This window comes from Anopheles coustani, chromosome 3, assembly GCF_943734705.1.
Source record: "Anopheles coustani chromosome 3, idAnoCousDA_361_x.2, whole genome shotgun sequence".
NCBI classification, from domain to species: Eukaryota; Metazoa; Arthropoda; class Insecta; order Diptera; family Culicidae; genus Anopheles; species Anopheles coustani.
The window spans coordinates 36,151,928-36,296,106 of record NC_071288.1 but is presented as its reverse complement, the minus strand read 5'-3'; the positions used below and the strand labels follow the sequence as shown (position 1 = coordinate 36,296,106).

The following is a 144,179-nucleotide window of genomic DNA, read 5'->3' as shown; positions in this document are numbered from 1 at the left end:
ATGAAAGGCCAGCTTGGCTACGCGGTGCGGCACATGTCCGTTAATGTCCGCGATCGACTCTTCGCTGTCGTGAGACCACAGCTTCACAGAACCGTCGAAGCTACAAGAAGCCATCGCTACTTCCGCGTTACTATCGGTGGCAACACCCGGCCGGAAGGCTACATCACTTACGTTGCATTTGTGCCCACGAAGTGTCTGCTTGAGGGTGCAATCAGGAACCGACCAAACCTTACATAGGGAACTCCTACGATGAACAGATTTTATCGATTACAATTCGAGAAAAAAACATGGCAATAGGTGAATTATAAAGGAAAGAAACCCACAAACTACACGTCAACAGCAGCGTCGAATCTTCGTTCATGCGACATCCAGTGATTGGACGTGTGTCCCCCACCTGACTACACTGTGGGGCAAGCTGCTGGATGCGCTTTTGAAGTTCAACCATTCGTCCCGCCTTGGTGGCTGAATGCTGTCGAACTTTCTCGCTCGCATCCTCCAACCGTTTCTTAGCCCTCGCAAGGGAATAGTTTGCGATCCAGAAGCGTGCTACACGTAAACTTTCCGGTCCCTCGTGGTACCACGTAGACTCGTTTGTTTCCTTCTGCTGACTTTTGGGTTTTTCTTCCTCTTTGGCCGGTTTCGATGCAGGCAGTCCCTTTTCGCCGAGCCTACAATGAGCAAATGTAAGCAATCGCAAAAGGGGTTTAATATCAAAGGAAACCGGTTACTCCGGTGTTCAAGGGGCCCGTAGATACGTACGCTGAGAGAAGATCCTTTAATCGCATACGTCGGTCGGCGGGACCCTCGCCAAAGTAGCAAATGGGCTCGTTCAGCTTCCGAAGTGCATTCTTTACCTCGCCGTCGTCCGTGCTGACATGAATGAGCCGAGCCTTTTTTCGCCGTTCAAATTCCTCCAGTAGTGCAGCTCTGTCTTTGGCGCTAAAAACCACAGACAAAAGTTTAAATGTAAAATCCTTATCACAAACTACCTTTCAAATGATAGTTACACTTCTGCGTCCAAGTTCATGTACTCCGCTGTCGTTAGCTGACTGTAGTCCGTCTTGGCCGAAACATCGACTTCATTATCCTTCCGTTCGACATGCCAGCGATCGGATTCTTCCAGTGATCCGTAATGAATTGTTTTCGTGCGCTTGGCATACACGCTTTGCTCACTATCCGACATAATGGTGCCGTGGAAAACTCTATGGTGTTCTTTTTGCAACAACAAACGAATTCAGACTAACTAAAATACCCTTTAGCTGTGAACTTTGACTGGACCAGCTAAAGTGCGGCGTTTAAATTACACGAGATTTGTTATTTTCTCACGAGCGATTTGCGATAAAACAACAAATCTTTCCGGCGTCATGGAGGAACTGTCAAAAATCCTGGCAAAATAATGCCAAGGTTGCTTGTACGACGCTACGCGCGGCGCAAGGGCTGAGGACTGCTTTGTTGAAGTAACCTTGAGCAAAAACTAAATAATTATGAAAAGGTTTTCTTAAAGGAAAAATATTAACACGTAAAAGAGATTCCCACTTTATCTATGAATGTGTGCAATAAATTCGCTAAATTACATTGCGAATCATAGCATCGGTTGAAGAAAACAGCATTAATGATCCGTATTGCCCCTAGCTACCCTACTCATTGTATTGCCGGGCAACGGTTGCGATGAAAAATCTAGCACCCTGTTTATTTGTGAAACATGCAAATGATGTGAGATTCCGTTAAAAACAGATTCTGTTGTTCTGTCGTGCACCGCAAGATATATTTTGGAATCAAAAATGGATATCGAGGAAATTGTGAACGAAGATAAAAGTCCCGATCCTGTCCTGAATACAGCAGCAACAAAGAATGCAGCAAATCCGCTGTTTCTCAGTTTAGTTGAATCCGCTTTATTGGAAGGAAGATCTCAAAGCATTGTTGAAAGCTTCGTTCGGGATAGTCGCTTCCGCAAAAAGAAGTAAAGTTTTTTTTTCGTTTACAAGATTACATAAATTTAGGAAGTGACTTTATAATGCATTTTCTTTCAGCATTCCGTTAAATTATGTCGAAGATAAGGAACGAATTCGCATCTGTTTGGACAATGCAGACAAACGCATTGCTGAGCTTATGCGGGATGGCCTGGAACTTATCGAGGATGTGCGGGTTGCATGTGATAGACATGAAGTTGAACGCCGGATGGCCGAAGCGGATATCAAGGAGAGTAAGTGCAGCTCATGCTTTTCTTGAATGTGATATGCTAAGTAATTATTTTTTAATTTTACTTTATCCACACCTAGATCTCCTGAGTAAAATCCACAGCGAGTCCGTTGATTCGATCGCCAAATTTCAAACAACCTACGAAAAGTGGACCGAAATCAAGGAACTGAAGGATCCCATGCTAATGAACGACGAATTGCAGTTGCAGAAAAATCGCGTAGAAGAGCTTCTTAAACAAAAGGATATAATAATAACGGAATGCAGAAAGGAGCTACAGGCAGCCGACGAGCGATACGCAAGGGACATACGCAAGCAGATTGTTGATATTCAAAGCCTAGTCCATCGAGCCGATACGGAAGTGGAAGCGATGAAGAGTATTCTGAAGGAAAACTTAGATCTCATACAAGGATCAGGTAAAACAGTATTAAACATAACTCCAAAAGAAATTGCTTATCTTGTATTCTGATGTTTCAGTTGAAGAGGAAAGAATTATTTTGCAAAATGCGGCTAACTTCAATTGGAACGATGTGTATTCTAAACGGGCCACAAATGAGCGCATCAAAGTAAAACAGAAGAAAGAACGAGTATGTTTACCTAGTATGTTGGTTTGTAAGCTTTTCCCTATTAAAAATTTGTTATTTTTGTTTCAGTTGTTGGCCAACTTGACTGAGATTGAACAGATTGAGCTAGACTACGTGGAAACAACACGTGCGACAAGAATTAAACTGGACAAAGATACGCAAGCATTGGCCATTGAACTGCAGAAGATCAAAACCAATACAACATTAAACTCAGAAAAGCTAGATTATAGTTTCCAAGTTCTGAAGAAACGTGAGGACGAAAATTTGATGGTAAAGAACGCTCAGAAACGTCGATTGGCTAAGTTGCACGAAACCATTTTCACCTTGCGCAACAAGTTAAAGGACACAAAAACTTCATACTACATCGAGACGGAGAAAATGGCAAAGATGATAGAAAAGTTACATCACAGTGTGGAACATATACGAAGCAAGTTAGAGTGCTCCAAAAAGGCGTATGATAAAAGGGTAAATATGGCCCGTGGAGCAAGTGTATATTTTTCTTTTTTTTTTTTTAAATAATGATTCCATCTTCTAACCAAGGTACGGACGATCTGGAATATGAATCGCGACGAGTGTTTCGAAATCATCAAGCATATTTCTTCAATCGACAAAATTCTTGTAGAGCAGCATCTTAATCGAAGATGGACGAATAGTCTTACTACGATCTCGGACGTTCTTCTTCAGTATGATCCTTTGTGCACTCCAAAGTTACCAAGCACCGCTAAAAGTAATATCCGGTTCGCTGATAACTTTATTATCGTATTAAGGTGTCTTTAAAACAATTTTTATAACAATCCTCGCCTTACGGTGTTGCAGCTAAAAAAAGTTTAACCAATATGAAGGATGAACAGAAGAACGATTTTCCAATGTTAGAATCATTGCTTCAGCAGTCCAAGTTTCTGAGCGATAAAAAACTAGACACTACTTTGCAAGGTCAGAGTCTGGATAGTTGCGGAATAACACTTATCTGCTTGGACAACGTGTTGAATGCCCTGGGAATACATGACATGGAAGGGGTTCGCCATCTGCAATCAACCCAAACAGAGATTCAGCGGTTCAATAACGGTGACGAAAGTGGTTCAGAAGTAAGCTGCCCTTTATTGTGAGTTGTCGTTCGTTCTTCCAATCGGAATATATTCTTTTCAGATATCATGTATTGAAAAGGAAACCGATCGTGAAAACAGGGCTCTTTCTACTTCCCGCGATCTGCTGGCGCTAAAAAAGTTTTGCCAAGATGACGAAGAATTGTAAGATACTTTATTTTCTTCTCAAATTGTTTGTAAAGAAAAGCAAAAATTTAATTGAATTATTTTTATTGATCAATCGTTACAGTCTCCAATCAGGGGGAGAAACGAAACCCGACGGAAAGCCGACTCTAACCGATACGCGTAAATTTTGGAACTCGTTTAAAAACATTTTCCTCCCCAACCAGGTTAAAGTGTGGAACACAATGGAGGAAAGTTTGAGCAAATATTTGCAGGTAAACGTGCTCCCGCATCAATGTTTCACAGTTTTTATTCGATTATCATTCATATTTAATTGCAGGTTCTTCGTGAAAGGCAAACACTGGACATAGAATGCAGCTTTCTACGGAAACAAAACCAAGAGTTGCAACATATTATGCAAAAAATGCTCATTAAACCAATGAACGATGATTTGTAGGCTGAAGAATTGAGTATACGTAGCTTTGACCGGTAAATTAAGACAATTTTCTCGTGGTATTCCGTTTCATAAATGTAAATTCTTTGTCATTTCGGTGGGGTTGTTCCCAAATGCACTAAAAATAGCTAAAGTTAAAGTGTCTTTTCAAAGAGCTCTGTCCGAAGATTCACCTTCTTTCCCACCTCAGATTTATTATAGAGTATATGTTCATTTAAATCGTGTTGAGCCTGTACAAATAACAGTGTGACATCTTTTGTAGTTATTTGCATAAGCAATTTTAACAATTTCCAAGCAATAATCCACAAACATCTCGCAGCTTCACTTTTGTGCTGGATAACTTTGAACCATTTGAGTAAAATGAGTTTTTCTTATAACATCTATGTATCGACTCTTGAATATTAACTGTCTAGCAGTGAAAGAACAGAAATATTGTTAATCATCAATCCTTAATATTGTTTCTAATAGTGTTTTTATTTAGTTTCACCAATCATGGCGATTAACAGGATCCATTTCCAGTGATTTCACAAAGAAGAACAGTTTCTATCCGCGAAACCATGGGTACTTTGATCCAAAATTTCCAATTACTTACGTGAACGCTGATTATCCGGGGGTGTCGGGACCGGTAGGTCCCCGAATTATCGAATTCCACGGATAATCGAACATATATTAAAATACGTTTATAATTGCAGTGCAGTTGTCAATTTGTGTAGTTGTCGGTTGCAAGACACCCGGATAATAGAAGTCCGACTGTACTTATTTGGATTAAGAGATTTAGGCGAAGATCTCCCGCATACTGCAAGTATGTTTGTAAGCACTTTTTCAACCAACTGTCACAACAATGGCGGAGTAGAAAATAGCTTTGACCCGACTTCCCTTTTTACTGATTTTGGTTTCTACCCAGGGATCCAGTTTGACAGTTGCCAAAAAGTTGGCAAAACAGAAAAAATATAATCAATCGAAAAAGTGTAATTCTTCGGTCATCTGTGTGTCGAATCTTTCGTCTGGGCATCACAAAGATACGTATAGAAAACAGGAAAAACTGGTGCCGTTAATAAACTTTGCCCACCAGCGAACAGGATCCCAAAATTTCAGCATTCGGAGTAATCCATGGACGCCATAAACAAATTTTACACCTCCGTCTCGCAAACGGTATCCACCTTATCTTCGGTATTTTCCGGAAATCCTCTGACGAAAGAGTATGACATCGCGGAACATATTGGATCTGCTGGTTCAGGTAAATATATAGTGCAGAGCCTAGGCTTCGTCTATTTTATTAATTCGTTGAAAAAGATCATTCGTACGGTTTACTGCATTCAATGGTGAATCACCTTGACCGTTTATGTTTCTTTCTTTTTTTTCTTACGCTGCCCTATAACAAAACAGTTTTCCTAAATCTCATGTCACCATGTACTTGCAGAACTGGTATGGAAAATTTACACGGGCAGCAAACGTTCCACGAAAGAAGCGGCTTCGATTTTCGCGTTCGATAAGAAGCAGCTAGAATTGTTCACCAAAGATGAGCGGGAGGAGATATGCGAAAATATACGCCGAGGTGTGGTCCAGCTGACCAAGATACGCCATCCACAGGTCCTGACGGTGCAGCACGCAATGGAGGAGAGCCGTGACACGATAGCGTTCGCCACCGAACCGGTGGTGGCTAGCGTGGCCAACTTGCTCGGAAACACCGCGAACGTCTCTAACAGTGGCTTGCTGGCGGAATACAAACTGTCCGAGTTCGACATAAAGTATGGTGTATTTGAGCTCATCAAGGGCATTCAGTTCCTACATGACGAGGCTCAGCTCATACACCGGAACATCTGCACGGAAAATATTGTCGTCAACAGGCAGGGAGTGTGGAAGTTGTTTGGGTTTGGGTTTTGCTGGAGCAAACGGACGCCCGGTGCACCTGTGATGAATCATTACTTTAAAAACCGCCTGCTGGGCAATCCGGGTTCCAAGTGGACGGCACCGGAGCTAATTCTGGAAAATAGTTGTAATGAGTCAACCGATATTTATTCACTAGGTAAAGTATATGTTTTACTGGGAGAAAAACAATGCTCTTAACGTTTGATCCCTTTTTTTAGGAATTTTAATTTATACAATTTATTCCCGAGAAAACATTCCATCGCCGGATGCTTCAATGGATCTGTACGGATACAAGCAATCGGTGACGAAACTTAGCAACCAAGGGCCATCGAAGTTGAACGCTGTACCGGAGGTGCTTCGGGGCGAGGTGAAGCGAATGTTAAGCGTTAACCCGCAGTCTCGCCCAACATTACAGTCATTAGTGCAGGTATGGCTAATATAATGTTTTCCCCCGTGGGTCACCTCCATCATACATACTTTTGTTGTGTTTGTTTTTTCAGATTTCATACTTTTGCGACAACTACGTGCAATGTCTAGATAATTTGGAAACACTCTTTCCAAAGGATAACTTAGAAAAGTCGGAGTTCTACAAACGGCTCTCGCAGATAATAGGAGAATTTCCGCACCGTGTCCGTCTGTACCGCATCCTTCCGTCGCTGGTGAAGGAGTTCGTCAACTGCTCGATGATTCCGTTCGTGCTCACGAACATCCTTACCATTACGGCGAGCTGCACGCAGGCCGAGTACATGCAGCACATCAGCTCCCATTTGCGGCCGGTGATGTTGCTGGACGAGCCCGTCCAAATTATGCTGATATTCTTCCAGAACCTCGACGTCCTGCTGAAGGTGTGTCCCTCGGAGGAAGTGAGAGCCAGCGTGCTACCGCTCGTGTACAAAGCGCTCGAATCAAAATCGCAGCAAATTCAAGAGCTGTGTCTCTCGATCATTCCCTCGCTGGTGGTGCATCTCGAAAAGCCAACGATCAAGGCCGGCCTGGTGCCGCGCATCAAGACACTATGTTCGGGCACGAACCTTGTGTCGGTACGGGTAAAGTGTTTGCTCTGCCTCGGTCAGCTGGCGACGAAAATCGACAAATGGGTGATGATAGACGATATTGTAGCCTTCCTGCCATCCGTCAACTGTCGCGAACCGGCTGTAATCATGGCCATCGTTGGTAAGTAAATAAACCATCCAACCTGAGTAGGCTGTACTGCTGGATAAAGCAACGCCGTCTATTATACTATCTCTACTCTACCTCTCCAAGGTGTTTACAAAATATCGTTCGCCACGGAAGGCCTAGGCATACCGAAAGATGTGCTTGCTTGCAAAGTTCTTCCGCACCTCTTCCCGATGACCATCGTGAACGGCCTTTCGTTGCAACAGTTCAATGCCATCATTTCACTCATAAAAGAGTTCACGCGTAAAATAGAGGACGAACAAGGAGACAAGTTGGGAAGCAAAACGCCGATTTCGGCCAGCGCAAGTAATGGCAGTCTGCAGGAAAAACAGAAATCCGCACTACAAAACGATCTTCAGCAATCCTTCGGAAGCCTGGGAATGGACGCCTATGGGGATTTTATGCAATCTACCACAACGCCCCAGCAGACTCAACGGACGCTTACGTCTCCGATGCAGCTCGCCAAGCCCCAGCAGCCAATTCAACATTCCAGGTAGGGTTCAGATAATGACGAGTTGAGAACCAAGCGCACCTCCACACTAACAACGTGTTTTATGCCTGCGTTTTGTAGCACACTTAACTGGACCGTTCCGCCGGTTACAACGACGGCAAAGGAGAACAGCAACAAGTTTAACCTCTTCGCGCAGCAACAACAACAGAATGTTTCTCCATTATCAACCTCCTCTTCCTCCACCTCATCGTCCTCCTCGTCGGCGATGAAGCTACGGAAGACGGATACCCCACTAGCGTTACTTCCGCCGCCCGCACCGGCCATAGCGGTGCCAATGGCCACCGGGCCAACGGTTCCCAGTGCATGGTTGAGCAATCTTAACGGCCCAACAATGTTATCAAACGTGACCGCACCAAAAAAACTCGAGTCCTCCACAATACCCAATCCGTACGGCCAGCTGCAACCGCTCATTCCTACACCAACGCAAAAGACTCGCGACACGGGAAAATCGAGCTCGAGCCCGATGCTATCGAAGGAGGACATTATGGAGTTTTTACAAAAATAAAAAGCACGTTCAAGTTTTACGCTTGTTTTAACACTATTGCACTTTCCCTCCTGTTTGTGGTCGGTCGGATGTCGGACCGACTCACACTCACACGTATGCTGATAATGGCAATAAATGATATCATTATGAAGAAAACCAGAAACGCATGTTATCGCTTTCCATCTCAAGATAATCCAATTGAATATGGTTGGCTTAAAAATTTATTTGATCGTTTAGGAATCCCAGTCTAGAGTAAGAATTTATAAACTTAAAAGCTAAAACAAAAATTAACCCATACAACAGGCCCACCTTCTGGGTTCCTCCTTACAGCATTCCGATTCCTTGGCGCAGGCTAAATCGTTAGCCATAGGGAGGTGGTGGTTGCACGCAAGCGGTAGTTGCATAGTCTGCCTATCATGCCACATTCACTACTTTCTAATATCCGACGGCTCCTCTTTGCGGACAGTGCCAATTGCTGTGCCAGATCGCTAAGAAGTTACAGAGCCACAGTTGCTAGCACTACGGTTATATCATCTGGTTTTCCCCCTATAGAAAAGGAACGAGATTTTACTTCGGTTTGTTCATTAGCACGTAGGGATACGGGATGCAGGATACGTACCCATTGCATTGATATTATTTCTCCTGGCGTTTAGAGAAAACGGTGACAGAAACTTACTATCGAAAGACAGTGACCTTGCCATAAGGGCAATCGAATTTGCACACATCTGCAGCTTAACCTGATCGTTTTCACCTTCAACCTGTGAAGTATTAAAAAGAATAGAAAAAAGTGTTGATTATTTTTTACATAACAGACTGTTACGTTGAACTACCTTTGATAAAGTAACACATATATATTCATAAACATATTTTTCTCACGGTTGATAAGGCGAAGATATAAATTTTTCAATTAAACAGTGTGCGTTTCCACTAAATATTTTTCTTGAGACCAAACAGATAACTTAAAATGTATTAAGAAATTTATTAAGTGTTAAATAATAGTTGGTGCTGTATAAAAATAGCTTCGATTTATTTCGTCGAAAAGAACAGTTTTCGAAATATTAGAATAAATAATGCAAAGCACCTTACCTTAGTAGAAAAAGCAATATTGAACGACGAACAATTGTTTGAACTGCTAAGCAATTAACATATTGTCAATAACTCATGGTACTCACATAATACAGGTTTAATTTAAATAATATTAAGGGCAACCAATATTATTGTTAGTAGACAAGCATTAAAACTGTTAAATTTAATCTCTTTCAGTTGATTGTACATGTGACGTGTATAACAAAAATTCTTTTTGCCAACAGTTATTTATTAAAAACACTGCAATTTCAAATAAACGTTGTCGCTTATCTATTATTGTGAAAGGTTTGTGCCTATTTTGATTGTTAATATTAAAAAATGTTCGAATGTTTTCCCGACACCACCTTTCGATCCGCAGAATAAATGTTGTATGGAAGAAAATAGAAAAAAATTACACAAATTTGAGCAGCAAGGGTTAAGTCCAAACGAAGAAGGAAAGTAAACTTTCTAGGCTAAGGCAAATTCTACAATTTCATGTCTCGGGAAACTGGTGTCCATGATGCACATTTTACTACAAAAACTAATCAGAGGGTTTGAGTGAAAATGTGATAGTTAAGCCATGTATACCATGTAGATACCAAACATTGTTTGGTAAGCAGCAATGTAAAATGTGTATTCAAAAATAGGATATCCAACTTACCCCATGTAGAGTATCGACTAGTAACCTAATCGGAACGTTATCAAACACACCATCCGTAGCGACGAGGATGACATCCCCATTGCACACCGGGAAGGAGGTCGTATTTGCAGACTCAGGACTATCGCTCAGCACATCGGTATGGCCGGGCGGTGGTAACGATAGCTGAAACGGTGTGTTAAAATAGTGCTGCTGGTCCTCGCTGCGATGCACTATTTCCCCTTTTCGCACTATGATGAAACCGCTGTCGCCGATGTTGGCCGTGTAAATGCTACTATCTTCGCGATTAAACACCACTATACACGCTGTACTACTACCTGTTGGGGTAGCAAAACAAAATAACAACACATAAGCCATATGCACTGCTGCAGATCGTCGATTGCAGATGCGTAATCACGGTTTGCGCTGCGGAGTGAACGAGCAAGCGAGACGGCAGCATGCGTGCGTCTCTGTCCGTTCGGATTGACGTACCCAGAATGCTTTTTCTGTTGGCCCGTAATTCCCGATATCCGGATGCTATCAGATTCACCGGTTTGACTGGATCGAAGCGTGCAAATTTTACCAGCCGCTCACAATTCCTCATCAGCACCATCGCAAACTCGCCTGGATCTATTCCATAACTGCGCCATCCGCCGACCCCATCAGCGACACCTGTCAGATGATGCAGCATCGAGCGAAAAAAAAAAAGAAACAACATTGAGGACTTCCATACTAGAGCTAGTCTGGTGCTCCATGCGAGCATTGAGATAAAAACACTTACCCAAGACATCCGCCGTTTTGGTATTCGCAATGAACCACGCGTCGTCGCCCATCTTACCAGGTTTGTACTTCGATTGGGCCAAGTTCTTTGGGAAGCCACTGGCAACGGATATGAAGCGCGAGTATGCGCGAGGTTTGTTCTCTGCACTCGTACTCGCAGCTTGCCAATTTTGATGTAGCGCCCTCGATAGCCATCGTGTCGTCCAGGAGCGCATTATGGTGGGCACGAAATGCACTGAATCATGGGCAGCTCGCTAGTGGAACCCGTGAGGCGGACCTAGTAAAAATTGCACCTTCAATCGTAAACAAAACTTTGTCTCGCACTATTTCCAAGTCTGATCGATTCTTGTTCGACGTTTGAGGTAGTGTTGGCAGATTCGGAAGATTCGAAGATTCGATCCCTTGACGGATTCCAAAGATTTGGATCCCATTTGACGGATTCTACAAATTTGATTAGATTGGGATTCGAATCAGATATGATTTGTTAGTGATTTGAATCTATTACGCTTTTTTCCGGGCTCGATTTGATTCGGTTCTGACTTGTTTGATTCAGCATGGTTTAAAAAGTCGGTAATTATGGATCCGTTCCGGATTTGAATCGAAAGATTCCCACCACTACACCACAGGTCGAAACGTCATTTGTCAAGTTGACAGTTTGTTGTGTTATTTAGATTCATTTCGAAATTCGATCTAAATTTGTTTTGTATTTTATCTACGTACATGAAATTGTGGCACAAATTAACGCACAGATATAAAATATCAGAAGGCATGACTACATTCATTTAGCATTATGGTTATTCAATAATTCCCAGGTAACTGATAGAACTAAAAAATCGATGTAATAAATTTGAACAGCCGGAGGGGTCCGCGACAGCCGAGCGGTAGCGCCGGTTAGAAAATCGGCCCATGAGCGCCGAGGCTCACCACCTCGACGGCGTGGGTTCGAATCCCAACCGAGACCGGACCCTCCCCTGTACGAGAGGACTGACTATCCACGTACACATAGGGTAAAAAGTCTCGTAAGCCCTTAACGGGCAGGCATGACCAACAAGGTCGTTACGCCAAGAAGAAGAAGAAGAAATTTGAACACATTGGAGGCATTGGTGTTTCAATCACGTGGTCAAGATATCTAATTAACACAAAACGCAAACATACTCACAAACCTATAGACAACAACATATATACATATTTGTAGAAAAAAATGGAAATTTCGGTTTTTACTAACAACACAACAACATATATATTTGTAGAAAAAAAGGGAAATTTCGAAGGGTTTTACTAAAAACAAAAACAATTCACAAGTTCGCTTGTAGGTTTTATCCGTTTCGCGGGAAAATGTAGTTAGGACTTGCAAAGTCAAATTATAAAAATTGGAGTAAAATCTGTACGAGCCAAATGCAAAATACATAACCATATTTTATTTATGTTCGTTGCTCTTAAAACCCGATAAGACAAACAAATTTAAGCTGCCGTTACATGCTTTTCTTTCAAAAGTTTTTCTTGCACACTAATTTATTTCGAATTAAATGAAACACAACGAGATACATACATTTCCTTAGTTGAGTTTATTATAGGTATCGTGAAAATGTATGAATATCATTACTGAAGCAAAGAACAACAAAAGATGTCTTTGACCCAAATTCATGTTTCTTCTGCAATTTTCCAACGGTGCTTTAGAGCCCTTTTTCTTAGTGGTGCTTTTATAATGATGCTTGTTTTTGTTTAAATTTTCGAACACCCATCGTCACAGCGATTAACTGCAACCACTGCATGACAAACTGACGGTTTTTACCATGCCGAATCATCGCCATTTGTATTTCGTTAAATTGCATAACTGATCATAATCGATTTTTTACCACCATTTTCTACATCCCTCTTGCTTATCCTGCTATCCGACGAACTTATACCATAATTGATGCCGAAAACACATCTACTGATACAACAACAAAAAGAAAAAATCCATTCCTTTACCATACCGGTAATTCTAGGTGTGCACACACGTGTCTGCTTCAGTATATAGTTTCACTTTCTCGTCCCGATTCGAAAAGAATCCAATATGCTGTGTGTATGGTTGGCTCCCCGCAAGAGCCGGATGGTCCGGAAGGAACCGTCCCATTTACATTTTACAGCTTGAGCGATCTTCGCATTTGTTGTATGATAACCCCACCTTCAATAATGCTCGGCCCACTTTCCCCATTGCCATTTGTCACACTGTGTTCCCCTAGCTAAGAGAATATCCTAAGTTTACCGCCCTATTTACCACCCTTTTTCCACGACCCCCTTCTTCTTCTACTCGTTTTCCCGGCCACGAGCACGTGGAAAATAAATGCCCACTCGTGCCGCCGTACTTCGTCAGTTTAACCGACCCCGGCGACCGAGCATCGAGAGTGTGATGTTTGTGTTATTTGTTATTTGTTTGCTTTTTTGCTTCCTTTGCTGCAATTTCTATTTGCGATTGCATTCATTCCGGGTTGTAATTCATTACCTAGATCACCCCCGATCGGTCAAACATCCACGGCGTTCGTATATTTAAGTTGATTTCGATAATATTGACTGGATTTGTTATCTATTGAAGGGTGTACTTTATGCTTGCGGCTGGCTTTGATTTGATTTTGCCATTCTTTTTTTTTACATTGCAATAAAAGATTTTCGAACATACTTTTGCTATTAGTAGAACTGGAATCAATCAAATCCTTGCCCCCTTGACATCGGGCATTATCGGGGCCTTCCGATAACTACCATTGTCGAATTTTATGTTCGTTTGTCTCGCTGCTGCTGCGCTTTGTTTTGAGGTATTTCGTTTTAGTTTTCATTAAGAATTGTTTTCTTTTTATTTGGTAATTTTTTGTCGGCTGAGTTCTTCTTTCACTGGCACTCATTAGCACATGGATTGTAAATTTTCTTTTCCATTCCCTTTCACAGCTTTGTGTTTTGTGTGCAAAACCTGTCCATATCATATAAGTGTCCCGAATTTGTCCGCACTTTTTTGCTTCGAAAATTTAAGTACGGAAGATGTGACATAACCGTGGCATATAGTATTCCGTTACATTGCTTAGTTTGTGCCACCACGAGAGAAACCCCTTCCTTGTCTGATGGTGATGGTTCGTGTGCTCCGTTTATTCTTTACTGAGAGTGTGTTGTACTTTGTTAGAAGGCAGCTTGGTTGCATTTGAACTGACTGATAGTTTTACATTGATTTAATTTAGTCGATTGTTTACGAGGGCTGTGTGTAGGGGGCTTATTACCGGCAGAAATATTCCCACGCGCATTTTGCGGGCGGAATTTGTCAAAATCAATTTGTTTGCTGTAGAAGTGTCTAATAGTGCTTAAATCAATTCTGCGTACTAAAATAAAATAATTTGAAAAATAAATGAAGTGCTTATTTAAATGCCGTCTAGTCTTGTTTAGCTTTCTTCTTCATGAATTCTATAGTTCTTGCTCTATATGTGCATTCACCCTCGCCCTGTCCGTACATCATCTTGTATTTTTTTCTTCTAATGCATGTTTCGCAAATATTTTTGTTTTGTTTTCTACGTGCAGCCAGAAGATGTGATCCGTATCACATTCGATATCCGTTCGGCGTATACTTGATGCCAGTATAAAAATTGCTTAATGTGGAAACCAGGAAAATATACATGACCAGGAAATATACATACAACAAACTAACGCCTGATGTTTCGCACTTTCGTCCACCAACTACACTACCACCTGTTAATTCGTTAGTATGCAGTGAAGAAAGTCCAGACATCAATCACTAAAATCACATATGATAGAAATTCGCTCGCTACCGTTTTTTCTTCATTTTTTATTTATTTCAATTCCCTGAAGTTGAGTTCCTGATGATTTGTCATAGTCTTTAAACTTATCAATTCCCTCCTAAGTCGTTACTTTTTCGTTTTTGTTGCCTGTTTCTTCTGTTTTTTTTTTTTCATAGTCTAAAACCCGAACGGATGTGACTACGGGAAAGTAACTAACAACAAACGTAAGAAAACTGGACGAGTTTAACCCAGCATTAGATGGCTGACTAGAAATAATGGTACCCGGGGTCAGATCAGAATGTCGAGTGATACACAACCTTTACTACTGCGTTGTAAAAGCGACCCGTTTCCAGCGTTTTTGTTTGTCTATGTGCCACAGATTTTGATCTATTGATTGTTTCGTTTTGCGAAAACCTTTTCCCGAAGGACTGGTTATTCATTTATGTTTGCTTGCTGTCTGTTTCCCTGCTCTTATGTCGGAATGTAACTGTTGTCTAGTTTCGGCTTTGCTATTGTTTGAGAACCTGGGCGGAGGTTGTACAACTCGTCAAACTCTACGCATTGGCCACACTCACGCGAGTTTTCTGCTGCTGAGCATCTCTTCTTGTAAGGAACATGGTATTGTAATACGAAATATAATGGATAAAATTAAAAACTCAACAGTTAAGATCCTACACGTACACAGCACATTCATTTGAGATACGACTGGTCAATTTGTGTTCGTTTTGAGCTAAACCAAATGTTATACATATTTGTTTTAAAATTTCGCCAAAATAATGGAAATAAAGCAGTGATCGAAGCGTTTTGAAAACTTTACTGCGATGTTCTGGCGCTACCATCTTCCATCCAACCTTGCTTCGTGTTTGCCAGCACCGCAGATGAATTGTGGTACGGTTTGAGGATTGCTATTGTTTTCACGCGCGAAACAGCCTTTATCCGAGCACGTGGTCGGTGTAAATATCTTATATAATTGTTTTGCTTTTATGCTTTCTCCTCATCAGTATCATCTGTCTCACTGTCTGTACCTCAACTATATGATCCCACATACCCACGTTTGGCTAGTTTTTGTTTGTTTGTTTTGTTTTTTTTTTTTTTGTTAAACTCCAACAATATTTGCTTAGTTCCGTTTTCTTTTTGTGTATGTTTTGCTTCTGTGTTTGTAGTTGTATGTATTTTTTTTAATAAATTCGAACATTTTACAAGTTTCTCAGGATTTATATCGATACCTACAAATTATGTTGAATAGTTATTCGTACATTTAGAGTTTATAAAACATTGCAAGTCTCTTAATACTGCACTATTCTTACCATTCAATCAAATTGTTCAATTAATTATTCCCCTTTTTGCTGCTCTAGTTATCATTTTCGATCCACCATTGTCATATGTCTTCGTCTTTGTTGAGCATAGATATGTTTTTTTGTTTGTTTGATTTGTGTGAGCGTGTCGTGTATGGGTGTTGGTGTGTCTGTGTGGATGTGCCCAGATATTGGGTTTAAAAATTTGGCAATTACGGCTAAATGTAACAGATCTTGTAGACCATTTCCTTCCGATTGCAATGTTCTCTTCTTACGCGGCCTTGTATACTGAATAAATTTTCTTCGTACAGCTTAAATACACCCCGCCTTAAGTTTGTTTTGTTTCTTTCTTTTTATATCTTTTCACTCTTTGTGTGTGTGTGTGTGTGTGTATTTGCTTTCGCATTCCTTTCCTCTGTATTACTGTAGTTCAAACTCTTAGTAATAGAATAATTTACAATATATGTTTTACTCGCTAATATGTCACTTGGTTTCCCATCGTTCCATTAGCGCGCCTCTATCAACATTTTTCGTTCAATTCATCAATCGTTCCCTTTGTCCCCATGAGTGCTCATTTCTGTTTTCCATCCATCATCGGTATGATTTGAATTGAACGTTCATCATGCGTGCATGTTTCGATTGCTTGCTGATATTAAGTTTAAACTATTGCAGTTTCTGTGATGTTTCAAACTTGTACATTTGTTCCTGATATGTCAGAATAGCTTGACATTACTGGCCAAATTTTGTTTTCTGTCTCTTTTTTCTTGCGTTTTACTGCGGCGTGTTTGAGCGGTTTTTGATGCTTCGTTTCGTACACAGAGTTTTGCTAGTCTATGGCCACACATTACATTAACATTACTGCTTTTCTTTCAAATCCCTCTCAACCGTATGTGTATTTTACATTTTTCTTATTCTTTGCACTACATCTTTTGCTAATTTGTGTAAATTGAAGAAATGTAAATAATTATCATCCAGCCGGGGAAAATATGCTTCGTGCAAGGGAAACTCATAACCTATATTACCTAGAGTTTTCTGCATTCAGTATCGCTGAGTAATGTAAGATTTTCCTCGCACTGCCGACTCGAAAACAGCAGTGCGATTTTGACTAAATTTACCATTCCCTTATATGCGTTACCGGTTTTGCTGTCAGGTCTTGTTTTGTTTTGTTCTACGAAAGTAGTTCAAGAGGGAGGGGGAACGGAATCGGGTATTTTAAAAATATTTTTTTTTAACTTTTTCATTTGCGGGGAGAGCTCGAAGGTGCTAGTCAGTTCTTTTAAAATTTGTATTACCTTTGTTTATTGTATAATTTTCGTCCTTTTGAACATACTACGGATTCGTGCTTGACTTTTCGTTAGTGTAATTTAGCTTCAACTGACTCGCCTGACTTTATAGATTCCATTTTTTGTTTTCAACGCCGTCGAACTAGTTATCCAAAATTAGAAATAGGAAAAATAAACGGTTAAAATGATTATTTTAATTTTTTTTTCATTAAATCACAGTTATTCACTTTGTCTTGACCTCCTTAAGTTTACGCGTCGATTTTTACCACCATCCGGTACGCATCTCCCCACATTTTAAAGTGTACACCAGCAGTTCCCGTGGGACCACCTTCATCATCATCATCATCATCATCATCATCATCATCATCATCAACGTCATCCTTATCTTGGCTACACGTGGTCACCAAATATGAGCGAGTGATAACACCCGATATGCAGTTTTGTTGTTTGATAAGTTTGATTTCCCCCTTTCCAGCTGGGATTTCCAGTCACCCAAGCTGCTTTATTATCGTGTTAAAATATGCACTTTGCGTTACCTCGAACGTAGATAAAAAGGAACCTCGGCTAATACGTAACTTATGAGGCTGATATGTGCATTCAATAAATATGGACCGAACCAAAGTAGGGCTTCTGCAGAACAAAAATATATACACACTTCGAACTTCCTCCACAGCTCCAAGCTGCATCAAACGTTCCTTCCCTTTCGGTATACTGGTGTAGTTAATCCAAAGTTATTGCACTTTCTCTTATTGCCAACAATAAAATACGAAGAAAAAAAGAAACATTCCCGATCGTGACGAGGTTAAACTATAAAACATTGGTTTCTTACCACGCTATCATTAAAAATTATTCACTGTGCACCGTTTACTGCTGAGTGGTACTAATTTAGAGAAGGGTGTGGCCTTTTTCCTCCTCCTCCCGTTGGGTGTTTTCGCTGGGTACATTGAATCATTCATGATGAAAATATTACTGAGACCTCCTGTTGTCTTGCTTGATGCAATCTGGTGCAGATAGTCGGCTCAAATCAATACTGGATGGATATGTAAACCTAATTGGCCGAAACGTTTTCGGGATACGCCGGACAAGGTTGTATGCAGAAATCCAGTGTGTTTCCAATAAAAATAAAACTTGCTAACTAACACTACCCTGTTTCGATTATTTTAAAACTGCCCGGTTAAGCACCGATATGTGTAAAAGGATTTTGATATGTAATTTATAAAGTAAGGAAAAAACAAAGATAATGGAACCACTGTTCCCTTGAAATGTGTATTGCACCGATTGCTTATCCAAATTGCTTCCACTGGCATTTTAAAGACATGTTTGGTTTTTTCGAAAACTCGATAACTATGCGTTCCCTGATATACGGCTTGATATCATTGTTTTGCTTTCACTTATTTGATATGGAAGTGACTTGCGTACGTACTGCACGACCATAAGCCCACGAGTTCATTGTTTCCTGCAGTGCTGCTCAACCGTCGACAGATCAACCTCGCGGGATTGATCGTTGATCGAGTATTGGTCGTTTTGATGTGTGCCTTCCTTCGACGGTTCGAAGTTCTTCCTGTGGCGCACACACCAGATGTGACGTTGATGGTGATGCTGAATGTAGATACGCGGGAATTGCTCGATAGCGTTGCTGGATGCCTTGATAAACCAGGACAGGACTCAGACACGGTGGGCGCTCCTCGGTCGACGAATCGCCTATCAGCCTCTCGCGCCACCATTGGCGCTGGAGGCCTTACTGGATGCCCGGTGGCGGTTGGCCGAGTTCGGCCGCGAAGTCGAACAGATGCGGATGGGCATGGGGATGGGACCCGTGCAGTCCGGCCCCGACGTTACTCCCATTGCCGGACAGCACCGTCTTGATGGCGGACGTCTTGAGCAGCCGCTTCAGCATGCCGCTCGAGCCGCGATGCTGCAGGCTTTTGTGGGTGGTCAGGGAGTTCTTCGTCCGGTACCGACGGTGGCAGAATTCGCACACGTACAGCGTGTCGGACTGCTCGTGCTTGTCCTGGAAGTGGCGCTTGAGCGAGTAGTAGCAGGAGAAGGTCCGCCGGCAGTAGGGGCACTCCTGGGGCTCGTTGATGCCGCCACTGGTTGGCGGGGGCATGCGCAGGGGCATCAGTGGCGACGGTGACACTGCCGACGAGGAGGACGCCGACGGCGAGCCTTGTGGTCCTGTTGAGAGGATGGATGGTGTGGAGAAGCCATGGCGAGGGCGATTTGGAGGGGGAGGTACGTGGAGAAAGGGCGAAGAAACAGATAAAACGGTTTTAATAAAGCTTCATCCAAACACTGGCCGATGGAATGAAGTTGGTCATTAATAAATAAATATATTTATATATAGTTTAGATATATTCTGGATACTAGAAAAAGGGAAAAAGGTGCGCCGACAGGGCCACAGAGCAAGCAGCAGCAAAAGACGCTACCGCTAAAAACCGAAAACGATATATAATATGTATATATATAGGATGAGTTTTGTCTATTCTCTTTCTGTACTTTTACTAGAAAATGTGATAAATACGGTAGAGGTTAAAAGAAGGACCAAGAAAAAAAACTTTGCTGTCACTACCGTACCGTACAAATCTAGAAATGAAATTGAAACGTAAACCAAAAATGTGTTACTTAAACTCAGAAGCAAACAATGAAAAGAGAAGCTTCTCAAAAAACAAAAAACGAAAATCGGCAAGCTTCCTACTAACAAATAGGATTATTTCAAGCGAATGACAAAAATGGGCTCACAGCAAAACCAATCGGGATGCATTAAGAAGAGAACGAAATAAGTAAACGGACCAGCATCACCTTTGAGCTTACAATATTGCACACATTGTTTCTAACATTCATCTAGCTAAAATATTTTTTTTTTTCGGCAAATGTGTAGAACCATTTCTTAGCTTGAAAAGAAAAATATCGCTTTGGAAAAGTAAGAGAAAGGAAATCTATTTAAAACATTTGGTGTCCCTCCTGCGGAGAAAGCAAAAAAATCTAGAAAGTATTGCAATGTTTGAACACAGCACAGTAAATAAGAAAAAAATTCGTTTGTTCATCATTAAAAACAAATCCTAATTAATGGGCCTCATTGATGAAATATTAATATGAAACATGAAACAAGAAAGCCAAAACACTGAAGCCCAAACATGAGAGAAACAACGACTGCATTGGATATATTAGTACACCAGCCAGGATGTATGATCATAAACAACAGACAACAACACATAACGAACCATACAGAAAGAAAATCCCCATTTACAAGGAAGCATAACGATTCAGTGTGTGAAAACATGAACATGTAACGTGGCGTTCCCTTGGCAAGTAGTAGGTACATGTTGTAAGATGTAAAGTCGTACATTGATACTTACTTAGGAATTGTACTTAAACACTAAATTACTTACACACAGAGAGACAAGCAACACAAACACACTGCATGCGAACAGCGGCAACTAAGGGGACACACAACAGCTAGAATGCAAAAAAAAGAAGAAAAAAAAAAGGACACAAACACATACGGCACGGGGTCGTACCGCAACAAGTAAGCACGCATTATCCTGCCATCTGGTACATCCACCCAGTTTTGCACTGGTGGAGGTCAATTATGTAGAAGAGAAGAACCAACCAACGATCGTGGATATCATGGACGCCATCGACATGATGAAACAGAAGAAAATGCATGCAGAAGAAGTTGGATGCAGCCGATGCAACGCACTGTCAACGATTCTGTTGGCGCAGCTGAATATATAAAGGGTACACAACGAACTAGCGTAACAAAAAAGGTGTCATTCATGCACACATAAAACGGTGAGTCGGGATTATTTATCGTTCTTAGGACACGGTCCACTCGGTGGCTTAACCGAATTAAAATTTAGAGTAGTTTGTTTTAGTCCCGGATCACAAAAAATACAAACTGGCAGAAGGTACAACAACGAACATAAACAATTGCTTTTATACACAGCCCACGGGCGTCTGCTTAAAAACCAGAATATTTTCCGGCTCAGTTGGACTGACGCGATCAAGGTTCCTTTGAGAGGATCAATGAGGTAAGCGATTCTTACGAAACAAAAGAACCATCATAGAACAATCGGTGGAAAGTTGGAGGACTCAGTGCGTGGCAACGAACCAGAAAACGACGTTCATAACTTTGAGGAGAGTAAGTTTTTGATATATTTCGTATAGGGTCCTAGGACGCAGGGCTGATATTTGATGCCTTTGTTACTCTGATTTTCTACCGATTAAGTGGTGAGTTTTATATTTAACATGCAGCTCAGCGCGTGGAGAAGTTTGGTAGAAAAATATTACATTTTATTTTATTTAACCAATATCTAAGTATTTATTGTGTATATAGATATATATATGGCATTGCTTGTTTCTTGCTTAGTTTTGTGGTGTATACTTTAGTTATTCTACTTAGTCCGCTTCGAGTTGATTGTTATACCATTCTGTTTGTTTTATCCTTAACTATGGAATATTTACATTCGCTTCACTACACACTAGTTACGAAATTAATATCAGTAGCTATTTTTGATCAATGGAGATACGAAAAGAAAAGAACCCGTGAGTAAAATGGGGTAAAAAGGGCTGGAGATCGATCGGGACAATGATTGCCTGCCGCTTTCAGCTGGCAACAGAAAAGCAGGAAACTGACGGTAGTTTAAATCTATTCTATACAACCTATAGGAAGGCATAAGAGTGTGTCACGATGTAAGTGAACGTATTCCCGAGCGCCATTTGACAGTGGAATGGTAGACGAATCTTGTCGACTTGCCGGCAGTATCCTGCTACGCGGTTTCTTATTGTAGAAAAGGCTGGGCCAAGGTGTCACTACACTTTGAGGAAAAGCCCGGTGCGGTTCACTCAGAAATAGAGGAGGTAGATAGCTTCGCTGTAGTTGGTATTGAAACTTTATCCATCTTACTCGCTATGGAAAACCTATTATGCTCCGTTTAAAAAAATAATCTAAACAACCGCCGATGGATTCGCCGGACGGTCCACGAAGTATTGCATTTAAATAATAACTATATTCGTAACACTAACATAATCATCAACCTATAATAATATAGCGGATGGGCAGTAGAAGTGAGAAAGTTAAAGGAACAACTCGGCGTGATCGAGCGGTCATGGAAATTAAATATCGTTTGTATTCTAAAAGTAGTAGCTCTAACACTATCGAAGCTACTGGTGAGTGTGAGGATTTTTTGTTAACTTTAATAATATGATGTGAGTGACAGGTTGAACGCTACCTAAAGTAATCAAACCTTTATAAAGAAAAGTAAAATTTATAAACAGAATGTACGCTTCATGGAAGCAAGCAATAGGCACAGAGCGGGAGGAAAATAGCGATAAAGAATTAAAAAAAAAAATTATTTTATGCAGGTTATGCACGCTAATTTTAATATCTTTGTTTTACTGAACTGTTGCTCGACTAATCGCATCGACTGAACAGAAACAGGATAAAGTTAATTTCAATCTACCTAAATAGTAAGTAACGTGGGTTAATCATAAAACGTGGCTATTATTACTCAGAGATGACAGAAACAGTATTGCTGCATTTGCAATCGTTGCTTTTTTCTAGCCAAATGCAGAACACGGAAGATGTTTCTTGTTTCTATTCGAAGGTAGATCCAAATAATTACATAGTATTATTGAAGTTGAGAGAAATAGAGAGAGCGAGACAGATGTGTATATAACAGAGCAATGGAGGCAATGATGCGCGAGTAATAATAATGGTAGTAGATAGAAATATAGATACTTTCTATAAATATAGATAGATAAAGAGTTCGAGAGAGAGATAGAGAGAGAGAGAGAGTGATTTAGGCAGATAGCTAGTTAGGAGCGAGATAGAGAGATAAAATTATAACATAAAACGCTAACCTTTTACACACTTAAAGTCTTTCTGTTCATTCTCATGGGTTTCATTAGCGGAACGCGCGATCCTCAAACATGTTCCTCATCATCTCACACTGATTGCGACTCGTGTATTGCTCGTGATCAGAAGCTTAAAAGCGCCCTCGGAGAAGGAGGTAAACTTAGTTTAGTGTCTCGACGGGTGAACCTACGAAGACGTGGCCGCGGACGTGGTTGGTCCATTGGTATGTATTGCCTAGCAATAAAAGGCGCTGTTTGCTACGATCGCTCCCAGGTAGGTCTGTTGGATTACTTTCTGTGTCAGCGATACCACCATCATCACCAGAGTAGGCTGATCTCTGGTAGGCTGCTCGCGTTACCCAAGCGCAGGCAGATAGTAGACAGGCGTTACACGCGTTACGTTCAAGTACGCAGCCGGTCGGGCCCTCGCGCTCCGATCCCTGTCGCATTTTGTGTTTTGGGTTTTTGTGCGGGCAAATTAATTTTTCCTTTAACTCCATTTTCCTTTTGCCGTGTGTATCGTGCCGGTAGGTATGGGTTTCGTCCGATTTTGGGCTGAATTTTGTCTTTTCAAAAGTTTTTTTTTGAATTTTCAGTCCAGCCAGGAAAAAACGACAGCCCCAACAGAATTCCTTCGCCCAGCCCCTCGCACACGCTACATTCATCGCAAGCATCGGGTCCAACATACAATACACACAGGCACACATACACACATTCAAAACACGGTCAGTCCGGGGGTTACGAGGTGATGCTGAAAGCTATGGTGTTGGAGGTAGTGTTGGAGGCAGTAGCATGAAAGGTATCGCGAAGGGACCGAACGGAGGGACGGTGGCAGCGCTGGCGACGGCGGCCGCCCGGCTCTAGAAGAACTTGACATCCTTCATGTCCAGCTCACCGGGCCGTGACTTGTGGTAAGTGTAGATATGTGTCATCAGTGAGTTTCTCGAGCAGTAGACGCGCTCACATATGATGCAGCGGTACTCTTCCTGTCTTTCCGCGTGTTTGTCGGCGATATGCCGCTTCAGTGATGCTTTCGAACACAGTACTTTGCCACACAGCTGACATGAAAACAGTTTCTTAGGGGAGCAGCCTGCAATATATAAGACACACACGAAAAACATTCCAAAAAACTACCCAATTGTTTTGTTTTGTTTTGTTTTGTTTTGAGTTGAGTTGATTTTTCATTACGAATCGGTGAGTTTTTAAAAAGATTTGTTTAATCATTGTTTGAGAAGAGGCTCAGTCGCAGGTAGGGGTAGAGAGAAGAGTGTGTCTGGTGTAGTAGATAGTAAGAATGAGACAGAGTAGAAGAGACGGACAGAAGAGAGAGAGAGAGAGATAAATAGAGAACTATACTACAGATTTGCTGCACGTGTCTGTCTGTTAGAGGAACTGTTTTCTACTCAGTTTATCAATGTCGGATCTTTTCCCAAAGTAACATTTTCCTGCAATGGATTAGGCATTCAAATGCTTCAATTTTTGCCTCTTTTTGGACGCTTAATATGTCACTTTGGTATTGTTTTTTTTCCTTTTTTCATTTTTAATCTTTGACGTAAGTCTTTCTTAACACGCTCTGTTTGCTTCATGATTCTTAACCATTTAACGTGGTAAAATTTATATGAATAAACAGATTAGATTATGCGTATCGAAGAGAAGGTAGAACGACGTGTTTTAGCAAACGTATGTAAGTTGATAAAATTTGTTGTTACTTTAGTCAGATGTTCAAAGCCAATGCGGTAAAACCAAGTCTACAGTGGCCTCACCTCAACAGGTGTCATCCCCACGAACGGGTGGTGTCGGGAGGATAAGAAACTGAGAGGAAAGAAGAGAACAAACAGACGACAGAGAGAGATAGAGTGCGAGACATGTCTAGGGTAGTTGAGGAGAGAAAGGACAGCCCAACAGGACAGAGACAGATTCGTACCTATCAGAGATAGTGGACAGGCAGCACTGAGAGACAGATCAGTTATGTAGGAGACGGTTTGTCTGTGGATGACCAGTAGAAAAGCATAAACAAAAGCAATAATCAAATGTTGTTGATGCAAAGGCCCTTATCACTCGCTCCCCTCAAACGGGGACGGTGGAAAACATTGGAAAATATTATTGATATTATTATTGCACGCTTAGCTAAAGCTATTCGGGGACTAAGGTTTCTTACTAGCAGATGTGTCTGAACCTTAACACTTCACTTTTCGATGGCGCAGCAATTACTCCCAACCTCCCTTTGTGCTCTTGGAGCTTCCCTTTCACATTTCACATCGCTTGAAGGTTATGTCAATGGCGCTTAAATCTAGTTGATATTATTTGATGATTTCATTTGATGCAAGTACACTTAGATCATGAATGAAAAAAAACATGAACACAGTAATAATTATACATTTATAACAGGGGTAAGCGATTTAGACACTAAGTACGGAACATTTTTCCACATTGAGAAAAAGAAGCCACAACATTAACGGTAGTAACACAATAAATAAAACACACCAATTAAATGACATTTCTAAATAAGTTGAAAATCATACAACACTGAAAACCATCGAACATTATCACATTCAGAATTCTGCGTTGAACTGCGTTGTGTTGTCTTATGAAAGTGCCCTCTGTAGTACGACAAATCAAAACAATAGTTTAAAATCAAAAGGCCGTAACGCTTCTACCACTTGTATGATGCCGCAGCCCATTATCACATGCCTCACACTCTTTCTCTCTTACTCTCCGTCTCTCTGCCCCTCTATCACTTTCCCTTACTACCTTGCATCTCTGCTACCGACTTACTTTCTACGGCGTCGTGCGTCGTTGTACAGCAATGAAGAACGCTTTTCGAAATATTAGATACTGTTTTTATTCAATTACTGATAATTGTTTTAACTGTTTTACAAGCTGGTTTTGTTGTGTAGTTCTCTTCCACGAGGAAGTTTTGTGTTGTTTGTTGATTTTTTTTTTGTTTCATTTACTTCAATGTTGTTTACGCGTAAATATCGTAAAATCATATTACATTCTTGTATTTAACATTCTGTTCTGCTGAGTGGCCTCAGTTTACCATGCAACACATACGGCTTATGTCATCTTCAATTCCACGAACTCAATTCACATACATGTATTCCATTGCAGAGTGAAGTACAGCTTAAGTTCTCACGTTGCCCTATTTCCTATGATCTGTGTTTTTATGTTTTTTTGTTATTACTTCCATGTATGTGTCGATTCCCCATCTATTTGTGTATTACATTATGTGAGACTTTGTTATTAGTGCCTTATACTGTTTAACTATTTCTTATGTTCTGATTTTTCCCATTGTTTGGATTTATGTTGTTTTGTATTATTTCATGTTTATCCGGTTTTGCAGTATCTCTATTTTCATTTTTGTTCCATTTATCTGGTTTTTCTACGGAATATTGTGATGGACCTTCGAAATTAGAAATGTATATTTTTTGTTTTTCTTTTCTATCTGAAAAATTGCAATTTTGTTGGCGGTCACTCACCGAAACTTTTAACACAACTTGTCCGGAGAAGATATTGATAGTAGGATAATAAAGTTTATTCGTTGAGTTACATCAGATTAGAAGGGTGTATTTTCAATTGCCACTCAATCGTTTACTTTCGCCCACTCGACTTGTACCTCGTTGTATCTGGGTGTTTACACTTTACTGAGCTGTATTTTCTTGTGTTATGTTAATTTGCTGCTTAGCTCACGTTGCTGATAGAATTTGTTTGATGTTTGATTTTGTTTTACACGCTGGCGGAGGAATTTTGCATACTTTTTGTTGTTTTTCGTTTTAAATGTAGATGACTTCTATATATGAAAACTGTAAATTATGTTTCTTTGCACATCGTCGTTTACTTTTGCATTTTGAATAGTTTCCCACTTTTGGAAAATAAATTAAATAAAATTACAGCAAAAAAAACAATAAATTAAAATAAATCATCAAAACATTGCCAGATTTTTATAAATATATAAAAAAATATTTCGCTAATTTTGGTTTACGTTATTTCAACTTCGCACTTTTTGCTTTTGTTTCAAAAATTAAATATCAGACTTTTGTTTAGCTTTTGCTCTTTTGCTTCGTAATTTTTTTTTCGGTAAACTTTCGCTTTCCACCTCACTGCTCAATTTCTTACCGTAGGGGAGCGTTAATGCCAATTCAACAATATTATTTAATTTCAGTCTTTTAGACAATCACAAACAGGATTTTCCTTTTCTTAATTTTGTGTTAAATTTTTGCCACCATTCCGTTTCTAAATGTAAGTTGTTGCTTCAATGGTCTGAATTTCGAGCCCTGCTGCAGAACGACGTGCGCGGGGGCATGATAAATGCAGCACCTCTGAGCCGCAGGTGAATTTGGAGAACGTTTTCCTTAACGCTACAAAAAGTCTAAAAAATAAATCACACACCAATCTCTTAATGCAAACTTGTTCATTCCTCGCGCTGCATGGCCGGGCCAGAACATCGTATCACACAACTTCCTCAAAGATCTTTAAATTCCCGGGAGAATCATGGAAAACAACGAAGCCAAACCCTTAATTTTATAATTCTTCAGACATTTTAAGCTACAACACTCCCGTGCACCTAACAGTCCCCTACATTTAAAGTGTTTGGTCGCTCTGGTTTTCGTTTTCGTTTGCAAACTTTGCACACAGCGTGTGTGCCTTGATCCAAAATAGCCTTGTGTAATACTAAATCAGTTTTGGTAACTTTTTCGTCGCGTCATAAACTGTGTCTTTTTTGACCCTCTCCATTTATTATGTTTTGTTTTGTTTCCTTGTGCTTATATTGTTTGTTTCTGTTTCCTCGTCTAGACTCTTGTTTCTCTTATTTTTTTTATTTTGATAGAAATTTGATATCATATACACAGTTCGATTTTTTGTTTGCTTTGTGTTAACACCTTTCCCTTATAAACATGACACACTTCCAACGGGTATATAATTTTCGTAGTGTGATTTTTTTTCTTCCAAACTCTTGTTTTCCAAATATAAGATGCGCCGCACTCGCTTTGTTTCTCTTGCGCACGATAATTTATCCTTGATTTAGAATCTAATCAGTCATATTGTAACTTGCAGGCCATAGTCTATGTATCGTTCTTCGTTTATCTAATAAGTTTTCCGTTATTGGGTGGCGCTTGTTAATTTATTCCTCTTATGATTTTTACACTGCTCCGATCATAACTGACTGCTGTTTGTATCGTCCATGGCATACCGTGTTTCTTTTCCTATAGTTCCCAGCCGTGTGCTCTCTCTTTGCGCACATTCTGGTATCGGTTCAGTTTGCTTACATTTTAAGTTTGATTCTGTTACAGTTTTACCATCCACTCCATCCGCCCATGTAAGGGATGCATTTGTTCTTAGTGTGTAAAATAATTTCTGGCTTGCCCCATGACGATTAAATTGCATAAGCCTTTCTTATTCATCATTATTCCATGATGCTCTTCTCTGTATATGTTTGCGCTTGTTTATGGTTGAAATGTACAAACTGCGGTTGCCAATCAATTTTAAAGCATACTGCAGCATGAGCCATTAAAAATTCTACAGCAGTACAGCACTGTTAGTGACCATTTAACTCGCGATATAATTCTGATTTCCCCGTTCATAGCAATGTTGCTGCAATACTAGCTAGATTACTATCGAACAAACAATAATCCTCGAAATGCACATTAACACAATTGTCAAGCAAATCAGTTACTTGCAGTGTAAAGAGAAGAAAAGAAGAACAAAACCAGAATGCCATGATAACGTAAAAAAAACTCGATCTTACTATAGTCAATGCCGGGTGGCATCGTGTCTGTGGGAAAATAACTTTCATATATAAACTTAACATTCATCCTAACAACCGACAACTACTGTAGACTGGAAAGGAACATATTACAAGTGGTCCATTTCCTTAATCTCTCTCTCGCAGTTACTTTTAACCAATCTATCTCTCTTTTTCACCGTCGATTTTTGCTCCTCCATTTTGAAGGCTCTTTAAAATAGTATTCGTCTAGCTTAACAACTAAAACATGGGATTTCGTTAGTTGATCTTTTACAGTAAATGTACGTTATAAAGTAATTATAGAATAATCGTTATCGTAATCATAATGGAAGAGTGGCAGCATGATCCAGTTCTTTAAATGACCAACGCACAGGAATCGAGTCGATCGATCTGTGCTTCGATCAGATTGTTATGCGATGCTTATAAGCAAATCATGCTTCAAATAGTTAATTTGTTTTTGTTTTTGATAATTCATGCGCAACAAAGATTCTTGGTTTCGTACAGTAGTTTGTTTGTTTGTTTGCTATGTTTTTGTTTATCAGCATCGGCAAAAAGATAGGACTTTTTGCCGGTATGCCGATTGATGTAAAATGTTGACAAGAAGGTGAATGAAATGCAACGAATGGCCAGGAAACGATTGACGTCGATGATGGGGGGTAGATAGTTTTTCTCTTGTTCCTACCGTTATCTCGTCAATGCAGCCTAACCTATGAACCAATGGATGCTAACCGTATTAAACCTAGCACGAAAAATAAACCACCGCTGGTTGGTATTGGATGAAAATCAGTCTTCGCATTAATTCCACGTACAGTCAAAAGGTTATTCCTTTACCGAAATACGACTTTGGCTTTCTCTTCTCCGCTACGAGACACAACAAAACAAATAATTTTGCTAAATTAGATTAAGATACGCTTCCTTTCGCGTGGGTTTGTTTTTGGGCTTGTGAGAAGACGGATGGTGGGTAGGGTTGCAAACAGAGCCCCACACCCAACTCGTGTCTAGTCTACAAACCGGGACGTTCGAAGACATGTTCCCAGTCAAAAAAACAAAATAAAATAATAAAAAAAAAAATGCAAGAATCATTGGATTGCATCGCTAGCCGATCGGAAGGATCATGCTGAAAGTTAACTTAAAAAAGGGACTAAATATTCCATAAGACTAAAATGTATATATGCGTAATAAATGTATGTATAGGCTCAACAAAACAATTAAGAATAATAAATCAACTATAAAAAAGTAGGCAAAGTGCTGCATAATGTTTAACCTATTTTAACGCAAAAAAAAAAATGTTTACCTCGGGAGCACTTGGCATGTTCCGGCAAGCACGGACTTAACTGATGGTAAAGGTTCTTTAAAGGTTCACACTCGTGTGGCTGTTGTTGGTGATTACATTGGACGATAAGTCGCATCGGTTGATGCAATCCTTCCGTGTACCCATATTTCAACGTTGCACCCCATTCGAACTAATGCTTTTGTGTTTAATTTGTGTTCCTATAATTTAACCGACAAATTTTGCCCCAAACTTAAAACAAACTCTCAAAAAAAGCCTCTAACAATATTGCATCACTTCAAAAAGCTTATTCAATATAAAAAAATACAATCTTTTTGATTAATTTGCATTTACACGATGTGTTTTGCCAAAAATATTCAATCAATCCGTGTCGAAGGGTATGGAGGGAACCACAAGAAACGTACGTAGCTACACTGTGAGGAGTTTGGGTGTTTGGAAGGAAATGATACCGATGTTTGAGGGTGGGGGCGTTAGGAAAACTGAGCTGTGCTGAGTTGCGATGGATGAGGGATGAAAAAAGCGAACGAGAATCAGAGAGATAGAGAAAGAGAGAGATAGAGAGAAAGAGATTTTTCTCTGTGAACCAATTCCAAAACGAAACGCGGCTACGCTATGCATCTTCGGGTATTTTTCTCGGTTTTTAATTCTAGAGCGAAAGATTCCAGAATCCGTTTGTGTCCGCCGGTCCGACCGGGATGACGAAGAGTAAATGGTTCGCGCGTGTGTGCCTTAAGCCGAGGGTCTGGTCACTCGCAGTGGACGTCCACCACCTGTCCCCGCCCGCTCGTCCGCTCACCCGTGGGTGATCCTTCTGATATTTACATGTATTCGAGCTTGGCCGCGACACTATGCTTGATATCACAGTCGGAAGCGCTGGCGTTGTTGTTCAGCATCTCGTGGTGGCCAGCGGCAACGGCGGCGGCGGCGGCGGCCGCAGCGGCGGAACCGTGGTGCAGTGGGCTGACCGCCCCGCCGCCACTGCCGACCGCGAACGGATGCTGACCGTGCAGGTGCGGATGGTGGTGGTGATGGTGCATGATCTTCTGCCGGCGGTGGTAGATGCTCTTGTGATTGTTCAAGCTGTTAAGCGTGCGGAACACCTTGTGGCACAGGTTGCAGACCGCGTTGTTGAGCGGCTGCAGGTGCTGCTGCTCTTTGTGCCGCTTGAGGGTCAGCTTGGTGCTCAGCAGTTTGCCGCACACGTCGCACCGGTGGCAGGCGGTCAGCGGTAGTGGCAGCGAGGACAGCCGTACCCCGCCGTGGCCGTGGCCCCCACCATGCCCGGACCCATCCGGCGGCGAGGAGGAGCGCTGGTTGGCCATGCTCATGCTCATACCTGCGGACACCCGATGCGACCACGTGTGCGCGTTTGTTTTTCGTACCATCGTCAACGTCGTGTGGGGTGGTGGTGGTGTGTGTGTGAACGTCACATAAGAGTTCCCACCCAGGGTTGGGAGGGCGTGGGGGTTGGGATTGTAGTAGATTGCATAGTTTTGCGCGTGATTATGCACACAGCAGTTGGTTGTGCGCGCCCCAGCAACGCGGAGGTGTGTCCGAACCAGGCATTTAAACGTGATATCGTGCATGTATCGTGAATCGACCGATAAGCAGCACCGGGAAAAAGAAAAGAGAGACAATAGTGACTTACTTTACGGTTGCGTTGTTTGGTTTTGATTGCTTCATCGTTTTGTTTGGTTTGTTTTGTGTTCGAATTGATATTTGCATTGTTTTTTTTCCATTAATCGGTTATCTAATTGGTTCGAAGATGATTTTTTTTTTCTGTCGTTGCAAAAACAAATTTTTCCCATTTTTGCAGATATGTATATAAATGAATTCAAATAAGTGATTATTCATCGTAAATTCATACCTATAAACTCTATCTTTCAAGCAAACTGTCAATTTTAGAATTTTAAAATTTTGAATTTGGCGACCGGCTCTGCTTGTTCCGATTCTGATTGGTTGTTTCCGATTGGTTTGGTGTTCGATTGATTTACATTTGCGATCATTTGCGAAAAAATATACATAAAAAGAGAAAAGAACAAAAATTCTGTGTACCAATTGTTTGTGGAACATAAATACCAAAAAAGAAAAACCATAAATACATGGCCGAATTGGTTTCGAGGGAGAGAAAGGGGGAGTTGTTTTTTTTTTCGTTTCGTTTCTATGGTTTGATTACGTACGTTGCTATTATATTTTCCATTTTTCAAATCAGTTATCAGCATCCATGAAATAATAACAAAAGGATAGAGAATGAATTAAAAAAAAAGAAGTAAACACATAAAACACATTGACGATAAAGAGATAGTAAACAAACCGGAAGTGTATGTTTTTTTTCTGGCAACTACGGAACCGGGATAGGCATAGGAATTCGAATGGACAACAAAAGGGTTCCGTAAAGTTCCCGGTTTTTGTTTGTGATGTACTGGTGACGGTGGAGGATTAAGGACGAGAATGGGAAAGGGGTGTCCGGAGGTTGAAGGATTGGAAATGGGAACAGGGATAGTAGTTCGATTAATAAAAGCTATACAATATATGGTGGAGGGGTATATATGGCGTGTTGATGAAATATAATACCGTTAATGGAGAAACTATTCTATATCCTTCGTAAAAAGAACAACAAATTCCCTTTCTTAAATCTTGCATTTCAAAATGTTTCTCCTCTGTTGCGTTTCGCTTTCAAATGAGCCTGAGGTCGCTGGAACGTAGCGGAAAATCTAGGCGCTATACAACAAAAACTGGCCTCAAACACCTTGGGAAGGAAAATTATTTTCAAAGCAACGCTTGGATTTCGAGAGCTATTCAAACCCAAACGGAGGAACGCAGCAGGAGCACGTGCCTTATGTGAAGTATATGAATGAATAGAAAAAAAATCTGTTTGGTCTGCTTCGAGCGTAATCATAGTTGTGTTTTTTAGTTAGCGCCAAATTCGGTATATGCCGTGAGGAAGCATCTGCGAGGCATCATAAATAATGCTTATCCTGCGTTTTCGGTCCTATGTTCCACGGGCAAAACAAAACCTCGCGCTTCGTCAGTTTTGAATTTGTTTATAGTAGAAGTGTTTGTTTTTTGTTCACATTTCAACAAATTCGATCCATTTCGCACCAATGCCTTCAGGCTAGAAATTTAGCCATATTTTTCCACAAGTTATTCATCCAAATTTCATGCTAATGAATTTCAATAATTTGACAGTGGTTTAAAAAAAAACATATTTGCATTTTTCAGTGGCAATTGTTTGTATTCGGCTTGGAAAATGAAACTATTTTGCCCACAAATAAAAAAACAAGCCTGCCGCCAATGGACACCATTTTTAAAACGCATTAATTCCCGCTCAATACACATGTGTATGTGGGCACAACATCCAACTTGAATACTTCCTTCTTTTGATTTTAACCTTATGCTTGTATCAAAGCTAATCCGATTCGGTTATGCATATTAAAGGCTTGTCGAGAGTTTAACAATATTTTGAATGTACAGGAAGACATTCACAAAACTAAGAAGTTAACCTGTAATGGCCAATACATTCTCTGATTGATGAAGTGCCCTTAGTACTGCAATGAGTACGGTATTATTATTTCCATGGACTGCTAGTGGTGTATCTGTACAACTATATGAACGATGATTAAACGAAAAAATTTGGTAATAAAGAAAAAAATCATTTCGAACATCAATTACTTAATTTGATTCGCATTTTTGTTGTTCGATTTGTGTTATGTTCAAACATATTGGTGATTATTCTTGTTTTGAATCAGTAAAAAAACTTAATTATGTGATCAATTTAGCATGCCTGATTAGAATGTCACTAGTGTCTCAATTTCTTGTTTTCCAATTGGTTCATAGACATTTTATCTGGTGTGTGGATATGTATGTGTGTGTATGTATGTGTGTGCCGGTTGGTATTCATTTGTCTGTCTTTTCCAATTGATTCCAATCGAACCCATGTGATCAATTTTGTTGGCTCGAATTACTGAAAACGATGGTCAAATGTAGTTGGTTTTCCCTATGTTAGTTCGTTTTAATTCACATCGACTGCTTCACCTCATGTACGAAGCGTGCTCTAACGTTTACGTTTTGGTTGGTTCACGAAATTTGTGTCTGGAAGATTTGCACTCAAACGTTTTAGAACTCTTTCTCTCTGTTGTTTCCTCATGATCGTTTCTCGGGTAGCCAATCATACACTCCGCTTCTTAATTTGTCTGTGGTCCTACTCAACATCCTCGTTTACCTCATACGATAATCTAATCTAGTAATGAGAAAATATTTCCTCTCGTGATACATATGAGAAAAATCTTACTAACTTTCACGGTACACTTCTTGTACACATTTGTTCGTGTTGGACTTAAATTCAAGACCGTCTGTTTCAGATCGTGCATCTTTGACCCTTGTTTGTGCTGCCTTCGATGTAATATGTCTGTATTTCACTTGCATTCTTATTTGCTCTATCGCATACTTTCTGTTTACGTCTTTTCCAAAGATTTCGTGCGTTGTTTCAGCTCGCGCTAGGCGTGCTGGCTGTCATTTCGTCAGATGCCAACCCACTACTGGGTTCCTTTTACACCACCGGGAAGGAGCTCCGTCGCTCGCTGTCTCGTGCTCATCAACATTCCAAATCCTTTCATCGTGCCTTCGCCACCATCATTCCCAAAATGATTCAATTTTTGTTCGATTTTCCCTTGTTCTCTTCCTTAACCAATGTTGGCAATACAATGGCAGCATAGCACTACTAACTCATTCATTCTATCGACTGTTCGTTCGTTCGTTTGTTCGTTTGATTTTTTCCTTCGATTGTTTCGTAAGTAGTGATCGTTCGCTCGCTCTTCTTAGAGAATCTTCTACTTAAAAGTAGCTGCTATGGCGATTTGGGCCGATCGAACTTTCGGAATGTGACCCGGAGCTCGGGTGGGACGTGTGTGTACCGCCCGAGACGGCCGAGGAGGAAGACGACTGTGACGAGGGCGGAAGGGGCTTCGTGGGCGATGGTGACGGCGGATTGCTGCCGCCTGCATTGGCACCACCACCACCCCCGGTGCCAACGAGCAGGTGCGCCGGGGGCTTCACGTCCTCTTTGGAAAACTTCATGTTTCTGTGATAGATACTCTTGTGATTTCGGAGGCTGTTCAAGGAACTGTACACCCGCTTGCAGATATTGCATACCGGCTCTTTAGTCGGGCGCATGTGAACGTTCTGTATGTGCCGTCTCAGGCGCGTTAGTGATGATAGGTTTTTGTTACACGGATCGCACCGGAAATCCTCTCCTAAGACTGATGAGATGGGATATGATGGTGGTTGTGGTTGTGGTGGTGGTGGTGGTAGTTTTGGTGGTGTGATGGTAGCGTTTGGCAGTTCGATGGAATTGACGGCGTACGAGTTCGATTGAAGAGTTTTAGTCGTCAGGCGACCTGACGACGGAAGAGTTCATAAAGAGAGGTGCAACATATTAGAGCTTCACGTAGTATTCACGAACAACGACTTTAAATTCAGGGCGCGAATCGAACGGAAGGAACGCGGGTGTTGTAAAGGGAACAGAACGGGGGAAATAACTAAACAAAAAACAAAATCTTCAAAAATCAAAAGATAAATAAAACATCCTTCTAAAACTTCGCCAGTTTCCATCCGGCTAGTAATTCTATTAGCAATGGGAGAGTAAAACAAAACACCTTCACCGGGGACTAATTAATGGCGGTTTTTATACCCTTTCGCTTGGCGCTATGTGTTGTGCCACAATTGGCAATATACATGTTGATATCACCGGAGCTCTAGCTGACATTCTAAATGTTGTATCTTCTATATTAACCTTAGAGGCTTTGGGAGTGGGGGGTGGTCGTTGATTGTTTCAAGAAGGGAAGCAACAAAACAAACTCCAATCAAATACACTCGAAAAGCGAATGTGTACAAAGGTGTATGCATATCAATGGGAAGGTGTATGATTGTGAGTGGGAATTGGAAGGATACAGTTGTTATTTTCATTAAGGCCATCGTTACTTCAACCTTATCCTAAGTATTTTCTTATATTGGCATATGGTACACACGAATTGAGCCGAGGTTCCGTACAAAATCAATTACTAAGTGAAGTCAAGCAATGTACATTACATTGAAACGTAAATTAACTAAAAATAGGCTTACTATTTCCAAGAAGTTTTGCTCTTATTAAGCATTTCCACCGTTTACTATATAAACACCAGAAACAAAAATGACGGAAATGGCTGTGGAATAAAAAAAACCAAAATGGACTAGAATGAATTGTCACATGTGTAAAGCAACACCAGCAATGATTGCTAACACTCATAAAAAAGTTGAACACTCATGTGTTTCCAAATGTATAAAAAGTATCAAACAAAACATACGGTTCAATTAGAACATCGTAGAAAAATTGAAAGAATTATGAATTTAGCAGGACGGGCTTTTGGAAAAGACTTAATGGCCATGGCCCGTACATGGCAAGGATTGAATGGGTTTTGTAGGTCAATTTAAGATTATGTTGCTTTGCGGCGATGAACAGAAGCATCTTTGTTTAGTTTCAAAATTTTAATTTCAACGATTATTTCAATAATCGCGATCCTATTCATTTATCTGAACCACACGTGTCTTTGTTCGCGCTTCCCGATTTAATTTCATGTTCGTTTTGCTCGCGCTCCTCCGTTTGTTCTCATAACTCTCTGTATCATCCAAGCGAATTAAGTCCAACACAAGGATTTAGCAACTACTAACTAATATTTACAATATTTGTGTCTGTACAATGGCTCTTAAATAATTTTTCTGGTTTTGTTGTAAATTATTTTTTTCAAGCAAACATCCCCAAAGGCATGGAAATTATTATAAAATCTTCCATGTTTGTTAAATTATGAATCTTTTGCCGAGATACGTCAATTAAGAGTTCGTACCATTGTACACACACCATTTGTTGGGGTTCTTAAAGTTATATTTAATATCTAAAGTTTAGCATAATCCAATTTCATTACCCGTTTATAATTTTGTACAGTTCGATTTGGTTTGTAAACTGCATAATTGCAATACCGTGTTTTCAACTTATGCCTTCTTATGCTTTGTTGTTTCTCTTTTGCGGCGTAGGTAGTTTTTATAGCACCTTTATGTTTATTATTATGGTTAATATCCGTGTCCAAAAAATCATCCAGCTTATGCAACTAAGTAAAATAATAATTACAAGTGGTAAAACTAGTTTGTAATCCAGCCCCCATATCTTTTTTACAATTTTTGTTTTGCCGTCTTCGTTCGATATAATAATCTTCGTTTTGGTTTATGTTTCTATATGTCCGTTTTGTTAGGGTTTTTTTTTTTTTTTGTTCGTTCTAATTCAATGATGGAGACATATGTGTTGATTTAGAATTTGGTTTTGATTGTTTACTTTGCGGGCACCAACAGTTGAAAGGTTGAAAAACAAAAGGTACTTAAAATAGTGGTAGGTAAAAGTGGCAGTAGTTGTAGCATAAGTAGTGATAAAGTAGAGTTATAGTAGTAGAAATAGTAGTGTTTGTAGCAGCTATAGAATAGGTAGTAGTAGTAGTAGTAGTAGTAGTAGTAGTAGTACTGGTAGTAGTAGTAGTAATAGTAGTAGTAGTAGTAGTAGTAGCAGTTGTACTAGTGGCAGTATTGATAAGTCCAGGATCGTTTCGTGTATAGTTGAGAGTGTGAGTTTGAGAGTAGATTCGATAACATAAAATTTCCAATGTCCAAACAAAACACGTTTGCAATTAAACGCAGCAGTTTTTTATGAGTGAAATGAAAATAAGACATTTAGAGGTTGGATATAGTTTTTTTTCATTTTTTTTTGACAACTGAAAACACACAACAACGACGTATAAACACGATCAAACACGTAATATTATACCAAACAACAGTGATACATTCTTACACTAGTCATAAATTTAAACAGCACACAACTTATGAAGAAAAGCAAAAATGAGTACAATTAGAAATGAATCTTTGTTTTGTTGCAAACATAAAATGCTTATATTCATGTATCTTTCCTTTTCGGCGAGACAAACATTAAGTTTGATAGTTAGTTTTTTCTAGAAACAAACAAAAATGCAGTATTTGCAGGTTAACGGCGCAGTTTGTTAGTCGCTTTGGTAAATGCATTGAATTGTTTTGCTATGTTTTTCTTTTACGTAGTATTTACGTGTATTTGTACAGAACCAATTTTTGGAATATTCGAAGATATTCAACCAAATAACAAACAAATTTAAATTTTGAATCATTTAGAAAAGATATAATTATCTTATAGGTAATTTAGTAAAACCAATGAGCAAAACTGCTATCTGTGAAATGGATAGCGCATTTCCAATAGCATCAAATGTCCCTACAAGGAATATAGACATTGTTTCAATCAAGTCGAAATTTTTGCTTCAAACATATAATAAAACAAAATAAATAATTGTTTCGAAACAATGTAAACAATTCAGCAAGTTTTGAAGCAACCTCGGTTATATTTTTCAGACAACAAAACAAAAATTGATCAACGAATACTGTGATCGTAACACGCTCACTGCTCCAGCAGAATCCAGTAGTTTTAAAACGTTTTTGTTTGGATTATTTGTCTGTGAGAATTTTGATTCTCTGTGTGAAGTGGTGTAAATACATTTGTCTATAGTTAATAGCATTTGCTGGTGGTTAGTATGAAAAAAGTAGGAAGAAAATATGGAATTGGAAAATTTATATTTGGTCGGGAAAATGAAGATCACCAGGCCACAATTTTGTTTGGTTCTTCATACAAAATACTGTACACTCGGGAAAGTTGGCAAAAATAGATTCTGTTTCGTTACACAGTGTACAGCCTGCTCGTGGTGACACACAATGTCTTTGTCATACTCTTGCTTTTAATGTTGTTTTGTTGTTTTGGTTTTAATTTCATTTACTTCTTTTTTTTTACTACTGCAATCGGTTACAGTTATGATACGATTTTGTACACTCAAATAGACAATCCATATTTTCCCGCTGTCTGCACATCATTAGCAAGTTAACAAAGGATATGTTCAAAGTTAGTAGTTGGTTTTGGTTTTGATTTTATTTTCTTTTGTTTTTGGTTTTAATTTGGTTTCAATTGGAAAATGGAAAATATATAACGTTTGTAAAAAATAGGTATAAAATAAGAAAGTTTATGAAAGATAGTAGTCGATGTATGTATAAATTTTGTTGGCTTATTGAAATTTTCAATAAAGGAAAAAAAAGTTCTAGACAGTAGCAAACTTACCCTGTGGCGATCCGGCCAGCTCTACCGCTTGCAATGCCTGTGGGTTAAACCCTGGGAAACCGGGAAAGGGGAATGCCATGTTACTTGGTATGTTTTAGAGTTTCGTTTTTTGTTTGTTTTAATGAGGAAATCCCACATAAAAGGGGTCTATTCCGCAACAATATACACCACTGGCGGCCCCAAAGGAAACGGTCAACTCACCTGCCAACGCCGAAGGATCTGCTGCCAGTGCTGCCATCGAGAAGTTAAACGACGGCGGTGTTTGGAAGAGCTTGTTTTCGCTGGCATTCATTAGAAATTGCGCTCCACCGTGATGATGCATGTTACTGTCTAGGTCATGATCGTTCGGAGATCTATTGGTGGGATTCAAAAAGAAAGACAAACACAAACATGAGCACAATGTTATTGACATCCGGAAGCGTTCGAAAAACGAAGCACAAACTTACCGCAACGATCCCTTCACGTCCAGTCCACTCTTCCCCAGGTCCCCGTGGTCGTCCGTAACGGAGTCGGAGCTGTTCTCATGATCACCACCGGTGCCGCACAGCAGCTCGAGCGGTTCCGACTTGACGTCCTCGGCCGAACGCTCCGATGGGGACGAGGCCAGGCTTTCCTTTTCCGCCGAGCAGAGGCTCCCGGCATTACTGCCGTTCGAGGTGCCCAGCGAGGTCGGCATGCTGCCGGAACCGCACACTCCAACTCCACCGCCGCCACCGCCACTATTTTCCTTACTGTGCAGCAGATTGTTGTTCAAGTTGTTGTTGTTGTTGATGTTGTTGTTATTGTTATTAATACTACTTTTAATTAAGTTACTCGAGCTGTTGATGGAGAAGCTGTTGTTACCTGTGTCGCGGGAGAAGGAGAGAGATAATATGGAGACATTAGTACAATCGTCGTATACCGTACAGTATGATTTTTTTTTCACAAGTTTGTGTTTTTTTTTTCGAAAGTCTTACCACTGTTCGGATGACCGACAGAGCTGTCCTGTTGCCGCAACTGGTCCTTGCCCTGTGGTGACGGTAAGTTGATAGCCTGCTTGGAGGCGCTCGAAGAAAAGTCCGTGGCGGTCGTCTGAGGCGTATTACAAATCACGTCCGGATCCCGGTTGCTGGTCGGCCCGTTGCTGTCGACGGACATCCGGTGCCGCTTGAGCGCCATCTCATCCGAGTGGCTGGAGTTGATTCGCTCCCGTCGAAAGGCGACCGCGGCCCGTTTCAGCAGCTGGTTGACCATCGGGGTACTGCCGCCGTTACTGCCGCCACCGCCGCCACCACCGCCTACCCCGCTGCCACCGTGTGGGGAGGAGCTGTTTTGTAGGCTGGTGAGATGCGGCGGCGGTGACGCACCCTGTGACACGTACAGTGAGTCATCCAGCATCTTTTCCGGATAGATCGGATGGTGCACGACACCCGACGGCAGGTTGGCACCGAGCGATGTGTGCATCTGGGCAGGGGACACGGACACCGAGATTAGACAAAATGTTCTTGTGACATCATGATTAAACTACTTACACCATGCGTTTCCTCCGCTTGCTGTTGCGTCAAGCCTGACACTCTTAAAATTTCCGCCGTTTTCAGGAAGGAGCTCAGTGACCGCTGGTGCACGTTCACCTCTCCGTGGTAGATGAACTCGACCAACGCATGTAGATCGGTGAACGCCACATCCTGCAGCACTATCACTGGGTGTTTGCATGGTGTGCTCTGGAGGGGAAAAAAATAAGCTAACGGGTAAACCACAACGCACCTCCGTGTATGGATGGACGGGTCGCCCAACGTACCTTCAGAAGCTCGCGGAAGTATGTACTGCACGCGGACAGCACGACACGGTGTGCCTTGAGGCTGCGACCGTCGCATGCTAGCGTCACGTCGACAAAGTCCTCGTCGTCGCGCAGGTTCTCGAAGGCCGACGTTATGCTGCTCTGATAGTTGTTCCATCGCAGACAGAAGTGCTGTGTGTCAACCATGTTGGCAAGTTAGTTTGCACCGTACCACCGTTTCCTTAATGTGGTTGTGTTGTTTGATTGATTTTATGGTTCCCTGTTCCTATTCCACGCCCACAACGGTTACTAACGTTCACGAGTTGATATGATAATCTGTAATTATACAAAAAAAAAAAAACACAAAAACAAATTGTTATACGATTTTCAAAAGATTGTAATAAATATGTATAGATGATGTCATTTTCTGCCCTATTCTTAAACAGTACCTAATAATACTTTTCGGCCTCTCCTGCTTTGAAGGATTCAACAACGTACAACTAAGTACACGACATGACTTATAATAGCGACCACTTAGAACAAGGAAGGCTTTTGTTCGAAAGAAATTTGGGATCCTTCGAAGATCTGAATAGAGGACAACATCGCGTTTCTGACCCTACGTTGGTTTCTTCGATGATCATATAAACAGCACAGAATGTTATGTTTAAAGAAACAATCAGCGCTAACTAGGCGCTATGAATACTGACCAGTAAGCTTGTCCCTTTTTGAATTAATATTAAAATGAAGTTGGAAAATTTAAAAAATCAACTTCTGTTTAATCCGATAAGTTTTTCAAATAACAAACAAACATTACTTTTTTGATTAATTGCTATTAATGGCAAAAAATATTAACTAACAGATGCACCATTGTAGAGATCGTGAAATGCAATGTAATGTCAATAAATACTATTGCGGCTTAAAGCGACGAACGAGGTTGAGGGTGAAAAATCAGTAAACCAACAGTTCAAAAAATTGCTTCCAAACTTTGATTCAAGGCATTATAACTATTGACGCATTTTCTAGTAAATCATTCCACTAGAATACTATACACTATACAATAAAAAATCGATTACAATTACTAGTACCGTGGCACATGTTTCACTTTCGCTTCTATGATCAAATTCACTCTGCTGCAGCATAAATCTTCTTTCACGCGCATAACTGTTCCAATGACGCGTGCAGAGATATAGATAATCCCCACCGTGCACCATTCGGGTGTTCGGGGGAACAATTTATGATGTGCCGGTCAGTTTTGGTTTGCAAAATGAATAATAAATCGCAAGCATAAATTCTCGTTGCTGCGCAATGATTGCAATCGATTAAGAATCGACAGCATTGGAATCCGGAGCAACCCCGGGAGAGTCTATTAATTTCAAAATATTCCGAAACAAACTTTATACGGAAGTGGGGCACGGGAAGTAATAAATTGATTTTTCACTTGTGGTCAAATATGAATTTATTTCACTCACAAAACTGGTATGTCTTAAACCTGCTGTGCTCTAGTGGCGACTGAAAGCGTTTGTTCTTTCTCCGCACGTGGGAGGGTATGCCGACATGAGTGGTTGTTTATGGTAGAATTTAGATGATGGAACGATACAGTGTTCGCCCATTTCGGCACGAAACCTTCCCGCCGAAATCTGATATTTACATGTTCTAACGTCGACTGGCCGCAAAAGGCATAGAACACTTGCGCCATATCGAACGGAAGAGAAAATGTCGAAAGGCAACTGCGGATCGGATTGAACCATATAGTCTACTTGTTACATTTTGATGAGTAAGCCCATCAGCACTTGAGGACCAACCACGACGTCTAGAATGCGACGACGATCAGCGACGAAAATAAGAGCGATGGTCAGCATTTTTGGAGGATTGAAATCTAATTCCGAAGGGTGACAAAACCTTCCACATAGGAACGACGAACGCAGCCGGTTGAACATTGGGACATTGTGTTTATGGATCTATTGAATAGCTGCGCGACGAATAGCAAACGCAAACAAATCAGTGACGATCGTGAGCGACAAAGTTTATTTGTTGAAACAAAAAAGTTACAATTTGACATTATTTGGTGCGATACTCAACAACGGGAACAATAACTTGTTTAGGTTTCAGTTATAGCCTTTTTTTCTAATTCAAGCATAGATATCAATAGTGGCAGAAATTATTTAAACTATCGAGGAAACCTGTTTAACCACGACGAATAATGTCCCTATTAGAAGTGATGGTCTTTGTATGATACGGTTAATAATATGGCATTTTTTACATATTGCACATTTACATTAAACTGGTCAAAGACTGTATGGTTCGGTTATCAACAGCTTAGCTTTTTTCGGTTATCCAATTCATACATCAAGCCAAAGAAATTTTGACAACAAGCTAAATGCTTAAATTTATTAGTTGTACTTATAGTAAAACTCCAGCTACATAAGCAACTAATGAACACTGTATGATCGAATGTCAAGCTAGTATTTTTGATACTTTCATTTTGAATTAAACTTCAGAATATTTTGTGCAGATTATTATTAGATACCAATATTTTGTGACGGAAAAATTATCACGAAAATCAGGTATGTCTTGTTCGATTAGAAAACTCTCTCCCAAAGTGGAAATAATTTTACAATAAATTAATTGCAGTATTCGTCTTCTTTTTGCACAGCTATAAACTTGTCTTATTGATCTCTGAAACTTTAGATCAATCACTTTTATTTTTTGTCACGGAAGCCCGCTTTTTAAATTATTTCGAGTCGTTTGTAGAATAATTTAGGCCTTTGTTTATGTTAGCATTTTGATTTTGTTTTAAAAACCACATAGCGGAGAAAAAACACATCACCACCTGATCATCGGAAAATATCTAAAATTGTTGCTTTTCTGAATCAATAAAAGTTATGCAGATGTACAGATTATGTTCTTTTTTTATATCTTTAAAAAACTAAATTCAATGATCGTGTGGCAAATTCCATACGGCTTAATTTTATTTTGTACACATCACCATTCGACAATGAAGGATTGCTACATCCCCGGTATAAATAGAGCCATGTGGAAAAAAACGCATGAAACGAACGTGCTCTCAATCCAGAGACCGTACCAATGTCATGATGGCAAGTGCATAAGTTAACCATATGTGCGTTCGCCGTCTCGTCCCGTTCGCAAACGCTGCCGTTATAAATCGTCTGCAGCATCGTACTCCATTGGGCTAGTGGGAAGCGCAAAACTATGCTATGCCAGCACCACATACTTGCTTGGTTCATGCAAGAACAACACACGCGCCATGCCAACCGTTCGCGAACCCGGCTAGAGGAGGTTTTCCTACAACTCCCAGGTTGGCGGCTTCACTCTCGCTTTCTATATATAGCAGTGCTGCAAGGCAACCGCAGCGTGCCTTGACTGAGGGCGGCTACGTTTCGTGGTGCTTGGGAGTAGTTGGGCAAGGCAGGCGGCGTTACGGAGAACACCACAGGAAGAACGAACCAACGACCGACGACGACTACGACGACGACAGAGACGATGCAAAAGGCAATCGACCGTTTGTCCGACACAGTGTTTTCACTAGGTGAAGGTGAAGGTCAGAAACAAGCAACGGTATATCTCCGCAGCCACGCCACCTCCCCCCAACTGCGGGGGGAGCGTGCGTTCCACAAACGTGGGTATGCTTCACGCTATGCTGTTCCGTCTTCTGCTATGCATTTGGTGGATTCGCGTACTCCGCCACGCACAGTGGCTCAGCCAAAGGGATGATCCGGTCATCTATTTTTTTTTTACACAGTTTTCGCTTGTGCTTGATTGAAATAAGAGGTTATTAGTTGTTGAATGCATGAAAATAAACATTTAACACTTTTACTTTTCCTTGAATTCGACTACCAAGCCTGAAGCTATGGTCAACTGAACTATGATTTTAGGAGGTCTACGCCAACGCCATTATTGCTTGCTCGATGCAATTAAAACCTCTTTATGCTACTTTCAAGAATGATATTGTGCATTAAAATAGATATTCTGCAGATTTATTATTTAACTATCCTTCTTGCATATAGAAGAGAGATTTTGAAAATTGATTTTATGAAATATCGAACCAAAAGACCGCACTATGCGCCGCTGTGCCACGTGAGGTGAAGTGGCCAAGTGGAGGGTTCGTGTATCACGACAATGTCGTTCACCGTCGTCTGACTGCTCGCTCGCAGCAAAGTCGCTAAACGAACAGCCTGGTTGCGGTGGAAGGAAGGAAAATGCCAACGCAATGCACGGAGACCAACACCGAGCGAGCTGGGTTGAACGAAGGCAGACGCTAGTTCATTGTTGATGCACATTAAGTGGTCCCACGGCGTCATACCAGAGTATTGACCATGCTGCGATGAAGTTCAGTGATTATTGCTCCCGATGGGTTATAGAAAAAAACAAATTTGAGGCATTTTCGTCTCAAATGGCCGTGGAAACAGCAGCTTGATACTTTATATGAATTGAGAGAAAACAATTTGCATATTTGGTTAATATTCACATAGTTTTGTTTCCTTCATTCCTAACTACATAGCTACTTAACAAAATGGTAACTACCTAACTGACTAACTAACTAATTAAATTAAAATTAAAATTTCAAATCTGATAAGTAGTTCAGGTGATTAAAAGTTCTCAACGCCTTTCTCGCTACCTCTCTTAAAAAAATATCCCATACATAAAGAAAACAACGAACTGAATTAGTGTTTACTTTTGTGGTATTGGAATTTTGAAGTCGTTTCATTTACTGTTATTACCATCTCGCCATGACTTCGATTAATATACCTGTTTATAGTTTCTTTTAAAGCTTATTACAAAGTGGATAGATACACAGTCTTGTGTGAATATAATGTTTTGCGGTTTATAAGTATTTTGAAACGATTTTTTTTATGTAGAAAAATTATCGAAAAATATCAGAAAGATATTTAAAATTTATTAAAAAAAACTATTGAAGTAGGGAAGCGTAGAATATTGATAAGCTTTTTGCAATTTAAGAAAAAAGCGCTAATTTCCTTAATGCATATTTATAATAAATAAAACGTAAAAGCAATAACGACAATAACCACTAGACAACATATCTATTGATTCATTATCTCTTTTGATAAAAAAAGAAAGTAGAAGAAGATTTGTAAAAAATAACCTCTATATTTTACAACCAAAAAGATTGTAAAAAATAACCTCTATCAAGAAATTAAAAACAAACAAATTTAATTCTGAAAGAAGTGAACAACTGCTGCGTATCTGAATCTACTCCCGCAACAATGTTACAAGCAAATGAAAGTAAAAAAAAACTTCTATTGATAAACTCAAAGGGCTTGTGATAAACTTTATTTTTATTTTATAAGAATAAAACGCCAGCACCATCGCGAAAAGTCATTCATACTTCTCTTCAAATACCTCCGGACCAGTTAACCAAATCATCTTCCTCAACCGGTTCCGTCCCTCTGGTCGAAACATGTGTGTGTGTGTTAGTCAGTAGTAAACGATAGTAAACGAAATCAACCCATTCGTCAAGCATACGCAGTGAAAAGCGAGTGTTGTAAAAAAAAGGCAAGAGCAAAGCCAAAGTGGGACGGTAGCAAGTCAACACCAACTCGCCACGAGCAACGCGCGAGTGTACGGCACTAGACCAGAACCGGCGTGCTAGACACTAGTTGCAGCCGCCGAACACGTTTTGACGGTCGACGGTGGAGGAAGTAGCATAAAAAAGCATCACCACACATCGGTCGGTGTGTGTTGCACACGTTTCTAGCTGCATCCGGCACCGAGCACATGTCAGATGTCGTGTGTTGGTGGGGGCCGTTTTCCCACCAGCTTCGTTCAGCAGCCACGTGGTGGTTGGGCCGTCAATACACACCAGCAGTATAAGGACCACGGGCAGAAGCGGTACGACTAGGACGACGCTGTTATCGGTCGGCAGAACCGGAATCCGCAGCGGAGCGTGATGCAAAAAGATCACTATCGCAATTTGCATTTTCCCGCCAGCCCAAGGTCGCCATACGGATGGTGCCGAACGAACTGGAACGAGCCACGAACTCTTGGAAATGTGGAATGTGGTGAAAACCCAATCCTAGAACAGCTGGACCAGCTCTTCCGAGGCCAGGAAGGCGGGGGCGCACCTCCACGTGGAGGTATCGGCCGAGTTCGGGCGAGCAAAAAGGGAGTAAAGGCTTCTCCCACGTGCAACGGCGAGTCGAGCATCATCACAGGCCACCCTCGAGAGGACCGCACCACCCACCACCCACAACAACATAGCCGCAAACTCTCTCTCTCGTTCTCTTTGAAGAGCAACCGGCACACACATTCTCACGCTCCCACCCACAGCCGGCCGCAGGAGAGTCCGAGTGAATATGTTGCATGTGAGTTTTGTTACCATTTTTCTTCGTAAATAACTTTTCTCCTCTTTCTCTCCACCCACACCCACCCACCCTTAGCCGGAAGCGCAATCGTTCCGTCCCGTTTCGTGCGATGGAGAGGAGGGGGCAGCGACGGTATCCACGGGCGACTGGGCGCCTCCTTCGGTGGAACGTTATCGGGAATGGGAGTGGGGCGTCCGTAATGGTCATGGTCATGCACGAACATGTGTGAAGATTCGTGTGTCGGAGAGCGCCCGCGGTCTAGCGCTAGACAAACGACGCTAGCGAAACTCTTCCCTGTGGTCCTGCGTCCGACGGGAGTGTTGGTGAGTAAATGCTATCGCCGTGTTGTTGATACAATAAAAAAAAACCCAGTCTAAAGCCGGTGAGTCCACCAACACCGCACCACCGGACGAAGATGACGTGTGAACGATATATGCAACATGTGTGTGATGATAGAAAAAAAATCGTAATCCACACAAGACTGCTGGGCCAAGACAAAGAAAGAAAAGCGAGCCCTGCTCCACATACACACATGCACACACACACACGCACATCATAGTGCCGGCGCAAGATGATATCGGATGAAATAGAAAGTGAAGCGATTTTACTTTCTGTTTTCCACATCTTTTTTCCACCATCCCATAGGTGGTTCCATAGTCCAGTCCCAGATCGGTTTGAAACTTGTTCGAATCAGCTGGGTATTTGCCGGACGTGAAAGACCAGGCGCACTCATCGCGATGTATCTACGGATATCTTTATTTGATGAGTGAAAGAAAAATCTAAGCGTACGATTTAAATTTCATTAAAAGACTTCCTGCTTTAAGAAAAAATCACCAATTTGTTAAGAAATTAAGAATAAATTTTTAATTATACAAAACAATTTAATTTGGAATATAATGTTCTTGGAATACAATTTTAACCAACCACAACGATTTTGTTACAAAAGTACATCGAGTGGGGTAGTAGTTTGACTGTTTTTAGTTCAAATCTGGTTAAAATTGTTATATCGTTTTGGAAAATTACTTTTTCCTTCGTTGCCGAACGGGGCATTTTCACTACTAATCACTATCATTCAAGGGAATGAATCGAAAACCTAAAATATAAATAAACAATATATTTGTGGTTTAAGTAAAGCGAGACAAACGAAAAATTCTGAAAAAAAAAACACAACTCGTTAAGAGTTACAACTCGCTATCGAGTTTTGCATCAAAAGTAGTGAGTAACCACTCTTAGGTTTATTAGACGCTCCTTGATTTTAAAAGCCATTACTTTAAGCGCTTACCAAATAACTAACCAATATTTAGAGCCTTTTCACATATTTCATATTCGTTTTAAATGGTTTAAAATTTGTATGGGTTTTATAAAACAATATTTTGTTCTCAATTTGAACACCAAGCGAAACTAAGTGTAATAGGCGGTTAGTAAAAAAAAGCACGAATATTGATAAGCAAATAATATTTTTTATTAGGCTGATAGTGAAAAATAACAAATCCCTGCTAAAATGTCTTCTTGCTGCTTCTTGCTTGAGATAGACGAAATCACGTATTTCAAAAGCTGCGATCAAGTAACAAACGAGTTGACGAGTGGTGGATCGAGTTTTAGCTAGCTTTACGCAAGTGTTTATTCGACGTGTACCACGTCTGTAGCACCCGGCCCTTTTCGCAAACATGGCGCCTGCACGAAAAACCCCGCCGCATCCTCTAACCATCATCTGGCGCAGATGAATCAAGCTAACCTAGGGAATCTGCTTCCGAAGGTCACAAGTGTTGCTGGCCGTGTCTGGTGCGTCGCGTTCGTCTTGGTGTGCACGATAATGTGCGGACGTGCGTCGACCGTTTGCGTACGTGAGAGAGGCGCACGGTGCGTTCGGGAGCTCCAGGTCGCGCGGCCTCGGAGGTGTACGCTGACGGGTACGACGACGTGCGAAATGGGATCCGTTCAATGACCGGAATGTAATACCGGGCCGCGGGCAACGTGCGCAATCGATAAGATAACGAAGAAGCTGCCCCACATCGACCCTCCCAAAAATGGTCGCACAACCCCGCGCGGTCGGCCCTATTCCCTACCCTACACCTCGGGCCCTACAGAGTCGGTCACTCTGGCTTAGCGCTTTGTGGGTACCACTATCAGTTTTGGGTGCAGAGGCGTTATCAAAAGTAGTACCCCGCTCTCGGTTGTCTGCCGATTTTTGGCAAGCAGCACATATGTATATTCGGCCGAAGTGACACGCTTGCAAAAATTTCGCCTGGCACACACGCGGCCCCGAGAGTTGGCTTGTTGTTTTTTTTTCTATGCTGTTGTATTAGTTTTTTTTTTTCGCTGTTCCACAATCTGCAAAGTTAGGATGCACGAAACAAGTGTTCGCTCACTAAACTAGACACTTGAGTACACACTACCACGGTGTCGGTATTTCCGATAGAAATCCTATGACATGGAATTTTTCGTACCACAGCAACAGATCGACAACAACAAGTGAGGCAATGGAAAAATAAATCAAAAACTTGCCACGACATGTTTTCAACGAAATTTCATGATGAGTTGCTGAATAATCGTGCAGTACAGGGGTCGGCAAAGCCCTGGAGTTAAAATATTCATACTTCAACATTTTTAAAACCCACTCGAACATATTTTCCACCAACGAAACGAGTATGTTTTCACTGAGAAATAACTATTGTTTAAATGCTTATTCAGCAATCAGTTTTTCCCTGTAGGCTTCAGTGTCGTATTTTGTAGTAAAACAAAAGTATGCTCTTGCTATATCGAGCAACATTTGATCAAGAATTTGACCATCATTTGGTAAATAATTCGAATTTCGAAGTTATTTTTAACTATAACAAGATGAACTACAGTTTAAACGACCCAATTCTCTGGGTGCACAATTCCAGTAACAGATGAGCTAAAGTGATTCTGGTTTAAACTTTGCGAGGGTTTCATAAAATAACACATGTTTGCCAACCCCAGCCGCACATGTAGGATTGGAACATACGGGTGTACCAAACGTCCAAGAATGTAGCCAAAGCAACAAACAACTAGCAACGAGCATTGAAGTAGCTAATTTTAAAAGGAATGTTGCTGCGTTGGAATGGAAAAGTAGGGCGATTCATTGAGTGGTAGAAGAGCAACTTGCCATCAAATTCAGTGGATCTTACGTGGGCAAATACGGCTTCGCCACAACACTTCCATAGTGTTCGAAAAACAGTTTAGAGTAAACAATTTGGATCGTCAACTGCATACGAGCCATATTTGTGAGTCATATTTCAAGAACCACCGTTCCACGTCCAACGTACCGATCGAAATTTATTTTCATTTGAGATGTATGGTTTGGTTTTTTCTATATATAAAACATGTGCTCTCACAATGCTGGATCCATAAAAAGGGAGGTAAAGGTTTAAAAAAAATAGTGTAATAGTTTTACATTCAATGCCAGAATACTTGGGGTAATGTTAGAATAAACGCTTCATTGTTAATTCTTAAGGTTCAAATGATCCAAGGTTGTTTTCTTCCTTCAGGATTATCTCCTTTCATGATTTAGATCTTTTCCTATGTGTAACAGATATTCGAAAAAATAACGGATTTATTTTGAGTTATGTATATAGGGCCTAATGTTAGCATTACTCATACTCCCCAACTGTAGCAAAATGGAATTATCTTTTTGAAACGACCGTTAAAAAGTAACACATGTGTACCTCTTAAGACGATGTGATGCTTCGTCGTGTGTCGCCCTCTCCAGCCCAGCACATTGGGGTTTGTTTATTTTTCGTGTTTTCTTTTTTCAAACAATAATCCGTTCCAACACGCTTCGCGGGGCGCTTTGTCGTTTGATCCGGTCCCCGATTAGCACGTTAATCTTGGTCAGTAACTTCCCCTTCGCACCGGGCATTCAGCACAAAACTCACGCACACAGCGGCCCGGTGTCGATAAGGTGGACGCACGATATCGGGATGGATTGGAGGGAGTAGGAGGAGGGGGAGAGTGTCGATGCACACAGCCGCAACAACAGCAGCAGTAACAGCCCTTCGGCGCCCGTTATCCTTTGCCGGCGTTTCTGGGAGCACGGATTTCCACCGACTTATCGTCAGTCACCCACAACGGATGAGGCCCATCACAACGCATACTTTATTGTATCCGTTTGGAACACACACGCACATACACACCCACGCAGCACGGTGCACCTGCAGCCGCCCCCTTGCACTGGGGGCTGTGGTGGAGTGCAGCAAGAGTGAAGCGAGTGTGTGCGAGGATTATTTCATTGCGTTTCCTTTTTGCTTCCCTTTCGACGATAAAGGTAGATGGACCATTTTGCTTTCCTCACGCAAAAATAAACCTTTGTTTCTTTTCTTTAAATAATGATATGATCTTTCTTTGATGATCGATACACTGTCGCACTGTCACCCGGAAATATGAACTTTCCTTTCGACCCGATTTTCCACGTTGCAAAAATTGCGTCACCACCAAAATAAGCTGTGATTTTTACAGCTATTTTCTTTTACAATTTAATTTTTCTTCCCCACTTGTCACATACAATTTTCTATAACATCAGGTAGATTTTCACGTGTTGCTTCCTTCTTTTGTATGCTGTTTTGAACTGTAGTGAGCTGCCCTGTTTCACTTCTTATGCACTATCACCGTAAAAACACGTGTACGTTTATTGCACCGTAGGGTAAGATGCGCTTAGTGTTGATTTTGGCATACTACTAGGTAACGCAAAGAAGTTGGAGTTGAAGAAGTTTAAGGAAAAAGCACACAAATGTTATTCAACCGAAATAAAAATGGCAGTTACAAAATCATAGCAAATCATTCGTATTTGAAACAAATATTTGAGTACTCAACAACGTTACAACGTTTCATTTGTGTCCAAGCAATTAGGAGCTTTGGTTAGAAGGTTTAGATTGAAATGAGGTAGCCGTAGGGGCCAATTTAAGCTAGACCATAGAGCTCGTGTTTCACTGCGCCCCAGTTCTCTAGCAGGGGACCGATTAAAATCGATTGCGAAAACTCAATCCACAACGCGATAACGATAACGAGCGTTGCCAAATTTTCGATTGCCATATGACCCCCGGTGACAGATAACTGACAGCTCGATAGTTGCAGAAGGTTACGGTTTTGCGACTGACGAATGTTGGGTTTGGGGGTGACGAACTGCTTCAAAAAATGGTTTGAACTTCACGCAAACTCGACTTTCCTCTCGCAATGAACAACGGGACCTTTCACATTTGGAACACACTGAAGTACCTCGGAAAAATCCACCGGCACTACCGAACGAAAATTTTCTTCGCCAACACGAAAACGAACACGGCGAAGCCGGACCACCCCATCAGCAGGTTACGCGCTGCAGCAACAACAGGCCCGGTTACGTGCGGAACCGACACTAAAGTCGCGGCACTCGCCGAAAACCCCCAGGCAAAAGCTGCTCCTCCCTATGCGAGATAATAATGTGGGGCCTTTATTTTCATTGCTCACTATTTTGGCGCTGTTATCAACGGTAGGTTTCGGTTTGTATTTCGAGCCACTCGTCGCTCCCTCTCTCTCACTCTGTCTCTCTCTTGCCGACCTTGTTCCGTTCATCCCCGAATCCCATCTGGGGCTTGCAGCAGCAGCAAACAGCCCCTCTTCCTCGCACCTCAGTGTCTTGGAGGTAAACATTGGAAGGATGGATGGGGAGGAAAAAAATTTACCACTCTATGCTGGCGCGAGCTCGGTAAGGTTGTATTGCAAAAACAAAAGCGAGAAAAGAATACGGCAGTGATTAACAGACAAAACTCAAACAAAGAAGGAATTAGAAAAAAAAAACTGTTACCGAATCGAACCAGAGCACTGAACGCAACTAAACACCCTGCCGTCAGCAGCATCTCCAACAGAGACACACGTAAACTGGCTCTAGTTGGTCTAGTCGTAATCACCACTACGAGAACCCGAAATAGCAAAGTCAGCCCCCCCAAAACCACCCATACTACTCATCGATAGTCGCTCGACAGTGTGTGTTTTCAGGGCAGGTGATGTCGGTGGGCTTGGGGCGGGAGGCACTGTTTGACCCCTGCAGGAAACACAACCTGCCGAAGAAGAAGTCGCCAAAATGTTTCGAACATTTTGGATGCGGCTGCGAAACATTATTTGCGTTTGCGAACGAACTCCGAGCTCAGCTGGGTAACATCGCGTGTGTGCCGAGGAAAAGTGGAACGATAATCTATGCGGGAGGGCAAACTAATCCCGATCCGGATTTGCAGGCGATCGGGAAAATGAACCTTCAGGGTTTTACATTTTCAACCAACAAACATGTATGATCGCCATTATAAGTTGTATGATACCGTTTTGTTTTATACTTAACCCAAATTGCCATCTCGTTTGGATTGAATTGAATCCTTAAATGGACAAACTGTAAGACCATTAGTGGTTCTATTAAGTGGAATTAAATATCGATAACTTATTACTTTCCACTCACAAACTATGTTTTAATCAGACACTCTTCGTTAAAGTTACTTTTCGTTGTGGCCTTTTGTAGAAAACCCTTGAATAAATCGAGCATTGACAAATAAATCAATTTTTTTTAAAATACCACTAGTGCCATTTTCTAACACACACTACTCGCTTTACATCCCTTGGGTCGGTATTGTGATTTGCACCAAGTCTAAAATTGAGTCAAAACTTCAATATTTCATAGGCAAACTAAAAAACTAACCATTAAGAAAAAAGAAACACAACAAAATTAAGGAAAATATTCAGTTGATACTAATAAGAGAAATGAAAGAAGGTGTAAAATGGGCGATCTAACGAGAAATACAAGCATTAAACCGTTTTGTGCAGCTTCAAAATGATTGAGTTGAACCACCAGGCGCACACATGTTCGATCCAATTTAAGCTGGATAAGTTTATTTTAACCGATACAAACTGTTGTTGTATGGCAAATGCACAACAAGGAAATCCACATGATTTATTTTAAGCGGAACTTCAGTTACGTAGGTTTTCCGAAAAATTACCGGCACACATTTCACAAATGGATGTGTAAGCGTAATTTAATTAAAAATAACCCAAAAATCACTGCGTATCATAAAATGTTTCACATGGATGAATCTACACGATACCACTATTAAATAACCTTCCTTTTTCAGTTGAACATTCACACAAGTAGAGAGTGGGAAACGTTGTTTCTTGAACCATTCCGATGGAAATGAGGTTTGCCATTAACATCTCTTACATCGGACGTACACTTTAGAAGATTTTTGTTTGATCATGTTGATTTTATTTTAAACCAACCGGCATGGCTTTTCTTCGTTTGCTGTAGGAAACATTTTTTAGTACACCCGGCAGACGATCAAACACAGCTTATCCGCGTGTACCACCAACGTGTTAGCACTTCCGTCAGTTGAACGCACGATCAAAGAAACGACGAAAAACAATCACAACACAACGAACGCACTGACGCACTCCAACGGAAAACTAGCTCCTCGTAGAACCATAGATGCCATAAGCCACGTTTCCATGCCGTGCTGTTGTTTCCAAACACCTGTCGGAAGGAAAAACTCCGACCACGCACTTTCCCACCTGGAACTTTAGGAGCGCACAGCTTACGGTACCCCTCTACCACTCGGGTTTTCGCCACTCGGTACCGAAAATCAAAGGAAAAACGTACCACCTAACTAGCTTCATGCTAGTGAAATGCTGATACGGCGGCTCGACGGAGGCAAAGCCGCATCCACGGCTCGACACCACGGAAGCAAGACTGCTGCTTTCACGCGGCACCGGAAAAAGTCACCGGCAGGGAAAAAATCCGGCATCATCTCTGCTTGGCCAGCGCGCGCTCGCCGAGTTTCCTTTGAAGCAACGAGATGAAATCGGGAGGCGAAACCGAAAGTGGTTGGGAAGCGAACGCACACACAGTCAAACACGCACAGCGGGGGTAAATTTTTCCCCAAAATTTTGCACAAAAACTAACTTACTAACAACAACTAGAGAACGAGCGGTCCACGCGCTAGTGCGAGGAAAATAAAACACGCAATCACGTCGACGTCGTCCCGGACGAACAGACGAACACAGCGCGCGCAAGAAGCTGTCCCAGGTTCTCCGTCGTCGTCGTCGTCGTCGTCGTCGTCGTCGTTGTCGTCGTCGATCGGATTGGGTCGGTCCGCGTCCGTTTCCCGTGTGCTATTAGTTTGGCGGTTTGAGATATTTTGCTGATTTGCTGCACTAATTTTCTTTCTATTCCTACCCGAACCCCGAACACGACCCGGACCCGCGGGGCGGGTGGATAGGCCCCGGGGTCGGTGGTGCCGCCGCGCGCCCGATGGGGTGATGAAAAAAGTGAAAATTCTATGTAATGATATGTTGTTTTTCCTTATATATATAACCATTATTATTACTTCGGGTCGTTTCGAGCCTCGGTTGTTGCGCGCCCAGCATGCTGCTGCGGACATGCTTAGTGGACCGGGGGTGCAAAGGGGGAGGGGAGGATTAGGAAGGGGCATCTTCGGGTTCCGTTCCCCCACCTCTCCCCTCCCACCTGCTGCTGCTGCTCCAGGGGTGTGCGCCCGCTTTCCCCGTCCTTACGGTCAAACACTAAAACACGCCATTATATACTCGCGGGAATAGAAAAGAATAAAGCCGCGAAGTGGGGTGAAAGGGAGAGCAGATCGCGGCGCGAGCGAGAGAGCCCGAGTGAAGGGAGGGTGGAGGGGCTAAACTTTTCCGATCCCCGCGTACGCAGTGTACACACACATTTTTCCACCAATTTTTCTTCATCGCCCATCGCGATCGTGCGTGCCGGAGCGAGAAAGAGAGCGTTCGTGTGCAGGGAAAAGCCGTCAGAAACAGCGGAAAAATCGCAGCCCGCCTGACCCGGCATCTCCGGCCATCATCTCATCTGCCGAGATGCTGCCACTACCAACGGCGCTGCCGCCACCGCCGCCTACCCGCCGACAACGAGGACAGCGAAGATGCTGCGGAGAGCGCTGGTTAAAAATCGGTGGAAAAAAGAGAGCGCGCGAGAAAAAAATGGAGAGGCAAACAGAAAAAAAAGACAAACACGTGCGAGCGCGAGCGCGAAGTTCGATAGCGCCGGGAAGGGGTGGAAAAATCGTAAGGATACCCGCGGACCGACGGACGTGCGAAAGAGAAGGTCAAAGCGGTGCCGGAAAAAGTCGAGAGCCGGCAGCGAGCGGACGGCAGTGACAGTGTGTGCGTTGGTAGCATTCTTGTAAGTCACCGGGGAGGTTGGCTGCTGCGTGTGTGTGTTTGTGCCGTGCCGGGGTGGGTGGGAAAAGCGGGAGGAAAAACAGAGCACACCAAGCACGATGACTTCGACGCCGGGAAATGCGCTCACCACGGCTCCGAAGGGACGGTCCGTAGCGGGCGGCGGGGAGGAAAAAATCGCGCACCAGAAACCAACGAAAAAATTCAACTTCTTTTACTTTCCGATTTTCCGCGCTACAGTGCGTTACTTGTTTTCGCGACATTCGGCATTGGGATGGCGCGTTTTTATGTTTAATAATCGACCCTCAAAGTAGCGATTTTATCCGTTAGAAAAAGCAATAGATGGAAAATTGAATAAAGTGATATTTTATGTCTTTTCATGTATTTGTTAGTTAGGTTTTCAATAAGTATGTTTTTTCAAACGAGTATGTCGATAAATTGAACGTATATCATTAAGTATGAATCGGTACTTCAAAAATATATTCTTGTCCAATTAACCCTTTTGAAATATCAGAAAACAAAAAAACAAACCATTAAACAATGCGACCTAAGCCAACAAACAAATATGTATATTGTAGGGAAAACTATTTTATACAAATGTAGTGAATGAACATTCGTGTTCATTTGATAGTTTTTACAGTTCTTAAGTAAACTGAAACACAGTATTTGATAGTACGTACATCTGTGCAAACGTAATTTGAGCTAAGATTTCTGGATTATATGTAAATTGATAACAGTCTCTTTTTGATGGATATGGATAAAATCAACAATTGTTTTTAAATAAAACAAAAATGTATGGTAGTTAAGAAGTGTTACCTTACGATTATTTGTTGAATATATATTGAACAAGAAAATTTCTTTGCTCTTAAAAATAAATACCTATCCTCTATCTTAATTCAGTTTTCATTAATATCTGTAGTTTTCGTTCAAACTGTTCCAAACAAAATTGTTTTTTTTTTGTTCTAATATTTCAATTGTGTTTTGTTCATTTAAATAGTCAAATAAATTATTTCAAAATTCGTTACAAGCAATGGTTAAAGTATATTTTTACATTTATCATTTCATCAATTAGCAACCAAAAATTTAGATTCAATGTTTTAGTTTGAAAATTATTCATACATGAACATTAAAGTGCATCAAACTGTATTTTATTTTACAACGAACTTTCCATCTCCGGAGCTTAGGATGCTGCCACTTGCTGCTCCTGCTGCCAATGTTCGTCCTTTTTTCATCGCTTACCTTCCTCTCTCTCTCCCTCGTCCTTTCTTTCTCTCACTCTTTCTTTCCCTATTCCCTTCGATCTATTTCAGTCGTGCTCCTTGGACAGCGCATTTTTACTGGAAGAGAGCGCGCGCGTTCCGTTTTTTTACATCCACAGCCTACTAACACTACTAACCACCTTTTGCCGCGACCGACCCGCGTCCCCAACAGCGGCAACCGCGGATTCAAATCTCTATCCTTTTTTTATTTTTTTAACCACCCTAAACATCCACCCCATCCTCCAACACTGGATCCGCCGCCCAGTCAGCCTTCAGTCCTTCGCAGACGAAAGTGCGCTTCGCCTAACAACTTCTCCTTAACGATACCATATCGACTTCGACGACGACGAGGACGACGACGACGACGGGATCCGACCCCGCGACGAGAACGAGGACGACGCAACCGCCGAAAATCCATTATAGCCCATCACTAATACCATTTCAGTTGTACGTAAGTCGTCTCCAGCACCACCACCTCTTACCCCTTAACCCACTCGCCGGGTAACCCCCCAGCCGAACTAGTTTGTGCGCGGAAAATAAAAATAAATACAAATATGAGAGACGGTTAAAAAGGAAAATGTCGCACAAATACAAAATTCGCTAAAATATAAAAATGGGCATAGGGAGGCGGTGGGTAGGCTGCAGAGGAGAGGGGGGAGGTAGTATGCCAACATTATTCTCCCTTTCGCCCATTCAAAATGTCGCTCTCGTTTTCTCTCCTGGTTTACTGGTTCCATCCTTGCTGGATAGAAACGGTCCTCTTTACTCTAGGCTTAGCCCATAGTTAGGGCCGTTTTGAACAGTGCTTAGGGATTTAGTGTTAGTAGTAGAGAATGCTGGTGTGGCGTCCGCGTCCGCAACGGGGTGATGCTGCAGCACACAAGTTTGAAAAATAAAAACGGACGTAGAAACCAAAACGTAGACAAATGGAAATAAGTTGCCAGGTAACGTACAGTGCAGGTGGAAACGGAAACGAGGAGTCATCATGTTGAGCGTTAAAAAAAATTTAACTAACACTGACCCACCGACTCCGGTCACTGTGGTTGACTTTGCACACCCTTGGTGTTTTTAAAGTTTCTATTAAAAGATAATAACAATTTCATGGAAAGTAATAAGGATAATAATAGTTAAACGCTAAAAAAAAGTGTCCACGAAAAAATGAGGAAAACGAAACTCAGAAACGATAAATAGTATTTCCAAGAAAATAGAACGAGATATGATGATATTGACCGTTGGACCGAGCTGACAAACTGGTTCTGATTTTGAAAACTGGAAAAAAAATCTATCAAACCGAAACTTCTCTGCAGACACTAAATTTTGAGTGGCAATTTCAGCGCTATGTTAGCTTTTTTTCGCTCCATATTTTACAACTTTACTTACACTACGATGCGGAGAAGGAAGGTGGCGAAAAGTGTAAGGCACTAGAATCGAGAGCAGCGTACGTAAAGGAAAACGCGAATGGAAACGAGAGACCGAGATGCTGAGAGAAACTTAGTTTTTTTTTTTTGCAATGCAAAGACGCCCGGCATCACGTTGGCCGAAAGATGCCAAACAAAACGGATTCCAGCGGGAGGCGAGCAAAAAGGGAAAGAAAACTCGACTCGCATCCCAAACCCGACGAGCCACGAAGAACTCAGAGACCCCCCGGGGAGTGAAGTCAGCCAGTCAGTCATGTAACTACCACATAAAAACGCGCCATCAGAAGGGAGGAGGCTGGCAGCATTAGCAGTAACGAAAACGGCAAAACTAGACTCCACCATCACCAGCCATCCTGGCAACCGCGCTCCCCAAGAAATTGGGAAAAATCTCATGGCCCAGCGAGGGCCGGGGAGTGTACTTGCAGCATGTGCAAGGTTGGAAGGAAGGACGCGCGAATGCAAGGATATTATGCTGGTTTTGAGCAAATAATGTGCCCAAAAGAGCGAATACCATCCTAAGCAACTCCTCTTGGCGCAGAGTCTCGTTGGTTTCGTTGGTTCACTTTTTTCCCGAATTCATATTTTATAGGGGTAGTTGTTAGATATTCCTGTCGTTTTACACCGGCATCCAAGAACGGAGGGAAAAATAATAGAAAACAATAGAATTCAAAAATAAAGAGACGTGTGCTTTTTTATGTATCCGCGCAAGGTTTGTTGTGTGGGTAAGGTTATATGTAGCGGTGTTTGTTAGAACATTAAAAATCACTGCCGAAAAGCGAGGACATTAGTAGTTATGAAAGCAGAAACGAGCGATTGGAGCTGAGTTTTGGAAGCAGGTCTGAGGAAGGATATTGAGAGGTAAACGATTACATTTTATAAGTTAAGTGTTTGTTATTTCAAATTAATACTTAGTTATACTACTGTAGCTTGTAAAAACTGGCAGCCAAATGTACAATTTGTTTTTATCAGTAATATTTTATAACCAATTTTGTTTGTTTTAATTTATTTTATTGATATATGCTTCTGTTTTTATCAATACAACTGCTAGAAAACCAATGCAAACGATACGCATTAATGACCAATTTAATGTTTATTTTTAATCTTCAAGACCTGCCTTAGAACATAACATCACATCGGACAACTCAAGACGGTTTCCTTGGGACAATTTTACATTCTTGCAATTTTCCTTGTCTTTCTTTAAGCTAGTAAATGAAGAGACGAACGCAACAAAATAGAGATGGGTCGGTCCGGTCCGGACATCTACAACACATAAACGATAAAACCGAATCGGGTGTCAATTGTGCCGCTCGCCCGCACTAGCCTGTTTCCTTCGCCCGAACGCTTGTGCTTTCACTCGACACGAGTCAGCTTGTCGTGCTGGGCCAGAAAGAGAGTGAAGGGTTACAGCATCCGCACAACGTTACTGTTACAATGTTACCATCTTTGTTTCGCAACCCTACTTTCTGGTGATAAACTTCACAGAAGACGATTTTGCCCGGGTGGAAAATGAGGGTGACACGACGAATGAGACTTTTGTATGCAGATGCAGAAGAACTCGGTCATGCATCTCTGAAACACGAAGGGGAAGGGGAAGGGGGTGGTGTATTCGTAGCATGAAAAGGATACGTTACGCATTTGCCAGACCATCGATGCATCAAATAAATGCTAACCCTTCAGTGGAAAGCTTGTGTCACAAAAATTAAGAAGATGGCATCAAATGATAGTAGGTCTATTTGTAATCAAAGTTTACGAATTTTCAAATCTTTTATTATGAAAACGGTTTGTTTTTTTATAATTAAAGCACATTTACTCTTTACGTGTCAAGCCGATATGTTAAAAATACTTAATTACGATATGAATGCGCTACCATAAGTACAACATCGTATAACAAATCATTCCTTTCAAAATAATACTGAAACTATTGAGGTACCAATCCCTAAGACATTCGATATAAAAAAAATGCATTGCTAGAAGAAAAGCGAGTATACTCATCGAAAGTCGGATTAATTAAATTAAAAAACTTCAAACATGCACAACATCCTGCACCCAAGGGTTCATCGCAAAAGCGACTGCCACAGTAATGGCAAACTACAGGAAGCGAACGGCGTTATAAATGTGCACTGAATAAACCGGCTGAATGGATGAACAGATGGATGAAAATTTTCCTTTTGTTTTCCACCGTTTCACAGTTTTATGTTACTACATTTCTACCCACATACTCATTACCACCTCCCCATATCATAGCGGAGATACATTCCGTTTTTTTCCTCGCCCATCTAACTCCGCAAAAGGATTTTCGTTCCAACACTTTTCATTTTAAAACTCTACGAACACATCTCCCGCCAGCTTGGATGCGTGCTTCACGCCGCCACGGGTGTATGTGTCATTGTAGGTGAGTTCAGTTCACTTTTTTTCCTTTTCCCACCAACCCACCCTTCTATTCCTACTTCATAACGCTAACCATCCGAGTCATCTTTTCCTGCTTTCCCTTTTCCTATTGTGCTACAAAGTGCGTGTTTAGCTGGAAGTTAACTTCTCGGGTCTCGTTTTCCCCCGGCAGCTGGCCGTTTCCTTGCCAGCATCACCGAACCGGGCCGGAATGCGGGAAACACTCGAGAACAAACGAACGACATCATATCAGTTGGAAAAGCAGCAGTAGCAGCAGAAGCAGAAGCACCACCACCAGAGCAACAGCATCCCTTGGTTTTATTTTTTCTACTCATTTTTCCGCGCGCAAGGGGTTTTCCATTCCCCTTCGCATTCTATGCCACGGGGTTTGGGTTGGTGTGCTGCCTTCGCCTCCACAGAGCCCTATCGCAAACCAGCCGTCTCGTTCGCGCTCATTTTCAAGTACTCAAATCCGCGCTTAGAACTGCCGAATCCACCACCATCATAACATCACCGAAGGGCACGTTAGCATGGGACAAAGCGAGTTTAAACAAAAACGAAAAGAGGCAAACATAAAAATTGTACAGGGTGCTCTCCAATATCCTTTTTTGCCACCCACTCTACCCTATCCTCCCACGGCCTCTGCTCCACGTCTATGACTATTATCCACGCAGCACGAAATCCTCAGATTGGGGGGGATGATTGTGGAAAAGGAAGGATGGAGAAGAAAACATTGAACCAAAAAAGAAAAGAGAAAAGAGAAAAACCACGCCAGCAAGCAACTGCACAACATAGAAACGGAACGGGAAACACACCTGAGCGAGCGAGATGGAGCCGCGAAATATCGCAAAACAGTCCAAAGAGAGGAGCACAGTAAAACAAAACAAGACAAAAAAACATGGCAAGAAATTTAAACTGCTGAGAACATGTTATAGTAACATAAAATGAAACGAACGAATGAAAGAAAACCTTAAAAAAAACATGGTACTGTGAACCGCAGTAACGACGCGAGAAGGAGCAGTAAAAGAGAGATTTAATAGCAAACAGGATCGAGAGACAGGGAGAGAGAGAGAGAGAGAGAGAGAAAGCGAAGGAGAGAGCGATGAGGGAGAAAAGAGATAGAAAGAGAAAGAGAACATGGAAAACTGGCTTCAGATGGAAGCGAACGAGAACAACAAAAAAACACATCAAGCAAGGCACAAGTAAGGACGACGTAGTTAATGCATGAGTATTAGGGCTCGTTATTATTTTCTAACACCGCGCGCGCCTATGTCGTAGCCGCATTTCCGACCCCTGCTCCCCCCACCCCCGACCATGGACATCCTTGCTGTGCTTGCGATGCTGCCCCCCGCCAACCATACAGCATCCGATGTTGAATGCCGTCGAGGTGACGAGGATGTTATGGGGAAGTAGGAGGAGGAGGAGGAGGAGGAGGAGGAGGTGGACGATGCCTGAGCGGAAGAAGGTGACTACAGATATTGTTATTTTCTCAGCGATTTTTTATGCTCCACTTTTATATATGTTCGATACATAAAAAGGAAGCTTTTTTACAGTTTTCCGCGCTCCGCGGGGAGGTGGCAGCGGATGGTTTCTGCATTGCCCCCCCTTCCACGGGTTGCCCACTCTTCGTCTCGTCTTCACTCACTGCGGCGGCTTCTGCGATGAACTAGAAGCGAACCGCGATCCACAATGATGGGCAGGAGGCGCTTTTGGAAGTACGAAGGTGGGGAAGAAGAAGTTACTCTTCTTTCTTGATTTTGTGTGTTGGCGATTTTTTTTTCTAGATTGGAAAACGCGACGAACTGAATCTGCTTAGGATGGTAACACAGTAATAGTGGTCGTGATAGTAGTAGTGGTAGTAGTAATAGTGCTTGTAGTGATGGTGCATGAAGGAAGAATCGTCCGATTTTGCACCATTTTGGCCACTATCGGACCGTTTTCCCGCACGTCCCGTGGCATCCGTTACGGTTTTAGTTATATTTGTTGTTTTCCTTTTATTTGTTTTATACAACATTAAACTAACTGCATGAGCAGGTTCTTCAATTTGATGTTTGAAAATTTTATACAAAAGTTTCACGGGATTGAGAGATTTCCTTGCGAAGCTACATTCAGGAACATTACGTTTTTAAAACAATTTTCAAACATGATCTCAAGTAAGCATTTATGTAGATGAATTGAATTGTATAAAAACTATTTTTATTATAATCGTTGGAAACATTATTGTTAGTTCTAACTGCGTTATACCACACATTGGTTCATTACAAATTTTGACAGCACATTTAATTGTCATGTACATTTAAAGTAGTTCTTATGATGAAACTATGATCTATTCGCTTTGCAACTCTACGTTTTCCAGATTCCACTGTTTTTCATTTACTGTTGTTTTCGTTTGTTTTGCCCTTTCCCTGGGACACATCCAAATTCTGGCCTTCGTTGGCCTATCCCAGTCGGCCAAGACACAACGTTCCGTACCAGGACCATCCATCCCCCGCGCCCTGAAGCTCTCTTCCCATTCCCCATTCCGCATGCCGCATGGAATTGTCGATTTTATTTTATTTTATATTATTTTTTTATCTTCACTCGCGCTCGCGTTTTCTCCCCGTACTTTTACGACCTTCGCGTAAAGGGGAGGAGAGGAAGAGGCTGGGGGGCGCAAATACGAGCGACGGGGTTGGGGCCAAACTTTACCGCTGGGTTTGATGGTGGGACAGGGAGGCTGTGCTGGCAAGGATTCATCCGGCGCAAGAAGAGCCTACTATCGCAAAATGGGGCAATACAGTAACGAGCCGACGGGAGGTTATCAAGCAAGGAGAGGGGGAGGGGGGGGGGCGATGGAGGCTACAAAAATAAAACGACGGTGGAATGGTGGGAAAATCAACCCCGGGCCCGCCGCTATTCAGGGGGCTTGCTTGTGATTTTTCTTTTTCTAGTTTTTCCCGTTTTGTTCATGTGCTAGTGTGTGTGTGTGTGATACGGCAAACGCGTTTACCTACATTTTAATATTTTTCAAGGGGATATATTTTTCAGCGGGCAAATAACTCCCAGGTTTTTCCCATCCGATGCATCACACACACGCGCACGCGAGCGCATACACACAAACCCCAAGGTACACCCTTTCGGGTGGCGAGTGGGGGGATGGGGATATTTTTTCTCTCCGTTTTTGTTTAGCTTACTGCTGCTGATACTGCATTATGTTATGGCTTCTAAGCCATAGTAGCGCGGGCAATATAGCAGTTTTATATTTCTTACCCCCTTGCGAACAAACCATCCTCCATCCCCCATCCGTGCCGTGGTGTGCGCTCGTCGTTTATAACCAGGGTGTAATAGAGGGGGGTGGGGCTGGGAGCCACGAAAGCCACCCAAGGGTATGATGATATTATGACGAAACGATGCTGCGAACTAGCGCAACATAGGAGGGAGGAAGCTAACTGGAGGCTGGTGGTAAGGAGTATATACTCAGGACCGCGTTTTTTTACTTTTATTATTATTATTTCCTTTTTTTCCTATCCTACTGAATACTACTGAAAACGGGGGGCTGCTGTTTTCTTCTTTCGTCTTGTTTTTTTTTTAATGCTATGTTTGATATGGCAATAAAATTGCTGTAATATCTCGCGAAAAAAGGGCCACCCTTCGGTACTAAAAACAGTGGCACCGTGGCTGCCAGGGGGGGTGAGGAGGCTGGAGGTAGGGATGCAGGAAAATGGGATGAAAAACCCCGGCCGCGCTTCTGCACGTCGTTAATGTAAAGTAACTAAACTAAACATGCGCTCCACACCACACCGGAGAAGCATACATACATATTTAGGCAAGCGCTGTTTGGTTGGCGTTTTTATTTTGTTTAACTTTTTTGAAATAATGTTCCCGTCGACCCGAGCACGTCAATTCGATGATGTATGATTACCACTTCTAATGACTTCACGTAGCACAAGCACCCACGCTGAAATTTGCAAAGCGCCGGGCCAAGGTGTTGGCAGGCAGCAATGTATCCGATGGCGTGTGCTGTGTAAAATAAAGGATGAAGAAGTATGCATGCCCGTTTGGGAAACGGTTGGTTGTCGCCACCGTCTGAGTGATGCGGGTGAGAAGCGAACAAGGATGCTGATGAAGTGTTCACCCCCACACTCACCCTTTTTCTGGCATCCATTTTCCACAGGGAACGACACCACTTTTATCAAGCCTGGGCAAATGCCACTCCAGAGCGCGTTGGTTGTTTGTGCCGTATGAGAGCTCCGATTTCTCAAAACACTCGAATGCAAGCAATTGATGGAAGAATGATGTCTGAAGCCTAGCCTCGTTAAATTTAATTTATAAATGCTATTTTTTCAAACCATTTCAAACCACCATCAACCATCGAACTGTTCATACTATAGCACTAGTTCAATGGGAAAATTTAAAAAAGAATCTCTTTTGCTGTGCATAATATTGGTCCTAATCCAGTCGTTGCCACCTATCTTGGCAAATAACCCACCCATGATTGAAATATCGCATCAACTTCTGTGTCTAACGCATCTGACTTTTTCTCTAACTCATCAGCTTTTGTTTTGTGTTTATCTGGTCTTGTCTCTTAGTTTCAATATTGGTTCTATTCAAACAAGTTAATTAGGGTAACTGTACCAATAGTGGTGCACTTAGTAATGTAAATACCAATTAGGTGTTATTAATGAGTGTTAAGAACACAATATTCTACATATATGACTCAATTATGATCGAAACATGACTTTTCTTCTGGAAAACATCAATTTTCACCGTAAACCATACAAAATACACGAAAAAAAGCGTATTCTTCTTCCTAGTCGGTTGCTCCTATTATGGTGGTATGGTTCCTATAGTTGTGGTATCGTGTTCCTATAGTGGTGGTAGTACGACAAACTTGAATATATTTTCACTATTACTTATTTTTGAAGCATATTTCTAACAGAACGGTAAAATACTCCTTGACCAATGCGTTGTCATTGAAAAGACTGTATTGTTTTACCGAAATATGTCCAATTTTAATTCATAAAAACTGCTCTGAATATTACAGCTAAAACTATAGTATATGCTTTATAGCGTATCCTTCGCCCGCTTTCTTTTTTCTGTCCTCTGTTTCTTCTGCTGAGCCTTCTCTCCAGTTCCGCTTTGTTTAATTTGTAGAAACAGAATAAAATCACTAAATTTACCTGATTATATTGGTCAAAAACCGGAATAAAACTAAAATATACTTGTGAAAAAATCTATGGCTACTATAGGAACAACTCTGGTTTTTGTGCCTATAGTGGCACTATGGTAAAAACTATGAAAATATAATAAAATTATGCTAAAATGCACTAAGTTCGTGTAAATCAATTATATTGGAGTATGTAAGTAGCGAAATCATATAGTTTTGATGATTTTGCAGTGATTTATAGCCTTAGGGAAATCATGATATTCGTTATAGATTCTTAAGGAATGCAGCATGTTTTGAAAACCTGTTTTGAAAATATGAATTTTGGAGCTTCTATATTACGGAATGAGATGATTCACCTTTTGAACACTCCGCAGAAGATCAAAGAACATTTCATAGAAGAACAAATAACTCCATTGTTTATATATCGGCGTAGAGCTAGGATTTTATTCCACTAACACCACTATTGGTACTAGCTCCACTATGGGTGCACTTACCCTATGTAGAATTATAGAATAGAAATAATTTTAAAAAGCTGCCTGCAAAAAGGAAATGAAGCAACATTATTCTTAAATGAAATGTTTTGTACTGACCCACAAATATACGGCAGCAACAAGTAAAACAAACCAAACAACTGCTATGAAATTTAGTTTATATCCACGAATTCACTGCTTATGTAGGGATTTCTAAATTCTGAAACATGTACTCGGAAAATGCACTCGGGTAATAGGAAAAAATTCATGGGCACAAGTTTGTTTTAAAGTATAAATTAGGTTATGTTCTTTGTTGTTACAGTTTAATTATCTAGGAAAACCACAATTACCCTGTTTGTGTTCATGTTTTCGACAAGAGACTTGTGAGTAAGAGAAACGATGAGCTAGACACAGAAGCGGGTAAGGCTTGCTGCCTTAAAGACAACCTGCCTTCGAGCTATAGTTTAGTGGCAACGCCTGTGTCTAAGAATATGCGCCATCTATAAATATGTGAGAGAGATAAACAAATAAAATGAGGATCTGCAAAAAAGGTGTTGCACTTAATAAATTGCTTGAATTAAATCAAGTTGTAATTTCTGTTAGTTTGTAAAGTCTCTAAAGATTCATTTATTAAATAACCGAGTAATATTGAAATTGGCAAACAAACTCTGTTGTTGTGGAATAAGTAACGTGAAAATACAAAAAAAATTACCAAAATACAATTTAATTTATGAATAACTAGAAACTTGTTTATACGGTTCATATAAACGGAGAAGCTTAGACGATTGGATTTAAACATCATCACTATCAACATTTACCCTGGTAATTTTGAACACAGATTTGTGAAGGTTGATCTGGAAAATATTCTTCAACACGTTCAAGTTTGTTATGAAAAACAGAATGTCACATTTTAAAATTTTGAACTCAAGGTGATATAGAAGATTATCATCAAATTCAAAAATCAGGGTCATCAATCTATTGCCTTCAGACTGATATAACAACAGATTTTTTGGCGAACCGATTTCTTACACGTGGTGTAAATTCATCCAGAGACAGGATACAAACGAAGGCAATCTGCTCTGGTGACAATCAGCTTGTTTATTATTTCTACATAACGAAGAACAAAACGTGAAGATGGTACTCTTTCGGTATTTTTCTTCTAGCCCGTATGTACTTAGCTGTGTTGGAATAACACTATAGTTATTTTTTTGGTGACAGCATGCTACCTCGTTTCTTGCCTTATACATGGATGTTTTAACTGGTTAGTAACAACACGACAGGAAATACACTGTGTCCATGTCGCAGGCACGGAGGGTAAGATGCACGGATAAGAGGGACCATGGTGCACCAAACGGTGGTAGTTCTCCTCGAACCCAGCCGAAAAAAACCCTCTTTGGTACCATCACCCCGCGGAGACCCACAGTCGATAAGAAGAAAATGGTTCATTTGCGAAAAAAGAAACACACATTGATTAGAAACAAAGATTTCGCTGTCCTCTAACGTATGAGGGCCGTGTGCATAGTGGTGTAGTGGTGCAGCACAACCAGTTGTACCACTTTCAGTTCGCGAAACCAGTGTGTGTCTGTTCGTTTTGAAATGTTTTTTCACTATAGGACTCTATTATCATTACTATTTCGGTAACGCTATCATTATGGCGACAACCAGCAGCAACAGCAGCTTTACGTACAACAACACCATCACCAACGACAACATCCCGTACACCGCACGACGACCAGCGAGAAGTGGCGATTAAACACACCTCTCGATTCTAATGATCGCCAAAAGACGTGGCAAATCTATTCGAAGGTTTTACGTCTACGATGCACTAACACCGTCCGGACGCGCGAGAGCCAGCAAATGGCAAAGTGGTTTTATTTTCGCATATGGTTCCGCAAGTTGTAGATAGATTTGCGAGCAGAGCAAAAGCAGATACACGCGACGAAAAAATGCGCTGCGATAAAATGGATTAAATTTATGGCACATACACACACACGCGCTGCACCGTGATAAGTTTCGGTAGCCAATTACTTTGTTTCGCAGGTGGACTCGCAGGGTGTTTAAATAAAAATCAAGCAATGGTCAAAACATTCTCACTATGTTGCAAACAGCTTCAAGTGAAAAGCATGTTCCCCTTACCTAGTTTAGTGAGAAAAAGCCCTATTCAGAAAAAAATTTGATGTCGAGATGACAATTTTCACTATGCTATATATTACTTTCATACTTGTTAGTAAAAAAAATATTTGAACGAAATATGTAATTTCAGCGTCCTATAGTAAAGTTGAAATAAATAATCTCCTGCATGTTACAGTTTTTTTTCGTACGACAAACGGTTTTGACATCAACAGTGTGTTCGCCAAACAAGGCAACTGAAGCATGGAGGTATTTTTCCCATGTTTATACAAACGTTCAAACAATTAATTGTACAAAGCAGAGATATTCCAATTTTGCTTGCTCATGCGAAAGGTTTAGAAGACCATTTTTGTCAAAAACAACGAACTTACGGCGAAGTTTGGTGTAGGAACCAAACACTCAATGTTTTTCTAACAGTAAATAAGAAAACGTTTGATCCCCAGCAAGACATTACTGTTGTTCCATCAAAAGGAGAAAAATCTCATATCTGTTCTGTTGATATTAAATCGACTTCATAAAGACTGCATAATAAGTAAACCAAAAAATCTTTTCACTTACTTGAATATCCTGGTTTAAAAATCCGTAGGGTTATAATTCGCAAGGAAGTGATCCTGGAAAAAAAAAGAAAACGTGTTAAAATATCTTACAAACTCCAAGTGAAACGTAGGCACTAGCGATACAAAATGGTATTTAGTTTCTTCGCCATGATCCGTTATTCGTGGATCAATTGCAGCACAACGGGCCGAATCCCGACCACTGCCAGCAAAGGAAACCTTCAAACGGATGCCATAAATTTTTTAGCGATCGATATCGCCTCAAAATCCACCTCCCTTCCCGCCGTGCTTTCCTCCACGTGGTGTTGTCGTAAAAACACTGCCAGCAGCTTCTTCGGCCCGCACACCGTCGACGCCGTCGTCGTCGTCGTGTATTGGGGTTATAAATTTTAATTATTTACAATGCATTTGCTTGGCAGGCGCAGTAAGCCACGCCAAAGCGAGCCTGGGAGCAAGAGACAAATACAAAAAAAAAACAAGAAAAGAAAACTCGCTTCCCCCTCGCAGCATCGCAGGCCGTGTTTTTAAAAAGTGTGCGTGATGAGCACTAAACGGGATGAAGCGAGCACGCACCCAGGACCAGCGGGAAGGAGCGAGATGGTGCCCGAGAGCAGGAGGCAAGATTTCGGAAGAGAAAAACTCTCCATCAATGTAATATTATACCAAATATGAATACATTAAGTTTTACAGCCCAAAAACCGAACCGAACAGTCGAGCCAAGCGGGAAAGTATGCGGAAAAAACGAAGCGAAGCAACATAAAAGAATCGAACGGTTTACGAAACTACCCCCCGTATTGCACTACACCTTCCATTCGCCCCTTCCTCGCATCACTAAGGCTTTTTATCTCGAACCTCGCCAACAGAGGGAGAGTAAAATGTAAAAAGGATTCTTAAGGATCCCCCCCTCATTCGAAGAGCGGCGCTTGGCGAAGGCGGGCGAACGACGACGACGACGATGAGGCACAAATGGTACGCGATTTATTTCTTCGGTACTTTCTTGGCTTCGTTCCGAGCCCGTGTTCGGTTCGGGCGCGATCTGTTTTCCTTTTCTTTTTTTCCTAGCACACCAAGACAGGAGGATGCTGCTGTTTTACAGAGGGTTTTTTTTCAACTTCATCTTGCACTGTTTGTCGTTGCCCACTGTAAGCCTCCCAACGTCAATTACTACGTCGATCCAACGTAGAAGCCCACGCCGGGTTTCTCCACAACCACCCAACGCAACTAAATCCACCCTCCCCCCCCCCACCCCCCCCCCCCCCTCCACCCCATGACGGCGGTAGCGGAAAATGGGAAAGATTAAAAATTTACCCCCATAAAATTGCACACGCACATACGCCTACCGCGTCCCACCCAACCTGCTTCACATCCCCTTCCTTCCCCCTTGCGGACGAGGTGGGGAAAGGATGCGGATCGCCAAGGGAAACACATACACATACACACACAGTAACACATTGCAGTTTTTAGCTAAGCCACCGAACGATTTGAAGCACACCACGTGAAATCTAGGCGGCCATGATTGGGTAGGGAGCGAAACGGGGGGCGGTGGGTGGGTGGCTTAGTATACACAAGGCTTCCACTACACACAACTACATCGCGCGCCATAATGGTGTACATCGTGACGAGAGTGAACACTCGTCGAATCGCGAACGAATCCTGCCGAGCGGGGAGTGGGAGAGGCACTTGAGCCTTTTCTTATTCTGTTTTTCCTTGTATTTTTTTCCTACTTTTTAATGCTTCATCCCCCCCCCCCCCCCTCTCCTTCCACCTTGGGGTTCAACTTTACAGCGGCTCTATCTCTATCCCTCTAATCAATATCGTGTGCCTTTTTTCTCGTTATCGCTCGCGCGGGCAGCAGTTTCGCCTGCGCCTGCACGTTTTATGTTTTAGCGTTTATTTTTACGTGTTCTTGTTTTTTTTTCGTTCTCTTCTCTTGCTTTAGTTCTTCATAATTCCCCGGGATTGAGCACTACTGTGTTGCGGCTGCGACTCGGCTCAGATTAGGGTTCGCGTGACGGGTGATAAGAGATGAAACCCGCGGGGTATGGAATGGTATGGAAAGGTCGCGCGAGGAAAGAAGTTTGCCGGGGGAGGGGGCGGGCCCGAGGTAGAGATGAAGGAAATCATTTCCAAGATCGTTGTGAACGGATGAAAAAAACAACCAACCGAAGGCAGAAAAATCGTTAGATTTTAGTTATTTGCAATGTGTGTATGTGTTTGTGTCTATGAGACAGAGTGCTTTGGCGCGTTGGTGATGGGTGGGAGGGGGAGGGGGGAGGGAATTTTCTTCATTTATCTCCTGCCAATTCGTTTTCGAATTTTTCCCATAAAACACGCCGAGATGGGCAATAAGCGAAAATCCGAAGTCCACCCTCTACTAGCGCTGCACAAAGTGTTGGTGCGGAGAGAAAACGACGATGAAACACATGGAGAAGTTGAAATGGGAGGGGGAGGGGGAGTTTGGGTTGGAAAAGGCAAAGAGGATCTGATGACGAATGGGGACGATGATGTTGCTGCTAGTGGTGGTGGTGGTGAAGTTGGTGGTGGAAAACTCCAAGCTGCCTTTAGTGGTGCTAGTTTTCCTTCCTTCCTTCCACCCACACTTCACCCAAGGGGTGGTGGTTTTGGCGAAGTTTTCCCCGATGTTTAGAGTGTAGGATAACGGTAGCGGTAACGGAGGGGGGATGGCACGAAGGGACTGAACAGAGCTACTGGCGCGTTGCTAAGAAAAGTCTAAGGCATCTTCGATAGCGGGCAAGAAGCGACGATACGAGAAAAAAAAGGGAATAAACCTTACTGCGACGAGGATGATTTCGGAAGGAAGGAGAGACTAAGAAATTGTTACAACGGACTAATGCTTCGCTATCGTCTGTGTGCTCCCTTGGAACACCGAGAACGCTTCGAATCTTGTGTTTTTTTCTCCTTCTTCTTTTGTTCGGTATCATTTTCTCTCTCGTTCTGTTCGGCTCAGAGCCGCCAGCGAAGCGACTAGTTTTATATTTATTTTTCGTTCATTTCTGTAATTTTTCGCCTGTAGTATTGGTAGGCAGTTAGAGTGTCGAGCGGAGCAACCAGTTTTATGATTGTTCCTGTCGTCGTCGTCGTCGTTGTGGGCATTGGCGCCTTTGTAGTTGTCTCGTTACAGTAGTGTACGCGTTATCGATTGAGAAACACATGAAAATAATACACGACGGTTACGGCATGGATGTAGGTTCCTTGCTAAATACTATGAACTAATCAAATATGCATTACAAAAATTTCAATAACAGGTTTGTATTCTTTTAGCACATGTGTCAGAAGTTCAAATTTATTGCAAAGGAAAATAGAAAACAGAATCTAGTGTAATAAGCATTCTGTATGCCTTTCCAATAAATTTGAGCTTCATAAAACACGTTAAAGATAAGATTAAAAAATTGATAACAAAATTTATTTTTCTTGTGCTTCTTTGAAGATTTGATAAATTTAGCTAAATTTCAGGGTTGATAAAGCATCTTGGTTGGTTGATAAAGTATTGCACAAAACGTTCATTATTCCTTGTTTTTGTAAATGAAAATATTAAATATTTTTTTTAAAATAATTTAATTTCAAATGGACACACATCGTGATATGAAAACGACTAAAACTTGCAGTTTTTAAATCCGATACGAAGATTCTCCTGCTCTTTTTGTACAATAAACAATTTAATTAAATTAGTTTTCAACTAAACACTTCCGCAGAGCTTACAGTTTACAACCTAGCGGAAGCATTTGCAAATAATTCGTGTCTTATTAAGACTAATTTACTAGGATTTGTCATTTATTTCTTTCTCGATATCATTCAAATTGTAACTAAAATAAATAAATCCTCACTCCATCAATTAATTGCCCTAGATTTTTTAAATAAAAATATCCCAAGTAACATTTTAAGTTTTATCATGGTTGTAACGATGTTGTTCATGCTCATCATGAAGTCTCATCTTAAGAGTAAAATATCTTAAAGGCTGTGATAAAACCTTCATAAACCCGTTTTAAGTGTAAGAGGGCCCACTCTACAGAACGTTGTCAAAACCAGCCCTTAAAACCTTTTCTAGACCAAAAATCACTGATTGGTTTTAAGAGAAGGTTTTAAGAAGGACTTAACAGCGTATTTACAGACTCTTCAAGTTTACTAAGATTTTAGACTTAATGAGCGGTTTTATAGCTATCCTCAAAAGGTTTTAAGGATGTTAAAATTATTAAACCTATTTTGCCTGCTGAGAAACCTCTATAGAACCAATTGGACTTGGTACACCTATGTTAAAACATTGATAAAACTTGTTAAAGTTTATTAGGTCTTGGAAATGTTACTTGGGATGTCACGAATTAAGTTCTACTCTGCCACACGCCTGCACAAAACTCAATACATTAGTGTTTTAGTTTCAGGCGTTACATCTTCTATTTACTTGCCTTCTCTTAACATTTCTCCTTTTTTGCTCCAAAATGTCTTAGAGCAGCACTAAGGAATGAGTGTCCTGCCAGGAGCGCTAGCGCACCGAAGATATAAAGTACAAATAATCATAAAAAAAAACCTACTGCAGTGCCGAAAATATAAAGTAACATCCCGAACGGCCTCTGCTTCGGCGTCGTGAATATAAAGTGTAATTGTAAAACGATGGATTTTACGACCAACCGCCTTTCCTCCACTAGCAGCTTTTCAACGCAGCCTCCCGCCACCACCCCCAAGCCACCAAAAAGGGGCCCCTGCCTAAAATAGCGCAATGCTTCTTCTTCCCCCTTCCAAAACCCCATTTTTAGTGCCCCTCGCCATCGCGCACGTCTCCACCACTATCATCATAAAGCATTTTCCCGTGCGCAATATAATACAAAGTAATTTTGTCAAAAACATAGCGTACGTAAAATGTAAAAAAAAAAATGGAAACCCGATCTCGCGCCAGGAGCTGCAAACCCCACCTCCAAACCACTCGCTCGCCGCGAGTTCCCTTCCTCCACTACAGAAAAAAAAGATATAAAATAAAAATAAATAAAAACTTCAATCTAACCCAGCACCCACGCCCACACCACCCTCCGCTTTCAAACACACACAATCCCGGACACTAATACAGATGCACATCCGGCCAGCATCCCTTCGGCGGTAGGCACACAAACGAAGACATTCATTCGACGAGCATTTCGCGCCTTCTTCTATCGGGCGGGACACAAAAGGACGAAACGAACCGAAAAACATAAAAAAAAATAAAAAGCGAACTAAAACCGGGCTGAAGTAGCAACCCCGTCCCTCCCCCACCGCCGAGGGCGGCAATTCCGAAAGGAAGTAAAAATTCTACAACACCATTATCGTGAGCAAAAATACATAGTGGAAAGACTGGGAGAGGAGGAAGCCAACAACAGTAAAAAAATAAAAACGCACACCGAAGTAAAACAAAACCACCCATACCGACGAGCAGGACGACGACGCCGACGTGGGCGTTGGTGAAGAGCGGGCCTAACTAGCGCAAAAATCCCATTCCGCGAGGCTATTTTCCGAAACCCACCAACCCACCCCCCGGCCACCACCCATGGTGCGCTGTCGGAAAGCGGAAAATGGTATCGGTTGAGCAAGGCCGCCGCAGCATCGTCCGCGAACCATTCCACACAATCGTTCGGATTTTGAAGGATTCTAAAGAAGGAAACAGTTCAAAACCCCGTCCGCTCGACCGCCCACCCACCCTTCAAGCTCGCGACCATCAATCAACGGTGTGTTACTTCGGTACAACACCAACGGTGCACGCGACGGAAAATCTGCCGGCTGTTTTCCCCGTTGTATTCTAATGTTTTTTCCTTCTTCACTTTGCTCCTTTGTTTTGTCTCCCTTTGATTCGCTCACGCGTTTTCCCGCTCGCTGCGAGCAGATTTTCCCAGCGGCTGCCCGAACGCGATGGCAACACAAACAAAACTTAAAACGAACGAGACGGAAGCGAGTAGTAATCGTGACCGTTGGGAAAATTGAATGAAAGAGAAGCATCAAAGTGAGAGAGTAAACCTATAATAAAGTGGCGAAGGTGCGAAAGGAGAGAACGCGGTAAGGAGGCGGAAAACTAAACAGGAACTATTCAAGAAGCAGAGGACATTCAGGGAATGGTAGATAAAAACAACGAGCTACTGCATTGTTAGGAGGAAAAATGGAAAAACATCCTTTTTCAAGCATATCTAAACTAACGGATGGTGTGAAAATGGAAAAATTGAATCACACCAGCGCAACGTTTCCATATCCAAAGATAAACGATGTTGAAAAGGAATGAAAGTGGATTGTCAAGTAAATCTAACTTAAAAAATAAATGCAACCTTTGAAATGGAACATAATCAACCGAAATAGATGTAAAACTATCACATTTCTTCCATCCAGCGCATAGTTATATTTGTTTTCTTGTAAAACTCACAGTGACCTTTACGCTACCGATCTGTACTTATTTTATTTATTCTCACTAAGCCCTTGACCCGCTCCCAGACAGGAATGGGGGACACGACGGAGGCAGGCGCAGAGCGGCGACGCTCTCAGGTTACGGATTTTTCCCGACAGTTTGTCTTGGCCACGCGAACTTTCAGGACGGTTTAAAATGCGGAGGGAATCCGACGGAACGGATCAAAAACACGGAGAGATGGAAATTTTAAAGGAAAGCTTGCTCTCTTCGTCTCCCACCAGACGAAACGAGAGCCGCGAGATCCAAGATGGGGAAATAGCACGAAGTGAAACTGAAAGCCATTGCCGAAGCGTCGCCGAAGATTTTCGTCTACAGACGGTGCGAGGAAAATTTTCTCCTGCGATCCGCGTAGTTTTCCGCGGGCACCAGCAGCGGTACCTACCGTACCAGCAAACATTATGAACTCCTTTATTGCATCGTTAGGAGATGATTCGGAAAGTATCTAAGAGAATCCTCGGTGAACTCATTCGGGCTTGTTGGCGCGGTGCTCTTTTCTTATTTCAGCCTAAGCTTGCTCAGAGTGTAGCATATGAGGATTAAAAAAAGAAGCATTCTTCATCGTAAAAATGAAAACCGAAGCTTGGAGTAAAATAAAAAAGAAAAGAGAAACGCCATGCGCCCACTTAAAATGTACATAGAAGGGCCTTTGGAATTAGGAGAGCGCACTTAAACAACTACTAGCCTGTAAAGAAATGGGATGCAACTCCATCATTTCCGATTGGCAGATAAAAAAAAAAAAAAAAATTCTTCCTGCTTGAGGGGAAAATATTAAAATGTAAAACGAAGGAACAAACTGCTCGACTAGGCAAGTGTTTGGTTCTAAATAAGGAAAATAACGTAACGCCTTTCTTGCGTGATGGATCAGTAGATGAATATTAAGCCTATCTTCATTAAGAGCGTTTAATTTTATAACTCTTAACTATGACTTTTGGAGAGTATATTTCAAAGATGTATTAAAAAGTCTACCATATCATATAAAATGATTTTAAAATTGAATTGATTGAATTGAAATTGATTTAAAATAATTATGCCTTCACAATTTTCTTTATGAAATGATTTTACCGAAATTCAATTTTACTTCACACAAAACCACAAGAATGTATATAGGTATAAATAATATAAGGTATAAATAATCACAATCATTTGATAAAAGTATGTTTAGGATTTATTTCTTGGCATAGTGACTGTTAAAATGATATCTACTGCCCTAATCAAACAACAAAAAACAAACATCATCATCTGTGCGTTTTACAACCATTAATGAATTTATTTACCATCGTTTCCAATAATACTTATATTTGTTTTCCCAATTCAAGATCTTTTATCCTATTAGAAGTTTTTTAGCTTGAGTATCGACAATTTTGTGAAATTTCAACCAAGTAACATGCCATAAGAGATTTCTTGAAACAATACAGAAACTAAAACCAAATAATAAATAAAACGATAAAACGTTAGAAATTTCATTGTATTAGGAAAAACCATATTAAAATAACTTCAAATTCAAATAATGGTGGGTAAACAAAATCGATTTTTGTAGAACATACAAAAATTATGCAGCTTGGATGTAAAATTAGAAGACTTCGAACATTCACTCCTTAACCATCCGAAAATAGCTTCTTCAATGTAAACATCGGCCTTCGGCCGGTGGTCGGGAGGTGAAAATGAAGCACGTTTTCCGTGGTTGCAAATTTCGCCAGAAGCAACACGTCGTCGTCTATCGACCTTCACACCACCCTCCTTCTCTCACCCCCTCTGCGGAAAGGACATTCGGATGCCTGTCTGACGCCTGGTCTGAGGTTAACCCACCGCAAGAGCCCAAAACAAGAAGCCCCTGCTGCGAAAATGGACGGTACGCCGAAACCGACAACAACAAGTAGTCCTTCGACCTTGCCGCCCTCTCCTCTCTCACACATCCCACCCCGCAAACACACTCTCCTCAGTTTCCCCACATCGTCTTCCCTTACGCGGTACACGGTTCCTTGGCGGGCAAAAAAGGGCAGAGCAGGTCAAGCGGTGAAAGATGGACGGACAATTTCCGGTAATCCTCGGCGACACCACAACTTGGCGGATGTGGCGGCAGCGACGGCGGATGGATGAACAGAGGGTAAGAGTGACAGTGAAAGGACTTTCGTGCGTAAATTTGAGTGTCCGCGTGTGGTTGAAAGAAAATCACCCGAGGTGGAGGCGAGGCCTACAAGGGAAGGTATTTGTAGCCGTGAAGTAAAATTATCCGAAACCCTTGGACTTTTTCTGTAGAAAAACAAAGTTCATGCGGTGAATCGGTCAACGGCGCTTTATCCTTAAAATGAATTGAATAAACGGAAAAACCAAAACACAACAAGCGAAACCACAATTCGGTCAGCGCAACGGGGTTAGAGCTTTGGAAATTTTATTATTTTTATTAACTTTCCAAAATAAGGTATTTATTTGGAGCGTTGATTGTCAGATGTTTTAACAAATTAATTTATCAAACAATTCTATGCAGAACTTAAGATTAATTTTCATCTATTCCCATTAGTTTCCTTTAAAGGTGAAAATGTAATATTATTTTCTTTCGTGCATATTTGCTTTGTTTTTACAAACATAAAATTAAATATTCAAAGAAACACTTAAAAAAGATTTAAACTTGTACTTTTTCTTCTTTTCCTAATATGAACAATCTAGCAAAACATGATTAAACCCCTTTAATGCCTCCGTTAGGCAACAAAAGTCCCTTGATAAATCGGTCGGTGCAAACTTTACCTGGTTTCAGACCCAAGATCAATAAAAAAAAAAAAAACCGAGTCATAATTATCATGAAGAAGATCCTGCAAAACGAAAAAAAGTCTATAGCTGAACGGGAACGATCATCTCATCGCACATTCATCCGCTCGAGAACAGACATATGCATGTGACGCCGTCACACATGTGTGCAAACAACGCCACTGCAGTATAACGGTAATGTGGCGGCGGCAAATAAGTAGGTCAAGAAACCGTCCAGACACCGCCCTTGTGTCCAACCCGAGCGAAGGAAGAATAATAAACCGGCAAGGCAAAAAGGAAAACAACCACTCCCAACGGGTGAGCATTCGTCCCCAAATACCGTTCGACCAACGGCGGGACGAAAACCCCACACTCCCATTGCATGGCTGAGAAATCGGCGACATCGTGACGTTAGAGGGGATCGGGGGACTGACGACCCGGCTGTCGTTGGGTGTCGGTCCGTAAGGATGCTGTGTGTATGTGTGTTTGTGTGGCATCAGGTTACCAAGAAGAAGGGTTTGCGCCTTTCCACCTTGCACCCGTCCGTCATCATGTGCTCCTCGGCCGGGATCTCCCGACCCGATCGTCGCAAGGAACCCAACAAAAAGCAAGCGAAGGCTTAACACACAACACTCGCACCGACACGCGTCAATTCACAGAAGGGACACACGGAAACCCTTTTCTTTTCCCGCCACTCTGACGTGTTTTCCCCTTTCGCTTCTTTCACCGATCACAAACACACTGTGTGTTGGGGAGGGGGGTTGACCTTTTTCTTCTTCTCCACGCTCAACATTTTAAACCTCCAAGATGTCGAAAAAGGATCGAACCAAAGGGATTGCACTAGAAAACGTCAAAGTCTGCCAACGATTGTTGCTTCAAGACGGACATATCTCTTTTAACCCGCAACGCCCAACGGTTGATGAAGGTCCTAGCTTATCATGGGCCATTCCTTTTCTATCTTTTTTTCAATGCTTCTTTGCTCCACCGGTTTTCGTTCCAAAGTTTGATAGAAGAATATCTTTGAAATAGCCGTTCGTGGGGCAGAAACGCAGATTTTTTTTTTTAGTTAAAACTGTTTGTACAGATTGATTCGAAATGGCTTACCATTGCGGAATTTGATGGTTTTTAGAACACCGCAGGCACATTGGATTTGCTTTGAGCAATAATTTCAAACAAATATGTGAGACGAAATTTCCTGCTATACTGCAATTAACTGCTCATCATTTTGTTTTCTGCCTCTTTTATAGAAAAACTTATTATTTTATAGAAAAACTTAATTTTATAAGCTAAATACAATAAAGTCAATATCAGAAAACGAAACGATTTTTATTAATTGGTTAACATTTGATGAAAAATTTAACATATGAGGATATTGAACAAAACGTTAAACTTTGCAAGGAAATATTAGCATACAAAAAGATTTGTTATGTAAAAGTTAATTGAACAACTTTCTATTACTTTTTAATGAGGACTTACATTCGTCCTAACTACGATGAGTGTTAAACAAACTAAGCACTTTTTTGTCAATTTTTAATTGCTTTAATTTTTTTTTTTTGCTTTAATTGGAATGTGAAAATCTCCCATTTATACGGTCAAAGGGCGAATGACCTTATAAAAAGAATATAATACTTCTCTCATCAACAGTAAGATTTCGATTTGAAGAATAGTACTACGAATGCGGCTTAAGTAAGCTTACATGCGAATGAAACTACATTGTACAATAACCACTACATCATGGAAAGTGATTCAACGTAAAAGTTCAATTTCGAATGATACAAAGTATATCCATGCGATTTAACTATTGAGCATGAAACCCCCTTTTTTATTTGTTTAAAGGAAAAATCAACTAACATGAAAACAAAATTATAAAAAAAAGTCGAGTGTCGTCCATTCAATTTGGAGTAATCGTATTAACAAAAGATTGTTACCGCAGCTTCACATCGAGCTAATTAGAAAGGAACGATGGATCGTCAGAATGTGATGGAAACTCGTTTCTCCCAAAGGGTATGTACTTAGGCAATTACATTGTGTATGTAAGACACATCCGTGCATCCTCTTCCATCTTTCGGGAACGATTTCAATGTACGGCACCACATATTGCCATCTTTTGCGCGTACTTTGACACATTATGAAATATGATTATTTCGTTTCGATTTTTTACTACCAGCTCTGCGTTTTCCATTTTCACACACCCGCCTTCCAAATACCACCGCCGTTCCTTTCACCTGATGTACGCTTCTTCTCAAGCTTCGTCACTCGGAGACTTGCGACTCGCGATGGATTTCTTCCTACGCATATTCCACTCTCCGTTCATCAAGATCTTTTCGTTTAATAGTCCTCCTTACACATCGTCTTGGGCCTTCTGCAGCTTTTCAGCCAGCAGCATTCTCATATCAGCAGTGCAGCTTTTGATTTTATTTTTTAACGATGCTTTTGCGCCTCTTTTCCGATGAACGGTTTTACTTCATTTTTTATGCCTCAAACTTTTACGATCTAGCAACCCGGGCAAAGAGTTGCACAGGCGGGTCGGCAGGATGCTGGGCAGGAAGCCATGAGCCCAAAGTAGGCGGCGAAACGCGAACACCTACCCCACCACCCCCACACACCAATATTCCGCGGGCCGGGATGAAAATAATCGTAAAAAAGCAACTTAAACTTCGCGCACGCACACACCAATTGTACACGCACATAAAGGCGCGCCTGAAGAGAGACATAAAAAGTTATCCATTTTTCGACTACTACCACTACTACCACCACTACTTCTATTTCTTCTATACTACCACTAATACTACTAAAATCGTTAGGATGGATGGCTTTGGGGGTGGGATGAGTTTCTGTGTGTTGTTGTTTTTCGTTCTGTTTAAGGCCTTAGGATTCGGTGGAGTTTACATTAACTTGTGCCTCTCGCTCGAGCATCCGCGCTCTAAAATACTCTTTTCATACCCACCACATGCTCCCTTCCCGCCCTACGCTCCCCCAGTACGATGACACTTCGTCTTCCTTCTAATAAAAACCTATGTATAGTTCGCGGCGCTCGCGAAAACAAACCGTTTCAACAAAACAGCCTCCAATCATCCTTCAACTAAACTTAAATCCCCACCCGTTCCAGACCATCTCGCAGCATTACTCCCAGGCCCCCGTTTCCATGGCTTTTCCGCGGATGTTTTCATCCCACGGTGTGTTTACTACCAGCCCGTTTCCGTTCCCTCCTTGAACGGCCCATACTACTTTCTTTCTATTTTAACATTCTTCACTGGCCGTCCTTTTCCGTTCGCCTTCTCCCAGTGAAATGTAGAAAAAGAAGCGAAAAAATCCTTTCCCAGCGAAGGCGAACGAGAACTTTCCAGTAAACAGGGCACTCGGAGGAAACCGCCTCGGTTCGGTTCGAGCCTTTTTCTCGCGTTATTTTTATTCCCTTCGTCGTCCTTCTTTCGCATGCAGCTCCTTACCCTTGAACATTTCCTTTTTTATATTTTTAAGTTTTTCAAGGAGCTGTGGGGTGTGGGTGGTGGGAAGAATCGAATGTAGCAGTTTCCACGAGGAGAGCGTGTGGCAGCGATTCTCAACATTGTGTCTTTTCTGGCGGATTTTTTATAAAACAAAATAAAATGCCGGCAAACAGTAAAGCATGTGAAAGTAAAAATATACATATAATTTCATGGAAGTGCGATTTCTAATAAATCACAAAAGTAATACTTTGTTTCCCCTCGATAATTAATTTGACTTGTCTATTAATTCTAATTGTTTTACTTAAATACAATGAAGGCTTAAGTTTAAATAAGAACTCAAGAACCTTGATTTTCTTGTCACGGTTTTCGAAGTCGAAACATTCTAGAAATAAATAATATGTCGAAAATAAATCTAATAACTTAAGAATGTACGAAATATTAAACCGTCCATCAAAACTGGAGATCGTTAATGTTATTCCATTCGGTTTGATTTCATTTTCCCGCTATAATTTAGGGGTTAGATAAGTTTTAAGTCCAGAAGAAATTCTCCACACTATGGACTAAGAAGTCCAACAATTTTAATCTCACACATGCTGGAGCAAGTTTTCACATAAAGTGTTGAGAATCCCTGGTAACCAACGGATGCTGGGAAGGAGTTGGGTTTGGTTTGGTTCGGTGGGTTTTGCAAAGGCACCCTTTTTACATTATTAATGAGCAGGTATAGAAAGCATAAAACACCGAGAAGAACAACGATAAAAGAGGTCATGAACAAAGGCTGTAATATTCGTACTAAACATCCTATCTGTAGGACATATAAAAAAAAAATTACCGTAGAAAAATTAGGGGTTCTTCTCATTCCAAGAAATTTACGCTAATCAGATGCACGCATGTTCCAAGTGGTAAGCACATACCACCTGTCCGTTCCCCTTCCTATGTCCTTCTAATGTACTTAATGTCGTAAAAAATCTATTCCAATTAAATCCCCCGAAAAAAACATTGTCTCACGGGCTTTGCACATAACATCCTTACCGCATACACCCATCGTACAACGACAAGAGCAAGGCACCCGATTTTCACTTTTTTAGCGAAGCGCAGCATTTTTAACTCCCACCACCCAAAAAATCCCACCCACACATCTAGTTACGAGCCAACCGCCCCATTTCCATCCTGCATCATTTTTCTAGTCCTCGCCATTAGGATATAATATTGCCATCAAATCGCGTACCCAGCATCCACTTCCCCGCTCCCCCGACCGACTCTCCACTACTGCTGTAACGACGTCAGTAGTATTAGTAGTGGGAAACAGGCGCTCCCTACCCTCGCCCTCGGTAGGCGGGGGGAAAGGATCTCGCGAAAATCGCGAAACCATCCCGGGAGCTGCGAGAGAACGCGAAAGAGATGCACGAAGGGTAGCCGAAACGTGTGCCTCTGTGAGTGTGTTTGACGAGGGAAAGTTTAGAGAAAATAAAAATGAGCGCGCGAAAAAACAACCGCATCCTTTGGGAGGGAAAAAAACAAACACTAGAAAGAGCTAGGACGAACACTGACGAACTAACTGGAAAGTAAGGCAGGGAATTAGACAAAGAAGGAAAAAGTAGGAAAAGAGAGAAAGAATTTGCACAAGCAGGACAGCGAACCCGGTGGGTTAGAGTCAGTGATGTACCAAATGGAGTTTCTCCTGCTTAAAAAAGGTATTGCCTTAATGAAACTTAATGTTACTAACTAACTAAAATAAACTCAATAGTCATTGCATAAACTATTTTAAAAAGAATAGACATGGGTAAAGTTTTGAAAGCACAAGACCAGCCTGCGGTTGCAGAGCCACATGCAGGGTAAATATACAAACTAAATTGGCTTTTTGGATACAACTATCTGTCAAACGCTATACGAAATAGAAAAGCGATGGAAACATAGCATTTGAAAGTCAATTGTTTGAATATAAAATTACACAAGATTGGGGAATCTATGTTCAGACACTTTAATAATAAAGTAACACGTTTGGTAATAACTGAAATAAAAGTTTGACTTTATTTTTTCTAAAACTAACAAAAAGTACTTGCAACATAATTAACCATCTTCTAGCGTTTAAATATCAGTACTTGATAAGGTTGTAATCTTTTAATCAATAAAAAGAAATGAAAATTAAGTATGACACATATTTTTGCCGTTTCTTCTTCTTCCTTCTTGGTTAAGCGACCGTCTAGGGTCATACAGCCTTAAAAGGATTACTAGACTTGTTTTCCCTTAGTGTAAATGGATAGTCGATCCATTTATACAGGGAAAAAAGAGTATTGTTTTCGAAAACAAAATTAATCAACACTAAACATCCTTATGGACCAAATCGATTCGAAATAAACGCAATCGATTCTAAATAGTAACAAGATAAGACGGTGATACGGTGTACGGGATACACCACTGGTTAGAGCAGACTGTTATTAACTAACTCCCAACTGCCTCTCCGAACCCTAATGCCGCTCTCTAATGCATCGAAGCGGGGCTCCCAGCTGGTGAGGATGAAGGGAAAAATCGCGACCACCCCGAACGGCGCCGCACGCTGGCGACGAGCGAAACGGAGGGGTCGCGCCTCATTCCACCCATTTTTATTTTATTTTTATTTTTTAAACTTCTTCTCCCTCCCCGCACAACGGATGTTCACAAAAATTGAAACACAAGGCACTGGGGACCGCGGGCATCACCGGATGAGGGTGCGGGAAGGAGGAGTTTTTAGTAGTGTGCAATGTAGACCCCGTCGGAGAGAAAGAGAAAATGAACGGAGGGGGGGGGGGGGGGGAGGTAGGGACAATTTTGGTTGGATACGCGGAATTTTTAAAATACATAGTAAAAAACTGGAAGGACGAAGGACCGAGGCTCGTTTTAGAAGCAAAGGGTGGGGGTGGGAGCATCGGAGTGTTAGTACAAGGTTTCGGGCGAGGGTATGTTGGCTGGGAGAACGCGAGTGCGCGGGCCTCGCGGGAGAGCACGTTTTATTACATTACTTGGGGTAATGTTTGAGTGCTCTCCGGCTCATGTCAATAGACCTGTTATGGCAGTTTTCCTTACATTTTTCGCGCTTTTTTTTCTCCCCCTCCCTTCCCAACTACCGCCGGTGTATTTTCAACCCCCTTCCGACCCACCGGCCCTGCGCTTGTGTACCCTGCTTGGAGCTTGCGCCTGTGACCGATTTTGCGTTTTTCCCGAGGATGTGTTTTTTTTTTTGATGATTTTATTTTGGCATCATTATTTCAGTTTACGATTTTGGAAACCGCTTTAAGGGCAAAAGAGAAACACGGACAAATTGGAGGACGAAAGGTACGCAATGTTCAGGATGGAAAGAGAGACCGTGTGTGTGTATGTGTATGTCTGTGTGTCTGTTTCAATGTGTGCGGAAAACAGAGTGAGAAGGACAATTCGCGATAAGAGGATCGCCATCGTCGTCGTTTTTTATCTGCTCCTCCGCACCTGCCCCTTCCCACCCGGTGGGAGAAAGGGGTGGTAAGGCGGAATCGTTCACTCGTCCTTTTTTACATAAGCATTAGGAGGGTTGTTTGCGCCCAACGCGGCTATGCGGCGATATGGGTGTTGGCGATGCGCGTTCGCGGATGTTTGAGGAAGCAAATAAAAAAATACGGTAAGGGTAGTTCGTAATGTAGTTTAGAATTATAGAGAGCAAAATAATGAGAGAAACAAAATGAAGAGAAAAAAAAACAGGCTGAGAAGACACGCTCACCCAGGTCGTCCACCACCACCCCAAAAACCCAGCATCGACGACAACCCAGGGGTGTACGTTGATGGAATGGGGTAAATAAGGCTGAAAGAGCGGGCGGGTTTGTGGCTAGGTAGGCCAGCGGAGGCACACAAACGCGCACTACACACCAATGGCGATATGGGTAGAGCGCCGCGACGGCACACACTGTATTAGTGAGGTGGCAGTTAAAAAATGGAAATAGGATAACACAAAAATTCCAACAATTCCTACGATTAGTGGCGAGAGGAATGGTCCGAACCACGTGACGTGGTGGATGCAAAAGGGTAGGAGTAGAAATATATCTGCAATGGTATGAAGAGTAAAGAAAAAACGACAGCAGGGATGGGAAAATGGCACTACACTCGTGCACGAAAGGAAATGGCATTATATTTGAACTACATTCAAGATGTGTCTGTTACGAGCCTTTCCAACCGCTTCTTGTCCTCGCGTGACGACGACTTTGGTTGGAAAAATGTTGCCTTACACCCTAGAGCACTCTCAACTCTTGTACAGTGCCTCTCAAGGATCAGCAAAATAACGTAAGTCGTAAATACATTTGAAATCTTAAACTACTTCTAAAATGTGCGACTGAAAGCTTACAAAAGCTTAGTTATTATGAGGTTATGTAACAAACCACTTTATTGTGGTTCTGTGAAACTTCTTCTTCTCGTTTTGGCGCCTTCAGTCACACCAAACCATTAAGAGTACTACTGTGCTTTTTCCCTTTTTATGTAAGAAGATAGACAAGTCGTCAGAAGTAAAGGTACAAGACTTCCGCAAATGACGACTAGAATATGTGAATACTTCATATGACATCTAACAACTAAAATCTTCTCGACCTAGACTTCAGACATAAAAGAATTCATTGTAAGCTATAAATAAAGCCAAGGTTTTTTTTATAAATCCAAAATGTTTATTTTATAAAGTCAAAATGCATCCAAAGCCCCTTGAACTTCGAAGATAAGTAATTAAATCTACATCTGTAAACAGCAAAACACACTAATCTTCAAAATGATAATTCGCTTATGAAGTTCAAAAATATTGTTTCGGTGTGTATCGACTCGGTATCGAAGTTCAACGATGCTTTGATGGGTTAAACAGTGCTCCATTTAGATGTAACAATTCTTTTTGAAGTTTCCGTGGACGCTCGACATGTTTAAGTATAGTTTATCCACATAAATACCCTGTGAATTGATCTTGCCGGCACATTCACCGACTCAACAGACTTTTTTACACTTACTCCGGTGCGAAATAAAATTACGGTGCACGACCGACTGTACTGTTGTTTCGACATTCTCGCGATTTATACTTTTTGGTTATTTCTTTTCGGTTATTTTTTTATCGCAATAACTTTTCCAGTGCTGCCAGATTAGTCTTAATATTGTAACGCAAACATAAGTATTTGAGCAGAATAAATTTAGTAAATTTACGGAAATAATTCATCAAGCACCCTGTAGAATAGACAAATAAGTTTGATTAATGACAAATCGCATGTATTGGACATGAGTCTTTGAGTAGTTATTGGGAATACTGTGGTTTATCAATTACAGCATTAAAAATTCCTACCTTGCTGTGTAAATATTTAGTCATCTCCAAATTAATGAAAAGCCCATTCATAAATAGTTGATATCCACAATACAAAACCCGATGTGCCGATGGTATACCCCAATCCTGGAACAGTACCATTTTGTGCTTTATCAAATATTTACTTTGAAAAACTATATGGTTGAGAATCTCTGCCTTCGAACGGTTGGAGCTCCAACGGTTCCATCATTGCTCCACCCTGCATCGTTCCCGGCCAGAATTGATGCTGTAATATGTTGAATTATTACATCGGCAGTAGGCACTTCCTATACATAGGCACGGGTCGGTCGAAGGCATTTCGGGCGAAATGAAAAATGTAAGAAGAAAGAGAGATTTGGCTGCGATAGTCTTGGTTAGTTGCGAATCTTCCTTCGGAGCGGGGCTCGCAATCCTAAAAATATTAAATCTCAATTTTTATTTCCTCGTTCTAACGACATTCTTTCCCGATCCTTCTAAGATAAACGCTGCAGGAAAGCTTTTAAACAACATCTATTTTTTTCCTTCGCCATCTTCTTTATTGCGGGAAATGTTGAACTAAAACATAAAAATCGGCCTCAATCTACCATCTTTTCCTCTAGCAGCGTTTTTCCGTCGAAGGAAAACAGTAGAGCATGCACCTCCATCTTTATCTCGAAGCTAGTACATACGAAACCCCGGATCCCCGGAGGGACGCTTTGGGAATGATGGAACAATTTTTGGGGATTAGCCAGCATGCTCCATCCTTGACAATTTCCTTTTTTTTTATTACAACGTCCAACGATAGGAGGTTTTCCCGGGTACGAAATAGAAACAGTTTTCTGCCATCCATTTCGTTTTATTCTATGCATGTTTGGTTTTATTTTACACTGCAGCCAACAGCAGCTGCCAACACTGCTAAAGCAAACCACGGGTTCGGCCGACGGGATGACCTAGTGTGTGTAAAATGTAGTAGTTATGTTTAAATTATGTCCAATGCAAAAAAAAACCAAACCCCCCTCGGGAAGCCTATTATTGCCAAATTTGTCGCGTCGAAAGAAATGGTCGATAACATGTTGTAACTAGAATGTTAGAACCACTGTGTCGAAATGGTGTAAAATTATGCTTATCGAGCTGATTGTATAAGATATGTTTTATCATGCGCAGGTGAGAGTTCATTTAGAAATTTAAGAATACTAATGCTTTTGTATAATATACGTTATTTACCATTATTTTACTCATATCAATCTCATTTTATTTACGTTATGTCTGTACACTGTAATGAAAATCAAGCAAAAAACTAATATCTTGTTTTGAATAACAACTGACCTTTTCTCTGTTAGTAACTTTTTCTAATAATTCGTATTGTTAAACCTAATCCATGTGATTATATGACCTAATAAAACTATTTTAATTAATTAAAATAAGTTTAACAAACTGTGCCAATTTTAACGATCATAAAGTAACCTAAATTGTATAATAAAAACTGTGTATAGATGACCAAATTCTAGTGCTTTCTGAGTTTTCAATCATGATTTTGTATAAAACAGCCCCAATAAGTTTGGAGCGATCGTATTTAGAAAGGAATTCAATATGTTTTTGTGTCCGTTAAAACATTTCACTTCAACTGCTGTTTGGTTTTATTAAATGTTTTTTTTTCAAAGCTTTGCTTGTGTTTTCTGCATAAATAGAAATGCAGACCAATTATGAACCAATTTTTCTGTCACTATTAAGATTGTTTACGCATCGTTGCAAAACACTAGGTGCCTTTCATTTTTGGGTAAAAAAATAAATAAATAAATAAATAAATAATTTTTTTCTAAAACAACATTTCCTTCGTTGTAAATAAGTTTATCGACACGTTTGTTTTTATTTGTTTGTATTAGGAATTAGATTTTCAGCAATCTGTGTCAGAATCATACTTCTTGACATTTTCCCAAATTTTTTTCCTCTTGGGGAAGAAAAAAAACCTTCGCTGTCGATCAAGGTAGCTCAATTCGAATGAACTTCTTTTATTTTCACCCCAAAAGTAGGACAGACCAATAACCTTGAAACACTTTCTCCGGAAGACAAATTTGGTCGGAAAAAACAGCGAAACCAAACCCAACGTTCAACCCCATTCGGTGCTCTTCGACCCGGGTAATGGTGGTCACAAGCATGGCTTATCATCATCCTTCTCGGAGTGTTGTCAGTCTGTGCGGTGGCTTCGAAGGATACCGTGCAAGGAAATGTCGAAAAAAAAGCGAAACACAACAAGGGAGCGCACGCCAGCAGCCCGTTCCAATTACATGCGGCGACGATGGGGGCGCCCGCGACGGCAACCGAAGAAGGATCTCCCTGGAGAATGCGACCACCGCACATTCACACATACAAAAACACACAAGACTACCACCGCCGACGCCAAAGGATGCGACTGCGCCCTGCCTCAACCGCCGTCCATCCTCGGGCTTCCTCCTGGAAGTATCGAAGGAAGAAAATTGCCATCTTTCGCCCACCCTAACAATGAGTTCGCCTTTTGCCACCGATCCACAGAGTGTGGCTTGCTTCACGGGACGCTTCCGAGCGAGGAACGGGCAGGCAGCGCAACGGTCCGTTAAGAAAACGGTCAGACGACGACAGATGCGCAACAGATAGATTCCGTCAGGTTGCTGATACGCCTGGGCTCGAGGGCGACGTTCTCTTTCCATGTTCCGATTCGTCTCCCCCGTACGCGACACCACCTGATTTGCCGACGATTATGAGAAGTCGGCCCTGGGCACGACGGGGAGCACGGGGAGGAACGCGGCACCATGGGGTGAATTTTTTTTCACTCGTTTTCCACACCTTCACCGGGTTGGCCGCGTCTTCTTATCACCACCAGCGCACATACATATAAACACAACAGCAGCAGCTGGCGGCAATCGGAGGAACAGCAAAAAACGGAAAATGGATGGAAAATACAGAGAACGGAACGGTGGGGGAGCCTTTGACTGTGGGTGGGAAAAATCTTGACCTCGACTCGTCGCGCGACTCGGCGGTCGATGAAATTTGGGATTTTCCTTGCGACTCGCTTCAACACTTATGCTTTAAGGATTCGTTTCACCCAGGAAAAAAAAGGTCAGGCTCAAGCTTTGGTGTGTTTGCATGACAAGTGGAAAAATGTGGAACTTTCGCAGTCTTGGGAAGCGAAACCAAATCGATGAAGGTGAATCCTTTAACAAAAATCGAACAGAAGCAAGATTACTTCTATCAAATCCAAATTAGGTAGAAAAAGTTATTGCGATCAGTTATCAACTAGTTATAGAATCACGCTTGTCAATCACTGGTTTTTATTTCATACTTTTCGTTTTAGTATTTTCCTTTTTTATATTCATACTACGAAAAGAACAAATACTAAAACAATTGCACTCGTGGTTGCAGCGCTTATGCATAATGTAATAAAGGGTACACAATAATTGTATCGCTTTAAAAAATTGAAACCCTGCTTTATTTGTTAACGTGCTTGGAAAAAAATGTTCAATTATAAAAGTAAAATAACAAGCACCGAGTCAACATTTACAGAATAAAATATGTTTGTGATGAATGAAGTATAAGTTTTTAAGGCAATGCTATCATAGTTTTAGCTATATTTTTGATAGTATTAACGAAACAATAACTTTATATTTCACATTTTATTTCGCAAACGATGTAAGAAGCCTTCACTTTTTCAATGTCTATTTAACAGTTAAATAGGTCAGGTATGTAACAAGTTTGTCTAATTAACTTGTTAGTTAAATTAATTAATATTAATTTATTAACATGAACCAACGGGTTATGAAAAATACCCTGATCATTGTCCTCAAATAAGAGTTATTGTTTAGAGAACCGATATGATTGACAACTAGATACAGGAAAACGATATCAATCGAATTAAACATACATATCATGCAGGAAAACCATAAATATGAGTTTCTATGAAGGTCATTGACAAATTCTTGCTAACACAGAACAGTCAGCTGTTTTTCAAACTGATGCAAGAATAAAAGTTACCGTGGTACCGAAGTGCAGACCCCAATGTTCATGTTTTTCTTTCATTCGATATTCTGCTTCCATTCAAGGTGTACAATAATTCTTGTTCAAAGCTTCTGATTTTCGTCAAAGAGTATCAACTTATTGCTTTAATCATAAAAATTTTTTAATAGAACAATAAGAACATTTCTTTTCTACTACTTTTATTATACAATACCGTAACCCACTGGCGCGGCCAGGAGGTTGAAAGCACGTTGTGCGCAGCATCCACGCCACCGGTGTCCGGGAAATCGACGGAAATGTAAAATGCCCCCCCGGCCATTTTGTGTATTTTCGGGAGTTAACGATGGGTCTGCCAAAATGGTTTCGGCCATATTTTTGTCGCACCTGATGATGGCAGCAGTGCGAGCAGCAGCGCCCTCTGCGAGCTGGACGCATCCATAAATAAATGATGCTACACATAATCGATAATATTTATTAAATACGGCCCATCCTCGCCCTCCACATCCTTCTTCCACCCCTGCCCGTGCGCTTTGTCAGTTTCCGTTTGCCAAAAAGTGGCAACGATCCCTTTCGGTGTGCGCTGGTTCCAACGACGAAAGAGCGCCAAAGGTGCGCGGAAGGCAGGCGGGTAGGCAGCAATTGGAATAATGTCCTCACGAAAAAGAATCGTGGGAAGTGTGATGAGATGCTGCGCGGAGGGTGGAAGGGGGGGGGGGGGGAGCTATTGCGGTGTATGTGTGTGAGAGATTTTTATAATACATTTTTAGTCCGCTCGATCCTGCTCAAGCCACCAAATGCTAACAACAAATGATAGATTGCGCACACAATAGTGTAATGGTCCGCGGGATCGCTGGTGAGAGGGAATCGATTTTCATTTTGTTTTAGTTGGTTTTTTGTGTGTCGAATAAAAATAATAATGAGTTTGCAAAAAATAAGCACCCCCAACACACATTTGCACACTATGCTGCATATAGTCATAACCCTTCGGAACACCAACATAAACCATCCTGATGGGAATCGAAGGGGGATGGAAGAAGGGATGGCAGCAGCCGCATCGGCGGAGGCGGCGGTGGCACACCGGAGGAAACCATGTGTGCTCCAAACTTTCCAACTTGTAGTGATGTGCGAAATGAGACGAAAATAAAAAACGAGTCAACCCGATATTTTGGGAGGCGCCATTTTGAATATGATGATTTTATTTTATATTACGCCCGGCTCGAACCGACCCCATCACACCAGCGCCATCTTTAGTTTGGAATGCCAGCAGGCACATAATGAGGCTGACAGGTTGCGATGCACCAAAACCGTTATATTTCACGTGATAAAATAAGATCATTGTTTTTCGGGCAGATATATGAGGCATGATTAAACAATTTTAATATCAAATAAAGCCACACTCAAGAAAAGTAAAATAAAAAAAATAGTCCAATGCTAAGACGGATACGACCAACACAAAACCCATATTGTAAACTCTACATAACACCAACCATTCTGGAAACGGTTAGCCGGAAACAGGATTGAAAGGAGTGAACTCTAATAGTAATCAATTTACACCAAGGCAATTGTAACTACACAAGTACATTCAAAAAGATCGATGTTTGCTGCAGGACTTGCAGGAGTGAAATGTTTTTTGTAACGTTTGATAACACGAGAAAACATGAAGCCAGGGTGCATAACAATTAAGCCAGGGTGCATAGCCTGGGTGAGGAACATAAAAGATTCACGTTTCTATATTATAAAAAGAATAGCACAATAACAAGCGAATTCAAGACGTTTTACACCGAATTGGACGACAGAAGACGATGATCGTTAAATTTATGTGTTACAACAACAACAAACTGGGGTGGCTGGGGTAATATGCACCTCTTAGGCTAAACGGAAAAAGTAGTTACCCTGCAAGAGTGAACTAACATAAGGTACCCCTGCAAATTTGATACCTCCATGCTCTCTGATCAACATAAACGCGAAATAAAATCAAAACAAGCACATCACTGCTTCTGACAGGTTCTGATTTAATTTTGCTGACCACTCCGCTGAGGAATAAATTGAACAAAAATCGCTGGTTTTAGACATGGCATACATATTTCAGTTAACTAGAATCAGAGTTTCAAACTGCATATAAAAATCTTGGTAAGTCTGCAGAATTACTCGTGATTTCATCAAAAATATGTTCAGCTATGAACGGGAGCATCATATAGGTCGGGACGAAATGCATTCAGTTTGTAAACAAACTAAAACGAATTTTTATCAATCAAAATAATGATGTTCATCAGTAAATTCCATGAATTTTATTTACTTTCGATTAAATCGTGGAAAACTTTTGAACTTTTGAACTTTTTAATTGATCTAAATTTAGTTATTTGGAGAGGAAGGAGTTATACACTTTGCCACACTGGTTTATTGCGTATAGTTCCTTTGTTATGATGTATAATGTCCCTCTGTTATGGTGCATTTTACCCCAGCACAGGCGCATTTTACCTCAACCAGATACAGATACATTTGAAATTTACCTTAAAAAAAAAATCGTGTATTTTTTAGCGAACAGTAAAACTTCTCTAACTGGTTACTAGTTTGAACCTTAATGAACCAAATGAATTAATAAAATCAATAATCACTACAAAAAGCTCATTGAAAACTCAATCATTTTTCTTAAAGGGGGCGTATTACCCCAGGAACCCCTAAAACTAAAAAATCTAACAAGTAGACTTCAAGCGAACCGAAATAGCAAAACAAGTCAAAATGAAAACATCCGGACAAGGACAATTGGCTTGTTAAGACATTTTTATAGGGTTGCCTTAAAAATGATTTGAAGTTCTCCGAGTTAAACCTACAATAAGCAACCGCGAGAACAGATTAGTTTATTATATGTCATCTCTCCTGTTTCAATAAATTACTACAGTAAATCGATGTTTAGGAATCAGTGCAACAAATGTACATACTCTCTGCATTATCTCGGACAAAAAAAAAACATAAACTGCCTCATAAAATCACTTCTACTTGGAAAACACAATCGAGATGAGCAAAACCATCCGCAAAAAAAAGGAATTGAAAAAGCAGCAACCAAAATAAAATGCAGACGACGCTGGCAGGATGGGGTCCAGGACAGGACAACCGATCCTCATGACCAACGACCGAACGAGCGAGGGAGAGGTTGGGGAAAGTGTACTTAGGGGTGAACTGCGGGCCAGGGGTAATGTGGTTGTGCGCTGGAAAATGAGGGAAAAATCGGTTAAGCACGGTGGAAAAAAAACTGAACCCAACACTCAGTTTTGGTGGATTTATTTTCGGATGTAAGAGAGAAAGAGAGGGAGAGAGATATGAAGGGCAAAAAAAAGTGAAACAACAGACATTTCTTGCATAAGTGTGTGTATATGTCCGTAGAGCGTGGGATGCTGCGATGTATTTGCATGGCACGTGGCACACGTGGTGGTAGTGCCGGGGAAATTATATTAGAACCATCATTATATTCGCGCTGAACTACGTGTGGAGTAGTGTTAGAAGCGCCGGTGAGGGGATGGTATGGAAAAGGGCGCAGGAGTTGTTAGCAAAAAAAAAGAGTCAAAAAAGGGAGGCACAGTGTATGGACCAACGGAGGCGTCGGGAGGAACTGCTTTGCTATTGAAACATATAAATTCATTTAAAAACGAAGCGCTTGCCACTACTCCTAATTTTTAAAATTCATAAAACCGGATTACGTGTGTATGTATAGTAGCCTTATTTTTCCGGCTTTTTTCGTTTTATCCTAAATATCCTTTTTCACCACTTTTGGCCATTGCGCCGTAATGTGTGAATGCAATCAAATGCAGGTACGTATCATAAGTGGGTGTGTGTGTGTGTGTGTGTGTATATATTTTTTCGATTCTTTTTTCGGTCAACGGATTTTTTCATCAGCCTGATCCTGGCGTCCTTCACCCTTCCCTTCACCTACGCAATCAACCCCATCCACCCCCCGCATCATCGGAGTCTTTTTGTACCTACTTTTTGATGCGGATATTATAATAAATTTTTGTACATAAATTAAAGGCCCACCTTATCACCCCTCCCCCACCCGAATCTTCCTCCCTCGCGAGCATTATCCTTTTTTTCTCATTTTTTACATATATGCACGAACGCGGCCGCACACTCACACACACGCGCAGGCACGCGAACAAACCGGAGAAATTATTTGTATCCACACTTGAACACACAGCGTGTATGACACGGCGGTGTTTTGGTGCGTTCTTCTAGGATACAGGAAACCCACTCGATTGAACAAAACTCGTATTGTGGAAAAAAGGAGGGGAGCGTGTGAGAGAAAGAGAGAGGGAGAAATTGGGGTGAGGGGACGCGCTTGGTGGTAACGTAAAAAAAACACACAGATGAAGCACCACCGCTCGAATGTTTCGGAGAGTTTCAATATCGCGCGTGGAACGATGGGGTTTTGCACACACACACGTATAGGAGTTTTTTCGGGATTTCCCAAATTTTTCCAGGATTTTTCATTTTTTTTTATTTTGAAGGGGCATTCCAAACACTACTCTTTGCTGAATCAGAATACCAGCAGGTTGTACACATTTATCAATTGATCCGCTTGATATAATCAACAAATATTTAAGGCGTAATGTGAAATATAATTTCGCTTTACCAGTTTTTGTTTTTGTGTTTTTTTGTTTTTTTTGTTGACACATATCTTTTATATTTTTGGCCCTATTTTTTCCGCCCAAAATGGACTTAAGTGTTTTTTTTTGTTTTACAGCAAAACATGAAATAAAATTAATTTAAAAAAAAGTATAGGAGGATGATGGAGGTGGCCGGGCAGTAAGCGGAGCGTCAACCAATGAAGCAAAAAAAAACCTATTTCCTGCCCAAGTGAAGCTATTTACCCGTGCGTGTATGTATGATTTACTGGATGTGAGCCTCATCACCTCTTCCAGGCCCGTCAAACACCATCATGCATCCTTCGTTTTGCCAAATGGCGTTTTATTTCATTTTTTCGAGTGTATTTGGTTAATTTTCGGCAGATAAAATAAAATATACCCTTCCCATTTTTACAGCGTCGCGCACCCGCGGCCGCTGCCCCAGGCCCCTTCTCCCAAGGGGGCCTCCTCTGCCGAACACACCAGCTAATGCTCCCCACTTTCCAATTTAATGATATGAAAATGTGGCACACCAAGTCGAAGGAGCAAAAGAGAGACCCCGACAGGATGCACGCGAAGGAAAGGGAGCACACAACACCGAACGCATGTGCGTATGGGGAAAACAAATGACATATAAAATTAAAATCTCGCTGATGTATCCTCGGCACACACGTCTGCGTGCGCGATTTCCACGCCCCTTTCCAGGTTCCATTGGGGGGCCCGGAAGGAGGGGGTAGGCTGATGCCAGCGGCGAAGGAGTTTCGAAGAGGCGGGGGGATGACGGATTCGGGTGCTCACGAAAAACCATTTCGGTGGTGCTCATTACTTTCTAGCTCTCGCGCACCGAATTTCCATACAATCTATCCTTGGTGGTGGAGCAAAAAATATCCGAAAATAAATGAAAGGAGTTTTGGATCATTTTATTTTATTCGAAAGGAAGACATTCTAGTTGACACATAAAGACTCACGAGAGATTTCGAGATTTATAACGAAACTACTAGCAAAACTATGCTACAGTACAGCTAAGTTAAAAGAATTCATGCTCCCGTGAAAAACTGGCGTTTTGCACACCGTCATCGTATCCTTATTTTAGAAAAAAATTTAAAAAAATGTTTAAAGGATACCGCTCGAGTTGGAGAGTTGAGAGTAGATGTAAGCTTTCTCTGACCCGAGCAAACTTAATCTTTCTTCACAAAACGGTCGTTTTTTTCCCCGTTTGCAATAGGGGATCCTCGAAAACGCCACCCACTCAACCCCCTTTGGTGGGTGAATGTTATGTGACGATCGATGATGCTTTCTGAAAGCGCGTTTTCCGCGAGAAGATTGTTTTTTCGGTAGGCAATAAAAGGAAAACATAAGACATGAAAAGCGAGACTTTTGAAGTGTGTAACGTGAGAATGTAAAGTTTATGGCACTTTTGTGTGCGTGTGAGTGTGGCAGGAGGGGTTAGGGGGTGGTACACTAAAAAGAAATACAAAAAGAACTGGCGAAAGCACATATATTAAACTTCCATAAGCAACGTCGCTGTGTAAGTGCACACAGTGCCGGGAACAAAAGAGATGACAAGCGAACGGCGACGACTTGCCCGGAAAATGGAAATCTGGTGGGAAAGTGGCAGTTTTCTTGTTCGCGCGCACCAAACAGGCTGTTTTCCCGGGTTGGAAAAATGGGCTTTTATTGAAGTATCCTTTTCTACTACAGAACCACGTCAATCACGTGCCGAATTGCTACATTTTTTAAACGAGCGGAAAGCAACATTCATTTCGGTGAGGTTTGACTGTGGTAATAAGAAAAATAATTTCACGTCGGTTTTGGGGTGGTGATAAAATTAGAAACCCGCCTTACAAAAGCATGGAATTTCCCAAAATAATACGAAACAAGGTGTTTTTATAAATTACATCGGGGAAGCAATACAAATAATGATAATAAGTTCATTAAATTAACAACGAAAAGCATTTTGGACATAAACAATTTTACGTTAATGTCAAGAAAACAACTCCGGGAAAGAACCTATTCAAACAATATTAAAGCATTAAAATTTACAACTCAGAACGATATACTTACAAAAAATTTTCTACCATAGGCTGTATAGTAGGCGTATCTCATATTGTCGTCAGCTTATACATTTAACACTTGGTTTTAGATTTTCAAGAAGATTTTATCGTATCTTGCCCAGCCTGACTATTAAGCTTCTTAATTTTTTTGTAAATCAGATTCTATATTAAAATATTATTAATAGTTTTACTTGATACTTACAGACATTTTATGCATAAAAACTATGTTGTTCTGTAAGTATGATGTATGTAAAAAAAAAAATTAACAAAATTGTATTCAGTTGTCGAAAGATGACATGACATCAGACAATGTTGTATAACGGTCAGAATTATGAGATAAAAAATAGGAAAAAGCAAACAGATTTTGCTCTTAAACCGACAAAAATATAACCGAAAGCAGAATGATCATATTATCCAAAAAACACACTGTTAGGAACACGTTGGCATCTATAAAAGTGAGCATGAGTTTCAACTGGTTTGGTATCTGAACATAAATGGGGGATTAATTTCTGATTCTTGCGATGGATTGTTTTACTACTTTACTGATCTCACCATCCATTTTCTCACGATATTACTATAGTAATTTGACAACAAAATTCCTTATTCCCTTATGTTTAACGCTATTGACGATAGAATGTTTTCTACAAAACTGAACTAAGACAAGTATTTTAATAACCTTTTTCACCAAATGAATGCATGCAATATTACCCAGAAAACAAGCAGCAGTTTTATTCATCGTATGAATTTGATTTTGTACAGTGGAATTTTAATTTTTTTTGGATAATTGAATACAATTCAAGCTGATCGAACTAAACAAACAGCTTTACGGATTTGAATATTTCAAAAATAACTCATCAGCATAAATGGGTTACATCAATAGGGATAAAGCGGTTAATGAAGTACAAAAATGATTAATAAATGACCTCGGACTTTAACCCCCGGAAGCGTCATCTATTACAAACGCAGCACAACCACGCTGGACCACGTTAAATGCTTCTCCGAAAGCAAGTAGTGACGAACACCGGCGGGAATAGACGACCAGCGCGGTGCAGGAACGCACCAACGAAACAACACTGCGAAGAAGTCTCAAGCATCCAACTGCCACGACTAGCCGCACTCTGGTGATGACCTTGGCGAAACCTCCTCCTAGCTGGTAGTCGGTCTAGCGGTAGATAGAGCGAACGCGAACGTGTGCAGCAACACGCTCCAAAAACAGTGCACAATTGGTTGGAGTTTGCCAAGATGCAGAGAAGTTTGAAGGGGATACAGAAGAGGGTCCAGACGCCAGTGCACGGAAGGCCAACAGACAACGGCGACGATGGCCGACAAAAAACAAACTCGCGGAAGAAGATGCAGACGAGCAGAATTGCAGAGCAAAGGGAAGAAGGAAAAACAAAACCTGCGTCTAGCGGCGTCGCTGCAGACCAACGTTAGAGATCGGCGTCTCTCCGGTGCGGAAGCAAAGAAAACCCGACTGCCTTTCAGGCAGAATCCCGCAGTCAGTGGAACAAATGTGCAGCAGTGTCGCTATTTTGAGTACGCTTCCCACTCTCTTGGCGACTGCTGCAGGAGCTCTTTCAAGCGACTCAACCGGCTCTAGGAGCAGAGTATAGTGGCACCTCCGCTAACTCTCCTACTCCGACGCACTGCGTTAACCATCAGCTGTACACAGACGTCTTGTCTTTTCGTCTGCTTTTATTCTTCAACATCGCGCGCCCACTGGCATGCTGGCCTAGACCTAGCACATTCGCGGCGAAAATACGGTGGAATAAGGGATGGTGAAGTGGTGGTGCACCGGAGACCGAACGAAAGCGAAACCATGACCACACAGTCTGGCACACACATGCTGAGAAATTGGAACTAGACGGCGGACATTCTGTGCGGCGACGTCTCCCAGCTGAGTTAGGTCATCATAAGAGAATCGACTGGAATATGCAAATTGTATGCTATTCGAACGATCAGTTTGTCAATAGGAAAACATTTCCATTTCCATCCATCCATGACCTTCATCAGTGCACATTTTTAAAACATCTTCCAAGCAAAATTGAAAATGTAAAAAACCGTGCAAGAAATGAACTTTTTTGTTAATCAAGCAATAGATCAAAAAACAATAAATTGCAGTCGTGTTATCCTCGTCCCGGCAAAATATTAAATGACCAATGTTTGAAATTAACAAAGCATAATTTGGAAATCAAAACAATGTTCAAAACTTCTGGAATTCATTTTTGTAGCGAATTTAACAATTCAATCCAGAAAATAAAACATGCAAGTAAAACAAACAAACACTCTCTACTTAACAATAAAACTATAGAACATTGAATCAATTGTAATTCAGTTCTCAAAAATATATTCCATTTTGAAAACCAAGGCTCGAGGGAAAATGTTCTTATCTGTATTGAGGGAGTTATCAAAACTGTTTGTCAACTTGCAATATTTTTTCAAGAGCAATGAGAGCATTTGCAAACCCGAATTCTATTTTTCGATTAAAAATCGATCAACAATATTGTGTAGTGTGAGTTGTTTAGTGAATTTAAAAAATCCCACCGTACCAAACCAATGACCTTTATTGTTAAAGGAATGTACGCCTACGGAAAAACTAGCATTACAAAATATAAAAGATAAAAGTTTATGTTAAAGACTCGTTTTTTTGTGTTAAACTCACCTAATAAAAAACAAACCTGTGTTTTTAAAAAACTTAAATCATCAATCTACTCTTGGGAGTTGAATTCAATTATTTAGGGAAGGGCGGAAGTTGTCTGACTTGAAAGAACAAAGAAGAAACTAAGAATGAATGAAAGATGTTCTAAACATCTATTACAAATTATTACTAGTGAAACGACATACAAAAACATGGTTAGTTAATTAAAGATCATTATATCACTATCGGTATGCAACAACCCCATATAAAACACATCTTTAAATGGTAAGATAATCAATCGTGCTAACAACGTTAGAAGACAAAACTTAGCAGCCCTCACAGGCGAAGAAGAGCCTAATAAGAACTAGTGGAGTGCAAAACCTCCTTAGACATTTTGGAGAATATCAATGTGCAACCCAGCAGACAACAAAAGCCAAATTAATATTGGCCGCACTATGTAAGCCGAAACACAAAGGCCTACACAAGGCAAAACAACGACATTGAATTGCTTCAGACTGAACCACGTCTCGTCTTCGACCACGGTTCGAAAAGTAGTCCAGGCATCGGACGGAAGCGTGAGACGAACGTACAGCGGGAACCGGCAGGAGCTCCCTATGGATAGGCCACAGAAATGCAAAATTCGACATCATCACTGGAAGCCAGACGGTTCCTCTGTCCGCTGTCACTTTGCCTGCCTAACCCCCTGACCAAGGGACGACTCGTCTGGGGTGTGCGTTTGCGGCTTGAAGCAAAAGCAGCAGCAGTAGGTTTGGAACGGCATGATTTCATCAATTCGGGAGAGCCAAATCTACGGCTACTTCTTCAAACTTGAACTTCAGCGTCCGTCGGTTTCTTGCTGAAGAAGCTGCAGTCTAGTCTTGTCGGTCCAGTTATCCATCGGGCCGTCCTTCCTGGGACGACCCTTCGGTTCGATCGCTTTGTGCAGCTTACATACACGTCTATGCGGGGGCCTAATAACCAACCAACCAGCCTTCCCATCGTTGCCTCCTAGAAGCAGCTAATGTCGCTCCTGATTGCAACGATGATGGTGACGATGATGATGGTGATCGAATAGGTCGTCTCCACCACAGCAACGGGCGCGCGCGCGCAGCTTTGTTGCAGTTTCGTTTCACGTCTCCCTTCTTTCCGGCCGTTCGTCAGGAGAAGCAAAAAATAACCCACGAAAGCCGGTGACTTCGCGGTTGTGCAGAAATCGAATGAAAACAAAATAAAAACCACCCCGTCGAGCTGCATTAGAATGGGAAAATACAAAATAGAGATAGAGCGAGCGAGACGGGTTGCTTCGGGCCGTGTCAAGTGTGTGTCGTTCCCCCCGAAATACATTGGAAAGAGGGAGCGTTTGACGGGGGTTGTTAGGAAATAGGAACACAAACGCGAATTCTGCTTAGTTTTATCTATACTCCCAGCTGGTCTTCCCCAATAGCTCCCTCTCATTTCTTCCTAACATTCGCGACAAACCGCGACTCCACACACACACACACACATACACACACATACACGTTGTCGAGGAAGAGTGCGAATGAACCCGGAGCCGCCGGCACCACACGCCGCGAACACCACCACCCACCCACCCAACCCACCATCCTAGGAAAGTCGCAGACGATCTAATCATATCGCATAGTTGCCGCTACGGTGCAACGCGCTAATGCGCTTGGGACTCGCGTTCAAGGTCAGACCGTCGTTTGTGTGTGCCATTTTTTTTTAAATAAATTCTTATTTTTGGTTCCTTCTTTTCGCGGTTCGGTTCGGTTCCGAACTCCCTTCCCCCGTGGTTCCTTTTCCGCGATCTACATCTACCGCGCGATGGATCGTTTTGTGTGTCTGCCGATCGTATGGGGTGGTGGAGGTGGAGGTGGTGGTGGTTGGTTTTTCTTTTCTTTTCCTCTCGCCGTCGCTACATTTTGTTAGATTTCAAGGCTACATTAGAGCGCGCCGTCGCTATTGGGAGACCATTCTCGTCTGGATTCAATCTAGCTGCCTGGAACTGTAGGAAGGGGAATAGGGTATCGGGAGAAACGGAACGGTCGCGGCGAGATTGCATTTTGGGAAAAGAGTTGCAGAGCCGTAATAAAGACGGCCGGCATCCACAACGGTTGGCGAGTAGGGGAAATTACGGGATTGGCGGTGGTTCTATTCGCCGATCTTCTGGTGGGTGAACAAAGAACACGATAGAGGATTTTGTGAGAAAAAATACCCGCGAAGGCTTTGGGACGTCTGGCGATTGGAGCTAGGCTGGTTGTGGTTGCAGTTTTAGGGAACTTTTTGGGATTCGATCGTACGTGTTTTAAATGCATTTTCAATTCGTTCGTATTCGGCTACAATCAAAACCGAGATAAGATATAGCCATGTTCATATCTTCACACAATATATTACCCAGGGGATACTGAACGATTTATACTCGTGAATACCTGTACACTAATGTAAATATAAAGAGTTACACTAGTTAACTGCTTTACTTTGTATCTTCTCTAGACCATTCTCTGCAAACAGAAAATAACGAATACCACAAACAAAACTTGTTCATGCGAGAAAATTATCTCATTTTTGTAGCAAACTACTACATTTCAACGAACTCCTTGTGTTTCGGCTGATAATGATAATCAGTTGTAGATAAAAATATATTCTGCACTAGAATAGAATGTTATCTTTATGAAGATGTTGCTATCTAACTTGAGCTTGACAAATAAGTCTCGCGTAAGATTGTAAGCGCTGTGTTGTGTATTTTCTGACCGGGTCAACCCCGTTTTTGTTTTAAGCCACGATACGTGATATGGTCGATGATACCATTGTGAATGATATGGCTCACAAATAAATTTTCCAAATTTTTGGGAATCCACGAGGGGTATCGGGAAGTTATCACAAGAATTCATCATTCTCTTCTTGAATCGAATTTTTTAATTCAATAATATAGTTTACAAATATAATTTTTGGTAATGAAATAATAAAACTATTTCTAATGCGCAATGATTATACATTTCTTAAATCCGGTTTTTTTCTTTTCATGCAGAATTTAAATGCTATTATGCTGCTTCAATACCAATTCTATGACTTGTTTTTGCAGACAGCAAAGAGCAAAAACTTACAAAATAACAAGGCATTTACTTTAAATGTCGTAAGGGAATTATGGAGTAACTTTATTTGAAAAACTTAAATCAGTTTGAGATTTATTTGAGCATTGCATAAATATAATAAATTTATGTGTGAGACATGCGAAACTTTGATTGTCGCTTCACAAATGATTCAATAAAGCATTTGCCCTATTGAACAAAGATTTGTTTATCTATAATGAAGTTTTATGTTTTAAAAAGTAGATTGATAGAATATCATTTTTCAGACAATATGTTTATCCTTCGGCAGTAACTTAAAAAAAAAAGTGGCCAAACCGCAGCCGCTGCCAACGAGCGCGAACCAAATGCAGACAAATACGGCAAGTGTGAAACGCACATTTGCCAAATATGCTCACAGCCAGGATCCAAAACTCTTCAAGAGTAAAAAGCAAAAGACGATGAAGTAATGGGAACAGTGTCTTGATTGCGTTTTGGGTGCGCGAGCACGATTGACGCCAGAATGAAGTGCATTCTGCGGGGAGCGGAACACGATAGGGTGGTGCTGTGCATGTTTAAACGTGTGTTTGTGTTTGTATATTTGCTCACTGTCGGCCAGAGTGCATTGACATCTATGCTCACGTTTTTCTAAAGCCAAAGTCAATGACGGCGCAGAAACGGGCACGCTCTATTTATAACGCCCATCTCTTGGCCGGCCAGATCCTTCGGTTTCGGCGCTCGGGTCAACAAGTCAGAACCTCGTAGGTTTTCTTTTTCCTTTCACCCCACCCGACTCCGGCCCAACCCCCCAGCGAGAGCTCGGTGCTTCTTCTTTCGAAACTCGAATTTCAAATAACAAATTTCCGTCAAAACATCGTCGAGTAGCAGAGCAAAAGTGAGAGGGAGAGAGAGAGCGAAGGAAGAAAGTACCTTTTTTTCTTCCCGCAGAGTTTTTGCTTTCTTACGCTATCGTTTGCAAAATAACACACTGGTGGCGGTATGTCCGCGTTGTGGAGAGATTTCTTTGCAGCAAATCAAACAAACAAAAAAAACGAGTAAAGGAAACAAAACTCGGATGCAGTCCGCAAATTAGGTCACACGCAGTTGGAGCCGTCTGCACTTTGCATTTGTTTAAACGATCATTAAACGACGTTCGGCTACGTGCTGATGATGTGTCGTCGCTGGGACGCTTTGTCCCCTCCCGCCCGAAGGGACCAGGGGGAAACATTCGATTTGCCATATCGAGGCGTAACGTTTCCAGCATTCAATGAGACGATTTCCTTTTGCGTGACGGAAAAGGTCAGAAAAAGAAAAAGAATTGCCTGGAGGCGTTCACCGAAATATAGATTTTTTGGTTTGCTCAATAAAGAGTTCAAAATCAGACTTTATTCGCAGTATTTCATAGTTTCTTCATAGATTCTATTTTTAACACGTTGACTGCTGCCTTAGCACTTTTTTTTATTTAATTTTAATTGTTCCGAAGGGTGCCAGACTTGAGTTTCGATCCCACACCTGTGGCATGGGCACTTTGAAAGATTAAACTTTACAATAGTTTCTAAAATAACTGTAGCCTTCTACTCTATAAGTGCATTGCTTTATCGCCACGTTGACCTCCGCGTTGTTTTACAACAGAGTTTTAGTACAATTATTTTTGTTAAAATTTGGTTATCAACGGTTTTTGTAAAACTAAGAAAAACTAAGATTCGCAAAGGATACATTTTAGTGGAGTTGTGTAAATCTGATTCAGATTCATGAATCTGAAGGAATCTCTGTCTTTTAAGCGATTCATGAATCTTTCGACGAGAGATTCATGAATCCTAAAGACACACCAACTGTTGAAAAGTCACTAGCCAAAACTGGGTTAAGGGACCCCCTTTTATTTTTTGGTCGCATTATCCACGCCTATGAGAGAATCGGGGATATTCGTGACAGATCCATGAAAGATTCAACAAGATTCATTGAGGTTTCGAAAAATTCATTAGGCTTTGAAGATTCGAATCCGCAAAGATTCATGAATCCATCTGAATGAATCTTAGGTGAAAGTTTCATATGAATGAATCTCGCGAAAAGATTCATTAAGCACAACACTACATTTTAGTAATTATTATAGCCTAATATTAAATATGTCCACTACTATATTAGAAGAAAGGCCTGACCCCACTTCTTGGGTGACAACGTCAATCAACGTGTTAAATATCAATCCGTAATATCTAGTCATTTTGTTTTCTTCTTAATTGATCGTTGAACAATATTTTAAATATTACAGCTACAATTCACTTCGCTCTAGAAAAGAAATCCTCCCGAATATACCTGCAAAATTCAGCCAAAAATTCGACTTTCACCAGCGAAGGTGCCAAAATACACAAATCATAAAGCAAAACCGCACAGAGCCTTGTCTCTTAGCCCCTCATATTACACTGCACGTGATTGCATCAGCAAGCAAATGTCAGCTCGAATATGGCCATGGGCCGAACTGCACACTCCGCGCATTGTGTGCCGCTGGACCATGCATGCAATGGACCTGAGATGTGGTGGGGAACGCACTCCGAATCCGGGAGAGCTAAAAAATGGAGGAACCTCGTCCACCGCCTCCAAGCCTTTCCTCTTGTTGCCTACTCGCGTGCAAGGACGATCAGGTGCTTAAATTAATGGTTATCCACTAAACCATGAACGTCGTGGTCCCGATCCGCGCTTTGGTTGCTTTCGGAGCCAATATAATGTACCGACAGCTAAAGGTGTGCGCACTTGTATTTGATTTCGGAAAGGTCACTTTTCGGTCAGTGAAACTAAAACACTGGGTGACGTGTTAACCAACCTACCCAGTTGCTGCTACTTGAGTTTTGATTCCTTCGAAATACTTACCATCGTACATCAATTGCACACCTTTTACTTTCTATTTGCCATCCACAAAAACATTCGTAAGACCTTAAGTCAAACGAGACCACTCTCAAATGCACTCTCCTTCGGTGCTACGATGCAAGGAGAGTGCATTTGAGCCACGTTAAAAAGTGCAGCAGGTTGGAAAAAACCACACGCCGTACCTTCAACAACGTGAAGCTGTAATACAACAGCAAGGCAAAAAAAACGGACGTAATCGATCGTCGTCAGGTGTCAGGAGTACTTTTGTTGTTTGTCGTCCTACTTCGAGCGATGGCGGCGAAGAACGTGAGAGGTGGGAGGACATTACTAATTTGGATTAATTTTCGATCACTGATGACTTGTTTTACCGCTTTTGTTAAGACAAACCAGGAGGTACAAAAGCAATCGCACCGAATCGTAACCACTTTCACTTGAATCAGGCATGTAAAAGGCACGCGATTGCGGGGTTTCCAACACCGGTACCCAAAAAGTGGTGCTACGAAAAATAAAGGTATAATGGAAATCATAATACATCAGTAAGGCTTTGAATATATCAAAAAACCTTTTTTTTTAGAACAAAAAAATACGGCCTGAGAAAATAGGTTTCTCTCGAATAAAAATGATCAAAGTATTACACAACCACACCACTTCTTCCTTTTTCTGAGAATGAGTGAAACATTGCAAACCTTGAAACCATGACCACATACAAGCAAATTGCTCATGCTGTGGTGCTGCTAATTAGCATTACGTTTCTAAAATTCACATAAATGGAAAGCTTTGCCCTTCCGTTTTACACCTGGATGTGAATTACATTGGTTTGCTAAATTTGACTTATACGTTGAAAAATAAAACGTGTGAACCTCTTACGCCGGTGCATCTTCCGATTATAGTGAAAATGGAATACTGGTTAATGCAAGAAACGTGAGTTTCCTTCACTAATTAATAATGGTAAAGTATCAATCAATTTTCCTAATTAGAACAAGAAAATAATACATTTTTCATTGATACGTTCTGCTAAGCTGTTTTAGTACAGCGGTTTAGTACAACCATATTTATTTGGGATTTTACCTAAATCTTATTAAGCATTGCTGCTGCCACCTGCAACATGGGTTCAACGTATTAAATGTTCATGAGGCAAATGTTGTTTTGTACTAAAAATCGAGATACGTAAATTTTCAACAAAAAACTACATATATCCGTAACGGTTGTTTGTAATTTCTGTAGACATCAACCCAAATTCAATCCATACCCACCATTATTCAAGCTCCCACACGGCCAGCCTCCTCCTTTTACTCACTGCCAATTTCAGAGAATTGAAGTTACAACCTACGACCGAAAATCGATCGACCGATCGATCAAAGTCATGTGATCGATACCTTTCTGGTAGGTGGACGGGGGGAGAGATCGGTCCATTAGTTGTTCCGCCGAGAAACCATAACCCTAAAGGGTTTTTTGTGTGCAGCGCGGCCACTTTCCAACGCCACGTCACGAATTCGTTTCGGTTCGATAGTCCTTTCTTTCTCGTCGAGCAAACATGATCAAAGGAGGCGAAGGGCAAAAAGCGCCGCACGTAAAGAGCCGAAAAAAAGGAAATCCGCCTTCGAAAGGTAAACCCTTCACGCAGAGGATGTGCAGTGGGGGTTTGACTAATGCAATTTAAAACCATCCTAAAAGATGGTAAAAAAGAAGAACGAAGAGAGGGAGAAAGAGTCCGAATCAGCATAACACGTTTCTCCGTCGCGAGTGCAGTCCTTTCAAAGTGTGTCAAAGGCTTACATGCAATGCCTTCTACAAAGCCCGTTTCGAGCGAAGAGCACGAAGAAAGGCAAAAAAGAAAACGAAACGCAAGTGAACCGGGTCCACAGCCAAAGTCCTTTTTGCGCACGCTAAGGACTGCCAAGCTGGCGCAGATCCGGTCCGTCATGCGCCTAGCCTATGGCAGGCCGGGGATGCTGGGAACAATGTTGAGAAAGATAAACCCCGTGTGAGGTACGAGCGAAAGGGGAAATGCAAGCATGAAATTTTTAGGCAAGTCAGGTCATCCAGCAGGTCGACGCCGCCGGTGCAACGGTGGACCTCGCGTTGCATTGGACGATACACACAGAGGAGGTCTTTTTCCCGGATTGCGTCTCGCTTCAAACAGCATCCACCCGGACGGCAAGGGTACGGGAGGGACGCGGAGAGGGAGGGGGAACCGGTTTTAGTCGCCCAAATAATTGCACTCCAAGACGAACAACAAACAACAAAAACTCCCTGCAAAACGAAAATAAACGGCGAGAGACCCCAAAAATGTTGCAAATCGATGCTGGTGAAACTTTGCCGATTTACCTTTTGGCTGCAGTTTCGGTGCGTACGACGCGGGGACCTGGGGAGGGTACCGAAACGACTTTGCCAGCGAGCCGAGACTATTGCGCACACAATTGCATGGTCTCCGCAGCATTCCTTTTGCAGTTTCTCACAGCCAACAAAGGGAAAACCAAAATGGGTACGGCAATAATGGAAACCCTGCAACGGGACAATGCAAGCGGAAAGCTTCTGTGATCCTAAATGATTGATTGTTGGAACAACCAAAGGGTCCAGGGTAAACTGTGAGCAAAGTTGAGGAAATTAAGGAAGGATTTAAGAAACTCTTACTACCTAATAGAATTCTCTAGCAAAAATATGTTACTTTTATTGCATTCACATCTGAAACCTCGCTTGCCAACGTGTGCAAAGCTTTCTATGAAATAAAGCAACATAAAAGACCGTTATGAGCAAACAATTTTTTTTCACACCGCTAATCAAAAACTGAGCAAAAATTTACCACCCGTAATGGTCTTCTTTGAAAGTCACATAGAAATTGACTAATTCACTGTAACAAAATTAGATTACAGTTTGCAGCAAGCATTATGAAGGAAAAAATCAAACAAAAATTTTTTAACAGCTTTTAATTCATATTTGAAGTGTGCAATCATATCACAATGCATCGTTGTATAGCTAACAACTGCATGAATCATTCAAGATTTGTTTTCATAATAGCAAACCAATGTTTAATCACAACTAAAGTGAAAGAATCAAATTATTAAAAATCACTTTTCATTGGAAAATTAAAACTGGTCATGTAAAGAAACTCCCTTCAGCAAAAAAAAGGAGTTCGAGGAGCAAATCAAAACAAATTAAAAAACTAGTACAAAGCCATAGTTGGTTACTAGGTAAACTTACATTAACTAAACCAATTGATTTAACTGTTAAATTGTTCATGTTTGAAAGGGTTTGATAACCATTACCTTGTGATTTCAAAGCTATTAAATTTTTATTTAATCGCTGCACCATTTGATGAAATATTTAAATTGCTTAGAACCATTTAGAAAAATTAGTTCTCATTTTAGTAAGAACTTTTAAAACAAGCAAGTGATCATGCTCTAATTACGATCGCCAAAGTAGCATTACTTATATATTTGCACTATATAATATCAATTTCAAGGAAAATTTTCTTGTATTTTTGCAATATACCACACTAGCAGTTGCTAGCCAAAAGCGACACGACAGTATCCTTTCGACGCTCGGTGGCGATCCGAGACGATCCGCCACGAAAGGACCGGTTTTGCAGCTCGCCGAAGCATTCATTCGCCAGCTTGCGGCGGGGATAGAGAGAATGGGCAATAATTTAGACACTTTGGCGAAATGCCAACGACCCCCGAAAGTATCGAAAAACTAAAAATGCAACGCGCTCTATGCAGCCCAAGCAGCAGCAGCAGCAGCAGCCCGTTGCAACGCGATGCATCTTGGCCAGGCCTCGGCCAGAAACCTGTTATTGGAGAGGCTAACCTGTTGTAGTAGTTAGAGAGCGTGTCGTTCCAGGGTCGTAGGGACGGTGTGATAGAACGAAGGGGGCACATGAATGGAGGGTAGAAGCGTGATGTGGTCAAATTCAGGTCCAAAGAAGAAGAAGAAGAAGAAGAAGAAGTGAGGTCGTTGTTCGAAAAGACCCTCCGGTGGGGCGGAGAAGAAATGGTTGGTCGGCCTGTTTTTTCTAGAGTTCGTCGTTTTCGGTCGTTATTTCCCAACCTTGCAGTCGGTGACGTTTTCTGGATTGTGGTGTGTGGTAATTACTAAATTTCTGTACCAGCTATTTTCTCCCCGAAATGCTGTGCTGTTTGGGTGAGTGCAGCGAAAATTTTCCCAGCCACAAAGCACCACCCGGTCAGGTAAGAAAGGATGGAGAAAATTACACCACATTTGTCTCGGTTCAGTTCACACACGCTGGATCGGAATTAGCACAGAAAGGGGTAAAAAAAAGGTTATAAAATGCCGCCAAAGGAAAACGCTTTTCACCGTGTCTAACCACAATAATAAGGTAAAATTCGAATGAAGAAAATAAGAACAAGGCAAGGAATAATATCATCACAGCAATTATTTGTTCCACCATCTTCAATTCCGGTGGGGTTTTGGTTTTTTTAAGCCGATATCCATCTTGCAACTATGTATTTAAGCGTGGATAAGTACTGTTTAGGTTTATTCTTAAACAGGGAATAAATTTACACAAATATTGTATCTTTTGCCAAAGGAATTTAAATGAACGAATGAATGATCAACAAAAGATCTTGTTCATTTTTACAATAGTAAATTATAGTCATAATTTGTAATTTAAAATTTTTGAAGCCACAAAAAGATTTACATCTTTACGAACAAATGGAACAATCAGCTAAAAACTTGTTATGCCTCATATCAATATAAAAATTGACTTCTAGAAACTGATAGAAGTTTGCAGTCCTGTTTCAAATTATTTTCCATAAAAAAAAACAACTAAACATATTATTCAACGCATCGTGGGCGCAAGATCGGAGCTAAGAGATTACCTTTTCCTCCTACCCTCTGCGTTTCCCCCGTCTTTCCATTCAAGAAGAACAAATAGCAAAAATTAAAGGTTTACACAATGCTCGAAAAGAGATGGACTTTGAAAAGAAACAGATAGAGCCCAACAGAAAGAGACAATGAGAACGAATGAAACGAACCCACGGACCGACTTAGGTTCAATTTTTGATTTTTCGTACGTTCGCGTCACTGCCCTGTGTCAAAATGCAGTTTTTCGGCTTTCGCAGGCGCCCCACCACCCCACCACCACTACTACCAGCTCGACTGCAACACACCCCAATGCACTTTCTGCGCGAAGCGTCCACGACGCAGCAAACCATGCAGAGCGAGAGCACCACAATCAAACCCGGGGCCGCGCGCGCACAGCTCAAAAATTCCGCTTTTTGGTCATTGACCTTAGCCGCCTATTCCTTCCCCTTGACCAGTCCCCAGCACCCCATCCCACACCCTATCCTGCCCGCGGCCAGCGCTAAGTGTCGGTGGTGCTTCCCTCACCCAGAAGAAACGAACCCTGGGCCCCGCCGGCGCGCTAGTTAAAACCCATTCGAGCATCCAGAAACGAGCATGCACACAACATACACACACACACAGATGCAGGACTCAAATACTAGCAGCATTTTCTAAAAGATCCCGCTGTTGTTCTCCCCCCTGGAAACCACCGAAATAGGTTGCTGAAACCAGAAAGGAAACAAAAAAATGCAACCGAAAAATGAGGGCGACCGAAAGGGATAGAGTGAGTGCGAATGAGCGAAAGGCAGTGCAATAGTGCAACTAGAGCCGGAGGGTGGGCGAGCGGGAAGGGATGCAAAAAATCAACCAAAAACAAAAAAAACCCGAGGCAAGAAAAAAAAGTGCCATCCAAAAACGATCATAAACCTAAAAATGAAGAAGAAAAAAATTGCGCACACAGAGAAGCACACATGCGATTTTGTGCAGATGTTGGTGGAGAGGCAAGATTGAAGGCGAACACACAGGCGAACACACAGAGTAGTGGGCAACAAAACCAGCGTTCACAAAATTCACCACCAAAAAGTTTAGCCACAAACGCACACCCCAAAATCGGGAGCCATTCCCGCAAACACACATAGCCAGCCGCGCAGCGCACCAAACCAAGATGCACCAGCACCAGTTCCGCCGTCAACCACCATGCGTCCGCTTCGAACGGAGCGAAGGAAACATGCCCGCGTACACATACCAATACACACACATACAGCCTACGAGCAGGAGAGCGGAAGCGGGCGATAAAGTGAAATGTGCAGCAGTGCACCGAACTCCGCACACAACGGCATGGTAGCATGAGGATGATGTGCATGTATTTTGCACTGGGTGAAGAAAAAAGGGAAAAAACCACCCTCCAAACGGGGAAGGGAAACGCATTGCCAAAATAAAAAAACGAAGGAGCGAAAGAGAAAACACACGCGGGCGAACTTAGAATGGCAATGGAAGAAGAAAACGAGGCTGAGTGGTGGGTGGATAACGAAAACCGCAGGTCCGAAGGTGTTGGGGAGGGGGGAAGGGACGCATCTTTTGTTGTGGTATTTTTCCCCTTCTTTCGAGCTGCAATCCATTTGGTTTGCGTTTTTTCTCTTCATCTGCAGGGGAAATGTGCGTCAACATCGTCATCATGATCATCATCATCATCGTCATGTGTTTTTCGGACGACTTTTTCGGCGTGGTGTTAGAACTGGCCACGTGCGAGTGAGAAAGTGAGCGTGAGTACGGGACAGAGCAAGCGAGTGAAAGAGACCCCGGAGCTTGCGCAGGAAGCGGACACAAAGGAAAGGAAATGCACACACCGCTGCACCGTTGTGCAACGCCGACTGTGTTGGTGCAGGGTGCAGTTGTATGCGCAATCGAGCCTTCTTGGTGATGCGCGAAGCCGATGGCCAGAGCCGAGCGTCGTGACATTCGGCATAGAATTAGGGGATGCGAGCTTTATCGGTCTTATGCGTGAGTGTGAGTGTGCGCCTTTGTGCGTTTGTATGTGGGGATGATTTCGGCAGTATGTAAATAAGCTTTGCACGCAGAAACCAGATTCTTTTGCATACAAACCTGTCTAAGTTTCTCTATCCTGTTCCGATTGCAACCCCTCACTTTTTCGAACACATAGTTGAATGTTTTTCTAAAAATATGTCGTTTTTCTAGTTTTTTCTTTTTGATTTTTGATCGTATTTAAACATTCTCACACTCTCAAACCAAAACGGTTGAAAATTCCACTCCGCATGTCGTGCGCAAACGTTTGCAAATATTTGCAGTATAGCAGTATATATAATCAAATTATAATTTCTATCGTATAGCTAGTTTCTAAAGTTGAAAATGAAAAACTGTTTATTTTTATCTTTTAAATCACTAAGTCTGAAAATATCTTCTACAATTAACCGAGTAATTACAAATAACGGTCTAGATCTTCATAAAAATGTTGGTCATGTCTTAGCTAACATAAGATGATTGTAAAGCAAATATGGTGCATTTTAAGGCTATATAAAAATATACCGTGATAATATAAAAAAAACAACCAACAATCAATTTCATAATGAAAAATTAAATAAAGTGATTGAAATAAATATAAGATTGCCTAAAACATGCTGCTGCCAAGATCGATCAGCTTCAAAACCGCCATTCGTTCGAACTGCTCCCCGATATTTAATAACACCCGGACCAGGCTAACATTCTTAGGTTCAATGCCCCCAAAACAGAGTAAATAAATATAAAAAAAGAAAAATGACGATCTCCATCACTTCTCGCGAAAGGAACAGGAACGATCGTCCACAAGCTTGCATATTGTAGCGCGCGTTACTTCTACAGAATCCTACAGTGCATCTGCGTCTATGTTCTTCTAAGTGGTGCGCAAAAAGCACACACACAGCCGTGGCGGCGATGACCCCCCCCGAAATAAAGAACTGCTTTGAATCTGAAGGTTTTTTCTACTTGCTTTCTTTTTCTTTCTGATACTCGAACGAGGGGGAATTATTTTCCGTGGCAAACAACAGTTGCATTTTTGCAGCCGAAAAACTGGTATCCGAAAATGCACACATACATCAACGGGCTGCCCCAAGATGCTTGAGAGGAAGAGACGGTATCTGCCAATCGAAAGACACGAGTTAGGCGAAGACGAACGATAAAGTCATCTGCCAGCTATAGAAAAGCAGGATCTGGGTTGCACAAAAACGAAGCAGAAAATCAGTAGAGCAGCAAGAGGGTAACCGAAATGCAGTTACTCAAACTCTACGCATACACACGAGCGAAGTGGTGTTAGGAAGGGAACTAGCGGGCCCCAAACGCAGGAGGCCACTTCGAGGGACGGAAAATGGTTCATCTGACCACCCTGACCGTTCCAACAGCAAAGAAGGAGTTTAAAAAAAAGCGCACCCCATGTAAGATGTATGTAATGGTAAAGCCAGTGCACAAAAAATGCATTACGGGCGCTTGATTATCAACACCAACCTAAGGCGGGTATCTTATCACACATTAGACGCGCTTTGGTGTATTTGTGCTAGTGTGTTTGCTTTATGGCGATGGATGCACACAAACACACACACACACACACAATCGTTCATTTTTATTCCATTGCAACAACGAGTTCGGGTTTGATCTCTTTCTTTTTTTCTATCCATATCATTTGGTGTCGTGCAAATTTGTATTTCGCAATTGAAATGCAGCTCCTTCAGTGCATCCACTGCCTTCACTCCAAACATGCCCCCTCCCCTCTCCTCCCGTGCGCGATCCTTATCCCCACCGCTAGAGGGCATCCAACCGAACTGCATCTGCATCTAGGCCAAACCAAAGTGGCAAACAAAAAAAGAAGCAACACAAAATGCAATCCACAAACACACTTCTACCAATGCGATCACCCTTACCGGGAATTATTTTAAACTGTAGTAGAAGCGAAACGTGAAAGTGTTTATCAATGTTCCAGTTTGTCTTTTCTACCCCCAATGCATGCCATCTCTTGGAAAGTTACCCAACCACGATAGATAGAGTCCGAGATTTCATTCACGCTTATCAATTGTTAATGAGTAGATATGAGAAAGATTGTTCGATTGTAACCAGTAGTAAAGTAACAAAAAAGCTGCAAGATCCATAACTAAAGATTATCCATCATTGCACGACCGCTTGTCTGCGGAAAGCATCGCGTGAATAAACGTAGCAACAACCAATACCACACTGTGGGTTCATTCGAAAAGGATTGCAGCAATCGGATGCGTTTACGTTGGTTTTCCCTTAATTTTTTTTATTTTTGTTTGACTCACTTTCTTCTCGCTTCTATGCATCCTCCACACGTCGTTGGAATTTCCGATGCGGTGGAGAGAAAGTTTTGTGCTGCAGTAAAATGCAACTGCACCACTTCGATCGAGCGTAGGGCGAAGAGTGTACCGTCATATGCTTCTTATGTAAAACAAAGAGTGCTATATCTGTAAACCAAATTTAAACAAATAAACTGAATTTCTTTTAGATCTTCGTCCTTTCGATATGATATTTTGTATAATTTAAAATTGATGATTGTCGATAAATATTGGACCTTTTTTCGGAAAGGATCTCTTGGTAAAAGTTTCACTTCGGTAACGTTTAACTGTCCAATTAGGTTGTACTTTTTTACTAACCAAAAAAACTTTTTTCCATATTCTGTTGAACCAAATGCAATGTTACAATAGTAACGTACTATTCTTATATTTTCACTTTTACACTTTTCCCCGATCATATTTTCAAACAATAGAGATGGTCTTGTAACAGTAGCAATTCGAGAAATTATTTAAGTTTATCTTCAAATACGTTTACGTTTGCATATTAAGCATAAAAAACTCAACGGCAATTCAAACACTGGTGTTGATTTCACGTGTATGGCGTTGATTAACAAGAATATCACGTAGTTTAATCAATCACCTAAAAGCTACATGACTTATGGTTCTAATTTACCATAAATCTGTTTTTTACTTACAACTTAATCTAATTTAGGTATCCATTGGATAAATTTTACCAGCTCATTTTTACCATCTTTCCATCTCCTTTTCTGTTTCTTCAGACGTCTGGATCTTAACCCCACAATAACTAACGCAGCAACCAAAAGATAGAAGAGTTTCAATGTGTGTTTTTCTGTGTTTTGCACGCAATATTTCACCCAAATACATGCGCGGCCGGTCCTATGCAACCGCAATTGCACCAAAACGCACGACGCCCATCATCCCAACCTTCGCCTCTCGTCCTGCGTTGGTTTCATGCACTTCACTTGCCCAATCGCGAATTCAACTGCTGCAACCGTAGGGTAGAAGCGGGAGGTGTTCCCAATTCGCTGCTCTTCGATACCCTCGCCCCTTTCACTGTCGAACGTTATCATCGCCATCATCTTGTCGTCGAGTCCTTCCACAATTCCTCTTCCACTCCTTCGCCAGCAAGATCCGATTGTTCGGTTAAACCTTTTTTTCTTTAAATAGCGATCGTGACTGATCACGTACTCGAACACTGGGAAGCGAGATGCCCAAAAACTTGAGAATACACATGTATTGCAGTAGAGCCCACCCTTAGGAGCTTTTCTAACACACACAAACACCAAGTGTACCTCTTTCATTTTAACCCCCCGCCTGAATTCAGTGCCGCAACTTTGGGTACCACTGAAGGCTATGTATTCGCAAATTTAGAACCATCGATGCATCCAAAATGCAACTGCATCCAGAGTAAGTAGAGAAAGAGACGATGATAAAAATACAAAACAAAAGAATCGCAACAAAAACCCGGCAACGGGAGTGCGTGGAAAAGTCAAGCAAAGCAAGATGATGCTTTATTTAATGGCACCAGAGCCCGAGGGAGGTCCCAGCTGACAGGCGGAAGAGGGATGAACGCCCAGAAAACGCCTGCATTGCATGGGGGCGCCATTAGGTGATGAGGGGTTGGCGATAGGGATTGCTTTGTATTTTGGTCAATTTTTTAGTCTCTTGGAAGACGTTTGCTCGTTACTTCTCTTTGCTTCTTTCGATGGATTCTAGGCTGAGGCGGTAAAGAGTGTGTCAATGACATCGAGAAGAATCATGTGATCGAAGTAAAAAAGGGAAAAATGCCTCTCAAAACCACCATGGAACTAATGTTGCCCCATTGCCTTTCGTTCTCTTTGCTTTTCTACTTTGTAGCGCGCATTAAACTGCTCGATCCATTAAATTTTACAATGTTTCATTGAATATAGCTATTTGCTTACCGAATTTCGCAAAACAAACATCAAATGACGTCAAAAAAGTAACATTTCAAAAAAGAAATATGAAGTGGTAAAGTGTTATTTTAATATTTTTTATTGAAAAAATACTATAATTCGTGCTAAAAAGTATAAAACTTTAAAGTGCTAAAAATATAAAACTACTTAGTAGCTTTCCAATGTACTACATCATTTCTTCTAGCACGTTGACTGCGAAGCGTTTTTAGCACATATTTTATAGTACATTTTTTTAAATGAAATTTGTTTATAACATTCATTAAACCGCCGGTTTTTTTAGGCTAAGCAAAGACTTACTTTCCCATAGAATTAGTTTTTAATATTACTATAATTTTTATGTTGCATTTTCATGTATTTATGCGACGAAAACATTTTAGAACTATTGAAGGCTGGCTATCAAACATGATACCCATGGCAGTCAACGTGCTAAACTATTTAAACTTGATAATAATAATAATAATAATATGCGAACCAAGCAAAACCAATCTAAGTTGTCAAAGTTTTTGAAGAGTTCCTAATGGATCTTACAATATGTTACCGCATTTCAACGAAACGTACTCAAACTTGCAAAATCACAAAACTCATGCTTGCAACGCCCAAACACACATGTACAAATACAGACATACACGCACAGTCGAAGAATAATAAGCGTGTCGATATTTGATTGAAAAAAATGAAACTTTCAATTTACACATCTAAAAACCACCACATAAAGAAGAGAGAGAAACATTCGAATAAGACGGTCTCACGATGCAGTTGCAAGCCGTTGCAATGTTCAACTAAATCTTCAGGATCCTTCGATCCTTCCTCCGCTCCCCAAACCCCCACGCTGCGGTAAACAAACGTCCAAAAATGTCCCTCCGAAAGTGGGACACCGTAACTGGATGCCGACGCAGGAGAGATCGAAGGCGATGTTTGGTTTCCAAAGGAACGAACGGATGGAACAGGCGTATCCGCGAAATAAATGCACACCCCACTCGACTGCAACTGCAAAGAAATGCAGCATTGTGTGCGGTGTCGAGTTGCAGTTAAACTGTTTGGCAATTTTTCTGACTTTTTCCCTCGGCTCGGTGATGGAGGTGGTGCGAGGAAGGAGTGAAGGCTCAAAATATAACGCAAGTGCGTCTGCCTAAATTGCATTCGGTGCAGCCAGTACGGTCAAAGCAAAAAAAATGTGTGGTAAAATAAAAACCCACGAAATATCTACCGAAACGAAAGGCACAAAAGAGATACCCGGTGGGGCAGTATCTCCCCAAAGTCCATCCGAAGGTAAACCGGCTTCCGAAAACGCGAGACCAACGACAAGATGCAGAATGTTGCAAGAGGTAGGAAGAGTTGGCATCCATTGGCGTTCGATGGTTAACAATTTTCGGCGAATGGCAATTTCTAGAGAGCGTGACGTGAAACAGTTGAACATCATCTTGGAGAATTTTTGCGGAGGCCCCAGCATTTTTCCTTCCAGCATCCAGTGGAAGTAAACCGGTGCGGTGGATTTATTTTTCCTGGCGACTAACCGGCGGGATAATGCAACTCAAAAAGGATGGGAAAAACGAACAGAGCAAACTAGAATCTCCCGCTAACGAAGCGGCGAGGCAAAGAGGCAATAAAAATGCACCGCAATTAATGACTTTTCCTTCACCGAAAAGAGGAGCCAAATCTCACGATAGAGCATCGGGAAAAAGAAACCGAATACAGCAGGAGTTCGCCTGCGTGAAGCCCGAAAATCCGGACAAACGAGTTCATGCCCGTATATCCTGCGGACTTCCACCAAGGTAAGGCAGACGGCGCTGATGAAGGCGATGCACTTTTCGAACCCCGGCCACTTCTATCACCACGCCTATCCTAAACGTGCACTTCTCATCAATATCTTTCTTACGAAAGAGAATCGTTTCGCCGTGCGTCGTTTTTCGTTTGATTTGTTTGATGTTTGGAGCTTATGTAGGTCTTCCGACCGATTGTGAGGGGGAAATGACCACATAGGAGCAGCGATAGGATGAGTTTAACCTGTTTTGGGTTCCTCGCGTTGTAGATGGGGGAAAGAGGAACCCAAAAAAAACCGGCTAAATGGTTCACATAAATTGGCAGGTTTCTCTGCGAAGGAGAAGAATGCACTTTTTTGGCAAAGATTAGAAGATATACTGGCGATTCATGTGGTTGAGCTGGAAACGAGGCCTAGAATGACTTTGTCAACGAACGGGGAGCAATATCGGACGAAACGATTGACTTTGGTTGATCTCATCGATTCCGAAAAAGAGAACTTATTTCGTTTTCTGATCAAGGTGATAGTGTGCATTTGCATCCATCCGAATTTGCTATTTCTGGACGAGCAACTATTGGCACGATTATAACCACTTTTATGCATAAATTTTTCAGACTATAAGTTAATCCGGCTCTCGACTCGGAGTTTTTATTAGATTCAACCAAGTATGTCATTTTTGTGCAACACAAACTTTTAAGAAGAAGATTTTGTTTAAAGGTTTCTCGAAATGTCGTCAAAGCTAGTTTTTTTTAATGGGATCGGACAAAATAAAGCTCGACTTTAAAAGTTAACCTTTATCCAAAACCAATTACCTCCTTTAGTTTCTTACTTATGTAAAGCAAAATAGTACAAAAATAATATTAAATCGATAAATTTGCCAAAACATAACTAAAAAAAACAGTAGAAAAAAAAAGTTAATATGAAAAACAAAAACTCATTAAAATGATCAACATTTAACAAATAGATGGAATGAAGTAAAAAATAAAATTAAATGAAGAGATAAACAACAGCTATTTGTTGTAAGGCTTGTTCCCGGCGGAAAATCCAGTTAATAAACGTAGACAAATGCACCCATCGTACGGTTATCTACTATCAACACCTAATAAAATTTAAGCAAAACAAAAACAAAACCCACACTACACGCAGCCAAAACTACCAAAACTGCATTCCACAGAAAAAGGAAAAGGCTAAGCGGAACAAATCGAATATTACAGGGAATTGCAACTAAAACGGCAATTGCCAACATCGGCTAAAAAAAGGGTCACCCTCTAGTCACCGCTCGATTAAACATGGCATCGCGACTGACGACCTGTTCTCGTACGTACCATGTATAGCCAACCTAGGCAAGGTCAATTTTCCGCGGCACGAAAAAACAAACCACCCATTTTCCCACGTCCATTCAACGAGGCAATGTTTTGCATGCTTTACGGGCTTTGGTATGCATTTGAAAATCAACCAGCAACTGGCAAAAGAACGATAAAACGACACGATAAACGACAAGTAGCGCTCGGGTGCACGCGTTCCGCGTTACCACCGTCGCCGCGCTTTCCTTTTGGGGGGAGTTCCAATGTTTCCTATTTTCTTTTTCCCCTGTGGAAAGAGGAAACCCAGCAAAACGGAAACGTACGGATTTTCCTCGCAAATGAAACGATGAAAAACCAGCAGGTGACGCGCCAGTCGTCGAAATGTGCACACTTTTTGCTTCGGACGCATATAGAAAAGCACGCCACCAGTACGCCGCACAGTGGGTAGCAGAGAGGCTCAACACGCCTGGCGAGCGCGTGGAAATGGACGCCAATCATAAGCCATGAGGAGGAAAAAGGGAACAAGAAAATCGGCGCAAAAAATGGTGAAGAAAAAGGAAACCGAGACAGGACAAACCATGTGCCGACGATGAAGCTACCGCTGCTGCTCCTGATGATGATGATGATGATGATTATGGTGGTGGTGCTGGGGCAATTCAGCAAAACGTTATCCTGGCAGAACTATTATTCGTTTCCTGGCACGACGGAGGAGGACGGTGAAAGGAAACGACGAGGGATATAAAAAAAGCATTTCACCGATCTGAGTGCACGGGAAAAATAGTATAAAGAAACACCTCAAATAAAACCTTGCATTATAGCGCCAGCACGTCGTTCGTTCGTTCGTTCGTCTGTTCGGTCTTTTCCTGTTTTTATGCTGCACTTGGAAGCGCGATGCAATGGCAGAGCGCAATTGCAGCTGCAAAAATGTGCAACAGGCAGTCGTCGTCGTCGTCGTTGTCGTCGTCGGTAGTCAACGCGAGCAGACGCTCGTTGGACGCTATTCACCACTCCTGCCCCCCCTCCCGCGTACTCACTCACTTGCATACACATTCCTACGTAGTGCACCTTGCAACCGATGCACCGATGCCGGGACAACGAATGCCGTTGGTGGAGCGACGTTTCATTCATCGGAAGGAAAGAACGTCGAGGTTGTTCATTCATAAGTTCTTCCGTACGCGTTTGTCTGTGTGCTGCTGTATGTGTCCCCCACTTGCCGGTACGGTACCACCGGTCCCAAAGCATCACACACGTGCAGGGCAGAGCGCTTGTTTTTTGTTGTTCACTTCACGCGATACGCTTCTACTTCTACTTGGTCGTACAAGTGCATCCATGGTATGGTGCAGAGTGCAAGCGGCTAGGGCGAACACGTGCATGCAGGCGGCCAATTGACTATTAGTGTGTGGCAACTATTTTCAGACGCTCTATCCGCTCTCCAACTACACGAATGCACTCTCGGCTCTCTCCCGGCCCGTCCTTTAGATGCACTTTTGCTCCTCCTCTCGATGGCTCAAAACTGAAGATTTCACCTCTGAATAAGAACACGAACGCATCAATTTTACTATCGTTATAGTATGGTTTTGTAACGAAAACCGTTATCGCTCTGGGTAATAATTTATGCGCAAGGATGGTAGAGTTATATAATAACCGGGAAGCATAACTAACAAATGGAAACAAGCAATACCGTTACAATAATTACTGACATGATATTTTCATTGTGAAACGATTCAACAATTGAAACTGTTCATCAAGAAATAAAAGGAGGGCTAAGCAATGCTCAATAATATCTGGTGTTAGTATGCACGGTTTTTTTTTAAGAAATGAAAATATTTTTTCACCTTCACCTTATTATTAATCCATTTTACAAGAAAACTATTTTTTGCATAAAATGTAAGCATCGAAACCACATGAACCATCCTTTCTTTATAGATTCTATGCAGGAAAAGAAGATTACAGGTACGTGTAAGGAGATACAGGCCCAACGGAACACTTTCAAAATTTCAAATTATCTTAGGGAAAAAGCGTTTTACTCCGCTTATAAAATATTTAACTTTAGTGGTAACACAGAGTTGAAACAAAACCCAGAATACTTCATTTCAGAAACAAAAATAAAAAAATTTCATTATTATTTCTCTTCAGAACGTGATCGCTTGTATTTAGGGGAGAAAAGCCTATAAAAACTTGCTTTCATCTGTTGACTCTATAAAAAGGGATTTAAAAAACAGGATAATATGGATAGTTTTAAAATTTCATTAACAATAATAAAAAAAACAAAAATCTTAGGTGTGTAGAAGAAGAATAAAACATACAAAATCTCTAATCTAATAAAAAAATCACATTTTCACAGTACAACTGCAACAACCACAACGGCCTCCGATGACGCAGGGTGTCAACAGTTAAGCCAAATGTGTTCCACCAAACGCCGAAGAAAGGCGAAGGAGTGCTTCGGCGGTGTTAGTGGCGACGGCAAAAGTGCATGTGGACTAAATTTATTTATTCTGGTGTGCAGCAGCGAAATAGGTTAATACGTTTAAAAATATCAGTGACGGCACCCAGGGAACGGAAGAAGGAACACTCACTAAAAATCTGCGAGAGCATCGCAGGGGGATCGTTGGGGAGTCGAATTTCAAGACAGCGGAGAGCAAAAAACAACGAGTGCAAAAGACGACGACGAAAATCAAACACCGAAAAATGCACCCCTCAAACGGGGCTCCCACTACACCCACCCTTCGTATGCTAAACCGACTTTCTTTAGTCTCGGTACTTTCAGGGACCGACATCTTGTGCTCGTCTTTTTTCATTTGTACTTTGGTGATATCTCTTCTTCTCGCGGTGCTCTTAATGCACATTTTATTTTTTGTACTATCCGAACGGGATCATTCCCGTGGTTGTGTAGTCAGTAATAACCTCAACAAATTATCTTATCATAAAGATGTCCCAAGGTTAGTAGTATTCTGAAGATTTTCTTTGTTTATCCATCGACCAACAGACACGATCCTTTCCATTCTGGTGATTATTTATCCAATTGAAATCCCATGTTGAATTCACTTTTTTAAAGGTCCCTTTTACGTTATTCCTAGACATTAATAGAGATCGGAGAATCAGAGGGGGGGGGGGGGGCGGGGGGGGGGTATGTGTGATCGTGATGTTGGATGCCCGGTGAAGACGCATTCTTCGGTATATGCATGCCGTCAAAAATTGGCACAAAAATTTGCTTCTCCCAAATACGATCACGCCGTTCTCGCCTTGTCCACCTCGTCCCTTCCTCGTCCGTTTGCCTACAAAAATCTCACTCTGGTCATTGAACGCATGTAAAATACCCAACCTCAAACGCGTTTCTTCGATTTCAACAATGTTCTTCTTCGTTTATCTATTCCCTCCTCCCTCCTTCAAGCAGCAGAGTCCTCTATCCACATTTTTTTTCTAGCACACAAACAAGCATTAGGTCCATTGAATTCTCTTGTTTAATCATTTTTTCATCGTTTTTGTTTCTTTTAGTAAGGTTTCAAATTTCCATTTTCCTTACTGCTGCCCGTGCGGCTTTCCCTTCGCAGTTTATTTTCTCAGCCGATGAGCATAGGCCGTGCAGTTTTTGGTAACTGTGTTTTTGTATTTATAACGACGTTTTGCTTCTTTTCTATTTTCGCGGCCTACGGTCGGGTGTCCAACGCAAAACGCAGAAAAGGTGAAATAATGTCTATTAGTTGATGGGTGTTGCGCTATTACAGGAGAGGTAGGCAAAAGTTTGATGCATTTGGTTCCTCTTTGGCATTTGTTTTAGGGCCAACAACAACACAAATAAAAGAACAACATGTGTATCAACAAAGAGGTAGTATATTCGTTACGATGGCAATCGGTGAACACCCGAAAATCGCAAATCAGCAAACTGAGCGAGCACAAATTAGAACGCCCCAGGGAACGGCGACACACAATTTGCTTGAGTTGTTGATTTTATGTTTGCAAACCGATGCTGCTTTGCTTGAGCAACGTCAAAGAATTATTTTCTAGTAGCGATTATTTATAGTTGCGTTTCGGAAGCAAAACTAACCCTGTTCAGTAAGTTGTGGTTTGGGAAATAAAAACAACCACAAAGCCATAGCAAATGATCCCCTTTTTAGGTTTGTATTTTTTAAATCTATGCATAGCCGTATAATGGATGATTTGTAGTTTAAACAATCAAATTTGGAAAATTTTATAAAGGATTCAAAACAGAAAAAAATGATTTAAAAACTTACCTTCATGGGGAAACTGACGAAATATCTGAAAATCGCCCTCGATCGGATGAGTACATGTGTTTGTGTATACGTTTATGTGTTAGTGCAGAGTTTGCTGATTTTTTCCTTTTTCTTCCACCGTGTACGATCACTTCAATTTTTCGTTCAATTTTTAACTTTTTAAAACAAATTGTATCACTCTCTTGCTTTCTTTTGCTTCTCTTCGGACTGGTTGCATCGATGCAGGTGGTGCAGGCACATCAGTACGCAGACAAACCGCACGCTCGATGTTGATGTCGAACAATATGCACCAATGCACTTATGCATACTGGGTGTCACATGGTGCGTCCTGTCTTCCAGTCAACTAGTCGCCGATTCTTCACTCCTTCCCGCCTTGGTAAGCTTGACACAATTTTCTGCCTGTTTATTTTTCTATTTTATTTTCGAACAAAAGGATCACAAACTGTCACACAGGGCGAATGCACAATCCACTTCCCAGCCCGAACAACGTAAAATTTTCCGGCTAGGAGCAACAGTTTGCCAACGTACTAACCCCCTGATGGGAATCGGCACTGACACTTTCTGTTTAAATTTTAACACACTTAACGACGTTTGCGACACCGGAAAAACCAATCGCACGTTTCGTATCGTTTTTGGGTACTTTCTGAAGCACACCAATTCCTAACGCCAGGAGGTTTATTCCATCATTTAGCACTTGTTTACGCTTTTCTAAAATTGCACTGATTTGATACACTGAAAGAAAAAGAGAAACGGATTACTTACGAGAAACTAATAAACTGGTACCGTTTTTCTAGCAGAGAACAATGTCTAATGTTCAAACAGTATGAAGTTCTGAGAAAAACGTTTCATTTCATTTCGGCAACAGAGGCAACCATGAGCCCACTTGTTCACCTGGAGTTGCATCACTCACAATTTATTTTTAAATTCAATTAAATTGTTTTAGGTCGATTTCGGAAGAAACGCTTCCGCTTCCTTCCGGCAAAAAACACACACACACACTTCTGACCTCGAAAACAGCACGCACCGTTATTTCGCAGCTGCTTTCCGAAAAGAACCCACAACGATTTTTTAAATGCTTGTGTGTGTGATAATGCATTTAAAATTCTCAATGGAACGCCATCCAAGGAGGCCATAGCAACAAGCAACACATAACACTGTTCTGTTTTGGTTTTTTTTAAAACACCCGTTGTGTTGAGTTATCTTAAACTCCTGTACGAAGAGATTGTTTCTGCAGGCTCATCCGTTACCACCGTTACGCACCGCACTGTTTTTTTAAACCTAGTTGGTTTGTCCTCCGATTACCCGTGTGAGGATGTGAAAACAAATGGGAAACTCGTTAAAATGTCACCAGAGTAAAAACTAATGTAACGCATGTTTCCGGGTACGAAAAGGGTTCAAAGAGGTCCGATCCGATCCTCTACTCTATAGAACTCTAGTCCATACACCGCACCTAAACGCCGGCAGGTTCGAGAAGCGCCAGAACGACACACAATCGTGTGCCCACAACGAATGCAAATGGGCAGCCCAATCACACACCAAACAGTAGCAGGAGCAGCCACACGCAATGCAATCTGCACTCGCAAACGACAACGCCGACGACGACGACGATAACGACGACGATGACGACGACGACGACGACTACGGGACTACAAACGGCACGCACCACACGCCAGTCAGCCAGTCACTAGCCAGTCAACTGTACTGTTGCAGCGGCGTGTTGCACCGGACGCAGGAAGCTGCCGAATTGGGGCCCTCCAAAAAAGCTGCTGGCGGCGAGCAAGCAAGCAAGAACGCGAAAGAAGCGCCCGAAAAGGGAGAGGAGAGAAAAAGAAAAAAAAACGGCACACAAAACTGCACCGCAACGCACACACATGCACACGCCGCTGCGAGGCTGCGTCCGATCGACCAATCGGTCATACGGCGAAACGTGGAACAAAAAAAGGCGAAAAATAAAACAGCAAAGCGCAGCGGACGAAAGAATACACACCGATAGCCGAAATATGTATATGCAAGCGGCAAACAAATAACACAACAAAAAAAAAAATCAGCATAATAAAATCAAGGTAATCGCAATACACGCCATGTGATGACGATGATGACGGCGTGCGCGCCACGGTGGTATGCGTGCCCCGTTCGTTTGTGTGGTGGCGCTTATGTGCTGCTTGTTGCACTATTTTTTGGGCTGTTAACGACCAGGATAAGGGGAACCGGGGGCTGAAGTTGATGATTCGATGGTTGGCGGTGTGTTAGGCAGTCTTCCCGGTTTGTGCCTTCCAACCCCTTGTTACTGATTTTCCCACACTCCTTGCCGCCACCCGCCGCCCAGTGCAACCAACCCTAAGGAGGGAAACACAATCCGCACCATCGACGATCTCCAGTGTCAAACGACGTGACGATGACAGCCCCGGAGCGTTTGCGAACGAACGCAAACCAAGACGCAGGGTAGAGCTCCCCTTTGCGATACGGGTGCGTCCCTTTGGTGGAGCTCGTAAGAAAAATGGTGTGCCTTCGTGTGTGTGTGCCTGTGTGTCTCTGGGGGCATGCAACCCAAGGGTGAGGAGGGGTAGAAAAAAAAATCGGCAAAATACAAATGCATCAACACAGGGAACGGCCATGAATGCGGTGGACACTACCACCGAAAAACGCTGCAACTTGTCCCCCCGCGCACATACCCTCGCATTCCGCGACGTCCGTCGACCGATCGTTGCCAAAATCGCGCTCGCGCACACACGCAGACCCGGTTTAGCGTTTGGGTCAGCGCGCGGCTGTCAAATCGGTGACGGTGTGTGATCATGCAGTCGTGCAAGTGTAGGCCGGGAAGAGTGCACACGAAAGGATCGCAACCAGGGTGGAGCCGCAAGGATGGGATGTGATCGTGGGGCTACACAGGGCATGGGAGAGAGTGAGCCGCGTTGTGAGACTGTGTGTGCGAGAGTTCGAGTGGTCTCTAAGCAGGCCACGCAGAAAAGAAAAATTCACCTCACGAAACAGAGCCTAGAAAGAGGGAGAAAGAAAAGGGATACATACGCACACAAATGCACACCAGTGAGCATATGTGGCACTCTTTCCGCATCCCCATGGGTTCCGGTTAGGAGTGAGCGGGATGGTGGATCGCCGAAAAATTGCAACCCCAAAAAAGCGAACGATCGGAGACGAGGGAACCGAAAAGAGCCGGCTGCTGCGAAACTGCAATCCGGCCCGGTTCGGGCGCACCGGAAGGACGTACGAGTTGGCGGGTGGGGGTTGACCGCGCGAGGGGCTACCGTTTCACACGCGCGACACACGGAGGGAGACGCGAGTGCAGCGCTGCAGCCCGCGCAGACAAGCAAGAGTACGGACGGGGGCCGAGAATCAACAAACCGCGCGAGTTTTTTTCGGGAGGAAGAAAAACGAACACACCAAAAGAGACGCACCCGGCACACAGAAAGAAAACAGATTAACCAGAAGCAGTACGTACGGTCCGCGATCTTACCACGCGGCCCCGACACACGGACCAGGAGAGAGATGCTACGGCAAATGCTGTGAGTTATCCGCTTTTTTTTCTCCGCTCGAGCGTGCGGTTGCAAATTTTCTTTTCGTCGCTTTTGTTCCACAACTCCTTCGCGCCGCGATTTTTGACAGTACCATTGTGCGCCGCGTTCCTTTGGCGAAGGAAGAATGCACAGCAGCATCCCGTCGCTTTGCCAGAGTGTGTGCAAACGTCTCGTCTAGACGGGAAAGCTCCGGCTGTAAAGCGTTTTCGATCATTCGCTTTGGAAGAGGTGTCCGTTGGAGTTCGGTGTAAAATTAAATCTCCAGTAAAGCACCAGATGACAGTCCACTTCAACGGACCGGAACGTGGACGATTAAACAAGATGTATTTTTATATTTAGGTAATTGTAACACCTAACAAAATGATCGACAATCAAGGACCGTTGACCTCCGCGATGGATAAATCAAATAATTGCAGTTTTTTTGTTAAGATATCTCATGAAAGCATAATTACGCTATTCGTTATTTTGCTTTTATGTTCTTATGGTCAAAAGTGGCACTTGTATGAATATTTTACTTTTTTCTCATTAAAAATGCATAAAAATCGACACAATAGAACAAGTAGATAAATGTGGTATTCATTCTAATATACATATTTGTGAGTTTCGGTCAAAACACTTTTTTTTAAATGCATTTTTAGTTTGTTTTTGATAGTCTTGTACATTTTTAGTTTGTTTTTGGAACGTGAGTGAATTTTTATTTTTTCTGTTTTTTCTTTTAAATATTCTTTCGTATTCTTGTTTCCACATAGAAAGCTAATGAATTTTACTCTGAACCATTACACTACGCTCATTGTTCTTTTACAAGAATTAGTGGATTCTGCTGTTTTTTCATAATTTAAATGAAATATGTAAATTGGTAAATGAAAATATCTCGTTTATTTAAAATTTTGACTCTTAAAATTATGGACTAAAAAAGCACAAATTTTATTCGAATCTTGTTTCTCTTCATGGCAGTGTGTCCTTTTAGTTGAAACAGTTATACACTTTATTATAAAGTGTGCGTATTGCAACGAACTCCCCTATTGAATTTTGATTCCACAGCTTTTTTATGTTTTGGAAGTATAAACAATCTAACCAATTTTAAAATACGACATTACTAGATAAAGTATTCAAAAGAGTTTAGTTTGATTGTTTTGCTTGTTCAATTAGTGTGGATTTTAACATGCAGAAGAATATTTTGAGCATCCATTTAATTTTATCATAAAAAAATGCAGGGCAAATAGTTTCGAGTAAGTTTGCTTAAGGTTTTATAAAATATCCTATTTACTCTAGTTGTCTACATAGTGTGAAATCTTTTTTTAATACAAAACCAAAAAAATTTAAAAGAAACAAACATTACTTACCACGGGCTTAGCTTGCTTCAAAATAACACAACACCGTTCACTTCCAAGCCCCAAAAACCGCAAGCGTGGATGTATTTTCTTTATTAAATAGACGCGATATTTGTTGTTTCAAGAGGCAAAACAACGAAATTGCACTACCGGCGGCTATTACGCGGCGATTACGGGCTTTTCGACACAAGCGCGCAATCGAGAACCGCGGAAACGTGCGACCTCCCGAATCGGTTTCTTCTTTTCGTCTAAAACGCATCGCATCGCAATTTTCGCATTTCGCAGCACAAAACACAAACACGGGCTCACATACACGCATACACACACACACACTAACACTAACGCATTATGTTTTCGTGCGTTTCATGCATCCCACACACATCCCCGACCATGGGAGGAAAGAAGGGAAGCGCTTAAATCGTTGCACTAATGCAATCCCGAAAAAATACATAACTAAAATCCCCCCACCGTGTGTCGCGATCGGGAACAAAAGCAACGAAGCAACAATAATGATCACATTGGTAACTCGCAGTGGGAAGGGGACGAAGCGCGTGGATGGAGGGGGGGGGAAAAGTGCATCCAAAAGGACGAAACTAGGATAAAATGGGTTAATGCAATGTGAACGAACGAGAGAGAGAAAGCGGAGCAGAAGAACAGAGCACAAGCATAAAACACAAAACATACCCCCACTTGTTCATGCCGGTCCTTCCCGACGATTCCTGGTGTAGTGCATGTTGCATACAAGCGGGAAAGGGAAGATGACTGGTGATGGAATTATAGGGAGCCGACGACGTAGGAGCACGAAAATGAGAGCTAAGCACTAGAGGAAGGGTGGAAAAAACACAACAGAACCAAAAAAAAAGGGAAAATACACTCACACAAACTGGGCTGCACGCGAGGAAAAATCAGCTAACAAAAATGAGCTAAAATAAGAGGAAAAACAGATGAAATGAGGAACAGTAAAATTACAAAACGAACCAAAAAAGTGGCAAATTAACAAAAAAAAAGTGCGGGCTCGCTAATACAAATGAGCACCGGCCGATAGAACGAGATAGATGACAAAAAAATGGGAAAAGCAAATGAGAGGAAACAGGACTCCCGAAAACTCTTCTAGCTAACCAGCCTCCTCACCGTACCTCCTGTGTTAACCAAATGGTCGAACTATCCGAAAATAATAAAAAGAGACGATCTCTTCGCATAATGCAATTCAGGTTTATTTCATTGTTATGTTTTGCATCTTTTGCTCGTATCCGCTCGGCTGTTATAATTTTTCGGATATTATATATTATTATATAGATTGACCCCACCATCCCCCTTCTACATTATCCCCTTCCTTCGCCAGCCCTCCTGTCACCGTTGCCTACACTTTTTTATCCCTCGGTTTACACTAGTTTTTTTTAGTTTTTATTTTCGGTCCAATTGTGATGGGGCTATCTCCGGTTGTTTTTTTATCTCGTTTTGTCCTTTGTAATTTTCCCTCGCTTTCTCTCGGTCTCTCTCTTTTTGCACGCCTCGCCATTTCCGTCGCACCCATTTGCACCAACGGCCGGTCATGTTTTTGGCCTTTTTCTATGTGTTGCATGTTTTTGGATTGGTCCTCTAAAAATAATACACATATGAAAATGGGAAGGTTGGGAGCAAACGGAAAACCCCCCCTATAGTGGGAGAATGGGGCGGAAAAAATGCACCCGACACACATCATTATAAAAATTTCGATGGTTAAAAAATCAATTGCATCTCTCCCCCCACTCCTACCCCCTCAACCTTCCCCTCCATCGCCGTGCTGCTTTTTCTCCTTCCCCGTCAACACTTCCTTGCTTCGCTACGTCCGCGCAACATCCTGCTTCATCCCACATCATAGTCACAGCCAGCCTCCCCGCTCTTTGTTGCATGTCGATGCATTTTATGCTGCACATTTTTATGCTTCGGTCATTGTCACTACCCACACCACCCATCCGGTCGGTTCGGGTTTTGCGTTTCGTTTTGTTCGTTTTTTTTTCGTTTTGCGCTTTTTAGGCCTTTTCCCTCGCTTCGTCCTTGCCTCCCGTTACATATGGTTTGCCGAGCCGTGCGCTTTGTCCACATCTGGATCGCATTAATCTATCTTTTTCGCACTTCGCACAGTGCAGCACCTTTTTTCCCCATCCCAGTACTCCTTTGTTTGCATAGCGTGCGGGGTGTTTAGGGTAAATTTTGTCGCTCGGCATCCGGCGCCCTCAAAATTGCCACCGGGAAAACTTGCATACTCGCGGTGGAGGGTTTTATTTTACCCCAAAAACATAAAACATCGAACGTGTGTGCACACATGGCGATCGTTCATCCAGCAGCCTAATCAATTCCCGGTGTTCTTTTTTAACCTTACAAATACATGCAATGTATTGAAAAAAAAAAGGGAAAAAATCAAATACACATTGAAAAATACTAACGAAAACCTCTGTAAAGTTTAGGTTCTAAAATTTTGGTAAGTAACTGTGACTCTATTTTTACCACCGCATCCATCATCATCACTCTAAGCAGGCGAACAAGTTTCTCGCGTTTTTAATCACTGATGATGCACAAACCCCTCCCCTCCCCCGACACCGCTTTACCAAATCGTGCTCCATCGTTTGTGTGTAATGTCATTTTTGATGTGTCTGTTATCTTCCCTCGTTCGGTTTTCTTCCCTTTTCGGTGCAAATTTAGGGGTTGCCTCTCGGGTCTCTCGCTCACTCACCCCGTTCACAAGCGTGGTGAATTATTTTTCGCTAACATTTCGAATGCTCTCTTTCTCGGTTTTGCGCGGCTCCTGTTTATCCCGGTTGCTTTTTTTTCTTCTCCCTCTTACACGCGCATAGACTCAGCCGATGGTGCACTTTTAACTTATACAAACTTCGGCGACACATGGAGTGCCAAAAATTACATGTGCACAAGTGTGTGCATATTTGATGCACAAATGGCATACACACACACACACACACATACACATCGATACACACTAACACAGTAAAAGAAGCAAAAAATTCCAACACTTGCACACACCGATATCTCGCGTCTCACTCGAACGGGATTTGTGGGGTCTTTAGGGGGTGTTTTTCGCGCCACAGGAAGGGTTCCGCCGGGCAACGAAGAGATGATAATCAGTTGAACGGAAAGAAGGAAAAAAAAAATATCTGCCAAAACCCAAACCACATTCGAGGAATTCTGTATGTGTGCGTGTGCATGTGCATGCCTTTTTTAACCGCGCACACATGGACACGCGGAGAGCCTACGATGCGATTTTTCGGTTGCCCCGTTGTGTGTTTTTTCATTTATTTTTTGGCAACATGACGGATTCATCAGTTTGGGTGCCTCCCAAGTGGGGTCGCAGTTAATCAGCGAACGCCCGTTCGCTGGTGTTCGGTTGCGATGCATCAATGAGGAGAGGAGACGGTGGCTTAACATTTGGTGGAGCCTCATCGAGGCCAATTTCATGTTGCGCGCGGGCCACGTTTGGGTTTACAGTAGGTGACGGTTAAGTGGCAGATCCTTGCGAGTTGTACTTTAGTGAGCGGTTTATTGCAAAGTTAAATTCTTTAAAGAGACTTTTCATACTGACATACTGACAAAAAAGCTGAGCCTCCCTAAGGATAGTCTTTTACAATCACCACAACCTAATACCAGATTAGTGTAATACTTTATGAGATTCGTGGTAAGGTAAGGTAGGAGGGCCCCGATAGCGGTGGGGACACAAAGGGGATAAGTATAGCAAGGCCTTTAAAAGGGCAGTGATATCCTAATTAGTCGTTACGCCAAGAAGAAGAAGGTAAGGTAATCGTTTTAAATTAAGCTAATTAAAAAAAATATTCTGATAATTGTCGTTTAGTGGTGTCTTTGCGTGTAGAAATAAAATTAATGAATTTGTCATGTACATCACTGTACCTGTCTACGCATCTCTTCAGGAACATTAACAATTTCCAGTGCAGCATGCGGGCGTATCTGTGTGTGTGTGTGTGTGTGTGTGTGTGTGTGTGTGTGGTCGCATAGGCAATGGGCTAACGATGGGGTGCGAGGATTTTCGGGTGGATGCGCGAGACCACTTTTGGTCAAGTACAGCCCGTCGCCAGATGCGACCGTGGGGGTTTCGCCCATGGGCGTTTGGCTATAAGTTTGGCGATTTTGTCTCCAGTGATGCTTATTTCGCGAAGAAGAGAGAGAGAGAGAGAGAGAAAGAGAGAGAGGGAAAGAGAAAGAGGATGAAACAGTGAGAGGGAAAGAGATACTGAGAGGAAGGGACAGGGCATAGAAAGGAGGGTGAAACTGGACCCAACCCAACTAGAGAGTGTGGGCAACAGCGCATACACCCCAACTTAACCAAAATCTGCACCAACCCCCGAAAAGTGATAGGTTGATGTATGCCTTGTATTTATATTTTAGTTTTCATTATCTTGCTTCTCGCTTTTTTGCCGAATTTTTAACAGATTCTATCTCCGTCCCGGACCCTTCTGTACAATGTAACCACGCATACCCACAGTTCGGTCTTCGACGATGGATGCCATTAAATGCCTTTGGTAAAATGCATATAGACACACTCTTGCTCTTTTGATGCACTCTTTCGATCCTTTTTCTACTTTTTTTGATTTTAGATTTTATGTTAATTTTTGTCATCGAACCGACTATTTCAAATCTATGTTAATATTAAACTATTTTTCAATGACGAAATAGCAACGGTTGAGTCTTGAAACCCCTATTCAAATATTGAAAAATACATCTATTCCGAAATTGATTACCAAATAAAACAACTCAAGAGTCACGCTCACCAACGGTGAATCTCTTCTTTGATCCTTATGCACCACCCATACTGACCTTTTCCTTTGACTCACACGACTGCCTTCGAGAAAGAGGACAACGGACACGACCGTAGGCCTCGGGTTTCGAGCAAGCTGTTGCGAAGCTATTTTGGCCAGGCCGCCAAATATCATCGAAAAAACTGGTTGTGGCATAGTCGTCGAGGGAATTTAGAAACTTATCTCCCGAACGGCAACGAAACGTTCGGAGTCTACCTGAAGAAACGGTGGCGGGGTGAGCTCATGCAAGAGGAAAACGCGGCGGGCAAAGTGCAACGAACTGTGAATGCGCCGAGATGATGAACGTAGCCGGCAACAGCAACGAAGAAGATGTTGTATTTTTTATGTTTCGAGTTTGCTAGAGATGATGGTTAGAATGACTTGGCAACAGAGCGTTAACATCGTGTTGAAAGCTTGCTTAGCATAGGAAGATAATCTAGTAAGCTCGTTGGGTTATTACAAAATTATACGATTTAGAATACAGCTTTTAAGGATCAGAATATGAGTATGGCGGACTGCGAAACTCGTTTTTATCAAGCTTTAACATTTAGCTCGAGACATTTTCTTTTGCTTAATGGAATTTACTATTTTGAAATATTTTAAGTATAAATATTGATAATCTAAAAAACTGGTACTAGTCTTAAATAGTACCACTAATCAGTCACTTTAACATTATCATACTTTTTTACACATAACACTTTTCACGTTACCAAAATCTTACATGAGTTTTTATGATGCTTAGTTTACACGAGGCGCAAAAGACTGAAAATACACCCGCACATATAAGTTTTCCTGTCATTTTTTTTCGCTTTGTAGACGTTGCTATTCGTGAGCCGTTGCAAATGAAAGTGCATTCAGTGTTGATTTGAGTATTTATCTGTAAAAAAGAGCAGAGAGGTAGTGTGATCACCGAAATCTTATCAACAATCATTGTACATAATCACAAAGAACTATTTTCCATCCGTCGGCATTCTATACCAGGTGCGCAAATTTTTACAAATCTTTTTTTCACTCACCGACCGAAAAACACATTTGCGTACATTTTGACAGTTAACATACCAACTGACAGCATTTTAGCGTTTGCAATGGTTGCTTTACGCCTCGTGTAAACTAAGCATGAGATTTAGAATTGCTAACCATAGTTGAAATCAGTGGCGGATAAACAAATTAGGAGGCCCACGCGGGAAATCAAACGGGGCCCCCTTTGATCAATCTTCAGGTTTTGATTTTTACAAATATTATACTTAAGCGTTCTAAATAATGTTTTCTGACATTTCTTCCTGGCAAAGTCATTTATGATGTCTGTTGCATTACTATTATCTGAAAATTCCTGTTCGATATAAAGTATTGGTAAACTATTCAATTTTGTTTCACCCATCGAATTACGCAAATAGTTTTTTACCCATTTCAAAACAGAAAACGATCTTTCTCCTGAGGAATTCGTAATTGGTACTGTTAATAACATTTTTAAAACTACCTCAATGTTTGGAAAAGTGATTTTTCTTGTACATTTTGCAAACCAACTGCTACATTATTTTCTTTTATAAACAATAAAAATTGTTCGATTTTTTCTTTCAAATAATTTACATCAATGTCATTTGCGTAAATTTCTTTTAATTTTTCGCAGCATTGTAGTTTTTGTTCTTTAGATAAATTCAAGTCAACAAATATTTTAAACGGTTCAATGGTTTGTTCGTATTTGTCTGCTCTTTGAGCTATTTGGGTAGATGCATTATTGCAAATGCTGTAGAAGGTATTGACTCTGAAATCATTCAGATTTTTGGTTGGTCCTTTTCGAATTCGCTCATTCGAATTAAACGATAAGCCAGTTATTTTTGTAGCCGATTTCATCAAAATTATTTCTGAAACTATTTACAAAATCTGTGAGAGATCGAAGTAAAATTGACCCTTTTATACCCTAGTGACTTATTGGTCGCATTCATTCTTTGCAAAATTCTATTCCAGATTATGGTCTTTAAATAAATTTCAAATTTAGACATTTTTATTAACAATTGTTTCGCTTCCCGAATTGTACCCTGTTTTTCATTTTCGTCAGTAACTATTTTATTTAACGCTTCCTTGATTTCTGAAATCCAGCTTCCAATGTTGCTTATATTTGTGTGATCCACATTGCCCTCGGGGCCCCCAGTCAGCTCGGGGCCCCCTGCGGCAGCTTAGTCCGCTTACCGTTAGAGCCGCTGCTGGTTGAAATAGATGTGAGCGTATGTATTGCAATTATGTTCCGCATCTTGTTTTACATATCCTTCATAAAAATCACTTATGAATAAATGAAAAAAACAAACAGTTTAAAGAGAATAAAATATGTGTTTGAAAATATAGTCACAACATAAAATGTCCACTTCAGTTTTTTTTTATAATAAGCATAAAAATAAAAAGTAATAAATGCATTTTGTTTTTAATTTGCTCTCCTTAGATCTACAGCAACTGCTGAGTTCGCTTTTGCATGCTCTCTACCAAGTTTCTTTAGGTGTAGATGATCTAATTCTTCCCAAACGCGCTCAAGAGTATCAAAATAACTATTTGTTTTTTACACCAGTTGTGCCTTGGTGATGAGAAATGTCCACAAATTCTCAATGAGACTTAAATTTGCTATCTGAGGAGGCCATTTCCGCAGTTTCATTCAACAAGACCAGAAGAAAGACTACGCCGTCTAAGGTATGCTTCGAAACATTGTCCTGCTGGAATATGAACTTCTCCTCGATTACTATCGATGGTCATGATATCACCAGTTTTTGCAAAGCTGCCTACTCTACTCAACAAGAAACACTCACAGGCCACCACCATATCGTATCCAAAGCATCCCAGTGCCTTGAGTTAAACGATCTTGATGCTCCTAACCCAGTCTGCGACCGACACGGTCTCGCTGTTTCCATTCAAATTTTGGTTGATCTGTCAAGAGGGCCTTTTTCTAGAACTTTAGGAGCTCAGCAGTATGCTCCTGGGCAAATTTCTTAAACTTGGCAGTGTTAGTTTTGCTGATATAAGAGCGCCTCCAACTAAATTTGGTCTCTAACCCGTGTGCTACGAGACAGCTACGAAACGTTCGTTATAAAAGTGATAGCTGAAGTTTTTTCAAGACGTCCTTGATAGTTACTGTTATGTTCTTTTTATTTTGCAGATGATCTTGCTCCATACATGCAACGGTTATGCGCTTCATACGTCCGCAAAGGCAATTCTCACCTGATAGTGTACTTTTTAAATTTCATAAAGCTACTAGAAGACGGATGCAATCTTTCAATGCAATGAAATAAAATATGACACTTCAGCCGAAAGCTATATTTCTGTGCGTATTTCATTGCAATATTACAATAATCCAACAGTGTTGGTTAAGCATCTAAATATTGCAATGACTGTCATTTTTGGTAGAAATGTCATATTTTATTTGATTGGATTGAAATATTGCATCCATCTTCTAGCATCTTAATAATGTGTTCGTACGCTTTGCGTTAAATTTTGTGTAAGAAGCTTGATCATAGGTTAAGGTTCAGAAACAATATTCTAAGTTATAAGATAAAAAACAAACTATGAACCAATTATGTTAAAGAAGAGTAAACATATCAACGAACATAAGTCAAATACGATCACAACTATACCCATTGATTGGCCAAGGAGATTGCTAACAATCTAAATATATAATATAACTTACCAAAATGCAAAAACAAGGGGAACTTTTAAAGTAGAAACTTTATGCAAAATTGACGTTAGGTTCGACGCTGCATTGGCAACTCAGACATACTTCCTCCACCCTACAAGGTCTGCAACTCGTCCCCTACTGGTAGTCCCACGTATTCATTATGGTAGAGATGATCCCTTGCCTGAGTGGCTGCGACGATTCAATGCTTATTATGACCACTTCGATTTCTACTTCCCCATCTCCGCCTTTCTTTCTACCCATACAGCACATGCACTCCCATCCTAAAGGAATTTCTTTTCTTTTTCTTTGATATTTCTCTTATGAATTGGCTGAATCTAGCTCCTTTCAAACCGCCTCGGCAATCTGCTTACGGCTATGTAGTTAAGTTTATATTATACCGCTGTTAATTTTATTATGTATTTGAACAGCTCTAGAGGGAAGCAATTGGTTTTCAATAAACAATTAAACAATGAAACAAAAAAATTGAAGTGGGTGTCTTTTATCTTGTTGTACAGTATTTTTCAATAGATATTTTTAATTTCTTGAATGTTGGATTAATAAGTGATTATTATAACGGATACACAAAACATGATGCTGTACATAGATGAAGTGGGTGTGTATGAAAGCTCAAATAAATCAATCATATTTAACAGATTCCAAGAAATTTTATTTACTGTGGAATTATGCTACAATAAGGTTGTTGATGTAGTTGAACATTTAAATCCAAACTATATTTAACTATGGTTTGCAATGTAAGATGAAAAATGTTTTCCACGTAGGTTTGTACAGAAAAATTCATTTTTTAAGAAATTTGTTTTTTTTTTAATTTAAATTCTGAAAGTCCTTCTAAAAACGGATAAAATGGATGATTGGGTACAAATTTGTAAAATGTCATGATCTTTAAATTTTTAGGAACTTTTGTGTATGGAAATTAGGCATGTTAATCACAAAAGATGATATTTTTTTTATTAAACTTTTAAATTAAATCAGTTTGCTTGTACCACCAGCAATGAAGAATATTAATTATTTTTACTCTGTTTTTATTTCAAACCATATCAAACGAAATATTAATTGTTTTATATTGTATCATTACTTTTACAAAAGAAGCACAACATTGACATCAAAATTCTAAATATTTATATTTTTTAATATTGTAAAAGCAGCGTGAAACCAAATGGTGTACCTTGAAAGCTAGAAAGTGCAAATGCAATGGCCAACAACTGCAAGAAGGAGAATGAAAAAGCAAGACATTTTAAAGAGAAGCAACAGTTTGGAAACACTTACGGTAAAACGGCACGGTCAAGTTAATCATTGCGTTGTTTTTATCCTTCTCTTGAGGCGTTCCTTCTTTGTCCATGCCGACTTCTCGTCCTATTTACCTTTGTGGGGTCGTTTTTATGCCCGAATCCATGATGAGAAAATTTTGTTTTGTTGTGGCTGTTGTTGCCCTTTTAGCTTCGAAAGAATTATTCTAATTGCATAAGATGTGGCCGGTCTGTGGGTAATGGAGGCTCCTGGTGGCTCGTTCGAATTTTTAAAATAATTCTTTTTTTTAACACTTTCATCGGATACGGCTGTTTGTGCCCATTTTGTTTTGTGTTCAATTTATCTTCTTCTTCTTCTTGGCGTAGCGACCTCTTGGTCATGCATGCCCGTTAAGGGCTTACGAGACTTGTTTCCCTGTTGTACGTGGATAGTCAGTCCTCTCGTACAGGGGAGGGTCCGGTCTCGGCATTCGAATCCACGCCGTCGAGGGATTTATCTTAAATTTAATTTTAATTTTATTATCTCACTTTATCTTAAAATGTGTTTTTTAACCAATCAAAAGTAGCATAGGGAAAATAACTACAAAGTTGTATAATTTTCCCACGTATTAAATCGTAATAGTACTGGTTTAACAATATTTTGTAACTGGTCTAAATTATTGCGAAAAGTGCTTATTATACCTAACAAATGTTGGATGGTTTTGAATACCTGAAATACCTGTGTTTTTGGTGTTGTGCGCTCTAGGTCGCCTATACATGATTGTTATGATTATAAGAACATCGATCCGCCGGCTACGTCTTATTGATAGGCAACTCAGTTTTAGGACACAAATTGAGGATGGTATAACTAACCGCGACCGGTCACCACCTCGACGGCGTCGGTTCGAATCCCAACCAAGACCGGATCCTCCTCCTCTGTACGAGAGGACTGACTATCCACGTACTCAAAAGGGGAAAAAAAAGTTTTGTAACCCTCCGAGGGGCAGGCATGATCAAACAAGGTTGTTACGCCTAGAAGTTACTGTTCCATTTTTCGTCCAGTTCAAGAGTATGCCAGTGTAGTATGTTTCTGCATCAATTTAAAGTTACCATGTGGTTACTTCTCCACCGTATAATGCTGGGGACCTACATTTGGGGTTATAGCAGCTGTATTCGCGTCATCCGTCGGTTCAAAGACTATTCGTCGTCGATTTACTCGTCTATTATATTGCTGCACCCAATCTATCAGGTCAAATTTATCTGTCAGCCTCATTCGGTTCACTTTGACCTCATCAAGCTATTTTTATGCGATTTTAGAGAATTAGTTTTAGTTAGAATGATTCTAAAAAGCCATTTTCATAGGTTTTTATAAAGTACCTTTTTTGTTGTAACATATCTCAGAATATGTTGATTCGAGAGCTTATGGGCGATTGAGATACATTTTCCGATGAATGTCAATGAAATACATAAATAAAACATTTTCGTTCATATTCCAAAGTAAAAGATAATTGGATGAGAGAGCGAGAAATTGTCCATTGAAAGTTCTTGTTTCTTACTTTTTAGCATTTGATGATCATAGCTTCTTGATCATACTGCATGTATTAATTATTGTGTCATTTGATGAAAAAATAGATTTACTGTAAATTGTTCAGAGTTGTGTATTCCAATATTTCAACCAGAACATTAAGGGTTTGAAAACTACTTGCGATCAGGGCAACTTATACGCCCGAAAGCGTTTTTATTTTATTTTCTGCGTCTCAAGGCAACTATAATTTAACAGACTTAGTTACGTTTTTTAGATAATTTGAGACATTTTACTTCAATGGATTTCTCTGCAGATTCATTGGACCATTGATATTGATGAAGAAATATGCTATGACTGATCCTCTACATATCGTGGAGCAAACTATATTAAGTTAAAATAGCGTCATAAAGTAAGTAACAGTCAGAGGTTATTGAGTATTTCAGAAGCCGTTGCAGCATGAAAGAAAATTCGATTGATTGATTTCATCATTTTCTACCTCAACAAGTAGAAGTCACCTTACTTTGAACTATTCTCATGGTTATTCAAAACATGATTTTATGTTATTTGCATGAGTTCACTCATATTACTGCACAAGTAATTAAAGAACCAACAAGTTTTGTTGTAAGGGCCCGTTTCGCTTAAAGTAAACTAAGTGTTTACTATGAAAATATATTTTATCATGGGTCGGTTCTTACAATCAGGTTGCTCTTATATTATTTATGTTTGAAATAGTAATGTGTAAAATATTTCAAAATTAGAATAATTCAAAATTAGAATAATAAAATTGGTTCTTAATTTTTTTTTCACTACTTAAGAATGGCTTCTAACTCTCCAATACTGTTAGCTCTCAAATTGCAGCCTTAGAACTTTCATTTTGATTTTTCTAACGAGCTTGACAGATTGTAGATCACATTTGAAAAAAAAAAACAACAAGTAGTAAGTAGTATTAGTAAATCTTATTCTGGAGAATTGCAACCCTAACATTCGGTTTTGAGTAAGCAATTATATTTTGTAGGAAATGAAAAATCAAAAGTTTAATTTGAGTTATTTACGCTTTACATAGAGTAGTTTTCAATACAAAGTGATCATATCTGTTTCATTTTCGGATTTCGAGGCCATCATGAACAGCTAGATTTGGATAGTTAGGGAATTGTTTTTACTTGTTTAGATTGTTCAAGTTCTAATATATCAACTTTTTTTATACTAAATATACAACAAAATACAAACAGTGGGAAAGGAAATGTCAATTTCAAAAAACACTCATGATGTACTTATATCATTGTTGTTATTGTACCATTGTTAACCATTGTTGTATTAATTTCTGAACTGTACCTCAATGTTTTGAAAGGATATAGAACTTCCAAATGTAATTACTAGAATAAATATTTGAAAAGTCACCTAGAGTATACTCCATATATTTTATAAACACTGAAACATTGAATTGGAAAACTATTGAATACTTTTTTTATTTTTCTACAGCGTTATTGGTATGCCACATAAGAAAAGTATGATCAGTAAATGATCAAACTGCTGTTTTTATCTTTTTTCAGTTGTAAAAAAGGGTAACAAATACAAAACAATTGCGTTCTGAATTCCTTCTTTCTCGAATAACTTTTAATTACCTCTTCGATTTAAATTGCAGATTGCATTTTTTTTTTAATTCATTAGTAATCAAACCCTGTGTGAATTGATACAATAGAATTATATTCACTGTAATGCGCTTTAGTCTGGGTGTTCCATCCAGAATTTTCACGAAATGCCACGACAGTACCGGGCCGAGGGGGCACGAGATCCTGGATGTTGGTGGCGATGGTGATGATATGTTGGATATAAAATGAGATCATTGCCACAACTTCCGAACGGTTCGGTTCGTTCCTCACCCCGGCTACGAACATACACGCTGTGTACGGATGGTGCTCCCATTGTAACGGTAGAAGTAAATTTGATACATATGTATGTACATCTTCCAGTGAAAGATAACAAAAAACAAAAACCAAACAAAAAAACAAAAAAGAATAAAAAAATTTAAAAAAAACTATTTCCCCATCACTACCACTAAATTGAAACAAAACTATGATAGAGCGCAACAAAACACAATGGGAAATGCATTTTAAAAATGAAATAAAACTCACAAATGCATCCATATGCACAGTAAAAAGAAACAAAAAAAACAAGAAATCAAATATACACGAAACTACAAAAAAGGAAAAACTAGACTGAAAAAATAATGCCACAATGCAAACAAAAACACACATACACACAGTCACGCATAAAAAAAGGTTTGATCCAATTGAAATGAGGAAAAAAGACTATAATCAGGCAGGATGCGTGCGGAAAGCGGTGGATGCTGTGACGGTGCGAGGAACAATGGCACCATCAACATCGGGGTACAGACACGCGACCAGGCGAGCCCTTGACCGATCACCACATCGCTCCACCTACCACCTCCCGACCTGTCTTGTGACCGTGGAGTAAGGGAGCACCTGGGTGTGGGTATGCATATTTGGTATCACATAATAATTCGGTGGAGATTAAACTGCATTCTGCTCCTGTTTGATACCACTCGAAACGCTC

General features: G+C 41.3%; 5 protein-coding genes and 1 long non-coding RNA gene across 6 annotated transcripts in view; 2 read left to right on the top strand and 4 right to left on the bottom strand.

The window, feature by feature from the left end:
* Nucleotides 1-1,355, bottom strand: part of LOC131271590 (U4/U6 small nuclear ribonucleoprotein Prp4) — a 2,251-nt gene extending 896 nt beyond the window's left edge. Inside the window, exons 1-4 of the mRNA XM_058273073.1 lie at nucleotides 1,008-1,355; nucleotides 760-939; nucleotides 324-668; nucleotides 1-244 (exon numbers count right to left, since the gene is read on the bottom strand). The exon at nucleotides 1-244 is cut by the window's left edge and continues 152 nt beyond it. Coding sequence (XP_058129056.1) covers nucleotides 1-244; nucleotides 324-668; nucleotides 760-939; nucleotides 1,008-1,183 — 945 coding nt within the window. The 5' untranslated portion in view covers nucleotides 1,184-1,355. The remainder of the gene's footprint in view (nucleotides 245-323; nucleotides 669-759; nucleotides 940-1,007) is intronic.
* Nucleotides 1,356-1,781: 426 nt separating this feature from the next.
* Nucleotides 1,782-4,442, top strand: LOC131260085 (dynein regulatory complex protein 1 homolog). The gene is made up of 10 exons (XM_058261749.1): nucleotides 1,782-1,960; nucleotides 2,031-2,203; nucleotides 2,280-2,612; nucleotides 2,674-2,783; nucleotides 2,850-3,245; nucleotides 3,321-3,507; nucleotides 3,597-3,865; nucleotides 3,927-4,027; nucleotides 4,113-4,260; nucleotides 4,326-4,442. The coding sequence occupies exons 1-10, from the start codon at nucleotides 1,782-1,784 to the stop codon at nucleotides 4,440-4,442; spliced, it is 2,013 nt and encodes a 670-aa protein (XP_058117732.1).
* A 928-nt stretch (nucleotides 4,443-5,370) lies between these two features.
* LOC131271587 (SCY1-like protein 2) lies at nucleotides 5,371-8,684 on the top strand. Its single transcript, XM_058273071.1, has 6 exons — nucleotides 5,371-5,676; nucleotides 5,860-6,465; nucleotides 6,527-6,735; nucleotides 6,809-7,481; nucleotides 7,572-7,977; nucleotides 8,056-8,684. Exons 1-6 carry the CDS (start codon nucleotides 5,550-5,552, stop codon nucleotides 8,498-8,500), a joined length of 2,466 nt encoding a protein of 821 aa, XP_058129054.1. The 5' UTR covers nucleotides 5,371-5,549; the 3' UTR covers nucleotides 8,501-8,684.
* Nucleotides 8,664-11,304, bottom strand: LOC131271594 (protein phosphatase PTC7 homolog). Its single transcript, XM_058273079.1, has 5 exons — nucleotides 10,963-11,304; nucleotides 10,674-10,853; nucleotides 10,206-10,519; nucleotides 9,099-9,237; nucleotides 8,664-9,025 (listed from the first exon to the last, which is right to left on the bottom strand). Exons 1-5 carry the CDS (start codon nucleotides 11,174-11,176, stop codon nucleotides 8,976-8,978), a joined length of 897 nt encoding a protein of 298 aa, XP_058129062.1. The 5' UTR covers nucleotides 11,177-11,304; the 3' UTR covers nucleotides 8,664-8,975.
* Nucleotides 11,305-31,008: 19,704 nt separating this feature from the next.
* On the bottom strand, nucleotides 31,009-41,361 carry LOC131260494 (broad-complex core protein). The gene is made up of 7 exons (XM_058262234.1): nucleotides 41,173-41,361; nucleotides 40,907-41,095; nucleotides 40,352-40,838; nucleotides 39,842-40,238; nucleotides 39,597-39,748; nucleotides 39,396-39,446; nucleotides 31,009-31,526 (listed from the first exon to the last, which is right to left on the bottom strand). Exons 1-7 carry the CDS (start codon nucleotides 41,356-41,358, stop codon nucleotides 31,009-31,011), a joined length of 1,980 nt encoding a protein of 659 aa, XP_058118217.1. The 5' UTR covers nucleotides 41,359-41,361.
* A 68-nt stretch (nucleotides 41,362-41,429) lies between these two features.
* LOC131258605 (uncharacterized) lies at nucleotides 41,430-126,022 on the bottom strand. Its single transcript, XR_009178097.1, has 3 exons — nucleotides 125,516-126,022; nucleotides 70,045-70,097; nucleotides 41,430-41,487 (listed from the first exon to the last, which is right to left on the bottom strand). It is a non-coding gene; the product is annotated as an uncharacterized LOC131258605 (long non-coding RNA).
* Nucleotides 126,023-144,179: the final 18,157 nt, after the last annotated feature.

Bases quoted from the DNA above. Each gene is read 5' to 3' on its own strand.
- LOC131260085 (XM_058261749.1), top strand. From the start codon at position 1,782: ATGGATATCGAGGAAATTGTGAACGAAGATAAAAGTCCCGATCCTGTC. The intron at 1,961-2,030 runs GTAAAGTTTTTT...ATTTTCTTTCAG, and splicing joins AGTCGCTTCCGCAAAAAGAA to CATTCCGTTAAATTATGTCG. The intron at 3,508-3,596 runs GTAATATCCGGT...ACGGTGTTGCAG, and splicing joins GTTACCAAGCACCGCTAAAA to CTAAAAAAAGTTTAACCAAT.
- LOC131271587 (XM_058273071.1), top strand. From the start codon at position 5,550: ATGGACGCCATAAACAAATTTTACACCTCCGTCTCGCAAACGGTATCC. The intron at 5,677-5,859 runs GTAAATATATAG...ATGTACTTGCAG, and splicing joins TATTGGATCTGCTGGTTCAG to AACTGGTATGGAAAATTTAC. The intron at 6,466-6,526 runs GTAAAGTATATG...CCCTTTTTTTAG, and splicing joins AACCGATATTTATTCACTAG to GAATTTTAATTTATACAATT.
- LOC131271594 (XM_058273079.1), bottom strand. From the start codon at position 11,176: ATGCGCTCCTGGACGACACGATGGCTATCGAGGGCGCTACATCAAAAT. The intron at 10,854-10,962 runs GTAAGTGTTTTT...ATCATCTGACAG, and splicing joins CAAAACGGCGGATGTCTTGG to GTGTCGCTGATGGGGTCGGC. The intron at 9,238-10,205 runs GTAAGTTGGATA...AATACTTCACAG, and splicing joins TAGTCGATACTCTACATGGG to GTTGAAGGTGAAAACGATCA.
- LOC131260494 (XM_058262234.1), bottom strand. From the start codon at position 41,358: ATGGTTGACACACAGCACTTCTGTCTGCGATGGAACAACTATCAGAGC. The intron at 39,749-39,841 runs GTAAGTTTGTGC...TCCCACCAATAG, and splicing joins GACGTGAAGGGATCGTTGCG to ATCTCCGAACGATCATGACC. The intron at 39,447-39,596 runs GTGAGTTGACCG...CCGGTTTCCCAG, and splicing joins AGATCCTTCGGCGTTGGCAG to GGTTTAACCCACAGGCATTG.